The following is a 132,910-nucleotide window of genomic DNA, read 5'->3' as shown; positions in this document are numbered from 1 at the left end:
CATCCCCCTTCCCACTCAAGCTCCGCGAATACGTGGTCACGATAAGCCGAGAACTCGATTTTCCAGGAATTTTCCAAGATTCCCGGGACGGCCAATACTTTTTCTTCCCGGCGCGCCGGCAAAACTCTCATCCCCTTTGGTGGCACGCTCCGCGGCACGCCCGCCCCCCCCTCTCTCTCTCTCTCTCTGGTTTATGTGTGTATATATATGTAAGCTTCCTCCTCCGGCCCCTCGCGAGCACACGCCACGGCGCACCGCACGAGTAGAGCGCTCGTTCTCTCGCCCACCCTCCCCCTTTGGCTGCTCGCGCGCCTCGCTTACGACCCTTGACCCCCCCCCCTCCCCCTCCACACACTCATCCCCTCGCGTATTCCGCTGCCACTGCTCCGGTGTATATGTATATATATGTAATATCTATGTGTACGCTGTACAGCTCGGCGCTCTCTTTCGCGTGCACCGCGAGGCAGGTACACTCTCTCTCTCTGCTCGCCCCCCCCGCCGTGTATAATATAATCTCTCTCTATATCTGTATGTATATGTTTCTATGGCGGAACTGCTCGCGAGCCACTCGTTAACCCACAACCCCCCCCCCTCTCCCCCCGTGCCGCGCTGAACTCCCGATGGACTCGATATGGATGCGTCCGCGTGTATGCACCTGTATTGTATATACATATATGTATATACTGGGTGCTCTGTAGTCCCTTTTTCTTCGTTTATACCTGAGATAAGTCGCTGGTGATGCGGTGGATGCATGCTCCGTCCAATACTTTGCCGGGGTTCAACATTTTGGGGACTGCGGCATATTCGCACCCCCCTGTATATCTAGGATACATTTGCACGGATCAACTTTTCTCCATACGATTCGAGGGATTTTGGCCATTACTTTTTTTTTTTTTTTTTTTTTTTTTTTTTTTTTTTCAATCGAATACTGCAAAATGTCAGCATGTATAACTATGCGCGTATAGGCGTTAATAACAAGCTGCACGCGTTGGTTCTTTACTTGTGGTTGGCGGAATTTTTAATTTTCAGTTTTTCGGGAATGGTATGTTTTTTTTCTAATAGTACGTCACACCGGAGGATCCGAAAAACCATATATTCGTGCTAAACAAAAATCGCTGCTTTTTCGGCTTTGCAGTTGGATGGGCGAGTATAATGGTCTGGCTGCCCCCTACTCTTTTTAAAAAAATTTTATTTTTTATTTTTAAACAGGAATTTCTTGGTTTAACAAAATATACTTGACAAACTTTTATTAACCATTCTTATAGGTACACATTGTCTCCAATGTTAAAAATGTACTGTCAAATTACAGATATGAAGAGACTTTATTTTTAAGAAAATATATATCCACTCGATGTTACGAACCATCAACTGTATTTTATCCATTTGGATTTTTCTGTATATTTCGGAACACGTACACCTGATTGTAGTTGAAATTTTATAGCTTAATGTTAAATCCATCTCGGAGGTACAAAGAAATTCAAGACTCAAAAAGAATTTTCTTTGAGATTTAGTAACGCCCAAAAATTTTGGTTTTTTTGTTTTTGTGATGTTTCGTAGCACGTATGTAACAGACTTTAATGAGTTATTTATAAGTACACGTTTGTACTTATGTTTTGTAAAATTTTTTTATTTTGTTTGGCAAAAATTGTGAGAAATCTTCAAGCATATCTTATTTGTTAAAAAAAAAAACAAAAAAAAAAAAAACACATATTTTACACAGTCACTTGTGGATAACAATTTGTCCGAGCAATCATCGGACTGGAAAAGTTCGAAAATTAAAAATACATTGTCAAAGGGTCTCGAACGTACTGCGGCACGGGCTCGTAACTGGCGCTCCCCGGATCATGGATCCATCGCACTTTAATATTTGTGGCGCACGACTGTAGTACAGATGCGTATACTGCTGCTGCACCTAAAATTATTACCCATATATATATATATTACAGTTTTTGGTAATTTTTAACGATACGGCACGCGGGATAGAGAATTAAATACTCATTATTTATTGAAAACACTTATGAATATACAGCGAAAGTAATGGTTAATTTACACATTTTCCCGGGTCATTTTTAGCTTCAACCGCACGTTTAAGATCGTCAAATGAATAATGAGGTCATCTCTCGAAATAAAATACGTTTGATTTGACTACCCCTTACATTGCACATATTCGTGAAACGAAAAGTTAAAAATTTTATTTTAAAGAGCAAAATATCTCATATTTTTTTAAAAATGATTATTTCATAATATTAAAAATATGAGAAAATCAATATACCAATGATATCGAGCAATCGGTAAGAAGAGCCATTCCAAGCAGTTGTCATTTTCAGAAGCCTCGGACAAAAATTCTTTTTCCCTACAGATCGTGGTGGCTCATCGGCATATAGCTACGAGGTCATTTAATTGATCAAAAAAGATTTGAAAAAAAAAATAACAAAATTTTCACGTCTTACATTTTTGTCAACAACATGTTTTGGTCCATACAAGGACGAAGAACAAGATTACGAATTAAAAAAAAGTTTCAAAAAATGGACGCAAAACTCCCTTTTTTTTTGTAGCTTTGTGTGCCCTATAGAGTATTACATATTGATATACAAATAAAATGACAGTAAACCGAAAATTTATGAAATATCGTACCGAAAATTTAACACGTATGATGTAGCAACCTATTAATATTCGTTTAATTTGCATTTAACACACATAAATGGAAAAAAGTATTCACCTAATTTTCGCGACCAAAAAATCACAGCATACATATACATATATACACGCGGTGTTAATCGTGCAACGATGCGGATCTCGAACTTTGGTCACCCGGCCGTGTCCGCAATTCCTCGTCTCGCGAAAGCCCCTTAAAAAAACTCCAATTCCCCACATCGAATTACCTTAATTAAAAAAGAATGGCGGTGTATAGGGGGGGTAGGTAATCAACTCACCCACTATTTTTATTTTCTTGCAACAAAAGCAAAACACGTATACAGGGGTTTTCCGTCGAAATGGAAAAAAAAAAAAAAAGAGGCTGCGAAATCCACAGAGGGATGGAGAGCGGGGCCAGGCGGGGAGGGGGTATTCTCTCACAAAGAGAGCGAGCGAGCGCGCGCGGAAGCGCAACGTCAGTACCGCCCACGCCGCTATATTTACATATCAATATTCCAGCGTCAAGGGGGGCTCTGTGCAACGGTATATATATACGTATAAGTAGGTATAAGTATAGGTACAGGCGCCAGGGCGCGAGCGTTTCATGCCTTTTTGCTCGTGCACGTGTGCATAGCGGCCATACATATACGTTACATTATAGCACAGCACGCCCACTCTCTCCCTCTCGTCGTTATAGGTATATGTATACACGTAGACGTTGTGCACACGAGTTGGGCGAGCAAAAAGTCTGCGGGTCTGGAGTAACGAGGGCCTCTCGTTTAGCAGAGGACGCCAAGTGTGCCAAGTGGGCTGCTTCCACTGCCGGTGCGTTCACCCACCCCCCCCTATGGTGGAAATAATAATATACAGTCTGCCGACCGATTAATACCGAGCATCGGGAAAAAAACCACCCTCTACCCATTACTCTGGAATTGGATGTACCTATATTTTATAACTTGAAAGAAATTTACATTTTGTTATTAAATATATTTGTAAGTATACATCCGATGATTGTGTTTATTCCAACTGTTGAGGGATTTTCAAGGATTTTACAAACGGTACTTTTCCGGCCCAGCTGCTGATCAACGTATAGAGATGTCTTTTTTTTTTTCTTTTTCCAAAAAGTTTCAATCAGTCGAGGGAGAGCAGCGTTTGTAAACACTTAATAAACATTTTTGCGTATATTGATAATTTGGCAGGTGCCATATAAACACATATATATATATCCTCCAATGACATCCTCCTCCTTCCACTTGTATGAATATATATATACACAGACAAAAGAAAGCCCTCACACCAGGTGTATTTTTCGTAGGTGTACATCCAGCTCGCCCAAGACGAAAGTGTCTCACTCGTGAAATCCACGCACAGACGGACGCACACGCGCTGTCTCGTCTAGCCAGCAGCCATGTATATATATGTATACATTGTATATCCATCGAAATATTGCCACGCGTGTGTGCACACACATAATATATATATATATATACATGTATAGGCAAAAGGACGAATATACGTGCCGCTGAAGGAGGAGGAGGAGGAAGCCGGGTAGTGGGTGGCGTGCGGTAATCCTCGCCGGAGCGAGGGTTCCCCCAAGGGTGAGGTGGGGGGGGGTGGCGTTACGCGAGAGAAGACGCAAAGCCGCGCCAGGGGCGTTATCCCGGCACACCGCGCGCCCCCCGACTCCCCCGAGGCTGCCTCCTCCTCCTCCTCCTCCTCCTCCGAGATACATCCGCTCCGTCTTCTACTGCCTGCCTGCATCCCCCTCACCCTCTCTCTGCTCGGCTTATCCCGGCTTTTCCGAAACGCTCTCCGGCTTTACCTCCTCTCGTCTGTCTCGCGCTTTCGCTATACGATCCCTCTCCCTCTATTGTATATGTGTCTGCGTGCACACCCCCCAACTAAAGTGCGAACGTGCAATCGAAGCGTGCACATGTATATATACCTATATATATATATATATATACATAGCCGAGTCCGAGTATACACACACATACATATAGTCTGGCGGGCAAATTTGGCGTTGTATATGTATATACACACGTATACGCGTATACATTAACCAAGACGATTGGGTGGCCGCCTGGAATGATTGCTCCCTCGGATCTTTTTTTTTTTTTTTTTTGTTTCACCTAGATCACCTACACGTGGCTATACACATACGTGTGTATAAATATGTATAGTGCAACGCCGTGGCTCTGGTGCATATACATATATATTTATGCATGTATACATGTTCCAGGCCCGAGGACGAAACAATCTCCGTTACGACGGTAGAGCAGTACACGCGTGTGTATTACCTATACATGCGAGGCCTGCATTTATCACGTCCCATCCCCCCCCCCTCGTGGGAGTATACGAACGGGCCAGGGGTATACACACGCAACACCCTCCCGTGTATGCGCCACTCGTATCGGCTGGGTGCACTGGTGTACGTGCACGCGCGCGCGGTTCGCGGCGAGGCAATAATTTTACCCGCCCGGCACGCAATAATATTTGCACCCCCCCTCGGGAGCGCGCACGCGATAACGAGGAGACTGCACGCCATCAACCCCCTCCCCCTTCCCAGTCCTTTTTTTTTTTTTTTTTTTTTTTTCTTTTTTCGCGTATATAGTGTACAGGAGAGGCGGGGCGCGCTGTTATCGAAACCGAGCGCTTGGTCTATGGTTTTCCTTTGTTTTTACACTCGTACACGCGGCGCGCACTTTTTCAAAGTATAGGCACGAGCCTTTATGGGGATTTTATTTCCGGGGGGGCGCGGGGCTTGTCAGTCGCTACAACGAGCCGACGTGTTGGACGGCTGTGTATATATATCATTAGCGGATCGCTCTAGCGCTCGTTCGGGTTTGGGGACGTGGTTTTTTTTTTTTTTTCATCGGTGGACCTTACGTCACTCGAGAAACACACGATTTTCCACGACGGCTGGCACGCGGGCCTCGAAGAAAGATCAAAGCCATGGGTCTCATTGGTATTGGTGCGTGAGGGTGTACGAGAACCGACGCAAGAGATTCTTTTTTCGCTTCGTTTCCTCTCGACCCTTGAAGCCAAAACTCTCGTATTTTTGTTTTTGCTTTTGCTTTTCTCTACGCCCAAGCGCAAGTTGATGTTCTGCTTCACTCTTAAAATGCACGCAAAAGTAAGACTTTTTTGGGAATACCGTGACGTGATGTTCGGCAGGATAAAATTAAGTTTTAGCTGGCGAGACGTATCCGATGTAAAAAATCATATAATATACCCTATTGCGGTCAGCGAAAGAGGATAAAGTAGCAAATAAGCAGGAGGGATTGGGAGAATGTGTATGCATACTTATGTACACCGTGAGAATGTTGCTGTGCACAATATTAGTTTAGGTCACGAGCAAAGGAGGACATGAGTAAAATTGTGGTTTTAATCCAGTTGGTGTAACTAAAAAGGCAATTCAGGATTCATAGGTATGGGATAATATAGGTAGGTAATACTTTTAACGATTCACGTATGAATTTTCCGGAAAAAAAGTAGATCCAATTACATGTGACACACATGTACACCCGAGGTGTATAAAGGTATAGATATATTTTCAATACAATATCGAGCTCTGGATGACGATGTTATACGTGAATAATACGCGCACTGTCATGTATGTATATACAACAATGGTGCCATCCGTGTATGGCTCGAATGAAGAGAATATCCGCCCATCGAGAGAGAGAGAGAGGGAGGGAGCCGATATTGAAAAAGCCTGAGCACATCAGAGACGACGGAGCGAATATTCGGTACATGCAATATTATGTGTATGCGGTGGAGCTTTGGCGAAGGGAAAGAAAAAACGGAGCAAAAAAAAAAAACGGGGAGGTGGGTGGGTGGGGATCGCGCGCGCGTAAAAATAATAAGAGAGCGAGGACGAGGCGCGCGAGGGAGGAGGGGGAGCCTAACGAGCGAGCTTCCGTCGGCGGAAGTATCGCCGGGGCGCCCGGCAGCTCGAGGAACGAGCGAGAGGAGCGGTATCTCGGCCGGCTTCCGGGCAAAAGGAGCCAAAGAGCTGTAGGTAGCATGTTTCCCTCCTTTGCACACCCACATGTACACTGCAACCGGTGATGGCGAGCTTTCGCTAAGCTATATATATATGTGTGTGTGTGTATAATGGGGGTAGGTATAGGTATATAGATAGCAGCGCGTCAAATCCAAAGCTACTTTTGCCCCCCCGTGCTGCGGGCTTCCGTCGTTTCCTCCCGAGAGGTAAAATTCAGAGAGAAGGACCAAAAGAGAGAGCGAGAGCAGCCGTTGGGATGCATTAATCATTTCCGTGCCGCTGCCTGCACTGGCCGCTCTTTTCGTTCTCTCAACGGGTATACATATATGTGTATGTATATATATATCCACGCTATTGCTGCACACCACCGGTACCTATATAGCTGATGTACACTGTATGGGCACGGTTCTTTAACTCCCGCACCACCATAGGGACGTAGCTGGTGCGCCTGGCCTTTTTTTTTTCCTATCTTTCTCTCATTTCGCCTCGATTCTCTTTTCGAGCACTTTTTTTTTCACCTCCCCCACGCCCCCCATCCAACTCGACGCCGACCCGCCCTATATGCTCCACAACTTTATTCGCGTCGTTTTGCCCCGACTCACTCGATTTGCCTTCGATTTAGCCAAATTGCTCCAGTTTTCGTTTTTTTTTGTTTTTCTCTCTATCTCTTCCTCTTTTTTTTTTTTTTTTTTTTTTTTTTTTTCGCTCCACCAACCGCGAAACGCGGCGACGCGCAATTCTCCCTGCACTGTATATATTATACTCTCTCCGCTACAACAACGCTCTCGTACACACACGTGTACTCCCGCGCTGGTTTTATTGCCGCTATTACACGCCCTGCGCGGCCTTTTTCGCGGTTGAGCGCCGACTGCCGCTGACCCTTATACATACAAATACCCTCTGCTCGCGCATTTTTGTTTTTCCACAGAGAGAGTTCGTTTGAGAGACTTTTCCATCGGACAAAGGATATATAGGTGAACTAATTTTTTTTTTTCTTTTTTTTTTCCACGAGCGACAACTCGAGTCTCAGCCACCACGAGGACTATATAAGTCGATGGTGTGTATACATTTACTGTCTCAGGGGGGGTCGCATGGGATGGTAGATCGATTGCTCCGTGGTGTGCTCCCGGTATACGTGTCCGGATGTATATCGGTATCCCTTGGCTTAACGACGGGGGCGTAATAGACGCGCGAGCGAGAAAAAGGCAAAGAGCGAAGAGAGGGACTATTGGCTCGCGCGCGTATATATAGGAGGGAGGGATGAGTACCACCGAGCTGTCAAGGTGGAGGGACACTTTGTAATTTCTACGGAGCCGAGGCAGGGTGCAAAAAAAAAACAAAGCTCCCTTACTGACGACTCCATGTATATTTATATACTTGTGTGCATATATGCTTGTACCCGCGATTTTGGATTTGAAAGGGATAATTTTTTGAGTTGTTGGCGTATACGTGTCCAAGGCGCCTTATATGTACCCACACACTGTGTCGTTGTTCCAATCGATATCTCCTATTCGCGTTCTTTCATTATTCTTTCGCTCTCTATTTGCGCTTATATACGCGCTCCAAGCACGAACCGACCTTCGCTCCATCAAGTATACATACGGCGCGAGGCGGCGCACGCCAGATAACCTCTTACATAATTGTTATTATTATTATTATGTGCCGTGCTGCGAACTACAAATGAGATTGGCCGCGTGTACTCTGGATTCGCACGAAAAAAGAAAGAAAAAGCTATGTACATATATATATACACGCACTAATTTTACCAACAATATGTTATATACTTATGTGGGGGGGTGAGCGTGTACCCATTATCTACACCTTTTCGAACGAAATCATACAACTCGGGAGTGCTTTTGGCGCGCCATCCCTTGATTGATGAGCTCCCGTTCTCCCGGTATACACACTGTATACTCGATGATACGCTCTCCCGCGCGCGTGTCCCGCTTGTACACCCTTACTGCACGAGTCCACAACCCGATATTATATCCGAGGAGTAGAGGCAATACTCGTCCGAGTAAATATACCTGTATAAATAGGCGCGAGGTGTTCAACTGCGCACGTAATACGCGAGTGGGTCCGAGCGCCTGATGAGCCATTGTCCCGACGTATGCACGTGGGTGGTGTTATCGAGAGAACTCATCGAAAGCCGCGCCAATGGAAGTTTTGCGAGACTTACCCAACCCCCCTAAAAAAAAAAAAGCTGCAATACACGCGTGTATGATGTAGCTGCCACCCTCGACAAGCTCCGAAATCTCAGTCCCGGCTCTGTCGCGTATATGTTGTACACCCGTGTACTACAACTTACGCTCGGGAGAGCAGGAAAAGGCGCGATATTCCCGGACCCCTTAAGCTTATACGCACGTAACGGCGTGTATATACACATAGGGAGGTATATACGGCGCCAGAAGACGAAGGGTCGCGAGCAACAGTTATAGGGAGAGGCGGGTGGCCCTCGTTATCCAGCTGTGTATATATATGGATGGGGGGGTTCACGTGAACGTATACGTGACGACGCATGAATCGGCCACTCGAGAGGGACGATGAACAACTATACATATATATATATGTATATGGAGCCCGGCGTACGACGATTGATCCTCCTCGCCCCTCGAACCCATATATATATATATACACACTGCGCGTCTCACCAACTATTACTACGACGGCGCGGACAATCCAAGCCTCATTGAGTCTCGTGTACGGCTCGGTATTTACAGATGAAATTGACGGTCTTTGGCGGAGGGGCTCGCGACAGCAGCCCGTGTATACATGTAGGTATACGTGGCACCGGGTGCATTCTCTCTCTCTCTCTGCGCGTCCGTCATTCGGGATTAAAGGGGCACTACGGAGAGGTGGGGCGGGTCGGCTCTTTTTTCCCCCCCGGGGGGCCGGTGGATTCAATTTAAAGCCGAGCTGCTCGAATTTCGCGCTCGTGCACGTCGGGGAATAACGTAAACAAAGGACCCGCGCTAATTGAAAAACTGAGGGTGGAGTAAGCGGGGGGGGGGAGGGGAAAGAGCCAAATGAACCTTTTATATGAAAAAAAAAAAAAAAAAAAAAAAAAAGGGTAAAAATGCAACAAAAACCGATCGCAACACCCAAAGTTTGCAGGTACGACGTGTACGCAGCACCGGTGCTCATATATGTATATTCGCAAATTACCGATAGGCACTCGAGCGATCAATTAATCCCGCCCCGATGCTTCGGCGGTGTGTGTGGCACAGCGCGTGCAGTTACCTGATATATATACACGTTGGCGCCCACGCGCAAAAATTCCCGGGAAGCGTCATCTCGTTTCTCCCCACATGTATATGGTCCCGGTTTTGGCTCAAGCTATAACGTATAGGTATATATATTATGTACACGGGTATGCCTACATATACAGCAAAGAGAGGAGCGAGCGCGCGGCTTTAATTAACGCGCAGTTCGCTCGATCGCTCCCCCCCGGTTTAATCTCTCAATGACGTGCCGAGCTGCTGCTGTACCTATACTAGGTGTGTTTGTGTGTACACGGAACAGTCAACGGTGCGGTGGCGCGTCCGCGTTGGCGCTTGCTCGTGATGCTCGCGCGCGAGTGACGCGCTAATCGGGTAGTTTTTTTTTTTTTTTTTTTCGCACAACAGCTTTGTTGAAAATTTATTCGTTTCTCCGCATTCGGTATTACAATTGTACCCCGCTTGCAAATTCATTGTAGAACGATCGTACGAGTAAAAGTCCACTCGGTGCCAAACGTCCTTTATCCAGCTATGCTCTATGAGAAAAATCAGTTTTTCAACGGGAAACGTGAAGATTTGAGCGACGAAAAAAAAAAAAAAAAAAAAAAAAGAAGCTATAGCTTTACACGTAAATCTCAAGAAATTAGGCGATGTCGAAACGAAATGAGGGATACTTGTGTACTTTGAAAGAATCAAATGTATTAAAACCTACTGTAGACTTGGTGTAGATAGGTGCAGTGCCGATGATGAACCTGCATAAAAAATTATGCAACCCCGAAAGTATAAATTAATACAATAGGTATATTACCCACCCGTGCACCCACAATATATAATTATGGGTAGAACCAAGCGATGCGCGCGTGTATGATGGTGCAACACCTAAAAGTCCCGATCGTCCCTTCCTCCCCTTTACCCCCCATGCATAAATATACTTAACATGGAGCAAATGTTGGATGGGCGCCCCGGGCCGATTTCCCACGCTGGATATACGTACGTCATACCACACGGTCCGGCTCTCGAAAATTGAATCACTTTTTTTTTTTTTTTACGGTAAAATCGGAGGGGCTGCGGTCTTTTGAATCGTCATGCACCTCACCACGGTGCACGATTGCGAATGAACTGTACCGGTTTACAATTGATTTATCGCGTGCGTGTAATTTTTTACGCGTATCATAAATATAATACATATCCCGTTTGGGCGCTACTATATATTATTACCTCCTGCCCCACCGCGCTATCATTTACGGTCAAAGTGACGAGGTATATAGGAGGGGACCGTACTCCCCCCACCGGTGAGCTGCACGAGTGTGACGAGAGTATTTGTATATTATGTAAGTATATACCATTGTATACGTTATTCGTGGGGGCAACTCTATTATTCTCCAATACGCGAATAACAACAAAATCCGTGCGGTACCCCCCTATAGTTTGGATCAGCGCTTTTCAATACGCCGATTCTTGCCCCTTGCTCCCTTTCTCCTATATATGCCTACAACCATGCACACCTCTTACCGAACCGTCATGTATACTTACACGCAATCAGCTTACAATCATGTGCCACACAATTGTTATTATTAAACGTGCTTGCACAATTGTGTCGTGCTAGGTATTAAGTATATATATAAATAGGAGTAGGGTCCAAGGGTAAACGTCATTTCAAATATAGGTAAGCACTATTATTGGGGAGAACAGGGCAGCTATGGAGATATGCCATCCAAGCGTACGTATAAACGTATCATCACAATTGTATATGCACATTGTCCAAGCAAATCTGCTGCTCTTTACTCCTTCCCTCTCGTTATCAATTCTCGCTGTAAAGTCTCACGCAACGGACATAGTGGACATATGCAGATATGGGTCGATATTTGCTTACGCATCATTGGGCATGGTCTCGTACGGACGATTGGCACAATGATGCAGGGGCGCTTGTGCACGTACGAAGGGGAGGAGGCGAGACCGGCGTGCCAAAAAAAAAAAAGTGCTCAGAATAATCCCTATTAGCGTAGTGCTCGTCAAGTGCACACACGGTTGGAACGATTGTGGCATCGGGCTATTGCACATTGTGACCCTGTATGCTTTTGACGCCCGTTGCACGGGGGGGTAAAAATTACAGAGTCGTCTCGAAACCGCACTCTCTCACAGCTATAGGGTTGAATAAGAAACAAACAATACATAGTATGGATATATATATATGCAACGAGCGCGCGGTGGCTCAGTCGGCTAGGTCGTGGATTGGCACGCGGGAGACCGTGGTTCAATTCCCGGCCAGTGCGACTTTTACGGGCAAAGTACCTCTGTGTCTTTCACATGTGCTTTTTCACCACGCAATGCTCCTCGAGGAGGGTTTAGGCGACCTTCTCGCAGCAAATTTGCCTAATTCCCCCTACCCCCCTCCCAGTGATGGGAGGCCTCCCATCCCTCTTCCCTTCCTTCTCCCAAGTGCTAAGTGCCCATAGTAGTGCCCTTATTAAAGGAGCCGGACGTAGAGCACTATAATATAAAAAAAAAAAAAAAAAATATTTATATGCATAAAGCAAACGGAAAAACAAAACGAAATACATTAATTTTGAGCTATCGGTCGGTCAAATGAAAATCACGCCACCCAAAATTAAAAAAAAAAAAAAAAAAAAAAAAAGAGGAGGGAAGGGGTAGTATAATATATAGCTTGAAGCTCGATCGTTGAAAAGTATCGCGAAGGCGTAATGATGTAACCCAATTACTTGAGCGCCCTTCGCGATCGCGAGCCGCACGCGTGACGCTGCACCGTCCAGGTGCATAAGAATAAAAAGTACCGAGATACCAGATGATATACACATACATACATATACAATGAGCGCGTGCGGGCGAGTCTATTTGACGCGTGCGGATACGTGTATATACGTACACCTATATATGTACACATATACCCACTGCTCGCTCTCGCTTCGAGAGAAGAGTCGAGTCCCGAGGGGAGATTAGGTATCCACACATATATATATATATAGCGAGAGCTGCGCGGCTGCAGGTGCACGCCGAAGGTATATAGGCACATATATACCTACGTACCGGGGTTGGAGAGAGGGGGGGGGAGGTAGGGTGGCAGCAGAGCGGCGGTGGCGGTAACGCGATAAACGGATTAACGGCGAGCTCGGCGGCAGCGGGGGGGGGAGTGTGCGGCAACGGTAGCGCCAGCTCGACAGGGAGGTCGGAGAATGTCACGCTGCCCCCAGCACCCCCCCCCCCCGGGAGGGTGGGGGTCGGGCGCTCCGAGTTTCAGAGACGAGAGCCAGCACGGGATATACAGGTATATACGTATACATCACCTACTCGCCGCATCAAAGCCCCGCTCGAATTTTCTCTCTCCCTCTCTCAAGCTTCATCCCCTGCTGCGTTCTTTCTTCCTTCCTTCCTTCCTTCCTTCCTTCCTTCCTACCGATGGTGCACGCTCGACTATATACTTACGCTCTTTTTGGCGCTTTTTTTTTTTTTTTTTTTTTTTTAGCTATGCTCGCGTCTGCAGCAGTGGCATATACATAAGCCGCGCTTTCTCGCGTTGGGATCAAAGGGAGGGGGGCTGCTTTTTTTTTTTGCTGCACAAAACTCCGGAACACCGTCCACTGGTGAATAATACTATATACCTATGCTGGCTGTAGATGCACCACGTGAAACAAGTCACGATGATGATTGATTAAAAAAAATAAGCAGCTCGACGATTGCTCTTGTGTACCCTGTTACTTTATGAAATTACCCTGTTTTTAATGATTAACCAGAGTAGGAGAGTCGCTGCGTTAATACCCGATTTTTTTAAATATCGAATAATAAAATGAGAGGCTTGGGCTTTCCTTGGCATCGGAAACAAAAGACTCTCGAGGTAGCACCTTTGAGGTTTGGGACGCCTATTTTTTTTTTTTTTTTTTTTTTTCGTTTGTGGTGCTCATACATTTGTGTATATTTATGGTTACGTCAGTGTATTTTGTTGATTTTTCCAATCTCCAAATACTGGTGAAACTATTGCATTGGGAACATAATTCCTTTTGGCCATTACTTACTCGTTAAAAGGAGTGTTCACATTGACAATGCGTAGTACTCGCTGTGTCAGTGTTAATCACGTGATGACCATAACCACCGTCATTCAGACATACCGAATCCTGATACAATTTCAAAGACATAGTGACGATTCTGTAGTCTCCGTTGATTTCAACATGTATTAATTATTGTTTAAGTAGAAAATTAATTTCACAATGCAATGGCAAGACATCGATCTACGGAAAAACGTCATATGGTGACGTGTCATTTTGACTGTTACTTTTAACTTTGTACACTTTGGAGCAACAATTAATTTTATTTTATACTTGATAAACGTTGAGATGAGCAAGTTAAAAATATTTCTTCCAGACTTACAGCTGAACGCTCGTTATCGTTGAAAAAGAAAAATATTTATCATTACACAAGCGACTCCAAAAGTTGATGATGGCCAGAGAGACAGGTAGACCACCCCAACTATCACCTCTGATTGAAGGCCAAAGGATAAACCAGGTGCGTATTTATTTTCGCGCAAATTACTATTATCATTATTGTTGTTGTTGCTGATTGTAAATCTAACAGTAAAATTAAAAGGGTCCGTACAGCGTGAGGGTCACGACTAACATGGTGGTAACACGTGAGAGACGAAATCGCGAGATAGCCACACAATGGCAGATTAACCCGAGATTAATATCACAGTTTTCATTCGATGAGCTGGAAAGCTACGAGGATGACTTTGACGAGATCGTGCACAGGAAGTTCATCGTGAAGACTATTATACTCTTGACGTTTCAGTTGATTTTAACGTGTCTTAGCATAGTTATTTTTTGCTTTGTGTAAGACGATGTGGGATTTTTCGTGCGAAGCAAGTTATTATCGAAATACGGGAGGTATTTTAATTTTTTCCAACTACGTTTCGTAGGGGCGAAGCAAGAAACTTCATACGTACCAATGAAGTCTTGCGCATTGTATCCATGTAAGTTGCCTCGTGGTTTCATTTTTTCAACTAATCAATAAATTTTATGATTTTTTTTTTTTTTAATAATTGAAAACTTGCTCGGCTGCATAAAGCTGGATCATCTTCATCACGTTGTCATCGATATTGATTAGTAAACGCGCCCGACAAACTGCGCCACTGAATGTCATGGTTTTCTGTCTCCTGGTAAGCCAATCAACAGTTTTCGCAAAAATTATCGAAAAAACCTTTATTTGACCTTTCGATGTTGTTTAGACTGCATCATTTGCCTACGAGACGACTGCAATGACGCTTGAACTTTCAGATAATTTTATAGGCTATACGGTTTTGATGTCCGTCGTAGTCACGGCTCTGCTCACTGCACTTGTACACTGTATTGCCGCCAACGTGGAGGTTGGTATTTGTACAAACGTTTAAAAATCAACACGAAAGAAAAACAGTTAAATATGTAAGACTCTAACGACAACTGGGCATGTGATTTAATTGTAAAAAAAAAATACGCTGCCAAATCGAACAATATATCACAAAAACAACATAGTTTTCCTACAATTTGGAAGCCCTTTTCAATCACTAAAATATCAATATTATTTTTTAAATTATGTCACGTAACGCTTGGTAAACTTCGTCTTAAATTTAATTTTTGTTTAAATCGATAGTCAGACAAATGCCTGATGGTATTTTTATGACTTGTTGTGATTGCCTTGATTTTTATCACCTGTAGACATGTGCATGCATCACAATTTACCTGCACATATATTATTACCATTAAAACCATGGACTCTTCATGCAACTTCGTACTGCACAAGTAAAGAGGTCGAGTAAGAATTTTTTAATTTAAAAATCGCAATGAGTGCATAATAGTACAGTTCCGACAGTAAAGCGGTTGGATTTTATTTTACTATTTGATTGAAAAAAAATTTATTTAGAATGACTGCAACAAAGAAATATGTATATTTATTTCAGTTTGATTTGACCCAATATGACGGATTGAGATACTTCTTTAGTGTGGGGGTAATGTGTATGGCAATGGAATTTATGGCCATTAAAATTATTCCAAGGACGGCAAACACCTGGCATATATTGGGCATTGTGTGTTTGATCATTTTTTCATTTTTGGTAATGAGCAGTAAACTTATACTTTTATCCGCTTCATAGCTTACAATTTTTTTTTTTTTTTTTTTCATAACAACGAGTGCGACTACTTGATTTCAGATGATGTTCTACAATGTGCAAACGGTCACGGGAAACAGGAGCAAACACATTAAACCGGATGAGGTAATTTTCGCGGCGACTCAACTCTACTCGGATATTTTATTATTTTACACTTTTATTGTAATAACTTTTATCGCATGTGAATGAACAAGTTTTTTTTTTTTTTTTTCATTAATAAAATACATTCTGGATTTCGTCCTTGCGGTTGTGTGCACCTGTGCAGGCATGTAAGACGTGACGTTTGTATACCACGTGCAAAGCAATGATAAAATATACTCCTTAAAATTATTGTTACGACATAATTTATACATCTAATGCACGGTCTACGAAATAAATTAGCTTTCGATATTAAGTCGTACAATCAAATCAATAAAAGAAATATTTAGATTGTAAAAGTATACTTGAGTATCGAGCTTTGAAAAATATTCAACGTTTAATGTGCACTGGAATTATCAGTCACACAATTATCGAATTTATTTTTATAATTGCAATGGTTTTTTCATAAAAGATTTTTTAGGTGCGGGTAGTTGAGATATTTAGACACTTTTCATTAGTTGTTGGAAAAATGATCATCAGGGCGGATGCACTGTATGCGACGAACACACTAACGGTACATGCGACGGCGGACGAAAAAAAAAAGCATTTTAAGTAGTAAAAGGTCGAAATAGGCCAGACGCGACTGTCTAGACTTATCTCTCGATAATGTATAAAAAATACACAGTAATTTACTGGTAGCAACGCAAACTCTGAATAACAATTGTTTTCGACAATTTGTCGTTTCTACATTGAAAAAAAAAAACAAAAAAAAAAAAAACGTAACCCATCAATGCCTTTATGTAAGAACATCCAATAACGAATATTTTTGCTAGTGTGCCGTCGGCACATCTTCTGCACGTGTAAGTATCATACTTACCTCGGGCTCAATAAGCTACGCAGGTATAGTTAGCAGCCGTAAAGTCGCGTCAGCGTCACACGCAGCGCAATAAAGTAAAAAAAGAAAAAAAAAAAAAAAAGAGAGAAAAAAAGAAAAAGTATATATAGAGTCGAACGAACGCTGGCGCAACTTGACAGCATCAGAGGAGAAGAGAGAAAGAAAGAGCTTAATATACCCACGGATATAAGAGCATAGAAGTATATATGTATATACAGCCAAGAGAGGCCACGTCGTTACGAGGCGAGGCAAAAAAGGCGGACGCGCGAAACCGCGCCGACGACGGTGAGCGTAGTTATAGCATACGATAGTAGTACGGCATATATATATATACACACACAGTAGAGGTAGGCAAGGGGGGGGGGGTATAGCGACGGCCTCGCTCGTGCCCTGCATTTTATCGCGGCGGCTTCATCTTTATTTATCGGCGATACGGGGGCTATAGGGCTGCCGGTGGCTCGCTCGCCTTCGCACGTCCCGAGAGGAGCCGCTGGAGGCGCGCGAGGGGGCCGATGGTTGGGCGGGAAGCGGAGGCCTGAGAGAGGAACCTTCGGGGCTGGGTGGTAGTAGTGGTAGTCGGGCGTAAGAAAGGAGAGAGAGAGAGAAAAAAAAAAAAAGAACAGCTCGGCTACTCTCGACGAGAGGAGGGGGCCTCGTTTCTCTCGTGCGTACCATAGAGCGAAGGGGGTTGGAGGGAGGAAGGATCTCCGGCAAACATTTTTCAGCCGAAATCGCGAGCCTCTTCATCATCATCTGCATGCATGCACCACACACCACTGCTGATAGTTGTTTCTAAACATCATGTTATGTGCTACTCATTGTTATGTGTATATTGAACTTTGTTCAAACGAAATGTTACAATTTCTTACATAGGTGTATACGTATATATACGCAATGCAGAGTAATTGCCTGTCTGACCTAATCACGGGTATGTACTACTGATGGGGTAATTTGTGAAAGCATTAACTCGGAGAAAAGAGACAAAAAGAAAACGTAATTGACACCTAGTGTACGATACGCAGACTTACGTGGTGGTATATATACTGATGGGTTATGCTCACGTACCGAGAGAGAAATCAATAGGCCGATCGATCCGAGCCAAGTGCGTTTATCGATTCACGTGGCCGTACAGGGGGAGCATCGAGTGGCACGCAGGAGGATAATCAAAGTTATCCTTTCCCCCGGTCCCAATATACGTATCAGTAAAATGCACGTTATACCTGGAAGCAATTATTTAAGCAAAAGAACCGACTCGCGCGTACTTACTTGACTGGCAGTAGAGATCCGCCGGCTATCACCGCTCAATTGACGGCTAATTGTCCATATATATATATGTATATCTCGTGTGTATCTCGCGTTGTAAAAATGTCCAAAGGAGAAATAACGTTGCCAAAGTTATACAGATAGTCTGTCAGGGAGGGGGGGGGAGGGGGTGTATTAAAAAAAGAGAAAAAAAAAAATGAAAAAGCGACGAATGCAAAGGAGCCTCTCGCTCGCCCTCCATACGTATACACATACGTATGTATATGTATTATAATGTATGACAGGTTACACTGACACGCGGAGAGAGCGGCTCGCTAAAGTAAAATTTACACACGAGCACGAATTTTGCCGTCACGCGCAGAACACACACACACACACTAGTGCTTACACGTGTATGTATATAGGCATATTCGACTCGAGGACGTGCTGCCGCGCTTGAGGGGGGACGGACAGAGAGAGAGAGAGAGAGACGGGCTGAAAAAGAGAGCGAATTTTGCCGCCGCCACACTACTTCTGCCAACGTATATATAGTTGGCGCGTATCGTGGGAGCCGGTGTGTCGGCGGCAGTAGGCAGCGGCATTAATGATGCATGTCGGCTTTGGCTCTCTCTCTCTCTCTCTCTCCTGCTCATAATGAGCCGGCCACAGCCGAGCCGACTGGTTTACTCTGTCGTGGTGTGTGTGTGTGTGTGTGTGCACGAGAGCGTTCGGGCCTATTTATGTGGGTATGGCTGCAAACACGCGCGGTTTGACGTTTCTGCGCGAGCTCTCGCGCGTGTATACTTGGGTCACGCTCGTGTATACCTATATTTATATATATACCGTCTCGTTTTCTTTTTATTCTCCCGTATATACATATATACAGCTCGTGCAGACTTATTCTTCTTCTTATTTTTCGGCGGCAGGGAGGGGGCGAGTTGGAACCTTGGGGCCTTCGTCTTCTCTCGGGAGATGCTTAACGTGCCCTCCCCGTTGATGGCCGACGCTCGATGAAGAAAAGAAAAGAAAAAAAAGGTATGAAAAATAATAATTGAGAGGAGAGGCGGTGCTGGCGATGCCGAGAGCTGACGACGCGGCGTCTTCTTCTCTCGGAGCTGGATGATGGAGACACTGAATTTCAGTCGCGATTTCTCTCTCTCTCTCTCGCGTTGTTTTCATCATCGCTCCATACTTACACAGTTTCGTCGAGGACGGGAGTTTTTGTAAATTAATCACTCGCTCGTTCGGATACACGTATACGGATATTTTCAGCCCAAGGCATACACATTTTTACATATGACGACAAAAAGGCACAATATTCGATTGCGCGGTAATCTCTTGAAACGGAGAGTTGATTTGGTTCTTGTTCCGTGTGAGTATGTGTCAACTATATACATATACACATGTTAAAAAAAAAAAAAAAAAACAAGAGCAATAAACGTGGTATATACGAACGAAAAAACGAGATGGTCGCGATGATATATATAATCATACATAGAAGCTCTCGTCCGACCGTATGAGGGAATGTGTTAAAGTTTGGCGCGCAGAGAGAGAAATCACATCGCAATATTTAAATTGCCGAGCGCGACGCGAGAAACGCTCGATCGCTCGAGCTCTGGTAGAAAAAAAAAAAAAAAAAGAAAAAAAAAAGAAACACGGCAAGGCAGCAGTTGAAAAAAAAAAAAAAATATATCCTACACGAGTCGCGAGCGCGCGCGCAATCACCAAAGCGATCCGCACGAGCGCGTGTGAGCGTAATCTTCTTCGCTAAGCTCCTGTGTGTGTGTGTGTGTGTGTGTACACACACTGTGCAAATATATATACACACACACGGTCGCGCGTACAGCAGCTATACACCCAAATCGATTCATTCGGGTGTACGTTCATCTGCACGTATTGAGTCGCGTGTCATGCGTGCACGCGGGTAAACAAAAAAGTTTACGCAGTACAGGTAGGTACATATAATATGTTTACGCGAAAAAGATATATTGTAGATAGGTACATGGAAGGGCGGAGAAAACAGTGCATGGATAGTAAGTAGGTATCGGCACTACCGATCTTCTATGTACAGTTGCACGGAGGAGTAGCGATATGTATATGGTACCATAAATGTATACACGCCCGGGGCTCTCGAGCTTGTTCTATCTATCTCTCTCTAATCGTCCAGGTTGTGCTCTATATGTCTCCGGTGCGAGCGCACGCATGCACATTGTATAGACACCCATCGCCCACGCACTGCAGGCGCCAAATGATTGCCGAGCCGATGTATAGTGGTATACCCCTTCGGTGCTCTCGGCGCTCGAGGAATTGACACGGGATGTGCATATATGTATATATACTTACCCAACGTATCTGTAGCGTATACCTATACACTGCAGCACGTGAATCGAGCTGCTCATATACTCGTCGGCTCGGCATCATCATGCTATTTATACATGTAACTATATAATATGTTATACCTAGACCCCGCTGTCCCCTATACAATTTTTACACGTCAATGATGACAAAATGGCATCATATTTTCATTTCTAGAGTTTTTTATCCATTGAAACAAAAACAAACAAACAAAAAAATAAAAAATCCATCCTATAAGTACAACGTCCCCTCACTGGATGGTAGTGACAATGAAAATAAAATATGACGCGTCGCGCCGCGCTCACTTGTAACATATAAATTATAAATATATACTTACCTCTTACAAAAATCACGCCCGTGTGCGCCTAATCTTGCGATAAACGCGCACCGATTATGTATACACGTATAACCTATACACACCTATACACGTACGTGTACCCACTTACAACCAAACCAGCCACAGCCACCCACTCTCCCTCTCTCTCTCTCTCTCTGTGTCTTTCCGCCGGCATGAGAAAGAGAGATGGAGAGAGTTGGTGTTTTTGCTCGGCCGGTCTCTTGGCTTTCGGCTTCAAAGGAATTCCGACGGTCGCGTCGTGCCTCGGAGGCAAAGTCACCCGAGCCAGCAGCAGTCCCTCCAGACATATTATATACCTATATGTGTGTGTGAGAGAGAGAAAAGTGGCGGCGTTAATGAGCGGCCTCCTCCTCCCTCGTTCTCCGCTCCTCGTTTTTTCGCGCACGCACGCCGGCATCATCAGCCGACGAGTCGACCTTGCTGATGGAGCTTCCCCCCCCACGTTCCTTCCTTCCTCGCCCCATTATCTCCATCCTCTCGCTCCAGCCTTGCTCGCTCGATGTTAAGTATATATATGTATATGTACATATGCTCTCTTCGATCCTCTCGTCGAGGTATATACTACTATATACATATATCTCTCGTCGAACCAAGTGTGTGTAACTATGTACAAGTACTGTACAAAGGGTGGAAAGGGAAACAGACCGAGATATTGTTGTTGTTATATAACACGGTACCTATGACGCGCCCGTCCGAACTATACGCTCCACCCTTGTTCGCTCGCGCTTGACTTACTCTAGGGAAGTTTGTTCTTTTGCTCGCTCGTTTTTGTTGTTGTGTTGCAGGTACGGAAAACTCCGGGTGTAGACAATGAACAAAAATAAAAATAAAAAAAAACCAAACATTTTACTCTCCATGTACCACAGTTCTATGAATAGTATATACCCAGTGGTTTTAGCTTGGAAAAAGTACTCTTTGTCCACTTTTTTTTTGTATATAATTATTATGATTTCCGCATGCGTATAGGTATAGGTACATTGTATCGAAAGTTATATACGTTGACGGTGACAGTTCTACATACATATGTGTGTGTGGTAATAGTATATGTATAATCAAAAGTTAAGCAAAAGCAGCTTTTCGGCTTGATTGCCGTGTGACTTTCCAGCGACAGCTTTCACGCGTCGACCGACACCCGAGAAACCTTACAATATTGGCTCTATCGTTGATGTTTTTCCTTTTTTTTTTTTTTTTTATTCATTCATACGCGGTAAAAAATAAGTAAATCTTTTTTGACAAACACGAAAATCCAATGTTCATCGCTGCTCGAGTCATCCAACGATAAATTATTGTTCAAACGCGTCTCTTTTTGTGGTTTTATTACCAATCTACCCCGTAACTTTCAAGTGATCGAAATGATTAACCTCGATGATTCGACGCAGAGCTGAGAGCAATAAATCGTGAACTTTATTTTATGTATGTACAACGTATGGCCACTATTCCACCCCTTGAAATCAAATTGCCCACATGAGTGCAGCCAAAGGAAGCAAAAAGCTGCAGATGTGACTCGTATAGGTAGGTATCTGTATATATATCGGGCAAGTACCTCTGTGATTTTTCACATGTGCTTTTTCACCACGCAATGCTCCTCGAGGAGGGATTAGGCGACCTCCTCGCAGCATAATTGCCTAATTTCCCCCTACCCCCCTTCCTTCTCCCAAGTGCTAAGTGCCCATAGTAGTGCCCTTATTAAAGGAGCCGGACGTAGAGTACTATAATATAAAAAAAAAAAATCTGTATATAGAGATGCGTTTGGCTCTCCGAGCGGAGGAGAACAGATGAATCCGTGCATGGATGGATGCAACAACACGGTTGTTCGGGGGGGGGGGCAATTCGTGCGCGTATGTACCCTTGAAATCCGCTCGCAAACCGGACGGAGGAAACGTCTATTGGGGAAAAAAAAAAAAAAAACCCCTCGACCGTCCCGTGTCGGTAAAGCTACTCGTGTGAAAAGACGAACGAGCGCGTTTAGGAGGAGTTTCGTGGAGAAGGAGCCGCGCCAAAGTTTCCGATCGTAAATCAGAGCGGCGCGCCAACCGCGTCCATACACACATAGCTCATCCTCTCTTTGGCCCGATGATACGCCGTGGCTAATTTAGAATTTCGCGGCCCCCGGGCACAGCTACATACCCACCGCGCACTTTGCGTACCTCTTCCCCCCCCCCTACTTTCACTGTACGACGAGGCTCGTTTAGACACGCCCGTTAAAATATGTTTAGGCCTGTAGTGTCGCCGGATTCCAACGCCACTCGAAGAAGCATAGTGTAAGTTTTTCTTGCCGGCCCAATGTGTGTATTTGTATTTTAAGTGGGAACGAGGAGCGAAAAAGACGTCATAAAATGGCCCTCCCGGGCCACCCGACAATCTACATACGACACCACTCCCTCTTTCTCTCGTACACGCGCCTATACTTTTATGTGCTCGGTTTAAACATTTCGCAAATACGTACACAGCCGCAGTTGTCTCGAGTTCTTTTTTTTTCGTACACTTGTAAGATTGCCCGTGACGTCGGACTCTTCTATTTCTTTGTCCCTCTAGTCCGTTTTATCGATCTCCTCTCTAGTTTCCGTCCCATGGGCGCAAAAAAAGGGGGACGGCGCGCAATTGCTACAAGTATATACTGCATATATTTTTTTTTTTTTCTCGGCGATGCGAGAGGGTTTTCAACCACGTCTCTGATCGCTCGGGGATTCGGCCGTGAAATTGCGGCACTTATCCTTTCCCCCCCCCCTTTTTTTTTACAGCTGTGAAATTTAGAAAACGCGGACTGCGCGTGGAGAGGGTATCAGTAGAAAAGGTCGGACGCGGTAAGACGCCTCTCCCTCCTTTTTTATCTTTCACACCCGGAATCATCATCGCGCAGGGCAAATGTTTGCTCGTGCAGCGTGAACAATGCTCGTAAATAATTTCTCACGCATGGCCCGCATTTGAAACACCGGCGTTAGCTCAACAACCGCGCAACAGTGGGAGATGATAATTATACCGGAGGCGGCGTGAAAATAGAGAATCTTGGGTGAGTTGCAAAAAAAAAAAAAGAAATAAGAAAGAAAAAAAAAACCCGCAGCGGTATGGTAATAGTACAGCGCAAAAGCCGACAACATTACGAAAATACATATACCTCTGTATATAGATATATATATATAGCCGAAATGTCAAGACTCCCACGAAAAAAGCGCGACAAAACGCGAGTGTTCGCTACTACTGTACCACTGCTTGCGGTTGTTGATGGCTGATACATGTATACATATATGTAAACCGTACATACACATACACAAGTGTCATTGCAGGTATATATATATACATATATAATTATATACATGTAGGTATTATTATCATATGCGTGCCGCATATATATATATATATATATATATATATATATATATATATATATATATATATATATATATATATATATATATATATAATATATATATATATAATATATATATTTCTATACATCCATCCGCAGTGTAGCGCGTGCAGTGCTCTCTAACAACGCGGATGCATGTATTCCTTCCCGCCGCCCCCCCGCGGCTGGCTCGTTCGCCGAGACGTGCAAGCACACACCCGCACATAACAGGAATACCCACCTACCACCCACAGCGAGTTACTGCTGTGCTGCCGCTGGCAGAGAGAGAGAGAGAGAGCACTTGACGGCAAAGCGCGCGTGCCGACGAGAGAACGTGCCGTACCGCCCGCGGCTGCGCCTCTCTATACATATGTATATATACATATACGCGCGAATGTGGGTGCGCACTTTATATATATATATATATATATATATATATATATATATATACGTATACACATATAAATAGATATATACGCATGAGGGAGTACGATAATAGCGGAGCGGAGGCAGAGAGAGATGAAGCTCTCGACGCTCAAACGGCTTCGGCCTTTCGCGCCGCTGATGGGTATAGCCGGCTTGGCTCGAGTCGAGCTTCCCCCCTGTTGTCCCCGACCCCCTGCCGTGACGTTTGTACACACATACACACACATATATAAATATATACGTGTCTGATGTTGGCTCGCGCGTCGCCGCCCGCTGGCAAGGGCTCATCGCTTCCGCTCGAAGCCACCCCGATACATTATACATATGTACACGTATCACCCGCACCCTTTTCGCATCTCTACTCTCCCCTTACATCCATATCTCCATCCATCTATCTATATCTGCAGAGAGTTTCTTTCCTATACGTATGAATTTTTTGGGTGTCCGGACTTTTTTTAAATGTTTTTCCCAAGACTTTAGTTCGCGATCGACAAAGGGCTCCATCAGATGCTTGTCAGTTAAAAAGGCATCATCGTGAGCTCACCTGCTCGCGACATGGATATCATTGTTTGAAATAATGCTTCTTTGGGCGTATTCGAATAGGTACTTTTTCATTTCCATGCGAGAGTTTATTAAAACATGGATGACGTAACAAACACCAAAAACCGTGACGAGAGTCTATGTGCCTTCTTCTGAGAAGATGGCAACAATAAAGATTTATAGTACTTACCTATACTGCCCCGTATGAGCCTCGTTGTTGCACGCTTACGTGGGTTACAACAGCCTTGAGCTGATTTTTCTTTTTTTTTTTTCTCCTACAAGTAATCGGTATTGCCCTTATCGATATTGTTTCAAAGTCATTTCACGCTGTTTGGACCAAAACGCAAAAATCGGCAACTCTAAATTATTATTTTTCTTAACGCAAATCGCGCTGATCCACAATTGGAAGGTCAATATATCTCAAACGATAGACTATTGACCCCCTATGGTATTGAAAATTTTTACGGAATAAATTGGTTACGAGTGTATGTAAATCTTTGCGGAAAACCCTTAATAATTTTTGTCAAGTTTCGACGTTCGTAGTTGGTATTCGTAAAAATAAACTGCACGCAAAAAAAGGGTCTCTACTATCAAAACAGAAACAACTGTCCCCCCCAAAACTTATAACGTAGGATTCATGCATGCATACGCGTATATATCTATTATACTACCGATCTCTCGGTCCTTTTTGCGTGTGCCGGGCTACCCCGTAGTTGCACCCACTTGTACAAGCCAGATATACAGGTAAGGTGAGTAGTCCCTATCCCGACGCTATGACGACCCCCCGTGGCCCCCCCTCGTTGAATGACGCGCCTTCACCGCCGCGTGCACGCGCTCGTGTGTGTACATACCGCATATATACATCTATATACGTGCATTATACCTACTGCTCGCGAGCGCGGGCGGACGCGTGCACGGATCGTCGCCTCCTCCTCAGCCCCCCCCCCCCTATTGGGGAGTGAGAGAGAAAAGGGGGCCACGCGCTCGCTCTACTCTACTGCTGTAGGGTATATATAGGTAGATGTACGGCCGTGCCGAGACTGCCGAGTGTGTGTTGGGATAGAGAGAGAGAGAGAACTGGTAAAGCCAGCCAGCCGACCCCCCAGACTCCGCGCGCACCGCCACTGCTATATAACATATTGGTATATATATATACATATGTATAACGCCGCCAAGCCGAGCAAGCGCCGCTATCGAGGCTCGCAGTCTGTCGACGTAGCTCCGGCAGCGAGCACCCGCAGCATCTTTCGGCAACACCCCCTTGCTGTATTCCCCGTACCCAAGGATTTTTGGAGCTAAACTCCAAAGCTCGTGCTCTTTTGGCCCTTTTTCCTTGCACGTTTCAAAACAAATTTGAAATAAGTGAAGAACAAAATATTCCAAGTTTTACGTTTTTCCTGTTTTCGGCTGAGTTTCGCGGCTTGCGATTTTAGTTTAGGCGCGGCAAGCCGCACGACCGGTATACTTGTTTCGAATCGCTCGTGTGAACAAGTGACAGTGCGCGCCCGAACAAAACTAATCGAGTGCCGCTCTCGGAACAAACTTACAGGCCTATAGCGAATAAATCCGCGGAAAATTGAAAAGTGAGTGAATCGGTGATCGGCTTGTGGAAAAAAACAAACAAACAAACAAACAAACAGTGAATCACAAAGATTGTAAATAATAATAACACGCATATATAAGTACTGTTGTACAAGTTGACGCTCCGCGGCAGGCTACACAAGTAAACAGTGAAGTGTAAGCGCGCGTGTGTGTACAATAAAGGTTTGTGTTGCGCAGTGCCGTGGCGTTTGAAAAAAAAAAAAAAAGAAAAAAAATACGAAACAGTAGGTACACTTGTATGTGTATACAAACACACGCAATAAGCTCGCGAGTAAAGTAGCCGCGGGGACCGACAAGTGGTCGGCGGCGCCAGTCGGCCGGCAATCATCAGATACAGCAAAGAGAGGTGCACGTACCCTCATCTCGGTATCATTTTCTCACCTTCCTCGTAAGTACACGCACACACCCGAGAGTGCACTCGTAAGTTGTGTGTTGCACAGAGGTGCGCATTAGCGGCGTAAGGAGAGCACGTGGCAGCGTAAAAGTATACACAAAAGGAGAGACGCACCGTGTGACCTGAAAACATAAAAAAAAAAAAAAAAAAACGGAGATCGGGAGGCAAATACATCAAGGAGCCTGCCCGAGGAGAGAAAGAGGGGAATCTTCGTTATAAACGTACATTGTATCATAGTAGAAGACGCGGTACAGCCAAGGACAGTGGCGATCAAGGACGAGGTAGGCGCGATGCTGAACAATCCGTCCGGCAGGTCGTCGTCGTTGGGGTCCGCTTCCGAAGGCAGAGACACGGTTACAGGGGAGAAAAAGCTCGAGGTGGCCTTTTTGGGGGCCCGCTAAAATGACCGCACGCGTATACTCGCCCAGGCAGCAGCAGCAGGATAACAGCAACGATAACAGCAACAACAACAACAACAACAACAACAACAGCAGCGGTAGTAGTCATAGTACCGGTAACAATAGCGGCAACAGCAGCAGCGGCAGAAAGTCCACGGAAGCAGCTTCGTCGGGTGTAACGGGTGGTGCTAGTGGTCCTACTTGCACCGTAGTCGCCGCAGCGGCCGCACAGTTGATACACCAGCACCAATTGCACCAGCTACAACAGTTGTACGTCGAGGAGTCGAGCACGAGCCCGAATCCCAGTCCCTGCACGACCCCCAGCCCCAGTCCAAAGCTCGCCGAAGGCCGCAGAGTGAGTATTTATTTATTTATTTTTTTTTTTTTTTTTTTTACACCCTCACACGGCCCATTGTCCATATAGAAGCCATGCATGAATGACAAAATCGGCAAAACATCGTTATACACATATGCATGGGGTGTATACTTGCACCTGCGCTGCTACCCTAAACCCAAAACATACGTCCCCGTGGCTCGATGGGAGGAAAAAAAAAAAAAAAAAAAAAAAAAATGAATCAAGACCCCTAGCACGCAAGGGCGTGCGTCAGGAGCGTCAATCGGCAAGGCATACGCAAATCCTCGCCTAAATCTCCACTATATAATATTTAGTATGTACATCGACATGAGCAGCCTGCTCATATAACAAGCTGGCACGTAATTTCGCGTGGGATGCATATATACATATACATTGGGGGATGATAATGGGTGCAAGGGTGACGGCACGTGCAAGGCTGAATCTCCCCCCCCCCAACCTTCCCCTGTACTGCGTACAATAATATGGATTACACAATGTATAGGTGTATACGTTACATCGGTGGGCTCCGCGTTGAGGTGTATAGAACGCCGCGCGTGTAATGTATGGGAGGGGAGACGAGTCGTGCCCAGGCCACTCGAGACCCGATGCGAAGATACGTGTATATATATTATATCTGTATACTCGTTACAGAGTATAATGGTGGATGGGCACACGTGCGCCACTGGCCTAATGAGCCAGACGCCCCAGCCGTATAGGTATATATGTATATACTTATGCGATACTTGCTAGGTATCGCAAGGCCTCTCTGTATAGGTATATAGTCCCACAGGCGCAGATCCAGATGGGGTAGAGACATTTTGCGGGCAGGATATTTATAATATTTATAAATACGCGTACGACGTGATGTGTCAGTTTGCCGAGGAAGCATTTGGTACATATCGTTGTTCGGGATATCCTTATACTGTTCTCAATATTAACATCCAATCATGTCAATGTAAACGAAACTATGCGTGAACTAACAATAAATAAAAATATAAGGAAATTAATGCTCTGTATTCGTTTCATCTTAAATGTTGGTATACGCGGGTAAAAAAAAAACGTCCGAGCTTACATATAAGTACACACCAGTGTACATTATGATGATATGTCAAGAGGAAGCGGCGTGGCGCGAAACTTGCGGTGTGTTATACAGGAGCCAAAGTTTCGCGAGGGTAGGTGTATGTATGGAACGCGTGCGGTTGACCGGGATCGGAAGAGCGTGCGACTACGGCGCTACCTCCAATTTGCCGTAATTGGACTATTTACAGCGAGTTATCGCTGTATCCCCCTCGACGCGACCCGTTGCGCGTGTAAACCATTACCGGAATTAAAACTCCGGCTTGACGTGCCTTATCTCCCCCCCCCCATTTTTTTTGTTTTCTTCGGCGGACGCGACGTATATACCGCCTGCGTGCGACACTTTTTCGTCTTGCTGCGGTTTGGTTCTTTTTTCCTTCGATTTCGCGGGATCTCTGTGTATGGACGGTTTTTTAAAGACTTTTGCACGGCGCATCGATCGACGGCGCGGTAAAACCACGTGATCGCTCCATACTGTTGATTTATAATTTATCTCGAGGCTGTTTGCGCGTAAAAAAAAAAAAAAAAAAAAAAAAAACAAGGAGGAAAGTATAAGTATACAGGAATGACTTTTAGCACCAACTTTTGCACAATAAGTATATAGACTCGTGCAACTTTTGCGGATAGGAGTACGAAAGTGTGAAAAAAAAAAAAAAAAAAAAAAAAAAAAAAAAAAAAAAAAAAACAAAGAAAAGGTCCGCATTGGTCAGTGTTGCGGTGACTTGTGTGTACAGACACGGCAGAGGTTTACACAGGTATATAATATACAATAGTCCAGCGCCCCGTGGCGCCTTTATACATGGATACACGCACAATAAATAATGAACAGCGCAAGAGTGGCCGAGCAAGTGCATCGCAGCGATGCAGAGTGTGTATGTATATATATGACTGTATATTTTATCGAAAGAGCGGCGGCACACTGCATTGTATACATACGGACACAATCGCAGGGGTGAGGGATATATATATATAATGCGGGCGCCTCTCCGGTGCTCTAGTTTGCGAGTAGCGCCGGTATAATGTGCGCACCTATACGCGTAATTCGTGCCATTATCCCTCCCCCCTTCTCTTTGTTCTCTTTTCTTTTCCCGTGATTGTCTCGCTTGCCCGCCTGTGGTTTTTTATTTTGGGGTGTATTTTATGACGTTGCACGGGGATAACACCACTACGCGGTGCTCGGGACCTTTATTTTCTTTTTTTCCTCCCTTGTGGCCGCTTGAGTTTTGATTTTTTTCTTCGCGATCGAAAAATCGCACCACGTAAATCTACATGTTGACTCTGTATAGAGGGTTAAATTACCCATCGATCTACAAGTGCAAAGTTAATGGGCGCTCGTTGAGCCAAGACCCCCCCCCCCCCGATTACCCGTTCAAAGGTTATACAGGCATCAAAAAACACATACGTATAAATCGATCCGTGGGAGAGCAAAGAATATTATTGAAACAATTTCCACACCCGTGAGTGTATATAGCGATGGCCCCCTCGAGCAGCGGGTCATCTCTCGCTCGGTCATTGCTTTTTTTTTTTTCCTCGAGCCTCGGTCTCGGGCTCGGCCAGCTTAAACGCGTATACCAATACGTATGTATATATATACCTACACAAAGTGACGCCAGAGGCTGCGGCGCGCGGCACTTTGCCAAGTAAAGTGGAAAGGAAAGAGACGGCCGGCGAGAGAGAGAGAGAAGACGAGAACAAGTAGAAAGTATATGGAAGGAGGAGGAGGAGGAGGAAAACTCGGCTCTTTCAGAAGGAAGGCTGCTCCTCCTCCTCTTTCCCCATATATATATATATATGTATTCTAGTTTGAATCCCGTGACTCGCGCCGAGGCACCTCGGTTTTTTTTTTTTTGTTTTTGTTTTTTTTTTTCCTCCTTCTCGGCTTCGCGCGGCTCCTCGTCTTCTTCTTGTGTGCTCGTCTCTCTGTACGTAGAAAGGCGCGCGCGGCGGCCTCCTCCTTTTGCTTCCGCGGTTTTCATGCATCGGGCGCCGGAGCGGGCGAAAATCTGTATACATTCACTATATGCACCAACGGTGCTACGTTTGCGTATGCAGAGCAGCTGGCGCAGACGATAATTAATTTAGACCCTGAAACGAGCCGCAAGGAGCCCAAGAGGAGGAGGCATTTTTCTTATACCCACAACGGCGACGACAGCGGCGAAACATATGCCATTGTTTCAACTCGACTGTGGGCGCCCCCTTTTTTTTTTTCTTTTCTTCCTCCGTTGGGTGTAGAAAAGGCGCGCGCGAATGCATTCGTCATGCGTTGGCTTCCGTTGTTTCAAGTGGACACTAATATATATTTTTTTTTTTGGGTATATAATATATACTCTCGGGAGAGGGGGAAGCAAACCTGCAAAATGTCATAAATGTTTGTTTGTTTGTTTGGCGCAGACCAACAAGCCGGCGATGGAGAAGAGGCGCAGGCTGAGGATCAACCAGAGCCTGGCGGCGCTCAAGGCCCTGATACTGGACAGCGCCCGGCTCGAGAACACGAAGCACAGCAAACTCGAGAAGGCCGACATCCTCGAGCTGACGGTGCGCCACCTGCAGAGGCAGCGCTCCCTCGCGACCCCCGGCCTGTCGAGGTACAAGGCCGGCTACCAGGACTGCTCTCGGGAGGTGAGAGCTCTTTCTCTCTCTCTCTACTGTTTACATTTCCCCCCAACCCCGTATCCCAGTGTCCGACCGACACGGCTGTTTCTACTTGCCAATGCGGCTTACGTAAGTAGAAACAGCCGCGTTGGTCGGACACTGGGGAAAAAAAAAACACCTCGGCTCATCGGGTGAACTTTGCGTGTCGCTTCGTGTCTGTTTATCGGTTGGAGAAAAAAAAGAAAAAATGTTTAACAACAAAATCACCCGCTCGAAAGAATGCATGCGGCGCGCAGTTACGAGAGACGTGTACGCAGCACGGCAGTAATAATGATAATAATAATGATGGCCGATCGCGCCGACTGCCGCTCGATGAAACAATCGCAAAAAGAGCTCGCGAAACGAAAGAAAAAAAAAAGAAAGAAAGAAAGAAAGAGAAAAAAAACAACAATAATAACCGCAACGGCAGGCAGAGTAGGAGGTACGAGGCGCGTGAAAAAAGGCGCCGCACGCGCGCTGGGACGATGTACGAGTAAAAAAAAACAAAAAAGGAAAAAAAGAGGAACGGGTGGGAGCGGGGTAGCCGCAGAAAGCGAAAAAGAGCGCGGGAGAGATGGCAAACTCTCGTCGGCGAGGAGGAGGGAAAAAAAAAAAAAAGAAATTGGCAAACGACCGAGAGAGCGTGCTCGAAGCTCGCACGGCGTATATATATATATACACTACATGCATGCACGCGCGCTCGTTCGCCAACGAGATAAAGCCCCTGGGCTGACACACACACGCACACACACACACAGCCACCGACCACCTCGTACACACATATACACATATAATATCTCCACGATCGCTAAAACGCTGGCAGTGTATATAGCACGCATGTAGTGGCAGCGCCCGAGGGGGAGACAGACGCGCGTTCGCATTTATCGCCGCTCTTTCGCACACGTATCTATATATGCCACGAGCACCGATCCGACGATCGTATCGCGCTCCTCCTCCTCCACCTCGCCCCCACGGAGTAGCGCCGTTCCGTGACTACGACGCGTCGCTCGATTTAATGCCCGGCTCCCCCCCCCCCAACGCTCTATACGCTTACATCGATATCTGTATGTATGTACACACACACACACACACACACGCTAACTTGTTTGCCGGCTCGATCGTCTCTATATATACCTATACGTATATCTGGCGAGCGCGCGCCGTCTCCTTGTCGTCGGCGTAGCTGTACAAGCGTATCGTAGAACGTCTGGTTTTCCGTTGTCCCTCCTCCGCACCTCGTCCGACTTTGCCCGCGAGCGATGACTGATTCGAGCCGCGCACGGGAGTGTTGTTGTTGTTGTTTTTTTTTTTTTTTTTTTCGCAAGTATATTCCCCGTAGCCGTTGGCGACGAGGGAGAAGAGGAAAGAAAAGCCCGGGGCAGGGTCGCCGAGCCTCGCGCCCAGTCAATATATTTATACTGTTGCCGGTGGAGGGACCATACGCATCATGTCTTTGACCGGTGCACCATAGCTTGGTTTGTTTACCGGGTGATGGCGGGTGATTGATAAACACCAAGGGGGAGCACGGATTTATCGGACCGATGTTACATGATGTGTACCTACTTACGCGGTCTCTCGGTTATCTTATCTGGTCGGCGCGAGACGACTACTGACGTACCTACTTATAATTATTACATATACCGAGACTGCGCATCTGTTTTCTTTTTTTCTTTTTTTCTTTTTTTTTTTTTTTTTAATGTATGGTATAGCCACTTGAAACACGCGGAATTTTTTGTTTTTCTTCATCTCTTCCTTCGCGGTTCTCGCGATAGCCAGTTTCCCGCTTTGCTCCGTAGGATAACATTTATATTTTCTTTGTTTTTTTTTTTTTCGCTTATTACATAGCAGGGTTAAATGAAAAACGTGAACGAACTTCATCGAAAATAAAAGCAATCGCTTAGGTATGCCCACGTATGCGTTTGTGATCCAAGCGGCTTATCTCCCGTACGGTACTCACGTAGGTAAAACTTGGAAAAGTAAGACTAGGGAAAAGCATGCACATCCCCCGCCTCTGTAACTCGGAATATCGGTATGGACTTGAAAGAAAGCCAGAGTCTCCCCCCCCCCTCTATATCATCCGTGTGTTGGTTATATCGGTATACCGAGTGCGGGTGCCTGTACGTGTATTTTGCAAGCTCACGGGCTATAAATCGAGGAAAAAGAAAAGTCGGTAGGTAAAGAAAAAAAAAAAAAAAAAAAAAAATGAGAGCCGGACCGACTTGCCGATACACATATAGGTATATACGGCTCGATATGTCTATGTGTCTCGCATTTCTCTCTCTCTCTCTCTCTCTTTCACTTTTAGCGTCTCTCTTTCTGTATACGTTTTTTCTTTTGCTCGAAGGTCTTTTTTGTCGTGCCTCCCGGTGCCCTCGAGCTGGCCGATTGTTTGACCTCCGGTATATACATATATACAAGAGAGCGAGTTTCTGATGTATATAATATATGTATATATATGCGCCGAAACGGAGAAACGTGAAATACAAAAAGGCCTCGACGCTGAAAATGTATAATTTTTCAACAACGCGCTTGTGAATTTTATACTCCTCTGTATCTGCAAAGAAAAAGGTAAGAGAGCAAAACGCGCTCGTGAAATATTATGCAGCAACAGCGGCGAATTTCAACCCACCAGAGCTAATTGGACGAAAACTCCATTGGCGCGAAATTTAGCGGCTGTATGAAAAATCCAGGCTGCGCGGAGGGAGTGGGATAAAAGAAACACGAACCACATACATATATATATATATACACAAGCAGCTCGAAAAGCTCGGCACGGGCGCGCCGCGCGGTGAATTCGTAATTTCGCGCGCCACTGCATACGCGCGACGTGAACTTACATACGTATATATTGAAACTCGCCGAGGACGGACGCGTGCGAAAAAAAAAAGAAGGAAAAAAAGGTCGTCGGTCATTATCGCTTCGCTCGTCGCACGCACAAGTACATATACACGAACAGCCGCTTTTGCCAAGTTGGTATCGCTGCTTCTGTACATATATCCACGTAATTCAAGTACGCGTGTGCCGAACTCGTGTGGATTTTCGCGGCGCCAGCCTGGACACGCACAATTTGTATGTACAGTGCACCCATCGATGCGGACAATCCGCGACGACGATCTCCTTTCTTTCCCGACCGACCATCGATCGAGCTTCTTCTTCTCCAAGCACGGCTTTTTTTTTTTTTTTTGCTTGGTATATAACCGCGCCACGCTGTTACACCGACCATACCCTATACAACATATTATACACCACCTGCGCCTTTTTGTGGGTATGTATGTCGGTTCACGCGATTATTGCATGAATAATTGCCGCTTCGCGCGCTTTTGAGAATAATTTATCGACCTCCCCAATTTCCTTTTTTCAATTTGTTTCGTTTTTCACGACCTATATACGTATATGTATATATTGATCAATCGACTCTTATATAAGTACATGGAGCTTGAATTTCCGTAGGTTTTGCCCAACGGTTAAGCATATCTTAAGTTCGATCGTTCCGAACCGAAGATCCCTCGTGAGCTGTTGTTATCGTTATTGCGTCGAGCATCGATTTTCACCTGCTTGACGTGCAAGCGTATATTTGCCCGGCATACCTATCATAAAATTGTGCGTAGCGGCAAAACTTTCGAAACGAAAAATGTGCAATCCCGAGCGTCGGTTCAGCCTCTTATATATATCATCCCAGCCGCGCACGTGCAGCCACATCAAGCGCAGCCCGATGTATATACAGGGAGCTCGGGTGGTGGCGGGCGGCGGCGTGCTCTCATCTCTCTCTCTGTATCTATACCTATATACAGATGGGATAGCTACTCGGCGCACTTGGCTCGCTGCATGTTACGTTCGCTCGACCGACCGCGTTATACCTCACCCCCGCCCCGCTCGGCTGGCGTGCCGTCGACGAGCCTCCCGTCCGACTCGTGTGCTCGCGCCTCGCTGCCCATTATTTCCCACACCCCCCCACCCTCCTCCTCCCCCGACGAGAGAGAGAGGATATAATATATAGAAGGCACGCGGGAGGTCGGGCTCTATGTATGCACTCTACGGGTACACTGGTGTGTGTGTGTGCTAGATATATACACGGCGGCGCGCAGCACGCCCGTCGATCGAACACCACCCACCCTACCTACCTCTGGTGCCGCCACCGCGTATTTATACACACAACTACCTATATATATGTATACCGGCGCGTGTGTCCCTATACCTCGTGCCCGACTGACTAATCTGCACCCACCCACTATGTACCCCCTGTCTTTTCTTTTTTTTTTTTTTTTTTTTTCATTTTCGGGCGAGGAAAGTGACAAAAAGTGATGAGCAACGAAACGATATCTTGGCTGCTGCTTCTTTTCCTGATCGGTAACTTGATTCGTCACCGCTGGGTGACTATGGAGACGGCGACTCGGAGATTAATGTGTATATATTATACCCCTGTATATGTATATACGCGCGTCGGCGGCGTCGTTCCCCTTTATTTATTTACACTCGATCGGAGTGTGGTTATATACCGGGACCGGTATTTTTGGGCTCGAGTGATTTTAGCTCGCCGACATATTATTTCATCGCGCGGCTTCCATTTCCCGCTCCTCCGTTTGACTCTTGGTTCAAAGACACGTATATGATATGACATCGATACGAGAATTGAGTGGAAAAAAAAAAAAAAAAAAAAAAAAAAAAAAAAAAAAAAAGAGGAAAAATCTTGTGTGTGTTTCAGGTGGCGCGCTACCTCGACACCCCGGACATAGCGACGGGCACGATAACCCAGGTGGACCCGGCGATAAAGCAGCGGCTGCTGCGCCACCTCGACAGCTGCGTGGCCGAGCTTGACCTCGACCTGGGCTCTCGACCCGACTCGGGCCTCGGCTCCAGTCCAGGCAGCGTCACCGACCGGGTCCTCGGCCCGGCCAGCCCCAACCCCCTCGACCACCACCCCATCCCCGCCCTCGTCAAGCAGGAGCTCCCGGAACTCGAGGCAGCCGCACGGCCCGACAGCAGCACCGCCCTCCCCGGTGACGAGAACAACAACAACAACAACAACGGCACCACCAGTCGACCCACCTCGGCCTTTGGCCAACTCCACCCGCCCACCGCCCCAGCCCCCGGCATGCCCGACCAGCCCCCCAACGGCCAGCCCAACCCCAACATGCTGTCCGTCGTGCAGGTCAGTTCTTTATACAATTTCATATAAAATACAATACAATAGGAGACAAAGAGAAAGAATCTAATGTGAATGATGGCTCTCCCCGATAGGTGATACCCTCGCGGTTGCCCGACGGCCAAGTGGTGTTCCTGCTGCCGAGTCACTACGTCCAGTTGGCCGCGGCGGCGGCAGCCAACGGGATAAGCATCGGGCCGAACCCGCCCACGGCCATTTGGGCGGCGACCAACATGTCCCTGCTCAAAGCGACCGACAAGCTCATGAAGAGGCCGCTGTGCCCCACGGGCGAGGACCAACTGGCCCCCGACTGGCAGGACCAGGTCCAGTCCACGGGCCTCAAGCCCGGCAAGCTCTCGAGGCTCGAGTCCGAGCAGCCCCTCGACTTTACGACGAGCAGCGCCAAGAAGCTCAAGGCCGCGGCGGCGAGGTACGCGGCCCAACAGCAACAGCCCGAGTTGGCCACGGCCATGGTCAGTTACCCGGTCCCCGAGGACTCGTCCCACGGGGTCGTTGTGGCAGCGGCGAGCGAGCCCGTCAAGGAGGAGCCCAAGAAGCCCGAGTGCTCGCAGGTGCCCACGCCCACGAGGACTCCCTCGCCCGGGCTCTCGCAGCCGACCGTCAAGGACGAGGAGGGCATGTGGCGGCCCTGGTAAACCCGCCCGAGTCGACCCTCACCGCTTTTCCGATACTTGTACACATTATTTCATACACCCCCCCTACTTATATATATATATATATATAATATAGGCGTCATCTGTTATTACTTTTTTAAGTATATATATATTTATATAACTACTCCCTTTTGTTACTTTTATTTATTTTACGTATTTTTAGCATTGGATTTTTTTTTTGGTCATGTTGTACAAAGTCGATGTGGCGCAAGGACACGGAAATAAATAAATAAATAAATGTACCTTTACATCCAATAACGAGTTGGGTCGTTCATCGGTTGCGTTGAGCAAAAAACAATGCAAGAGATTTTTTTTTTTTTTTTTTTTTTTTCATCAAAATCGTGTAGCTATTGTTGAATCATACATATATATAAATATGAGTGCACATATATATAGTATAAACACACTATATACCTACACCCGCATATAATATGCGCATATAAATGTATGTGTATGTGTAGAGAGGCGCATATGAAAATACATCGAATAAGAAAAGAAGGCTGACAAATAAGTATTTCCATTGTTTCGCTACGTATACATAAATATAGATGATGTAGGAGAAATCGATATCGATTAGAGATTGATTGGTTGCAACTTAAACAGCGAAAGCGTCTTCCTTTGTTGCGCGCACCTCCGAGATGTGCCTGCTCATCCGCAATATACTTTGTTTTTTGTTGTTTTTTTTTTTTTGTTCCTACTTTCCGTATCACCTGTTATTCACTGCGCGTCAATGTTCTTATTCCCCCCCCCAAGATTTTTGGCCATGTCGCAGCAACCCGATGTTATATCCCCTGACAAAACTGTGATCGAACAAGCAAAAATTGGTGGCTATAAATATAATACATAATAATAGAAGAATGTCGAGTTGCTGCTCGTGGCATGGCACTGTGGTGTGTACGTATGTAGAAGGTCGATAGTAAAAAAAAAAAAACGACTGCACTTACGCATGTATACACTGTAAGAAAGAGCACACGCGCACATTTAGCCAAGTGTGAGTATAGAGCACGAAAGTTATGTTGTACAACTGCGAGCATCTTTTTTATTTTATTTTTTTTTTTTGTTCTTCACTTCCCACGAGTATTACAAGCGATGGATATTTTATGGATTGTTTTCACGCACCTGTACATATGATATATACCTAGTGATAGCCCGAACGAAAAAAAAATAAAACTCGCGCCATTGGAGTGTGTAATATTATAGGTATATGATGATATATACGAGTAACGTCGTGCATAGATTTATTTTAATGTTATCTAGATTTATATTCGAGAGGTGATGCGGGGACGGCGTAGAATAAATGTAATATTATATTCCAAGAGGGAAAAAAAAAAAAAAAAAAAAAAAAAAAAAGAAGTTTATCACTGCGATTGTATAGACGCGCGTGCATTGTACGGGTAAACTCTCGACACTCGAAGCGACGAGAAAGTTAAGTTACAAGAGACAGATAAAAAAGAAAAAAGAAAAGAACGCGTTGTTTTTTTGTGATGCTGTGTGTGATAACGACATGTAGGTGCGTATATATATATATATATTATGTAAATGTACTTACACTACGTATACACGATATATTATTATAAGTATATATAAGATTGTACATTATATACAATACCATATGAGGAAACGAGTAGTCATACATACATATATATATATATTATGTGGATGGTACATATAATAGGTACCTATACACGGGTGGAGTATTCGCGATGCAATTAATCCACCGGTTGTAACTGTGTCTGTAATTGCTAAACATGTTGCGATCGGATAGTGTAATATTGAATGTACTTAGTGACTCAGTCAATACACGGAAATATTAAAACCACGCAACTCTATTGGTCTGATGTGGACTGTGCTTATTATTCCTGAACCTATCCCATGAGTTTACATTGAACCCCCATTCTTTTTTTTTTTTTTTTTTTTTTTTTCAATCTATACGTATCCACGACTCGTAAAGAAAAATACTGCGACAAACAAGGCACGATAACGGAGCAACACCACGAGGATTTCTTTCAGCCACCTGTACGGTGCTCAAGGTGGGAGAAAAAAAGAAATCTCGGCTCTGCAAGATAAAAAAAAAAAAAAAAATGAAAAAAGAAACAAGGGAGCGCCGCCCCCTCGTTACACAAAAGGGTAGGTATGCGCTATTGGCGAAGCAAAAAAATTATAGAGCGGCAAAGGTCGATGGGCAAACGGTCCTACCGGGCGTGGCGCAGACACATAGCTACACACCTACGTAGCACATACATCATAATTACGCATCCTCATTTTCTCGGATTCAATAATATACGCAGGTAAAGGTATAGGTATATGTATATATATATATACGTTGTATTCGCACTCTTCTTACTTAATGTACACGTAATAAGTGTAATATGCTCACGGCGCGCACCTCGTTTCATCGATTACAGGGCTGCGCTCGGAGGGTTGGGACCACAAGGGGGGGGGGCTGGTATACATGCAGAGAGGCGTATTACGTGCAGCTCGGCGTTAGTGTATATGTACGTGTATATATATGTGTATGCTCACGTGCGTGGTCAGGGATAATTACGGTACACTGCAGCTATCGAGCTCCGGGCCCGCGCACCTGCGCCAATAAAACTCCCTCTGCCACCTACCGTCCGCCTAATTGACAAAGAAAAAAAACCATAGTGTGGGTAATGATCGCGCGCGCGGTTCCTGTCGTGTTACACGCGCCCGTGAGCGTGTGCGGATGATTTTGCGGCTTGGATATTTTTTTGGTTCTCGTATCAAGCGAGCTCGAGACGGGTTTTTTTTTTTTTTTTCTGGAGGGAGCGATTAACAGCATCGATTCCACGGAGGGATGAGGTGATTATAAATGAAACTAAGCGAGGGTATGAAGGGCAATGAAAATCCAAGTGGCGAGATTGAGGTCGCGTCGAGGTGTCCGTGTGAAAACCAGCTCAAGATAACAAGTTAATACCTAACAATAAGAAGGAGGGGATGGATTCGTGTGTCGTTTCGAGGCGCGCCATTGCCGTAAGGGGCCATTAAATTGAATTCCGCGCACTCGGCGCGAGAGAGGGAAGGAACGAAAAAAAGAAAGAGAGAAAAAGGGCGGGGTGCGGCTCGCGGGAACGGCAGACAGGCAGGTACTTAAAGTAGGAACATCCTCCTCGTCAAATTTGCGAACCCGCCAGTTAGCCGCGCCTCGTAATCACCCCTTCCCCCCACCTCCGTCTTTCCTCTACTTATACCACACGTATATATACCTATACACGAACTTTTATACCTGCACAGTGTGTTGCTCCCCCCCCCCATCGACCAAGTTTTTTACGACCACGCGAGCTACCGATGGGACCCGCTATTGCTTCTCGTTTCGTCTTCATCGGCACTGCTCCGATATCCACACCGATCGAACATACATCTGCATGCGCCTAATATGCGCGGAAAAATATATACACGCCGGCTTGTTAAAAATATTTTACGCCCGTGTACTTAAGATTTTCGAAGGGGATAAATTTTGCGGGTACATAAGTTTATTTCAAAGTGCTTCGCTTTGACACCACCGCTCTGCTGGGGAACTTTATTGTAGACATGGGCCTTTTTTTTCCAAAGGGGAACGAGCCCATATATATTATATGCAGTGAAAGGTATTAAATATAAACATCGAATATGCCAATTAGCTCGGCCGGGGATAAACATGTCAATGCCGTCGAATCGAGCGAAGCCATCGAAACCTTGACTTTGATATTTCTTTATATGACTTGAAATATCATAGTGATGAGGTACAACTTGATTGATACAAACAAGAAATGGGGTGGTGCCGAAAACATGTATGATTTCAGGTGCACTTGTTGCGTTCAAATGATAATTTAAGAGGAGCCTCCGTCTCGTTACCTGCATTTGTATACCAAGCATGCACGTGACAAAATAAAAAAAGTTCAAAACCTTCGAGATAAAACAAAATAAACATTTCCCTAAGTAACGCGACCGAGTACTCGTATACCAAAAGCGATTTTTCACTCGTACATACATTGCCTACACATAGAAAGATTAATAGGTTCGGCATCAGTTATGAGTACGCACACACCTATCTATATATGTATACGCGTCAAGCATATTATGTCGCTGGATGTATAGTTAAGTGGCCGGCAATTTATCTCGCCTCCCTCCAATACGTACATCTACTTACCATACTCGCTCGTGCGTGAGTATGTAGCGCTGCGGTGTACTCCGTCGGGGATGCACCTATATATATATACGCTCTCGGCCTAACGAGAATCTCCTTAGGACCAGGGGCGTGCGCAAACGAAAAAGAAGAGAAAAATGAGCAACCGAAAGGGGGAGGCCCCCGGAGTCCAAAATGATATCCTTAAAAAGCGTGTCCGTTGGCGTGTAAGTAGTCAGGGGGAGGGGGGGGGATAATTGTCGCGCGACGCTACCTGATTAGCGCTAAAGATCACAGGGCGCTCGGGGATAACTGGGATCGTAAAGCGAACAACCCGAGGAGGCACGATCGAGGCCTCTACCCGCCGATCATTATCATCATTGCACGAGCGTCGGCCGAGCTTTTGCCTGCATTTTGAGGGCCCTCATTACGCCACCCCACGTTTCTTGACCGCCTCGAGCGACACGTGTGCATATGTGTATATATAGAGGAAAGTGTGCCTCGTTCTGCAGTATCATTTCTACTCTTCGCTCCTTTCTAATCGTATTTTTTTTTTTTTTTTTTTTTTTTCCTTTTTTTAATCTAGTCCCTTTAAGTTTTTGGTTTTTGAAATACATATAGGGTCACGGTTGACCACCCTCAAACTGCACGTATATACAAAAAGTCCGAGGTTTTTTTTTTTTTTTCTCCAACTTAACTATGACCTCGCGATCGAAGGCTATACGCCGGGAGCCCCTTGCACGTTTGCTTGCGCAGTCGAACGAGCGGGGGCAAATATTGGCCGTGCGAATTTGCCGGAAGGGAGCGATCCAGGGGAGGGATCGGGAATAAAATAACCAACGGCCAACTGGAAGTAATCGAGTCTCGGCGGAAAGGGAGGCTCTGCTACTTACTACGACTTCATAGATCTTGTACGGCTCTGTACCTGCAATAATACGATCTATCGACCACGTATGCGCGCTTGCACAAGTTTTTTTTTTTTTCTCCTCGAACGATAATTCCTCTGTTCTCGGTTAACCAATGCATGGATCGGGGGAGAAGAGTGTGCCGATTATCTTGCTCGCAGTCTCTCCCCCAACCCCGCCTCGTCCTCGATGTCGCGTGCGTCGTCACTTCTATTCGGTCCATGTATATATAGCATTTCAAGTTTGCGTAGCCTAAACTTGCGTGTGTCGACGACGTCTCGAGGCCCCGGGGTGTATATGCGAGAGCTGAAAGCATATATATTATGTACCAAAAGTCAATGGCTGAGCTACTATTTGGGTATACGTCTATCCCTGTCCTTTAAAGAGGATGTGGTGTCGACGCAGGGCTGAAATAAAAAAATTGAAAATATCTCACATCCAATAAGTACACTTATCCGATTTGATATTCTTTCGAAGGAATTTTCTCCCCATCAACAATTATGAGGTGCACCATTTTGTTACATATAAGCTCTTGTGTCGTACGTCTCGAGAGAGTCACGAAATCGAGCGTCGCTGTCTTCTAGCATCACAGAATTCACGAGAAACGGGCATACATGCATTCACGCGTGTAATGAAAACGTACTTGTAACGAGCTCGAAAATCAAGAGGTGCAGGTGCACGCTCTGATGCGACCACCCCCCCCCCTCTTCACCAGACCCCTTGAAGCGGCATCTCAAAAGAACCAATGATGGAGCTCTACGCTTATTTTGCCTCCTCCTGCCGTGCACCGAAGTTGTCCTTTTAGCCGGGCTTCGGACGGATTTGCATTCGGTGCACGCGACGCGCCGAAAGGGTCGCTCCGGGGGGGACTACCTCTCTAATGAAGAGATGCCCGCTCGCGCGACGATGGATGACATTACGCGCGTCTCGCACTCAAGCGATCACATTATCCCCCCCTTTCCCCACCTTTTTTTTCCGTGTAGCGTATACGCTTATTAACTAATGACGCGTACGCGTCGTTTACCTCGGATGGCCCGTAAGTTGCGTGGTAAGTATATCTCTTTTGGTTTTTGTTTTTTCTTTCGCGTAAATTAACATCGGTGGAGTAAACGCGTGCGATAAATTCAGCCACATATAAAAATAAAAGAGAAAGGACAGCCCTCTGTTTCTCAGAAGGGGGAGAAATATTTTGATGCGCGTACGTACGCATTTCTTGAATCTTAATTGCCGTGCATGTACGTACGATATATACATATAGGCACAACACGTCATTGTAGGAGAAAGGGCATCCTATAGGCATGGACGTGGGTCGCATAGCATCAAAGATCGTGACGACGCGTAATTCGGCCTATATCGGAGCTCATAAATCTTCCATTAAATGTAAATTGGCCGTATAAGCGCTGGGGCTTCTTCCACCGGCGCTGTAATCGAGCTGTGGTCACGCTACTCGGCCACCCCGCGTTATATATACCATTCATTTTTCCAGTTCCTTTTTCCTCGTTTTCCATGACCGGGGCGTTGATCGTGGACAACGCATATAATCAACGGCGACCCCCAAAAATCTGCCTTGACTCGCGGGGTGACGTGTATACAAGCGCAGCTGCAGCGAGCGGCCCCCGATAGCTCGTGCCGGAGGGTACGATAGTAGGGAGTGGGGCTCAGCCCCTCCGGCACGCGCGCGCTCGTCCTTTCAAGTTTCGAGCCACCACGCGAGCTTCGGGTCTCTCCACAGAGCAGTTAAAACCACCTGTTACACGCGCGGCGCACTCGTTCACGAGGGGTGCAGCCAACCCCCTCTCGCTGCCGCGCTCACCCTTTGCTTTTTTTCGCTCTTCCTCTGCTCCGCGCTTTGCCGAAGAAAAAAAATGGAAGGGGGAGGGGCTCGTTCGCTTTATCTCCCGGCCGCAAAACGATTCTCGTCGCTGCTCCTCTAATTATCCCTTTCCCTTTCTTTTTTATTTGGAACGAGTTTCGCGTGAAACTTTGCGTATTTTTCGTGACTCGTTGATTTTGTTGTACCTACGTTTGAAAAAGCGTCAAATGGCGTGTTCCGTAATTGTTATGAAGGAAGAAATTCGCATCATTTAATCATCTCCATAGCTCAAGAGAGCGTATAATGATATAGCTTCTGAAAATAAACAAGTACCGGCTACTTGAAATTTTTTTCAGTCGTGCACCAAAGTGCCTAATAAAAAGCATTTTCATGAATATTGGCGGCTAAAGGGATCAAAACTGAACAAATTAGCCAAGTTCGCGTGATGCTCTTGCGCCAAACTCCCAAATTACCTGAAATTTTCAGCTTATTACGTGAAAAATTAGCCCCAAGTATTACCAGGTACGGAAAAGGAGAAACTAACCTCTGATCATCGGTCACTCTCTTACTTTCCATGAATAAAGGCCCTGCTGCTCTCCTCCTCTAGCTCATCAGGCTACTCTGCAACCCTTCAATCTCGGCCCATACGTCACTTGTAATAATTGATCTATCTCCATTATTTACGGAGATACGGGAATTTGAAGTTTTAGACTTTATTTTCTTTTAATATTTCGTCTTTCTGATAATGCTGTGTCTTTCTAGGGCTTCCTAATAATACAAGAGACTATTCTAGAGGCTAATTACGTGGCAGAAATATTTATTGACCGAAGGCAAAGACCTACAATACGAAAATTAAAAAAAAAATTTTATATATTATAATGATCTTAAAATAAGGCTCTTTTCGCCCTATCTCCATTATTTACGGAGATACTGGCGTTTAAAGTTTTGGACTTTATTTTCTTTTAATATTTCGTCTTTTTGATAATGCTGTGTCTTTCTAGGGCTTCCTAATAATACAAGGGACTATCCTAGAGGCTGATCACGTGGTAAAAATATTTCTTGACCGAAGGAAAAGGCCTACAATACGAAAATTAAAAAAAAAATTTTTATATAATATAATGATCCCAAATCAAGGCTCTTTTCGCCCTATCTCAATTATTTACGGAGATACGAGCATTTGAAGTTTTGGACTTTATTTTTTTTTAATATTTCGTCTTTTTGATAATGCTGTGTCTTTCTAAGGCTTCCTAATAATACAAGAGACTATTCTAGAGGCTAATTACGTGGCAGAAATATTTATTGACCGAAGGCAAAGACCTACAATACGAAAATTAAAAAAAAAATTTTATATATTATAATGATCTTAAAATAAGGCTCTTTTCGCCCTATCTCCATTATTTACGGAGATACGGGCATTTGAAGTTTTGGACTTTATTTTCTTTCAATATTTCGTCTTTTTGATAATGCTGTATCTTTCTAGGGCTTCCTAATAATACAAGGGACTATCCTAGAGGCTGATTACGTGGTAGAAATATTTATTGACCGAAGGCAAAGACCTACAATACGAAAATTAAAAAAAAAAATTTTATTTCTTTCAATGATATCAAAATAAGGCTCTTTTCGCCTTATCTCCATTATTTACGAAGATATGGGCGTTTAAAGTTTTGGACTTTATTTTCTTTTAATATTTCGTCTTTTTGATAATGCTGTGTCTTTCTAAGGCTTCCTAATAATACAAGGGATTATTCTAGAGACCGATTACGTGGTGAAAATATGTCTTGACCGAAGGCAAAGTCCTACAATACGAAAATTAAAAAAAAAATTTTTTATATAATATAATGATCCCAAAATAAGGCTCTTTTCGCCCTATCTCCATTATTTACGGAGATACGGGCATTTGAAGTTTTGGACTTTATTTTTTTTCAATATTTCGTCTTTTTGATAATGCTGTGTCTTTCTAGGGCTTACTAATAATACAAGAGACTATCCTAGAAGCTGATTACGTGGTAAAAATATTTCTTGAACGAAGGCAAAGGCCTACAATACGAAAATTAAAAAAAAAAATTTTATATAATATAATGATCCCAAAACAAGGCACTTTTCGCCCTATCTCCATTATTTACGGAGATACGGGCATTTGAAGTTTTAGACTTTATTTTCTTTTAATATTTCGTCTTTCTGATAATGCTGTGTCTTTCTAGGGCTTCCTAATAATACAAGAGACTATCCTAGAGGCTGATTACGTGGTAAAAATATTTCTTGACCGAAGGAAAAGGCCTACAATACGAAAATTAAAAAAAAAATTTTTATATAATATAATGATCCCAAATCAAGGCTCTTTTCGCCCTATCTCAATTATTTACGGAGATACGAGCATTTGAAGTTTTGGACTTTATTTTTTTTTAATATTTCGTCTTTTTGATAATGCTGTGTCTTTCTAAGGCTTCCTAATAATACAAGAGACTATTCTAGAGGCTAATTACGTGGCAGAAATATTTATTGACCGAAGGCAAAGACCTACAATACGAAAATTAAAAAAAAAATTTTATATATTATAATGATCTTAAAATAAGGCTCTTTTCGCCCTATCTCCATTATTTACGGAGATACGGGCATTTGAAGTTTTGGACTTTATTTTCTTTCAATATTTCGTCTTTTTGATAATGCTGTATCTTTCTAGGGCTTCCTAATAATACAAGGGACTATCCTAGAGGCTGATTACGTGGTAGAAATATTTATTGACCGAAGGCAAAGACCTACAATACGAAAATTAAAAAAAAAAATTTTATTTCTTTCAATGATATCAAAATAAGGCTCTTTTCGCCTTATCTCCATTATTTACGAAGATATGGGCGTTTAAAGTTTTGGACTTTATTTTCTTTTAATATTTCGTCTTTTTGATAATGCTGTGTCTTTCTAAGGCTTCCTAATAATACAAGGGATTATTCTAGAGACCGATTACGTGGTGAAAATATGTCTTGACCGAAGGCAAAGTCCTACAATACGAAAATTAAAAAAAAAATTTTTTATATAATATAATGATCCCAAAATAAGGCTCTTTTCGCCCTATCTCCATTATTTACGGAGATACGGGCATTTGAAGTTTTGGACTTTATTTTTTTTCAATATTTCGTCTTTTTGATAATGCTGTGTCTTTCTAGGGCTTACTAATAATACAAGAGACTATCCTAGAAGCTGATTACGTGGTAAAAATATTTCTTGAACGAAGGCAAAGGCCTACAATACGAAAATTAAAAAAAAAAATTTTATATAATATAATGATCCCAAAACAAGGCACTTTTCGCCCTATCTCCATTATTTACGGAGATACGGGCATTTGAAGTTTTAGACTTTATTTTCTTTTAATATTTCGTCTTTCTGATAATGCTGTGTCTTTCTAGGGCTTCCTAATAATACAAGGGACTATCCTAGAGGCCGATTACGTAGTAAAAATATTTTTTGACCGAAGGCAAAGGCCTACAATACGAAAATTAAATAAAAACTTTATATATTCAAATGATCTCAAAATAAGGCTCTTTTCGCCCTATCTCCATTATTTACGGAGATATGGGCGTTTAAAGTTTTAGACTTCATTTTCTTTTAATATTTCGTCTTTTTGATAATGCTGTGTCTTTCTAGGTCTTCCTAATAATACAAGGGACTATCCTAGAGGCTGATTACGTGGTAAAAATATTTCTTGACCGAAGGAAGAGGCCTACAATACGATAATTGAAAAAAAAATTTTTATATAATAAAATGATCCCAAATCAAGGCTCTTTTCGCCCTATCTCCATTATTTACGGAGATACGGGCATTTGAAGTTTTAGACTTTATTTTTTTTCAATATTTCGTCTTTTTGATAATGCTGTGTCTTTCTAGGGCTTCCTAATAATACAAGGGATTATCCTAGAAGCTGATTACGTGGTAAAAATATTTATTGACCGAAGGAAAAGGCCTACAATACAAAAATTAAAAAAAAAAATTTGATATAATATAATGATCTCAAAATAAGGCTCTTTTCGCCTTATCTCCATTATTTACGGAGATACTGGCGTTTAAAGTTTTGGACTTTATTTTCTTTTAATATTTCGTCTTTTTGATAATGCTGTGTCTTTCTAGGGCTTCCTAATAATACAAGGGACTATCCTAGAGGCTGATCACGTGGTAAAAATATTTCTTGACCGAAGGCAAAGGCCTACAATACGAAAATTAAAAAAAAAATTTTATATATTTTAATGATCTCAAAATAAGGCTCTTTTCGCCTTATCTCCATTATTTACGGAGATATGGTCGTTTAAAGTTTTGGACTTTATTTTCTTTTAATATTTCGTCTTTTTGATAATGCTGTGTCTTTCTAAGGCTTCCTAATAATACAAGAGACTATTCTAGAGGCTAATTACGTGGCAGAAATATTTATTGACCGAAGGCAAAGACCTACAATACGAAAATTAAAAAAAAAATTTTATATATTATAATGATCTTAAAATAAGGCTCTTTTCGCCCTATCTCCATTATTTACGGAGATACGGGCATTTGAAGTTTTGGACTTTATTTTCTTTCAATATTTCGTCTTTTTGATAATGCTGTATCTTTCTAGGGCTTCCTAATAATACAAGGGACTATCCTAGAGGCTGATTACGTGGTAGAAATATTTATTGACCGAAGGCAAAGACCTACAATACGAAAATTAAAAAAAAAAATTTTATTTCTTTCAATGATATCAAAATAAGGCTCTTTTCGCCTTATCTCCATTATTTACGAAGATATGGGCGTTTAAAGTTTTGGACTTTATTTTCTTTTAATATTTCGTCTTTTTGATAATGCTGTGTCTTTCTAAGGCTTCCTAATAATACAAGGGATTATTCTAGAGACCGATTACGTGGTGAAAATATGTCTTGACCGAAGGCAAAGTCCTACAATACGAAAATTAAAAATAGTATATTACGCCACTAGGGCGGAAAGTGCTTCTTCCCGCCCGCGGGCGCACTTTCCGCCCGCCGAGTACTTTCGGCCCAAGGGCGGAAAGATGATTCCCGCCCGCAGGGCGGGAATATTCTTTCCGCCCGAGGGCCGAAAGTACTCGAAGGGCGGAAAGTGCGCTCAAGGGCGGGAAGGCCTCCGCCCGAGTCGCGTATCCTATTTTTCTCCTTAAGGGCGCAAAGTGAGAACGTATTTTGTCTGGTTAATGATCACTTCAATAGAAATTTAACTACAGGATTAAAAATGAAAAATATTTATTCAATGTCTATCTAATGTACACAAAGCTTATTTTTCTAGATAAATGATGAGAATTTTTACAATTTTATGCATTTATAAATTATTTTGAACATATATAAAATTAATAATCTGTAATGAACAATTTATTATATTAGTGAACTTCCCTATTTATAAATTGTGTTGTATATATAAAACTATGTTTATTGATTGAGATGTCATGAAGAAGAACGGTAACTCGTATTTTGCATCAATTATTTAAAATTGAGTATGATTTTATTTTTATAAAATAATAAGTCTAAAAAAGTAGTCGGTAAGGTAGGGAATTTTTTAAAATAAGTAAGAGTTAATTGTCAATAAACGAAAGTTCGCATCAAAGGTTGTGCGGGGTCCAGGGGCGGCAGCCCCTGGTGGGGGACCAGGGGGCAAAGCCCCCGGCGGGGGTCCAGGGGGCGGAGCCCCCGGTGGGGGGTAGGGGGGGCAAAGCCCCCCCCCCTCGTCCAAAAAATCAATTGATCGTTCGATTAAAAAAAATTTACAACCATTTCCCGAAAAAAAAAAAAAATAAATTAAATTAATCTAATCTCCCGAAAAAAAAAAACTTGGTGGAATGAGAGTATGAGTATCAAAAAATGGCAATCAGAGATATAATACTCCCTTTAGTGTAATATTATATTTTTTCTTAAGAAATTATACACAAAATATACTTATAATAGAATTTCATCAAATAATCAAGTCTTGTTTTGAAGATGTATAAAGAAAGATATTTGATAGATGTCGCATATAACATATTGATAATGTACAGCACCAACTACAAAATTTACTAATTTTTCTTATTTGCGGGCGGGAATGTACTTTCCGCCCTAGGGCAGGAATGTACTTTCCGCCCTAGGGCGGGAGGTTCCACTTTCCGCCCGTGAAATAGGCACTGAAAGTACTTTCGGCCCTCACTTTCCGCCCGAAAGGAGGAAAAAAAATTTTTTATATAATATAATGATCCCAAAATAAGGCTCTTTTCGCCCTATCTCCATTATTTACGGAGATACGGGCATTTGAAGTTTTAGACTTTATTTTTTTTCAATATTTCGTCTTTTTGATAATGCTGTGTCTTTCTAGGGCTTACTAATAATACAAGAGACTATCCTAGAAGCTGATTACGTGGTAAAAATATTTCTTGAACGAAGGCAAAGGCCTACAATACGAAAATTAAAAAAAAAAATTTTATATAATATAATGATCCCAAAACAAGGCACTTTTCGCCCTATCTCCATTATTTACGGAGATACGGGCATTTGAAGTTTTAGACTTTATTTTCTTTTAATATTTCGTCTTTCTGATAATGCTGTGTCTTTCTAGGGCTTCCTAATAATACAAGGGACTATCCTAGAGGCCGATTACGTAGTAAAAATATTTTTTGACCGAAGGCAAAGGCCTACAATACGAAAATTAAATAAAAACTTTATATATTCAAATGATCTCAAAATAAGGCTCTTTTCGCCCTATCTCCATTATTTACGGAGATATGGGCGTTTAAAGTTTTAGACTTTATTTTCTTTTAATATTTCGTCTTTTTGATAATGCTGTGTCTTTCTAGGTCTTCCTAATAATACAAGGGATTATCCTAGAAGCTGATTACGTGGTAAAAATATTTATTGACCGAAGGAAAAGGCCTACAATACAAAAATTAAAAAAAAAAATTTTATATAATATAATGATCCCAAAACAAGGCACTTTTCGCCCTATCTCCATTATTTACGGAGATACGGGCATTTGAAGTTTTAGACTTTATTTTCTTTCAATATTTCGTCTTTCTGATAATGCTGTGTCTTTCTAGGGCTTCCTAATAATACAAGGGACTATCCTAGAGGCCGATTACGTAGTAAAAATATTTCTTGACCGAAGGAAGAGGCCTACAATACGAAAATTGAAAAAAAAATTTTTATATAATAAAATGATCCCAAATCAAGGCTCTTTTCGCCCTATCTCCATTATTTACGGAGATACGGGCATTTGAAGTTTTAGACTTTATTTTTTTTCAATATTTCGTCTTTTTGATAATGCTGTGTCTTTCTAGGGCTTCCTAATAATACAAGGGATTATCCTAGAAGCTGATTACGTGGTAAAAATATTTATTGACCGAAGGAAAAGGCCTACAATACAAAAATTAAAAAAAAAAATTTGATATAATATAATGATCTCAAAATAAGGCTCTTTTCGCCTTATCTCCATTATTTACGGAGATACTGGCGTTTAAAGTTTTGGACTTTATTTTCTTTTAATATTTCGTCTTTTTGATAATGCTGTGTCTTTCTAGGGCTTCCTAATAATACAAGGGACTATCCTAGAGGCTGATCACGTGGTAAAAATATTTCTTGACCGAAGGCAAAGGCCTACAATACGAAAATTAAAAAAAAAATTTTATATATTTTAATGATCTCAAAATAAGGCTCTTTTCGCCTTATCTCCATTATTTACGGAGATATGGTCGTTTAAAGTTTTGGACTTTATTTTCTTTTAATATTTCGTCTTTTTGATAATGCTGTGTTTTTCTAGGGCTTTCTAATAATACAAGGGACTATCCTAGAGGCTGATTACGTGGTAAAAATATTTTTTGACCGAAGGAAAAGGCCTACAATACAAAAATTAAAAAAAAAAATTTTATATATTTCAATGATCTCAAAATAAGGCTCTTTTCGCCCTATCTCCATTATTTACGGAGATACGGGCATTTAAAGTTTTGGACTTTATTTTCTTCCAATATTTCGTCTTTTTGATAATGCTGTGTCTTTCTAGGGCTTCCCAATAATACAAGAGACTATCCTAGAAGCTGATTACGTGGTAAAAATATTTATTGACCGAAGGCAAAGGCATACAATACAAAAATTAGAAAAAAAAAATTTTATGTATTTCAATGATCTCAAAATAAGGCTCTTTTAGCCCTATCTCTATTATTTACGGAGATACGGGCATTTGAAGTTTTAGACTTTATTTTTGTTTAATATTTCGTCTTTTTGATAATGCTGTGTCTTTCTAGGGCTTCCTAATAATACAAGGGACTATCCTAAAAGCTGATTACGTGGTAAAAATATTTATTAACCGGAGGAAAAGGCCTACAATACAAGAATTAAAAAAAAAATTTTATATATTTTAATGATCTCAAAATAAGGCTTTTTTCGCCTTATCTCCATTATTTACGGAGATATAGGCGTTTAAAGTTTTAGACTTTATTTTCTCTTAATATTTCGTCTTTTTGATAATGCTGTGTCTTTCTAGGGCTTCCTAATAATACAAGGGACTATCCTAGAGGCTGATTACGTGGTAAAAATATGTCTTGACCGAAGGCAAAGGCCTACAATACGAAAATAAAAAAAAAAATTTTATTTATTTCGATGATCTCAAAATAAGGCTCTTTTCGGTTTATCTTCGTTATTTACGGAGATATGGGCGTTTAAGGTTTTAGACTTTATTTTTTTTTAATATTTCGTCTTTTTGATAATGCTGTGTCTTTCTAGGGCTTCCCAATAATACAAGGGACTATCCTAAAAGCTGATTACGTGGTAAAAATATTTTTTGACCGAAGGCAAAGGCCTACAATACAAAAATTAGAAAAAAAAAATTTTATATATTTTAATGATCTCAAAATAAGGCTCTTTTCGCCTTATCTTCATTATTTACGGAGATATGGGCGTTCAAAGTTTTAGACTTTATTTTCTCTTAATATTTCGTCTTTTTGATAATGCTGTGTCTTTCTAGGGCTTCCCAATAATACAAGGGACTATCCTAAAAGCTGATTACGTGGTAAAAATATTTATTAACCGAAGGAAAAGGCCTACAATACGAAAATAAAAAAAAAAATTTTATTTATTTCAATGATCTCAAAATAAGGCTCTTTTCGCCCTATCTCCATTATTTACGGAGATACGGGTATTTGAAGTTTTGGACTTTATTTTCTTTCAATATTTCGTCTTTTTGATAATGCTGTGTCTTCCTAGGGCTTCCTGATAATACAAGGGACTATCCTAAAGGCTGATTACGTGGTAAAAATATGTCTTGACCGAAGGCAAAGGCCTACAATACGAAAATAAAAAAAAAAATTTTATTTATTTCAATGATCTCAAAATAAGGCTCTTTTCGCCCTATCTCCATTATTTACGGAGATACGGGCATTTAAAGTTTTGGACTTTATTTTCTTTCAATATTTCGTCTTTTTGATAATGCTGTGTCTTTCTAGGGCTTCCTAATAATACAAAGGACTATCCTAGAGGCTAATTACGTGGTAAAAATATGTCTTGACCGAAGGCAAAGGCCTACAATACAAAAATTAGAGAAAAAAAATTTTATGTATTTCAATGATCTCAAAATAAGGCTCTTTTCGCCCTATTTCCATTATTTACGGAGATACGGGCATTTGAAGTTTTGGACTTTATTTTCTTTCAATATTTCGTCTTTTTGATAATGCTGTGTCTTTCTAGGGCTTCCTGATAATACAAGGGACTATCCTAGAGGCTAATTACGTGGTAAAAATATGTCTTGACCGAAGGCAAAGGCCTATAATACAAGAATTAAAAAAAAAATTTTATATATTTTAATGATCTCAAAATAAGGCTCTTTTCGCCTTATCTTCATTATTTACGGAGATATGGGCGTTCAAAGTTTTAGACTTTATTTTCTCTTAATATTTCGTCTTTTTGATAATGCTGTGTCTTTCTAGGGCTTCCTAATAATACAAGGGACTATCCTAGAGGCTGATTACGTGGTAAAAATATGTCTTGACCGAAGGCAAAGGCCTACAATACGAAAATAAAAAAAAAAATTTTATTTATTTCAATGATCTCAAAATAAGGCTCTTTTCGCTTTATCTTCGTTATTTACGGAGATATGGGCGTTTAAGGTTTTAGACTTTTTTTTTTTTTAATATTTCGTCTTTTTGATAATGCTGTGTCTTTCTAGGGCTTCCTAATAATACAAGGGACTATCCTAGAGTCTGATTACGTGGTAAAAATATGTCTTGACCGAAGGCAAAGGCCTACAATACGAAAATAAAAAAAAAAATTTTATTTATTTCAATGATCTCAAAATAAGGCTCTTTTCGCCCTATCTCCATTATTTACGGAGATACGGGCATTTAAAGTTTAGGACTTTATTTTCTTTCAATATTTCGTCTTTTTAATAATGCTGTGTCTTTCTAGGGCTTCCTAATAATACAAGGGACTATCCTAGAGGCTGATTACGTGGTAAAAATATTTTTTGACCGAAGGCAAAGGCCTACAATACAAAAATTAGATTAAAAAAAATTTTATGTATTTCAATGATCTCAAAATAAAGCTCTTTTCGCCCTATCTCCATTATTTACGGAGATACGGGCATTTGAAGTTTTGGACTTTATTTTCTTTTAATATTTCGTCTTTTTGATAATGCTGTGTCTTTCTAGGGCTTCCTGATAATACAAGAGACTATCCTAGAGGCTGATTACGTGGTAAAAATATGTCTTGACCAAAGGCAAAGGCCTATAATACAAAAATTAAAAAAAAAATTTTTATATATTTCAATGATCTCAAAATAAGGCTCTTTTCGCCTTATCTTTATTATTTACGGAGATATGGGCGTTCAAAGTTTTAGACTTTATTTTCTCTTAATATTTCGTCTTTTTGATAATGCTGTGTCTTTCTAGGGCTTCCTAATAATACAAGGGACTATCCTAGGCTGATTACGTGGTAAAAATATGTCTTGACCGAAGGCAAAGGCCTACAATACAAAAATTAAAAAAAAAAATTTTATATATTCAAATGATCTTAAAATAAGGCTCTTTTCGCCCTATCTCCATTATTTACGGAGATACGGGCATTTGAAGTTTTGGACTTTATTTTCTTTCAATATTTCGTCTTTTTGATAATGCTGTGTCTTTCTGGGGCTTCCTGATAATACAAGGGACTATCCTAGAGGCTAATTACGTGGTAAAAATATGTCTTGACCGAAGGCAAAGGCCTATAATACAAGAATTAAAAAAAAAATTTTATATATTTTAATGATCTCAAAATAAGGCTCTTTTTGCCTTATCTTCATTATTTACGGAGATATGGGCGTTCAAAGTTTTAGACTTTATTTTCTCTTAATATTTCGTCTTTTTGATAATGCTGTGTCTTTCTAGGGCTTCCTAATAATACAAGGGACTATCCTAGAGGCTGATTACGTGGTAAAAATATTTTTTGACCGAAGGCAAAGGCCTACAATACAAAAATTAGATTAAAAAAAATTTTATGTATTTCAATGATCTCAAAATAAGGCTCTTTTCGCCCTATCTCCATTATTTACGGAGATACGGGCATTTGAAGTTTTGGACTTTATTTTCTCTTAATATTTCGTCTTTTTGATAATGCTGTGTCTTTCTAGGGCTTCCTAATAATACAAGGGACTATCCTAGGCTGATTACGTGGTAAAAATATGTCTTGACCGAAGGCAAAGGCCTACAATACAAAAATTAAAAAAAAAAATTTTATATATTCAAATGATCTTAAAATAAGGCTCTTTTCGCCCTATCTCCATTATTTACGGAGATACGGGCATTTGAAGTTTTGGACTTTATTTTCTTTCAATATTTCGTCTTTTTGATAATGCTGTGTCTTTCTGGGGCTTCCTGATAATACAAGGGACTATCCTAGAGGCTAATTACGTGGTAAAAATATGTCTTGACCGAAGGCAAAGGCCTATAATACAAGAATTAAAAAAAAAATTTTATATATTTTAATGATCTCAAAATAAGGCTCTTTTCGCCTTATCTTCATTATTTACGGAGATATGGGCGTTCAAAGTTTTAGACTTTATTTTCTCTTAATATTTCGTCTTTTTGATAATGCTGTGTCTTTCTAGGGCTTCCTAATAATACAAGGGACTATCCTAGAAGCTGATGTCGTGGTGAGAATATTTATCAACCGAAGGAAAAGGCCTACAATACGAAAATTAAAAAAAAAAAATTTTATGTATTTCAATGATCTCAAAATAAGGCTCTTTTCGCCCTATCTCCATTATTTACAGAGATACGGGCATTTGAAGTTTTGGACTTTATTTTCTTTTAATATTTCGTCTTTTTGATAATGCTGTGTCTTTCTAGGGCTTCCTAATAATACAAGGGACTATCCTAGAGGCTGATTACGTGGTAAAAATATTTTTTGACTAAAGGCAAAGGCCTACAATAAGAAAATTAAGAAAAAAATTTTATATATTATAATGATCTCAAAATAAGGCTCTTTTTGCCCTATCTCCATTATTTACGGAGATACGGGCGTTCAAAGTTTTAGACTTTTTCTTTATCTGATATTTCGACTTTTTAATAATGCTGTGTCTTTCTAGGAATCCCTAGCATTACAAGCGACTATCCTAGATGCTGATCGGATAGTAAAAATAGTTTATCACTGATGGCAAAGGCCTAAGTACAACACAAAAAGTATTAAAATAAAATTTTGATTTATTTTAATGATTTCAAAGTAGGGCTCACTTGGTCCTATATTTATTATTCACGGAGATACGGACGTTTAAAGTTTTAGCCAACTTTTTATTTCAACAATTTTATTCTTAACATGATGTATCGTTTTCGGGGTTGTTGCAATACAAGGGACTATGCTTGAGGTTGATTACATTGGAAAAATGATTTCCAACTGATGGCAAAGGCCCACATCACGATAATTAAAAAAATTTTTTTTTATAAATTTTAATGATTTTAAAATCGGGCTCATGTTGCCTTACCCCTATTATTTTTGGGTCAAGCAATATTTCAATTTTAATAATCATTTTTGTCATAGATGATCTTTATATAACCGTTTATCGGCATGGTTTCGTGGTTACCGCTTGTGATAATGTAGCAGAAGAGTACTTTTATCATGTATTGATTAGCTGCAAAGCCTGGCGGTACTGCAATAGGTTCACCGAATGTGCACAAAGTTATCTCTCGAGGATTTGAATTCAGGACTAATGTACATATAACATGTAATTCTCCAAAGTTTTTTTTCTTTTACGTCGGAATAATTTACTCATTAGTGACAATAAAAATCATTGGCTTGTTGTTTATACTTAGTTTTTGAAATGTCATAAAACTGAAACAAAAGTATTTTTTCTGGCATAGTAGATGGTAGGAAATTTGGCTTCGTTTTTTGGCAAAATTAAAGCGCAAGTATATGTTAAAAAAAAAAAAAAAAACGATAATCAAGGTATCATAAATAAGGTGAAGCAAAATATGCATATGAAACTGTAATATGTACAGTGGCTCATATCGCATTTATTAAATCATCACTAATATATATGTATATATTATAACATACGTTGTATCATCATACATAAATACAATATAGTGTTGTGCATTGCAGTTTTATAAAAAATTTTATGCTCCGTATTAGCTAAATTACTTTTTAACTATGTATCATTATTATTATTGTTATTATTATTATTATTTATATACGATTAGAATTTGATATCTTCAAACTCGCCGTACCTACAAATGGCAATCGTCGCATTATTGTATTCAATATAATATTTTGTTTTTCCTCACTAAATCATAAATTCTTACTCATTGATATTCGTTACATAATATAGACTTGCAGTCTCTAAATCACGATCGGTACAATAATATATAATATTTATATGTATTCATAATTGTATATGTATGTTTTTTATTGTGTACTATATCATCGTTGCACAGCCACACGTACCACCAATCGCAGAGTCACGCAAACACACACACACTCTTCATTTATCTCTCTTTTTCTCTAAATACTTTGGTTTATCAGATAAAATTTCTTGAATCATCGTCGCTGCCTTTCACTCGAACGCACTTTCTCCATCGAACCCCTTAGAGCTTTTTGTACCAGAAAAGATAGTGCTCGCCATTGCTGATATGCAAATCGTCCACTCCTGAAAAAAGAAAAACAAAAAAGGGTAAAAAAATGACATTGTAGGAAAGATGAAGGACAACCGAAAATGCCGGACCTCCAGGAGCGACGAGGGTGTTGCCGGGCGGCGAGGCTGCCTCGGGCGGCGTGGGCAGCCTGTAAAGGAGCCAGTAGTGATAAGACATGGGCTCCTCCTTATAGCCGGCCAGCGTGTGAACGTAGTGGCCGTTCGGCCACTCGTAAGCCGAAAATTGAAAGTTGGGGGAGCGCTGGGCCGCCAGTACCATCACCTCGTAAAACGTCTCGTTCTTCGGGGCGCTGATGCTCAAGTTGTACATCTCCTTGACGTCGCTGCCCACCCACAGGGTATACGTCACGTTGACCAACGGAGCCTGACCGTGCTGCTGGCCAATTATGTAGGCGCTCGGCAGGGTCGACTCCTCGAACTTGGCCAACGTCGTAGCTACGCTGCCGCTAAACCTCACGGGGACCCTACTACTGCTACTACTGGTAGTGGTCGTGGTAATGGTGGTGGTGGTGGTGGTGATAGAACTAGCGCTGCCAGGGCTGGTGGATCTAGGACTGCCAGCAGTGGTTGGGAGCACCGGCGACGTCGACAAGCCCTCTCCCGCTTGAGGTACAACACACGAGAGTAGGTGTATATATTTATATATATCTAGGTACACTTGACCATCGTTAAGTCCTCGAAAAAAATCTTACCGGTGTGGTTGCCGGGAGCGGCGACGACCCTCGGCTGTTGGGGGGGTCCGTCCGTCGCGGGCTGGCCGCAGTCGAGGGTCCTGATGCTCGCGATTTTCCGGGGCGCGAGACCGAGGACGACCTCGGCGGTGGTCCTGACGTCGGCGTCGAAGGAGCCGTCCCGGCGCTGCCGGCCGGCCAGCCAGAGCAGGGCCGCGGATCTGTTCCAGTTGGCTATCGGCTCGTTCTCGGACTCCTCGAGGGCTTGCATCGCCTCGGCGGTGGCGCGCAGCTCCCCGAAGCCCCCGTCCCGGCGCTGACGCTGGGCCAGGTTGGTCGAGGGCTTGCGCACAAAGTGCTGGAGGTTTCGGTGCCTGTGGTCCTGGACTATGCACCGCAGCGTCGTTATGCCCATCGCCACGGTTTCTGTCGACAAGCGGGTTGTTGTTTGTCACTACACGTACCAAGCTAATCGAATTTTCAGTATTGGCGTTATTGGACCGCCGCCAGAGAAGCGCGAGACATTGTATTCATAAGTGCCCGCATCCTTCGAAGAGGATGTCGAACCTTGACTTTGTTTTCCAGTCTGCGTGTTGCGTAAACGTTCGCTCCCCCCCCCCTTTCCAAAAGTAAATTACACCGCTCCGGGGAAAATTGGTACCCTGGCGCGTTGGCCGATTGGATTTGCCCGTTACCAAAGTTTCATCGACTTTTTTTTTTCGCGTTTAGTTGGCTTCCAATCAATGGCCACGTAACCGGATATCGGAAAATTTTTTGTTACTCTCGGCGCGCGGTAAACTTTGTAAAAGTAGGTGATGCTATGGACGTATCGCAAAGCCACGTATATATATACGCAGAAGAAAAATTAATCCAGTTGAAAATGAAATGTTAATAAATGGCCCTACCGATGTTGTGGTGCTGGGCCGTGTGGGTGATGTCGAGCAACCGGCGCATGTGCCGCTTCCTCATGTGGGCCTGTGCGCTGCAGGCCGCGAGCGCGGTGAGAGCAAACTCGTAGTCGATCGGCAGCTCGTGGTGCTGTATCGTACCTATGAGATCGTGGCCGTGGAACTGCCTCGGGTCCACGCACATGGCGTTCAACGTGAGCGCGTAACGCGCCAACCGCGTCGGCGAGCTACCCATCTCTCGGTGTCTGTACGTGAGCGTAGATGAAAAAAAAAAAAAACAATTTTTTTTTCTTTCCTCTTTCTCTTTATTGTACCCCATTAGGTGAGTATTTTTTTTTCTTCTTCCCTCTCCACCTCCTCTCTCTACTTGGCTCGCAAAAGTCAACATAAATTGGCTTGGCAGGAGAGGGACGAGCAAAAAGAGGAAGAAAGTGGGTGTGCAGAGAGTATAAGTGCATCATACATATATATACGTGTGTGGCCGGGTTGTACGGGCACTCGAGAGGGCCGCGTGTGATCAATATTGTTCTCCCGAGCTCTCTACTGCTCCCGGATGGCTCTCGTTTTTTTTTTTTGTTTTTTCCTCTCTTCTTCTTTTAATCTTCCCTTTGAAACGCCAATTGGGAGAAGAGCTCCTCTTTCTTTATTTTTTCAAGAGATTTTTGAGGCGATACATATATTTCCAGGAGAGGGAGAGGATTCAAAGTGCGTTTTGGTACTTTAGATGGGAAACCCGGAGAGTAATTATTCAAAGTTGAAAATCAACGCTGTCATTAAAAAAAAAATTAAATTAAAGCGCTGCGGGGCATCGGCGCGCGTTGCGCTGTCGCAGTAGAACAATCCGCGTTTGGTCAGACATCGCATCACAGAGGAGTTCATCATTCGTATGGGCACCGGGACCCCTTCTCGTGGTTTTAAAATTGAACAAAACGACAGCGCCTTTGCACGGGGATGCAATTTTTTTGCAGTAAAAAAGATGGAACTCTTTTTTTTTTTTTTTTTTTTTTTTGCTTCGGAACAATGCACAATCCCGAAGGGATGAAAAAAAAAAGAAAAAAAAAGAGGAGAGCGAGGAGCGCACAATGTAGAAAATTAGGCCGCGAGCGCTACACCGGTGATGATGCCTCGCATTGTACACGTATACGTGTAATCAGACCTCACGGGGCAATAATGTGTCGTATATTTTCTGGGGTATGAAGAGCAGCGCGATTGGGTGGTAGGTCGAAAATCTCACCTCAAGAGCATCGTGACGATCTCGAGTTCCATCTGCTTGGCGCTGAGCCGCATGTCCAGACCCGGCGCCTGGGGCGTGTTGTCGTCCCGCGACAGGTTGGCCATCCTCAGGGCCAATAGCACCCGGTGCGTGTCGTTGCCCCAGCCGGCGTCCCTGTCCCGTTTACTCCACAGCCAATCGATCGCCCTGTCCAGCATCGCGTGGGCATCGCTCGCCTGCGGCTTCGCCGGACCACCAGAGCCTCGGGCACCTGTCGCACGGCCACGATTATACAGAGCCTTTTTTTCAAAAGGGGGAGATGCTCGACAAGATTAGCTGCTCTTTTAACTTTGGTCTATTCTTCTTTCGTTTCAAGTTTCGTCTCGGCCAAAAGATTGTTCAGTGCCATTACGGTCAAGAGGCCCGAAGGGGGGGTCGATCAGATAGCACATATTCAGCCGAACAATGCCTCGTCCTTATCACCCCTACATACCCCTTGTTATTTTCCTCATAATCTCCCTCGCCCGACCAAAGGCCCCAACAGCGCGTCCCCGTTTTCTCGGAGCTCCCCCCGGCATGGTTTTGCTTTTTTTTTTTTTTTGCCCCGCTTCTGTATATTACTCGTCACTTTCATCCGGACGCGTACCCCCCCACTGGGTGTAATTAATCCCGCGCCTACGCAGCACTTGCCACAACATTTGTGCATAGGTATTGTATACATATACACCAGCACGGCCGCGCTTGAATGACGCTCGCTCGGCACCTCGCTTAACGGCACACGACCTCTTTTTCTTTTTTTTTTTTCGTACAATATACACTCCCTCTCGCAACCGGTAGCCGAGCACCAAAGAGAGAGAGAGAGAGGGGGTATTTTCGTTTCGTAAATTTAATTTCATCGCCCGTGCATGTGCCTTGTGTATATAGTTCGAGGGAAACGAGCGTCGGGGCTAACGACCATTTCGTCGCGGTTTTTTTGCGGTACACGTGCAGGAATATTCCATGGGCGCATGTATATATTTTGGTACGACTCGTCACGGATCGTTTAACCGGAGTCATCTCGGCACCTGTCAACCCGCGTGTATACGAATGAAGCAGGGGACGGAGCAACCACGGCAGAGCAGCGGTGGTAAAAAAAAAAAGAGGGGGGAGGGCGAGGGGTAAAGAAATCAAGAGCGCTCATACCGTCGGCTCGAGCGAAGATGCAGATCCAGCCGAGCTGAAGGAGCAGGGTCACAGCCGCCATGTTTGCTCTGCCCCACATTTTTCCGCTCCTCCTCCTCCTGGTGTGTCCGTGGCCCGTTTGGTTGTCATTGTTGGGCAAATATATGGAACAGAGCGAAAGTAAATATATACCTACGTACACTCGCGCGTATGAATATTTTATGCATATAGGCATGGCTCGCGATTCCATAAACACACACACTTTTGGTCTCACGCCTCTCCGGGCAACAACTCAGCCCCCGCTGTTGTGCTGTTTCGATTGCACAGGTGGGACATGGATAAACTTTCTATTTGCTCGGCGGGCTGTCTAGTGTTTTCGCTCGATTGATTCAGGGCTCATGTGTGCGGGTATTTTTACTCAGCGCACATTGTGTAGTTATAGGGATATACGTACATGGATGAAATTTCAAGACTCTCTCGCTCAAATTAATAACACACCAACGATCAGAGTTATACAGCCCAGTTTTTTTTTTTTTTTTTTTTTTTTTTTTTTTTTTTTTTTTTTTTTTTGCGAGTGTTTCGTTGGTGTTTACATTAGTAACAATGTATAGCTTCGTTAAGGTTTCACGTTGCAACGGGGTAAATTACTCGTGGCTCGAGGTAAAAGACATTACCGGTGCCATGAGGGTATATATATACCTGGCAAAAAAAAAAAAAAAAAGTATAGGAAAAAAAAAAAAGAAGCGCTTCCCTCCCCCTCTTCCAAGCAACTAGGCAGAAGTAATTTGCACGGAATACCTGCGGCGAGAGCGGAAGAGAAAGATACGACGGTGGTGTGTTTTGCCCGTCTTGTTTCCTGGGCAACCGATGCACATGTATATATATACCTAACTAATACACACTCCCCCCCGCGCGAGCTTTGTACTTTGCGCAAAATGTTTGCCCTTCTCTGTTAAAAGTACAAGCATACATATATACATAGGCACCCAACGGTGGCGTACCCACCAAAGTTAGATCACAAGACATATACATATACACAGAGGCGAGAGTAGATTGCCGCCTTCCTTCCGCTCGGCATCAATCACCGCTGCGTGCGGCGCTTCTCTTGTTTCCCCCCAATTTCTCTCTCTCTCTCTCTCCTCTTCGTCGTGTGGCTTATACAAATAACCCTTGCTGTATCGGTAAACATATACACGGTGCATTAAAGGCCAATCGACGTCAACGAACGATAGAGTCAATAGAGAACGAGCAGCGATGCGCTCTTGTTCGGGTGTTCGATTTTTCGATCAAATTTCGGCGGCGCGTGTGGCACTCTAGAACCCCGGGGGGTTGAAAATTACACCGCCCCTCTCGCTTCACGTCAAACGATAGACTTTTTTTTTCCCCCCCGATTCCCTTTGTTTTCCAGCTGGGTGTACGTATATAGGAAAGGAAGAAATCACGCACGCGGCTCCTTTCGACCAGTGTGGGGGGTGGGTGATTTCAATTTCAAACGAAAACCCCGCGGCAGAGGGGAAAGGAATTCGAGATCAGAGCGCGACACTTGTATATATTGCTTACAGGTATATACACGGATGAGCGACGAGTGAGAGAAAAAAAAGGGGGGTGCTCATAACGCGATATAACCCCCCCCCCCACTTCCTACCTCAATCCGCAAGTGTTTTATACATCCAGCAGCATATGTGTGTGTGTGTGTGTGTGTGCATTTGCTCGAATTGAATACCACCGGCCGGCTTACACGGGGATTTTACCAAACCGCGTATGCAGAGAGTGTGTGTACACGGGTGTCGGTGCTCCCGGCTCGGAGGCAATCTGTCTCGGGGCTTTGTATACATATACATGTCGCGTGTGCATCGAGGTGTACCTTTAGACCGGGAAAGCTACGGGAAAGCTGGTTTTCACGCGGCGCAATTGCGATATCGCCCGCGTGAAGCGGGGAGTGATTGATACACCCGTATCAAACAATATGTACATGTACAATATACGTATAGGTGTATTTGTACGTTATTACGATAAGAGTGAGCCGATAACTACACCAATTGATGCGTTGGTTACAGCTCATCGCCTTTCTCTGCACTTTTTTTTCCTTCTTGCCCCCCCCCCTCCCTTCCCCCCTATAGTCTCTCTCTATATATAGCCACGTTTCGCCGAACGAACAATCGATGCCGGCGCTATGCTTCCTCTTCCTTCCCTGGCGGAGGGCGCGCGTATACATATATATATGTACATGTATATCCTCCGGAGCCTCTATATCCACTCGTCGCCACAGCTGTGGAGAAGCGATCGCCTGTATATACTCCAATCTCCGTGTTATTTGATCTCCTCTTTTGTTTGTACGACTCCCCTCTTTCTTTGTCTTTGCGGGCTTTTATCGCTCTCCTATGACGATGATTGCATTTGTGTCCAACGGGGCACTTTCCGCTTCTTACAGCTGACACTCGTCTCCCACGACGCGAGTGTGTATATAATATATGGGCGTATCGAACGACAGGTTGCTTTTGCCTCTCGACCTGCACGCGCGACTGTATATGCACTACAGATATATACATGTATATATTTCAAAGAGATCCTCTTCCTTCGAGCCCACATATTATACCTATATTTTTATACGTGTACCCGAGTTTACAAATAGTGTTTCCAACCCCCCTTCGAGTACAAGAGTTGGTGACTGTTGTGGCTGATTGTTGGGTTGGTTCGAAGATACATAGCAAAGTTTTCATTGCTTCTTCTTTTTTTTTTTTTTTTTTTTTTTTTTTTTTTCATCCCTTCCCACTGTAATGTATTCTTACGTAAGTTGAGAGTTTATTATACCTATGTGCAGCCTATTGCCAGCAATCGCGTTTATCGCGCCTCCTTACGCCGAGAGAATCGATCGCTGGGAAATTAAATAACAATAGAAAAAAAAAAAAAAAAAAAAGGTTTGAAACTCCTCAAGCAACGAGTGCCTACGTAATCAATCACAATCCCCCCCCCCCTTTTGAGCTTAAATCTCCTTAGGAGAGATAAAACAGATCAATGTCAGGGCGCATAAATCTCCAACCCCCCCTGTCGCCCACACACGTGTGATAAATTTCCTTTCCCAGCGACACCTAAGGACGCCGATTTCGTTTGTCACGTGACTCGACGAATATATCGCTTATGCATCGCAAACTTGAATTATACATTTATATTACCCTGTCCCTGCATGATGGGTTGCGTTTACGTGTCCAAGAAATCCATTTCGTCTTCGAGAATCGCGAATACAAATCAAGTGGATTAAAATTTCAAATTTCCTATATTCGGTTAATAGTTCCTGGCGCTATGGGTGGGTGATCCGTTGGAAAAAAAAAAAACTGATATTGACTATTCATGAAATGTTTAAATTCCCATTTGGATCGCTCTTCTTTCAGTCCACGAGTGGAAAAAAAAAAAAAAGGAAAAAATATTCCCGAAGGATTACCTAATATATTTTAGGTCCGCTCGTACGCGATGGAAGATAACGGGGTATACGTAATTACGGGCTGCGTGTACATAATGGGTATATATAATGTGCAGGTCGATTCGATTATTTCCCGGGGTGGGCCACAATTACACACACCATTAATCAACCATCGGCGTGCGGTGATTGTCGAAACGAGCAATCAACGAAATCGAATGTCTAAAACTACGATGCGGTGTGTGTGTGGACCCATTAACACGCGCTCTCGTTAAATATTGACCGACTCTTCATGGAGATAATACGTCCCATTCGATACAACGTTATACACATTCGTATACATATTATACCCATGGTATGTACTGCATACAAGTTATACATTGCGAGGTGTACTTTGAGAATCAATCACCCGAGGAGAAGGGACCGACACGGTGCGCGAAAAGTCGGCCGAGCTCCGGGACAATTGTCGTTCCCCGTGGAGCACCTTAGCGCCCCCAAACAGCTGTATACAGCCGCCGAGCAATTAGAGTTCCCTCCAAACAACGGAGCAGTAGCAAAAAAAAAAAAAAAAATAAATAAAATAAAATAAATGTAAAAGAGCAACAAACAAAAAATAGTCTCTGCCTGTTATACTCACGCGTACGAAGGTACAAGGTGCAGGCCAGCCGGTTATGTAGAAAGCCCTTCCTGCCGAGTGTGCGGGTTTGTCAACGCGTGCTGCTGTCTCCGATGTAATGTAACGTACAGCGAGAACAGGGAACTCGGGTCCTGGTGTGATACCCCTGTGGACTGCGCAATGCAGACTGCAACCCGGAGTGTCGCGAGCGCGGCCCCCGAAGGGGTTCGAAGACCGCCACCTCTTGCCGCTGGTGCCTGATGCCCTCCCTCCTCCCTCGACCGCCTAGTGTATACACACGAGCACGCCAGTCGACACTCCACCACCGTCGTGTCGTCCACAATGCGCGCGCGCGCGCGCCACCAACTTTTAGGTGACGGTAACGGTATAATACATATGTACACACGTGTGGGTGTGTGTCATTTGGTATCTCACATACCCCTTCGTCCAGTGTGTCTATATATACTTTTCCGCTTCTTTACTTTACATTACGAAATTCCCCCCAACTCCTACTTAGTGGCCTGACTCCTTTTCGGCTCTCTCTCTCTCTCTCTCTGAGAGCGACAACGGAGTCTCCCTTGGCGACGAAGAAAATAAAAGAGGATTTAACGACCATTCGAATTCCCTCTACGGTTGCTTTTCATCTCTCCCCCCCCCCTTCACTTTTAAAAACTTTTGTCAAACGAGCAGAGAGAAAAAAATGATAATTCATATCCAAACTCGAGCTTCGAGAGTGTTTATAATCGAACCCCTCGTGTTTATAACAATTAATGTTGAATCGAACGATATTGGGAAGGAAAGCACATTAAATACCACTAGGTGCATCATGAAATTAAGTACATGTCACGCGTGTATGCGAAAAATTTTTGTTCCTCCGGTGTCGAAAGAAAACATGTCACTTGGTAACCCGCTTTTGCGCGCTTTGTTTTATATTTTCGAACACAACTGTTGCAAAGAAATTTTTTTTTTTTTTATTGAAGATAAAATCGATTCCACCAAAGAGAAAAAAAAAGGGGGAGGGGATTGCAAAAGATTCAATCGTTGGAAAATGAATTTTTTTTTTCCATCGTCAATAGAACACGCGTGTAACTTTGCGTGTTTCACATCTCTTGTTTTAGGAAAAAAAAAAAAAAAAAACAGTAAAACGCAAAGTTCACAAAAACACGAATTTACGGTGCTGTGTTGACTTGTTGTGCGAGCTTAATTCAATTGAAACTACAATCAAAGCAACTGCAGAGGGAGGGAGGGAGAAGAGGAAACTCGAAATAATTGCGTGTCTCCCTTTGAAGCGCCGAGCTTTTGTGCTCAAACACTCGAGTGAATTGCTCCTCCTCCTCCTTCTCCTTCGCTATTTTTTTTCTTTTCTGCGGTATATAAAAGTCCAGCCCTTCGCCGTAACTCCCCGAAACAGGGGACTCGCGATTGAGTCATACCCAGTATATGCACAAATACGTACTTGTATTACGGTGAATCACGCGATTTTGTTACCCGCAGGTTTATCGCTTTCGCGCGATCGGCCTTGGATTTTATCCTTTCTTTTTTTTTTTTTTTTTTTGCTGCCTTTTGAATTTTGTTTCACTCTTACGTTTATCAATTATTTTTTTTTTTTTGTTTTTTTTTGTTTCCAGTTTATCCTTTTGACGTTTGCATCGCTGATAACCAAAAAACCACACAAGCAAAGGATAGTTTAGCACTGTTACATAATACACATTATATAATGGTATAAAAGTTTGTCAAAAGGATTAATCAGACCTTGGATGAAATAATGGCGTAATCGATGCTTTCTCAGTACTTCGCGATACTCCGAAAATACATTTGTTGCATACACGTAATAGGATATATTTTTGTTATTTTGGCACCTATACACAGGCTCGACGAAACATCTGTGTTGCGGAAGGCGGGCTTCTGCTGTAAAGTTTACTGGAAAATTATATTCGCCCTCGTTTGGCCCTTGATACTCTTACCGTTCATCATTGTGGACAATTTTTCAAAGGTAAAACGCAACCCTGTACCTTTTGCTTGTTAACTTTTTTTAAATTTCTCTTAAATGGAATTACAATAATGCCCGAGTGCAATTAGGAATCGAAATGCGGCTACGTGGTGTTGATAATGGCCGGTTACTGGGTGACGGAGTGCCTACCGCTGGGCGTGACGGCCCTCCTGCCTCTGGTGCTGTTCCCGTGCCTGGGCGTCCTCAGCAGCGACGACACCTGCGTGTGTTACGCCAACGACGTGATCATGGTGTTCCTGGGCGGTCTGATCCTCGCCATCGCCATCGAGCACAGCAACCTCCACATGCGCATTGCCCTCAAGGTCATAAGGATCGTCGGGTGCAGCCACAAACGCCTGCTCGGGGGCCTACTCGTGGTCACCACTTTCCTGTCCATGTGGATCACCAACACCGCCGCCACTGCCATGATGGTGCCCATCATATTTGCCGTCCTGGGTGAACTCGAGAGGGTACACACACATCCACTGTTTTCACATATCATTTTGGTTGATTTGCCTCATTCCCACACTTTTATCCCCCTCTTTTCGCGCTGCACAGGAAGGACTTGGAAAGGTGTTTGTCGACACCCAGAACCCCGAGAGCGGAAGCAGGTATATATACTTATCAACACATAATTGCACCGTGGTCTATCAACTGTATGATGGTATGTATGCGCCTTTAGTGAGGTGCGTCCAACAAAGGTGACGACGGCTTACCTCATGGGAGCGGCATACGCGGCCAGTTTCGGGGGCACGGCCACGCTCGTCGGTACGGGCACGAACCTCGTCTTCAAGGGCGTGTTCGAGAAAACGTTCGCGTGCGGTCCGAAAATCGGCTTCGGCCAGTGGATGCTGTACGGGGTGCCCCTGGCTTACACGAACGCCCTCATGACTTGGGTGTACGTGCTCGTGTTGTACTTTGGCATGTTTCGGCCCAACAGCCAGGACGCCCAGGACGCGGCGATCGGCACCGAAGGCGAGATCGTCGCCAACAGGGTTGTGTCGTCCAATCGTTTGTTGCCACTTGCACGGACCGTGTTTCTGGTTTTTTTAGTTTTTTTTTTTGTTTATTCAAACGTAACGTCAATTTCATCGTCCGCAGATAATAAAGGAGAGGTACGACAATCTCGGGAAAATGACGAGTCACGAGCTGGGCGTGGCGACTATGTTTGTGTCCGCGGTGTTTTTGTGGCTCACGCGCGACCCTGGGTTCATGCCGGGCTGGGCCGAACTCGTATCTAAAGTGTGAGTCGATCAAAATATACACATGTAACTTCAACCGTTGCCGATCAATACTTATCTTTCATTTCGTGCAAACTGCTAGCGAGATCCTGGACTCGGCGCCCATCATATTCGTGGCCCTCCTCATGTTTTTCATACCCAAGGATCTCGCTTTCCTCAACATGTGGAGTAACGATGGTTGGTTCAAGTTCAAGCCAACTTTTTTGTCCGATACTTAAGAAATGTTTTTTACTTTTTCCTCCATTACTTTAGAGAGCAAGAGGCCTAAATCCTCTTCTGAGGGTCTGATCACTTGGAAAGTCATTCAGGCTAAAATGCCGTGGAGTTTGATGTTTCTGTTGGGAGGTGGTTTTGCCATGTCAAAGGCCATCACCAAATCCGGGTTGGCGCTCAAAGTTGGCAACGCCATGGCTCCGTTGGAGAACCTGCCCACTTGGCTCATTCTGGTTTTCGTTAATGTCATTGTCGGCACAATCACGGAAATCATGTCCAACGTTGGAATGGCCAATATTATGCTGCCTATTTTAGCTTCAATGGTACCTATAAACGTTGCTTTTTTGACACTTTTATCATTTGACGGTAATACATGAATGTTCTTCATTGACTGACATTTATACGGTACCGTCGTTACATGATTTAAAAAAATTTTAATTCATGCGTGACAATTCATTCCGAACAGAGCGTTTCTGTAAAAATAAACCCGTTGTTTATTATGGTTCCGGCGACGATGATGTGCTCGCATACGTTTCGGTTTCCTGCGGGAACGCCACCAAATGCCATTATCACGGTGACTGGTCACGTGCCGGTGAAAAGACTCATTCTCGGTGGCTGTGGTCCTTCGATTTACAGTCTCCTGCTCGTGAGCCTTTCTTTTCCCTTTTTAGGTGCCTATGTCTTTGAAATAAATGAATTTCCAAGTTGGGCCGTCATTTCTGACAATGGAACAACACTTGACTGTAATAATCTGTGACAACTTTTGTGGTACCATTAATGTTATTTATCTTTAGTTTATATTTCAATAAAACATATCATTCGTTATACATAGATAATTTATTATTCATTGATGTAAAGTGTTTGGGTATACTTTTTTTTTCATCCAATTCAAAATAATAGATTCAAATTGATTATTTGCATCATTGCATAAGGCGGAAATTATACTTTCCGTTTTATATTACTTAATTTAAAATAAAATATAAAATATAACATAGAAAATCTTTCATCTATAAATGTATTTTACTCTGAGTCCTCACAGAGGATAATTATCCAATATCCTTGACGGATAATCATAGTCTTTTTTTTCTATCAATAGATGGTAGAAAAAAAAACCGATAAAGTTTCATAAAAAGAAACGGCTGACGAATCAGCTCAGTTTTTACATCACTCAATTCGATGGCTTTGCCATGCCTCTTTACAGTACTTTAAAACGCTGATAGTCCTAAGATTTCTTCCCTGGCGAATTTGGCTCAGGCTTTTTGGGACTTAAACTTTCTTGCTGTTCGAGTCTGCGCTGGCGCAGCATTGTGTTTAAAACTTTGTTAAAACTGGCAGTTTTTTTCTTTGCACTGCCCTTTGGTGTAGCTTCACCAGCTCTCCTGACTGGTAATCTTGGAGAAGACATCTCATCCATGAATTCGAAATCTGAATTATTTTCTGTGGGTCTGAAATAAGCGTAATTTACATTTGAATTAATTTTCGAGCGAAACAATATTCCAAATGTTATATTTTAAAAGTTTTCACATTGTGATATACTTACTTGTAATCATTTAAAAGATCTTGCTGGTGATTGTTTACAGTAACAGGAGACGGTTCACGCCTTCCTGGACATCTCCACTCAAGCTCCAAAACTCTGTTATTTCTTTCTAAACTTTCTATGAGGGACACTATGTCTTCAGGCTTTGGCATCCAGCCGTTCTACAAATAAATTTGATAAAAAATCCAATAATAGCAACTTATGAACAAGGATTGTCACTGGCACGCTTTCATCAACAGAAAACTGAGATCTTTGATGATAAAACGAAAGCTTAGTGTTGATTAAATATTTATTACAATAAATTCAAGTTCTTCGTTAAGCTCAGCAATAGTTTTTTTAAAACCTTCAAGTTAATAACAATAACGCAACTCAAACAACTTTACCTTGGGATCGACCTCGTACTTTTCATCGTCGGAACACTCAACTACCCAGTCTTCGTCGTTTCTTTCCATTTTAAAATAATTAAACAACTAAAGTATTTTACTTGATGAAACTTCGATTAAATCTAATAGTTTGAATAAAAAGTTTGTAAAAACACCAAAACAAAACATATTTAAAGGTTATGTTTTTTTTTAGTGCAGCAGCGTATATACCTATATACATCACATTATAGCGCGGGGTTTTTAAACATGAAAACTTGAACCACACGGCACACACGGATTATCGGGGGCACATGATATATGTCTTCACATCTCTGCACATTATCGTGCGATGTTAATTAAACAATTACCGAATGTTGACAAAGGAGATTTCAATTCACCTCAAATGTTGTTATATAATTTTTTTTGTGCGTCGTATGTATATGTACTTAAAACGTAATTTTATTACAAACCGAGTGAGATTTGAAAAAATTGTTATTCCCACGTGCATTGAACCTGTGATGCGATTTGTACGGCGCGAGAGAAAGAAAATTGCTCAATGAGTACTATGTCTCGGACGCAATCGAGCAATCATATCCTTCAATTGGAATGAAAAAATTCGATTACTCCACAAGCGCGCGTGATCCGACACTCTGCTTGCCTTCGCGAAATTCGAATCGGCAATCGAGCTTGCACGCGCCCTGTCAACGAAAAACGACCGAAGGAGAGACATACCTATCACACGGCCCTCGGAGAGGACGGTTACGCACATATCTCACTCGATGAAAAGCGGAGGCTACCCCGGCAAGGTAAGGATATATGGTTGCACGCCACGACAATAACCCACCCACCCAACCGAGGCTCTTTTTCTTTTATTCTTATCGGCTTCTGGCTCTCTATGCAGGCCCCAAGCTTATTTTTAGATCGGCGTTGCATAGGTATACCGAGTGCATAGGTGTTGTTGCGCACACGCGCCGATGCCGGGGACCAGGAGAGGATGAGTAGCAGCTATTAGCTCCGATGCGCTGCTCTGCCAGCAAGAGGAAGAGCTAGTGTGCCGTGTCGTTGATCCAAATGTGCGTCGAAGCATCGGCGGTGGCCCGTCATCCTCGAAAATGAACAAAGGCTGTTGGAAACTCGACCAGGACGACAATGGTACGTATGTGAAAGATTTGCTCCGTGTGTGCTTATTTTCATTTTTTTCTTTGTCCCTACCCCGACTAAAGCAGAGCTTCACCGGTCGTAATCGAGCTTTTACGTCACGCGCCGAAATTTCGAGCTTTTTCCCCTCTCCATGTTCGTCTAAAATTACCTACTTTTTGCGCATCTTTGCGTCTTACTTCTCTCGGTTTACCATTTGCCAATGAGAATTTTTTTTTGTTTTGTCGCAAGCATTCGTTTTACTTGCAATCACAATAAGTTTTCACGAAAAATGGAAAATAGTTACCGTCCGTGGCCACAAGTTTTTTTTTTTTTTTTTTTTTTAATACGTCAATAGTTTGGAGCCAAAACATATTTATAGACACAAACAGAAGCACTCCCTCGCGAGTTTTTTTAATGAGCTTTTTGGAACTAATAGAACTTCGAATTTAAACTTGTTATTTATATATTCGGCGTTTTAGTGCTTGTGACAATTAGCAAGTTTTTTTTGGATCAGCTTAACGATTTTTGTTTTTCCAGCTCTGTACATCGATCTGGAGGAAGACGACGAGGACGACAAGGTAGGAAAGTCATACAGTGATTGGGATCAATTGCCCGACATACTCCTCGAGGAGATATTTTCCTACCTGACAATCAGAGAACGGTACTATGCCTCGCTGGTGTGTCGCAACTGGTACCGAGCTTTCAAGCTCCCGTACGTTTGGTCGACATTCGTCTTGGAGGACACGACCCTCACGAGAGGAAAGTTCAATTACTACAGCGGCTGGCAGTACGTTTTGGATCACATGAGGACGTCCGCGTGTCTCAACAAAATTGGGAAGAACATCAAGTGCCTCGTCTTCGAGCCGATGATGAACTTTTACAACCTGTACGAGTTCATGAACATGATTTCTTGGTACGTCGAGAAGCAGGGCTCCGACAACACAACGGTCGCTGGTGTCGGGACGAACATACGCAGGCTGAAGTTTACGTTTCCCTGCAACATGGCCAACAGAAACAATCCCGAGGCCGTGAGGCTCTTTGGAACTGGGGGCAAGTTGCTCGAGGCCCTCAAGAGACTCATGAGGAATCTCGAGAATTTGAAGTGCTTGGAGCTGATAGACTTGCTGCTCGACAGCACCGAGGCATCGCATTTAATGGACGACATTTGCTCCAACTGCACGCAAACTCTGTCGAAATTGGTCTTAATTAATGCAACAAAGACGCACTGTCCCATCTTACACGTGGGGGTCTTTTTGAATTTAAAAGTAAGCCCACGTTTTTTCAATCCTCTCGAATCGCTATATACTTACTGGTATTTGTTGTAAAACATGATGTGACCACTGTCTTACAGACTCTTGTGATAAGTCCTCACAATCTTCACGAGGACGTGATAGAACTTTTGGGTTACACGAAGCTGGAACACCTTCACGTTTTTCAAAATCGTTACAGTCCCAAAGATGCCACTCATTTGGTAAAAAAAAAAAAAAAAAAAAAAAAAAAAAAAAAAAAAAACTTAAATCATCTGAGCTATGTGATTTGAAAACAAAAGACCGAATTTACTTTTTGTTTAATTTTACAGTTGAAAAACGCCACATGGAAAAAAATGAGGATAAACAATCCAAATTTAAAGGTACACTTTGAAATTGAGAGTAACAAATCGTCTGACATTGTGCTACCATTTATTGTGAGCGAATACAATGAAATTCCTTGTCACAGTATAGTAATAGACAACCCAAGTACCAAGGTATTAATATTAAACGAAGGCCTCACGTTTTTTTATACTTATTTAAACAGTAATTTTTTATTGAAACCGACTTTTTGCAGATACCTGCGTCAATTATTTTAAGTCATGCAGTGCATTTTGGTAAATGGCTGAAAGTTTATGCCTTGAAAGGATTAACCAGATATTACCAAGATAAAATTTTTTCCAAACGAATAGATGAAACGATTGTTAAGCTCTGCAAATTATGCCCGAATCTTCATACATTGGTAGAACTTTCAATATTCAAGTTTTCAGTTGTACCCATATTAACGTAATCTACCCTTTTCGTTGACAGTTAAGCTTTATTATAATCGTCTGCAAATGTAAATGTGTGCTCACAACACAAGTACAGATGTACTCGTGTACTTAATTTTTTTTTGCTTCAACTATAACGAACGCTACTCTGTGATCCTGGCTGGCTGTGATCTTGATCTCTGTACTACATTAACATTCATTATCCATCATAATTGTATTTTATCGAACCTTACCTACTAACTGTTGTATAAATATGTGTCAATTACAATGCACAACGCAAATTTACGTAGTAAGCATACTTATAATTTTTTACACAGATGATTCGCGACAAAATTTCGACAGCTACGCTGTTAGAAATAGTATCGACCGCAAAATCGTTGCGATGTTTATACGTACGACGAAACGTTGTTTTGAAAAAATGCGACGCCGATTGGCTGAACATCAGCGACTGGTCCGCCAGTCACTGCAAATGGATTAAAGATACCAGTAATGACTACGCCAAAACTGAAGAAGAAGTTTCAAGAGTATTGGGATATCGATGGCACATGTTGTCAGAAAAAGAGTTTGACAAACAAACGATCACTTTACATTTAGACGAATAATTTTAGAGTAGAACGTTATCAAGTTTTTATGTTTTGCAGCTGTCTACTCAGTTAACTTTCAGTACTGGGCATCATTACTTCAGCTTCATTTTTGCAGTATTGTTTGTAAATCTAAAAATATTTATACTCGAGCAGTATTTCTGAATACTCACATCGATTTTTTTTGTATGTATGTAAAAATTCGTTATTTGCGTGTTTTCTTTTGTAAATATACATATCATAAGAATAATTGTTAGATAAATGACATATATTTGCATTATTAATAAATATAACTTTGTTATCTCAAAAGATGTTCATTTATTTTTTTATTTTAAATAATAAAAATTGGTCAAAAGAACTTAACATTTACTCGTGGTGTACCAAGTTTATTATACAAGTATATTTTTCATTTTATAAACTATACTTGACGTGTAAATGCCGGATGTGTTTTTAAAATAAATACAAGACAATGCAATAATCAATGTCAATTTTTCTAGTATATATAAGAAAACAAATTTGCTTCTTTGCAAGCAAATTAACTATAATATCGCCAATGTGCGGTTAAACAAATCTATCTAGGTTTTAAAAATTGCAACTCATTATATGTATATATATACAACAAATTATATACACAAATACGTGTATGTCAAGTTTACAAAAGTAGTAAATATCATCATTTATTATGCTAGACTTGAAAAGAAAACGACAACTTCGGCAGTTACGAGGTTCGATCAAGTATTTCTTTTAAATCAATTTTCTATTCACTTCAATTCGTAAAAATTATAAAATGGTCACTACAATGGCACTAAACATTCTAAATGATTTTTAAATACCAAGAGACAGACAAAAACCAATAAAACAAAATATTATTCCTTGCTCGAAAAATGAAATAAATTATATATTACACGGCTGGTTTGAAACACCTTAAATGAAAATAAAATAACACGGAAATTATTACCGGATAATTCATATAGCGAAGGCAGCTGAGCGCTTGTCCCGAGCTTTACTCCTCTGAACTGTACGGGCTTTGAATGCTGCTGCGTTCATTGTCTGAAAATACATAAATAATTTCAACACTTGGATACAAATATCTCATCGGGTATATAAGTATCAACAATGCTTACTCTCTTCAATTTGCTAGTTTTTCGTGACGCTGCGACCGGTTCAATGACTTTGTCACCGAGATGGAAAATTTTACGCAATAAAAAGTTGTCGGCGAGATGTACGTTTATGCCCGGGCCGAGCAATCGACAACACGCGTTGTACTGCGTTCGTGCGCACCAGCCCTCGAGATAAAGCGTCTCAGATCCAAATCTAATGTGTGTTTCTGGAATGTCGCCCTCCTGAAAACAATCCAACATTGTCAAGAGCATGAGAAATGATACGATGAGGGATGGAAGAAAAAAAAAACAAAAACACTCGCATACTTCAATGTAGTGTAGAATATCTCTGAAATTGGCGCGCTGCTGCTTGCGATCTTTCTTGGCTCGGAATTTGTTGGAGTCCGTGGCCAAGTCCTTGAGAATATCAATCAAGTCTAGCGTCCACTCCTGCTCAAAGTCCTCATCGTATTCGCGCCCGAGCTCGAAAATCACAGCCAAAGCTTCGCCGGCGGATAGACGAACGTCCAAATGAGGCGACTGTAGCAGTTCGGCCAGCCGAGTGAGGGGACTAAAACGACAAACCGCTCGAGGTGTAATAATACAACGCTTAAGGAACGAATATAAGGGAATTTATACTGATGGGGTAAATGCTCACGGCATAAAGTTGTTTGTACGCTCGGTACCCAGCAGAGCGTAGACGTCCGATGGTGCCATGATGGTCAGAAGGAGGGTCCAGGATGAAATGGCCGCGGCGTGGAGGGCAGCCATTTCGACAGAGACCGTAGGTAGAGCACCGTTGCCCTTCAGGTAAGAGCCAGCAAAGATGTTGGACAGGAGCTGGGCGATCTCGATGGTGTCGGTCGGGTCGTCTCCGACCAGGAAGCAATTCATACCCAAGGCCCAGCAGCACTGAAACAATGACGGCGACAATGAGAACGGGTGACGAGGGAGAAACAACAACAACAAAAACAAAACCAAGTCCAACCTCGGATCTACCGGTGGCAGAGGCAGCGTTGTCGTTGGCAATAAGTACGAGGGTGGACTTGACCTCCCGGCAGACGGTCTCGGCGCTCTCAAAGACACCCAGTTGGACGCAGAGCAAGGTACTCAGTCTCGCGGCGGAGGATTGTTCGTCGCCACGGCCCTTGCGCAGGCTCTTCTCAATCGAGTCGGTGATGGTCATCTTGCGGTCCTCGACAAACTCGGGCGCGTACTTGATCGCAAAGGTCTTCTCGAGGCCGTGGAAGCAGCCCAGCCGGCCCTTGGCGCTCTTCTGGCCGAGGCCATCTATCGCCTCCTTGAGCGCCTCCTCGAAGCTCTCCTGTTGGCTTATCTCGTCGACTTCGTTGTTGTCGTTCGCCACGTCCTCCTGGAGGCTACGGTTGTCCGACTGGCCGCTCGTCACGCTACACGCGTCGCCCTGCGAGTCATCGTCCGAGGCGTACGCGTCGGCCCGCTTGCCCCCTCCCTGCTGGTGGCCTGCAACCATCATCATCATCATCATCATCATTACCCTATAGATTTTATGTATACAGGTAAACTGCAACTATGTATCATATTATATTCAAGCAAAAGGAATCATGAACATCCATCCTTTGGAGGCATTGGAACACGATGTGCGCCATATGTTTTGGCTGTGCCTCTCAACAACAACAAATTGTTGCGCCAACCCGAAGAATAAGTATTTCGCGCCGATCGACCAAGCTCTCTCGGCACAACTTTGTTGGAATTCCGATCTCGAATACGAATATAGAACGCTCTAGTCGCCGACTCTTTTCTCCTCGGCAATATACATATGTATAGACACAGGCACTGGTGGAGAGTTTGTAATCCAAGACAACGTTCGCGGATTGCGCAACGCGACCTTTCAAAGTCGACAGACTTTCCCCTTTCACGGGGATCCTGTGGACGCTGTGTTTGCTCGCAATTACGCAGTCGCGGCTGTTGTTCGTGATTATCTTGGGCTTACAATGATAAATAATAATAAAAGAAAATGCAGTGTGTTTGTAAAGGTCGGGTCGCACGCGGCTCCCCCCCCCCCCGTACGCAAATACTTAATTGTGATAATATTCTTATAAGCACACGAGGTCGTGCAAATAACTTTTGTCGGGCTTATCCCGGATGAAACCCCTCGGTGTTGCGTAGAAACCGAAAGCTTCAGTTTCCTCGTGTTGGAAAGTATTTGAGAGACTCGAATTCGCTAGGCGAAGGTAAGAAACGTGACTTTTCAACCAGCGGGTACGAGAGCGCGCGCGTGCAACCGCGAACGAGCCAAGGTCGTTCGGTCCAGATTCAGATATACGTATAGGTACACGGGTAGTCTAGTAATGGGTCCGGCTGCAGTAGTATGTGTGTGAGTACATGTATATGTATGCATTGCAGGTATGAGAGCAGAATTGATCAGCTGATGGCTGAAGTTGCGAGAGATATGCAGGGCAAAGGAAGAAGGCAGACGGTGTGTGTCTGATGCAGCGGTGCATGTATTATAGGCGAAGAAAACGAAAATCGAGGCTTCGGGGTCACTCGAGGAGAGAGAGAGAGAGAGAGAGATTGTTATTTTCTATTCGCGAAACAGCGGCTCGTGTAAGTATACACAACACATACATAGCAGGATCAGAGAGCGCTAATTTGCTTACGGCTTATCTTTTTTTTTTTTGTTTTTCACTCTCCACGTGCAGTAGGTACAGAGCAGCCTTCGCAGTTGTGCGGGTGACACGTGCGTTTGATTTAATAACAAGCTCCAGCCCCTGATAAATTATTACTCAGTGCGGGTGAAAAGGGAAGGAGAGAGCTCTTGGGTGCACACACAGTCAACTATATGTATATACGAGAGAAGGAAAGACGAATGGGCTAAATAAGGTTTCGATCCCGTGAAGCCGTTGCGCAAGTTTGGATAGTGAAATACTTGCTTACACGCCCCTCTCTCCGTTTATTCTGTAACTATATATATACTTGTAAATCCATCGTATCTATAGCTATTTTGGTTTTTTGGCGAGTGTTTCAAGACTTTTTCTCTCTTTTGTACCGGACTCTCTTTGCTCTGCATTTATCGATCGCTACAAATACATTGAATCGAGGTTCAAGTTTGAATGAAATATGTATAATTACACATATTAAAACAGGTAGTCAACAGCTGCGGCCGAAACTATAGTAGGTATATACCTACTCGTTCAGGTTTTGACAGCCAACAGCTGTTTGCTCTAAAATCCGAGCATTGTATTATTATGTACTATACCTATACGTAGTAAAAGAACGCAAGAAACAGGGCCCCGAATGTCTCTGTTAAGATTTCGCTCAGGCGTTTATTTACAGCTCTTGTACCGCTGGACGATTATTCACGCTAACGAGTTTATCGAAACTCGTGCGTCACTTGAAGCCGATATAATTAGTTTTATTGTTTTTCGTAGAAATCCAGCACAGTTATGCTTTTTTTTTTTTTTTTTTTTTCAACGTACATCAACTTTCTAATCTAATTAGTACTGTTGGAATTTTTGTTGTACAAGTTTGGTATGACAAATCTGATTGCACTGTAACGCGGTTAGTTTGCTCCAAAATGGTGCAACATCATGACATCCGTGCTGCGAACGACAGCGCTGAAAAAGTGTTCAACAACGCTCTCTTACTTCTCTTAAGCCTTTCATGACTCACGGGATTGTTGGTGCGCACAACGGACAATCTTGTAAAACAGTATCTACATCGGAGCTCCAACCCGTTATACAATGCGGAACTTTGCTCGTGGAAAAAAAAAAAAAGAATGTTCGCCCCAAAGCGAGAGGGGAAGGAGAGGTGCGAAAATGTAACTATGTGTCAAGCACACGAAAGCTCTATCTCTTTAATACTTTGAAAGCGTGACGTATGGCATTAGCTGCTGCTGGCAGCTGTGGACAACAGCCCAACAGCAAAAACGGTGTCGAGGCTACGTGAGCGCTTGAACAACCACTTTTTTCGTACGTCCAAAAAATGGAATTATTGGGAGAGAATTTTACGTACGAAGCAATGAGAAAATTACAATTACATGGGAGGCACAAACTCATGTGCCATAGAGTCGAAGAGGGAGCATGCAGATAACACGCATCGACTCCGATTTCTGCGCATTCTTGCCGTCATTCCGTCATCGCCCACGCGCATCCTCGGGGCATCGGTCTTTTTCTCGCATGTGGATATTTGGCTAGGTGACGTAAAGAAAGTTGAGCAATGTGCGTGCGCGCGCGCATTGCTGAATTCGCAAAGGCATGTGTAAGAAATATAAGTATGCCCGACATGGGACCCATGCGTGGTAGAGAAAAACCCAAAACTTTAATTTTTCTCATTCTTCTCTTGGTGCACCTGATGTATCGAGGCAATTCACGTGCACAGCCACATTACAGACAGAAGCAGATCAACAGGAAAAGGTCGAAATATAAAAGTACGACAAAAGGATTTATAATGATATTTTCTGCTTACTATAAAAGGACCAATTGGGGGTAAACAGAAAGCCATGTTCTTGTTTTGACTTATGTTCTGCTCTGTTTATCTATCTTTTTTAAGCTATAATTATGGACTAGTCAACGAGTAATGTCACGTCCATACGAAGCACGAAGCGACAGCCGCGTGTGTGCAGCGTTAGTAGACGTATATATATATATAGATATGTGGTATTGCCTACAAACTGAGCGTCGAGTCGAGGAAAGAATTGGTGTGGCAACGGCGTGTAAGTCACATGCTGCAGAAGAATCTGCCTTTTTCACTGCGGCGAGTATACCTAAATGCATGGCCACCTCATTTTTCTCTTCGTATAGGTTACTACAGGGGCTCAAAAATAGCCAGTGACGTAAGTACGTGCAATATTATACGTGAGCAATACTTTGACAAATAAAAGAAGTAGATCAATATGCGTGCAGGTAAGAGATACATGTACGAAGGTAACTTGGTACTCACCGTATTTTCCTCGTCTATAGCCCTTGCCTGGCATCTTGGCGCCACTCTTTGGCCTCGTGCTGTTGACGAAGACGATTCTATACGTAGGTAACACCCGAATACTATCGATATTCTTGTGTATTATCTGCTCTGCAGCTGCTTCACTCTTGACTATTAATAATAAATATTATTGCACAATGGGTAGCTTGACAGGAGGTTGAACGAACAAATTAACGAAGAAACAAACAAAAATACGTATAACAACCAAAGAGGCGGGCTTGGGAGCTCCCGCTTACGATCAAGAGGGTAACAAATGTCTAGCACTATTAATTTTCTTTCGTATACTGAACACACTGAATATATTGGTCGATTTGTTGACGCGAGTAAAACTTATTAACATGTTGTAAACGCGACGGAGTCGGGGATTTGGCGTGTAATAACTACCCTTTCTCGTGCACACCGCAGAGACACCCAGCGATGGGCTTTCTCGAAGTGTACTGAGCAAGAGGGCAATCTTTCTCGTTAGCAAGGAGTATAAGTACTGTGGTGCAGTAGCGCCGCCGCGCCAGAGCTCTTCTCTTTCTCTCTCTCTCTTCTCGCGCGCGCACGCCGCCATCTTTTGCAATCAACGAGCCCGATTGGTTGTCCGAATCTGACGTTTACAATCGCGGGAAAGAACGACAGTGGAATTCAAAATTCCAGACTACGGACTTACAAACGCTTGTGTCATTTTGTGAAATTTCACCTCGTGGGTGTTTTTTGTGTTGCACTTGGTCGTGTAATGGATTTAAATCTCGACAACTGTACAAAAGCGTGCCGTGGGAAAATGAAAAAAAATTTTTTTTAAAGAAAAAAAATCAACGGGTTCGTACAATGAGCAGTTTTCAGTAAAAATAGTATGTTTGGTAATATTACTCAATGTTTTATTGTTCTTTTGTTACACTTAATATCGTCATGATGGGCATTGCACAGTTTCAAGTTGTTGCACAATACATGTATTCTTGGACCGAAAAGAGTCATTTGTTTGAAAAACAATCGAGTGTCATACATTATTTTTCGGATATTACAAAATATTTCACTTACAAAAGTTGAAATTACAAAAATTTTAAGAATGATTTTTCAATTTACGTATAATAATTAATGATATAAAAATTCAAATGTACGATAATCTTTTGCTTTTGCTTCAAAATAACAAAATCATGGTAGTCGTGAAACTATATAAGCCATGACGGATTATTTTATTTTCCTAGTTGACTTCTGTCCAGAAGAAAATGGCAACGTTAATAAAAATATTTCTACTGCCTCATCTAGGTTCATGAACTAAGAAACTTATCACAGGGAGTGACCTTTTTGATGTAGTTGAAAATGGAGTCTAAAAGATTGGCTGGTGTTGGATCTTCACACCCCTCCAAAGCGTTCACTACACATACTTGGAATGAATTCATGTTTCTGAAATACAAAAAATGTATATCATTTAGTGTTATTCTTAATTAATAAGATTAATTTTTTTTTTGTTCTACAATAACTGTATGTAACTGTGAAAAAATTAAAATCCAGAAATTAACAAAATATACACGTTGTTTGTAAATGTCAAAGAATAATGCAACACACATTTGACTTAGTTTAAGTAACGATCCACGGATCGATAATAATAATAATATTTTATCTCATTGGCTGGTTGTGTAATCGAATCTCTTTTATTGGTAGATTTAATATCGATAACTTTAAATTGTTCATTCTCATTAATTCTCATAAGTACCAGTTCATTCAAGTCGATTGAACATCAAAAAATAAAATTTGTGGGGTAAGCGATCGGTGTATCAGTTACTTCCAATGAAACTGTCACATAATTAATTAAAATAAAGTATCCACAAAGTTATTCTTGGTTCTCCAGTTCGCTAAGGTATTGCAGTATGGACAGCAATATATTAAGCGGGTACTCATGCAGGTAACTTTACATCCCGATTGTTGTGTTTTTTCGGGCACAAACAATTTGTTCTTTATTACCTTACAGTGTTTTTATTCACACATTTTGTTTAGAGGATCATTGTATCGGGTAGAAAATAACCGAGATGGTGACGGACCACATGATCTACAGGGACCCCGACAATTTTTTGAGAACCAAAAATCGACCGCAAGTTAAACGGATCCTCTCCTTTTTTTCATAATTTAAGGATCATGATTTAATGTCCGTCGAACGGTGATACACTATGTTACGCACCGGCAAGTCTTCTCGTCAAAGCTGAGCGAAGGGATTTCCTTGATTTCGGGGATACCAGTGAATCCAGCTGCCGGATTGAACGGCAAAGCGCTACCACCGCTGAAGCTTCCGTAGGTCGAGTTGGCGCAGTTTGCAATGGCCTGAGCCTTGTTTTGGAAGCACTCGGGTCCTTTGGCCGCAACGAACACTAAATGAAGAATTGAAAAAAAAAAAAAAAAAAAAAAAAGTTGTAAGCAAAATATCGGCCAATGGGACGGAAAGGAATTAAAGTGGTACCCACGCGCAATACGGTTGCCCTCCTTGAAGCAAACAAAGTTGAGGATCTTCTCGGTGATGTTGTGGACAATCTGTTTCTTCTCGCGCTCGTCCATGTCAAGGCAGGGCTCGACGGCAGCGGTGAAGTCGAGCAAGCACTTTTTGAACACGGGCTTCTTCTCGCAGTACTTCTTGAACACCTCGTCGAGGTCACCCGTGGGCCTGGCCTTGTCCATTTCATCCTTGAGTTGGGTGACGTTGACGAGGCCCTTCATGCAATCGAACACTTGGGCGCCGGCTTGCTTGGCCGTGTCGTACGCCTGGGCGTTGGCGTTCTTCTCGCACTTTTTGCGCAGCGCGTTCTCCGCCTCGCCGATCGGCAGTTGCGTGATGTTCAGGTCTTTCAGCTGGATCGTGTTTATGACCTCGTTCACCTTCGACAGGGGGTCGCTCTCGGTGGGCGCGTTCTGGGCACTGCCGTGGCAGAACACCCCAAAGACTGCAAAATATTTTCAAACTGTTTTTTAAAAACCAGTGCTTACAACAACACTTTTGCAACTCAATACTAGGGAGTACCTTCTCAACGTGTGGGTGTAGTATATTATTTAGTACTAAATTTATTAACAAAAATTGCGAAAAATGTATGTTGATATGGTTGAAAAAAAAAAAAAAAAAAAATGTCACTAACCAGAAATATATGGGTTGATCAATGTTTTCTTGGTAATACAAACGCAGATAACGATATCTATACCGATAACAAGAAGTTACGACGAAAAACCGCTTTTTGAGTAACATGTAGACCCGTTACTGAGGATTAGTAAGTTTCTAAGTAATTTTGACTTTCAACAATTATTTTAATGCATTAAATCAATGTTTATCGTAAAAAAACTTTATCAATTTTCACTTTGAACTGTTTAACGAATCTCCGAAATAATTTCTGTCCGTCGACCATATCTCATGAACCTCTTGTGAAATCACCATATGATACTCGAGTGATTTTATCTCCTAGATACGACTATCTCGGTCGAACTAGATATAGCATTTTAAGTGGGAGAGAGGTAATTTTGTATTGGTCAGTTTTTGTAGTACTGCATTTCGAGTTTTATTATTAGAATCAGAGAAATCCTTTTTTTTTTTACGAAACAAAATCTCAACTTGCCTTTTTTCAAATACATAATTTTTGCAACCTAATTTTTGTCCAAGATGAAATTAACTGATAAAAAATCGACTTTCTACAACTTATTTCGATTGAAAGAAATATTTTTAATCAATTACAAAGTAAACAGTTTTAGTCGTTACATTAAAATAGCCGTATAAATAACGCAAGTAGCAATTTTCATCATTTCATAAAATTCTTAATTCTTCCATGAATGACCCATTGAAACCGCACTCGTTGCAAATGCATACTGTCATTCTTCAAACATAGACTCGTTAATGTCCTCTCGACGGCACAATAAAGGTAAAGGCTTCATATCATGTGTCCTACTCTCGAACTTGTACATAAACGGTATTGAATGAGCGGAACCTGCGTATCGTTTTTCCGGTTGTTGTAACATCGTTGGTATTTTAACACGATCATTTATGTGTGTAATACTCGTGGCGTGGAAGAAGACCAAACACGCCATTAAAAGAAAACGAGAGAAAATGTCACGGTGTCCCGCGTGAACTTTGATCTGGGATAGACTTTGAGATTATTCACGTCCCCCGCTGATAAAAGTGTACGCGTATGTACGGCTTTTGAAACAGAAGTTTGATAAACGCAAGTTCGTTCTTTCTAACGGGCACCAACGGACGCTTGACGTGGTCAAATGGGAGGACGGACGAAAACTACTGGTCAATCTGTTAATCAATCTTGTTGTCTCAACGAGCGAGTCAATTGATTCATAGATTGACCGGTACGTTTTGTACGTTGTTCCTTCAAACTTTTTCTATGTTGTCATTTAAATCCATTAACCGAATTAGTGAACTGGTGCTATCTTATTCGAGAAGAAAAACAAAAGTATAGAGAACAACAAGTTAACGAGTGAAAAAATAATATGTTCACCACGAATCTCAGTATTTCGCGTGGGAAAAAAAAAAGAAATGAAACGTCTTTCGACTGCGTATCGAAGAAAAGAAAATTAACAGCATCTTGGGTGAACTTTGATCTTAGATGAAGAAAGCTCGTGGAAGATTAATCACGTGTCATTGATAAAAGTTTTGTGTAGCAAGTATCGCACGTCTACCACAAAAAAAAATGTCTGTTGATAAAATGTTCTGCTCTATCCGTATTAAGAGTTATCCGGACTCGTAAAAACATGCTTACCCTTACATAAAACAATTTTATTACCACTGCGATTATTACATAAAAAAGAAGCAGATAAAAAATTATATCAACTGTTTTGCATGTTGATATTAAAATGTATCCATAGGACATAATATAGGTCATCAATGGCTGACACATGTGGACTTTGTAAAAGTATTAGAGTTTACTGTATTCGTGAAAATAATGACGAGGCTTTACATTGCTTGCTCTATTTACGTGGGGGATTGTTCGAAAATTTCCATTCTGTTGTCGAAGGAGATGTGCGATCACGTAGAAAATACTAAATGCAACAATTTCAAGCGAGTCGAAGAGAATAAAAAGAAATTAAACTTAGTAACCGGTCAAAGCCGGGCTGACTGCCGTGGCATTAACTTGTGAATATTCAAAGGTAAATCGCATCGTTATTACGTTCACCGCACATATGAGAAAATGATAGGAAAGAAGACAATTGTTTAAAATCGCACTTGATGAGTCATGCGTATAATGTGTATCCATTGAAAAATTTTATGGTAATGAAAACCCCAAAAATTTTTTTCATCATGCGACAATGGACGGTAGTACTTTTCAAAACTTTCAAAATTCACATTGGCTAAACAAGTTTTTTTTTTTCAATCTACTTATCTTCTTTTTAGAAATCAAAGATGAATTTATATTTTGGTTTCATGCTTTTTACAGGCGTAAGTTAAAAAAAAAAAATATAACTATGACATCTGTGGAGCTTGTGAAACATGAAGGAAACCAAACTTGTCCCATACATATGTTTCTTATACAAATAATTTGATTTGAAATTAACAGCAGGCTAATCACTTACCTGCTACAATAACGAAGAACGACTTCATGATCACTTTGTTATACGTTGAAAGAAATATACCCTTAAAATAACTTGCATAAATTTGTCCTTTTACTGTTAAAAAAAATTCTTTTGATCACTTTGAATCACTGGATCCCCTAAGCAGTACTTATCCCTACGGCTCTGATGATCGATTGCCGCTACTAAAAGGCATAACGAGCTTTTATATAATCTTGTCACTGCATGCTTACTTCGCTTCCCCTCTATTCTCGTAGATATTCTGTTGGATTCAAATGCGCGCGCACTTGATAATTCTCTTATTGTTCTACCCATAATGATTTGATCATTTTATTTTTTAGAAAAATAGATTAATAGTATCAAAATCGATGTAAAATATATTAGTAACAAACTACTTTACTTACACTTAATATACTTTTGCATAATTTCTTCTATTTGTTATTATTAGTATGGTGTAGGTCAATTATTTACAAAAATCAAATATAATGCTAGTTTGTCAGTAGTATGTAAAGTCATGTGATGAAAATTCAAATACAAGAATGTTGGCAACAGTCTGTTGTACTAATTTTTGCAAAAAAAAAAAAAAAAAATCTCCGCGGCGGGGAATCGAACCCCGGTCTCCCGCGTGACAGGCGGGGATACTGACCACTATACTACCGCGGATTTGTTTCACAACTGCTTTCATGCCTTACACAAAATTTTCATCACATTCCTAACAGTAATTGGAATTTATTGTTGGATAGGTAGGGATCAGCACTTTGTACCCAGACAAAAAGTTGCAGTATTATCGACAGTCAGTAAGACAGAAGCAGCAAATGACCGTGCTCCATTGATAACAAAGATTACAATGTTGCTGGTAATGAAGGCTATGTCATTATCGACAACCAGTAAATAACGGTTGATAAGGTAATTAACCCTTATACCTTTTGTTGATAACAAAGATTCTGATAGTGCCACTTTTCAATTTGATGAAATACCAACAGATGGTGAGGTAGTACTAGTGTCGAAAACAAAATTTGCGCACAATTGCGAAACGTCGGTTGCGCGAACTAGACCACTAAAATATTGGATTTCAAGCATCGGTGGTTCAGTGGTAGAATGCTCGCCTGCCACGCGGGCGGCCCGGGTTCGATTCCCGGCCGATGCATTTTTTGAATTTTTGGCCAAATTTTTGTACTTTTTGGTAAATAATAAACACTACATCTTCTTAACTATCTCTTCAGTTTACTTATTAAATGTGCCCTGCTGCTTATGGCTAGGCGAGCAGGGCAAAGAACATTACAGATTAAATTTATTTTGTACTACAATCTACGATCATATGATAAATTATCGAATCCCCTCTTGTAAATATGTGACCCCCCTCCTGCGTAGTCTTAAGTTTCTCTCACATACCGATCTGGAGTTTTTTGCTTACTTTTGGCTTTGTTTCTACATAATTATTTTATAGTTTCTTTTTAGTATTTTTAGTTGCGCTACCTGTGTTTTCAAAATATGTACTTTTATCGGTAAATAAAATTATAATTAAAATAAAAGGTTTGAATTTCATTATCCTTGTTCCCCCCCAATACAGAATGGCAAGAGCCGAGAAAGTTCACTCGCTCTCCCCCAAAAAATAACACACAACAATCGTTAAACATTCAAACATCCAACCGTTTTTTGGATTTGCTAGACAAAAGATTCGTTCACCTTACAATCCAGGGACGGTCAGGGACAGTGTGGGCGAGTCGGAGACGAAAGTGAACAAGTGCTCTTCTCCGATCGTCCGCAATCGTCCCTGACCGTACGCGATGCGCAGTTGTACACGTTAGGTTAGGTTAATGCAAAAAGTAAACAAACTTGTTTGTATTTGCACTTCTTTATTTACAAACTATTGTTTACATACAGCATTAACCTAACCTAACGTGTACAACTGCGCATCGCGTACGGTCAGGGACGATCGCGGACGATTGGAGAAGAGCACTTGTTCACTTTCGTCTCCGACTCGCCCACACTGTCCCCGACCGTCCCTGGATTGTAAGGTGAACGAATTTAAAGATACGGACGATGAAGATTACGAACAGCCCCCGTCGCTCAAACAGTTGCATAAATCTTTGCCTGCACAAGGGCAACGCTACTCAACTCATACAGCTACGGCAGCCATTACGCAGCGTACAAAGGTAAACAAACAGCTCCCTCCCCGCAGCCAACAGCAGCGTCGCTCTACATCTCAGCTTCATAACACTGAATTCCAAGAAAGCACAGTGACATCAGCCACCTCGTCATTCAACGTTCAAGATGCACAGCTCAACACAGAAACAACAAATGCTAATCACATAAAAGGTCGCCCCTCGCCGATTGTTGTAAGTAATTATAAAATTGAAAATCTTGTAAGTCTGCTGAAACAGGCAAATTTTGATAAAAATTCATTCCCGCTTAAGCAAACCGAGCAAAAGGATTGCACAATATTTACTACAAAAATCGATATTTTCAAAAAAACCGTCAATATTCTAAAAGAAAATAAAATAGAATTTTTTACTTTTACTCCGAAGAATGAAAAACCCAAGAATCTTGTTCTTTAAGGTATCGTGGGAGAATTCACTACCACTGGTATCGAAAACGAAATACGTGATTTAAATATTTCGCAAATAAAAATTCTAAAAGTGTCAAAAATCGCTTTTAACAAAAACACAAATACAAAGGAATTTTTTCTAATCCAGTTGTCCAATGACAGTCTCCCGCAATACCTTACTAAAATAAAAACTCTAGCTTATCAGAGAGTTCGTTGGGAGCCTCTCAAAAAGAAGGTGCTTTTCCAATGCACTAATTGTCAGCGCATAGGACACTCTAGTGCTAATTGCGAACTCGGGTTTAGGTGTGTCAAGTGTGGAAAAAATCATGAGCCTGGCAATTGCCTAGTCCCAAAAGATGCTGCCGATAAAAACTTACTTTATTGCGTTAATTATAAAAACACCGGACCTCATACAGAGGTTGCCCATTTTTTAAATTTGTAAAAAATATAAAGACAAACCAACACACTGCGAACCGAGATGCACAATCTGCGCGATTAAATGAAATTGAACCTTTTCTTCATCGAGTGACTAAAAAATATGGCAGCAACGAAGCTCCACGTTATTTACATAACCCTAATAATTTTCCTGAATTAAACATTACAAAAAATGCATGGAACAATGCTGGAAATCCAGTCAACTCTTTTTCATTTAATCCTCAGAACCCAAGTGATCCTATGCGCTCTAGTCAGAATGTAAATAGTTTTAATATGGTATTTCTTGTATCTCGCGTTGAACAACAAATTGACAAGTCAATAAATAACAAGCTAAGCCAAATTCAATTATCCATAGACCAGAATTCTCAGCGAATCGAATACCTATATAATAAGCTACAGCTAACCTACAGTTACAAAAATGGCGTCTAATAATTTCACAAATCAAGCCACAGATATTTCTAACGCAACAAATGATATTACTTCGTTAAAAATTTTCGCAATCAATGTAAACTCAATCGTTTCGAACAGTAAAAGATTCGTTCTTTTCAACTGTATTAATAATAATAATGATGATGTAGTGCTTGTCAGTGAAACTAAATTGAATAAAAAACACAAAATCCAGTACGAAAATTACAATATAATAAGAACCGACAGACCGAACAGCATCAAAGGTGGCGGTACCGCTATTATTATTAAAAATACCATACCGTTCGAAACGATCACATACCCGTATTCGTCAAATAACTTGATCCTCGAGTATACCATCCTGAAAATTCCGTTTGGTAATAACTTTAATTTATTCATTATAGCACTTTATGCTAATAACAAACACAAGAAAATATTCACGAAAGAATTTACAGAGATTTTTAACTCTCTCAAACTGCATCGTAATAATAACTGTTATATTATGGCAGGAGATTTAAATGCCCGTAATTCCTACTGGGGTGATCACTCCACCAATCTAAAAGGCTCTCTCCTTAGAAAGTGGGAGACCTCAGAGGGATTGCGTTTCAGAGCAAAAATTTTTCCACCATCTAATCCCACTTTTCCCAGTTCCGGTTCATACCTTGACTACTTCAGTATTGATAGTAGACTCAATATATCAACCTACTAGCAAACAAAATTGTTACCGTAGACTATAATAATAACCACAGAGGGATCTACATTAACTTAGACTTAGTTCACAAAATTGAATTACAAGATCCGGTTAAAAATTTTCACTATATGTTTAAAAAAACCAAATGGTCTATGTTTCTGAAAAGATTAGAAAAAAATTACAATCTTAATATTCCCCATGATGTTAACCTAACGAATAGTGTAATTGATTCCCACATTACAAATCTAAACACATTGTTCACTAATACTATTGAATCAACCGTTCCTAAATATAAACCAACTGACAATATTCTAAATTACGTTACAGCTAAGATTAAGAAGCTACATAAATTGAAATCATATCTCATGACCACTTTAAACAAGGAATACAAATCGTTCTCTTCGCAAAGAACCACTACCATCAAAAATCTTAAATTCCTTATTTACAAAATCAACGCTGCATTAAAAAGCGAATATCAGACTAGTTATAATAAATATTGGGATTCACTCATAAAAAACATCGATCACACTAAATCTCATTTCTTCTTCCCTAAAATTAATCGTTACTTTCGACCCAAAGGACCTCCTCAGGTTGATAATATTTTACTAGAATCTGAAAGGGCCAATCTTCTAGAGCGTTGCAATCTGAGCGCTGATGAAATCCCAAAAATTGATGGAAAATACTTTATCCACTCTCCTCAGGACACCTTAAGTGTTATTGGAGCATACTTTGAGACAATAAATATGCCACGGCAACTTAATATAAATACTCCTCTCTATTCCATCATCAAAAATAAAGTTAACCACATGATTGCTGAGTTCCAACAATGCGAGGCTGACTCCTCCTCCATTACCATTTTTAATGACTCAAACCCAGCTTAAAATCCTGGAATTATAAACAACTCGTTGTTCTTTTATAATACAGCCGAAATAGCTGCCATCCTTCACACCCTGCCAAATAAAACGTCATCAGGGTTAGATAACATTCCGCCAATCGTACTTAAGCACCTACCACTTAACGTCATTAAGGCATTAACTATTCTATTTTACAATAGCCTTAACAACAGATACCATCCTGATTACTGGAAAAAGGCCAAAGTTCTACCTCTCCTTAAAAAAGGTAAACCGCCAGAAAATATTTCGAGCCGACGACCAATCAGTCTAACCTCAGCTATTAGCAAGGTGTTCGAAATAGTTATCAACTTCTCTCTCAAACATTACTTCAATACCTTCAATGTCATACACGATAATCAATTTGGCTTCCGCCACAGCCTTTCTACCACTCATGCAATCCACAAGGTGACCAGTAAAATAAACAAACATCTCCTAGCCGGTGAAACGGTAGGCGCCTGTCTGATTGATCTGGAAAAAGCATTTGACACTGTCTGGATGACCGGCTTGCTCTACATACTACAAAAGCTCAAATTCCCATCTGACTTCATCCATTTGATATGGAACATGACACAAAATAGACAGTTCGTCACATGGAATGGCTCTATATCTTCGCAATTATCTTTCTCTATTGAAGAAGGGCTAATGTAAGGTATGGTAAATTCACCTGAATTGTTCAACATCTTCACACACTCTTTTTTTATTAATGCTTTTGGGTTTTGCTCAATTTTTCCCACAAATGAAATCTGTTAATGCTGACACTCGACGGATTTGTCTACGTCTACACCTTTTGTAACTGCTTATAACCTAAACATGTAAAACTACTGTTTTGATGCTAGATCACCTGTACACAGGTCATGTATCCAACCGAATTTGTAACGCATAACGACTGGCTTTTATTTTGTATTTTTCTTTGCGCCATACTTGTATCAACAATATGTACTTTCAATAGCAAATAAAAAATTTTCTAAAAAAAAAAAAAGGTTCGATTCCCGGCCGATGCATCTTTTGAATTTTTGGCCAAATTTTCGTACTTTTTGGTAAATAATAAACACTACATCTTTTTAACTATCTCTTCAGTTTACTTATCAAATGTGCCCTGCTGCTTATGGCTAGGCGAGCAGGGCAAAGAACATTACAGATTAAATTTATTTTGTACTACAATCATATGATAAATTATCAAACCCCCTCTTGTAAATATGTGACCCCCCTCCTGCGTAGTCTTAAGTTTCTCTCACATACCGATCTGAAGTTTTTTGCTTACTTTTGGCTTTATTTCTACATAATTATTTTATAGTTTCTTTTTAGTATTTTTAGTTGCGCTACCTGTGTTTTCAAAATATGTACTTTTATCGGTAAATAAAATTATAATTAAAATAAAAGGTTTGAATTTTATTATCCTTGTTCAAATAGTCACAGAGTACACATGTGTCTGTGTGCGCTATGACTCAAAGTCGGATACTTCGTACAAAGTGAAGTGAAAAATGATCAATTATATGACCGATGGTTATTTTTGTCTTAATTATCTTATAAAATAAATGAAAAATAAAGACTTTGAAAATAACTATTGCGAACAATAATGCACCTCACGCACAAGTTGGTCAATTAAGTAACAATAATATAATGTTCTTAACATCACAGCAATAGTTGTTGTTACCCTTATTTCTTTAAATAAAAGATAGAATTCTTACAATATTACTACTAACGATAATTAAGATGCAGTGAAATTACATTTTAAGATAAACATAAAAATATATCAATTGGCAGACCATTAATAAATCAGAATAGACAGGCTAATGAGCGAGATGGGCGGTGGTACGGCATTAGCAAATTAATAAAAAAACTATTAAGTTTCGGAACGTTAGTATATATTTATAATTTAAATTCTCTTAAAAACAAAACTTATAGAAAAATAAAGCTTTTTTACAAAAAAACCATGTATTTTAGATCTTTATCCAATAACCTAAACAATGAAAGAAAAAAAATCAATAACTTTGATAAAAATTTCTATGCGTTAAAATAAATGTACCCTAATGAATGCACTACCTACGCTAGTCATCATAGAGACATTGTTGATACTTCAAAAAATAAAAAATAAAATAATTTGTTTTCCATACAATGAAGAAAGACAAAAAACTTTTTATAATGAAACGATACGATTTATACGATGAAGCATTTCTAGTTTTTACGAAAAATAAAAATTGTCAAAAATTAAACATAACAAAAAAGTCGAAATTTTTTTTTTTAATTATCAAATTAAATAAACAGTTTCAATAATAGTGAGAAAGTTTACAGAGTGTTTAACAAATTTTTTTATAATTCATTCGGTCTCGAAAAGTAATTTTCAATCGTCTTTATAACTTATATGCATTTCGAATCATTAGGTCAAAATAGGCATCGTTATCTATACTGGCACTGATTGCACTGTAATAGTTTAAGAACTCATCGCGCGTTACCTGAAAACACAAAATCATTCGTTAAATTAATCGTAAATATGTGTGTACACGTTTAACATTATTGTATTAATTAAAAGTTACATGTCCGTCCTTGGTTGCATCTTGTTCAAAATTCGCAAGAAATTTATTCATGATAGACTCTTCGGATTCTTCACCGCTAATGTACCGAGGGTGATATTTAACGTTGTATACGCCTTTAAGATCTTCGATACTGATTTCACCGTCGCCAGACTTGTCCATTTTTTGAAAAGCCATTTCGACCAGTTTTTTTCTACTATCATTCATCGGAGGCTTCAATATAAATCATTATCATCAGTCAAATTTGCCGGTACTTACGAATAAAAATATAAATTTAAAAAATGTATAAAAATAACTGTGATCACATACTCTAACGGCGACAATGAACTCCTCAACGTTGACACCACCGCTACTATCGGCATCTAATTTTTCAAACATCGCATCCACCTCATCGTCTGACAGTTCCAATCCACACTCTTCAAGTCCACGTTTTAACTCATCCTTACTTAATTGCTTATTTCCATCTTCGTCCATGCGTCGAAATACTCTGCAATGAAAAAATAAAAAATTCAAAATTTTTCTTAAAAAATAAAATAAAATAACAGAATACAAGCTATTGACCTGAGCCGCACCGAACTCGATTTATTTCAGCTTTTATGGGTGTGTCACGACGGAGTGAACTATATTTACGTACCTGTGTCTGTATACATCTAAATTACTCACCGCTCAAGGTGGTAAATAATACATTGATTCGTACGAATCACGAAAACGTAGCACAAGGACAGGTACAAGTACGCGGTTAAACATAGTAACAAAGGCTGTTACAATTAAGTATAGTTGAATGGTGAACTTGGTATTGCTATAACACCGGTGTATATGTACCATGTATATAATGATGTCGCGTTAATGACGGAAAACCGCGTCATAGATACACTTATATCTAGAGAAACTTGACACAGACTTTCTTTATCAAGGATTTCAATGAAAAATTCATCATTGCTATATATACGCAAATTACAGAACGACACGAGTAGACTATCTGTTGAATATAATAACTGTCGAGATTTGATAATCGCTTGTAAAAAAGCGAAACTACCATTACTTTACAATTAAAAATTCATTACATTTTAGCAGTTTTAAAAGAAAAGTAGACTATTTTTGTTTATGCTCCGGCCTTCGTTCACAAAAATGGTTCATACTAATAAAAAAAAAAAGTTAACGAGTGTATTATGAGTATGGACCGCAATTCATTGTGATCGTGACTTGGATCGATATAAATATAATAATTAAACGAACTCGAAACAAATGTCCGAAAAAATGTAAATTCCAGTATAAGCTTATAGAGGTGTATATGAGAGAAAACGTGTGACTCACCTGCCGAGGCCGACGATGCCTTGGGCACCGCGCGCCAGGCAGAGCAAACGGAGCTTCTCTATAACGTCCGTTGTGTTGATCACGGCTCGCTGAGCCTTATTGATCATCTCAATCTCCTGCCTGGTGGTAGCACTTTGCGGCCTGTTGTTGAACATTGCTGAAACATTTACGCCGTCCGTCTTTCGTATACCACGTGACGGAAGAGACAAGGAGGAGGTGGACAAGAGACTTTTACGTCACGTCTATAAGCTCTACCAGTGCGTTGTATATAATACGTGTGTTAATGTGCATTAGGTGGGTCAAGTTCAAATTCGTCATTTTCGACATTACTGGATGCACCGATGGGGGAGTATGTAAAAATAGTCGATGAGCACTTTAAATTTTTTCTAATAAAATATAGATTTAGCTCATACTCGAGACTAGATCTTATGCATTTCGTTTCGGATATTATCCATCGCTAAAAATATTTTTAGGTTCTTCGCTACTGATTTCGATATCATAAACACGAAATTTATGTTCGATATGTGCGAGCATGTGAAAAGTTTTTTTTACGTGACACACGAAAGAGATGGTAACGAAACTGTTGCTGATGAAAGCACCTCACTGTCACGTTTTAATTGATTTAAAGGCATAATTATTGTGTTGTTAATCTCAGAGCTAATTGTTCCATATTTGTTTGATACAAATTGTATTAAACGCAGAAAATTTTCGCGTGAAATTGTAGAATACAACTCATATGCGAGACCATGAAAGTTAATTACTGCATGTACGAATGATTTTGATCAGTATCTAATACATCCATATGCTGGAAATTCTAGTGTGCTGAAGAACACGTCCAAAGCGTGTAGCTGAAATTTTTAAAAACCGAAAAATGAACGTTTTGTTCGATTTTTTATTTCACTAGTTCTACTGAACTAAATAATTTTTCTCCAAAACCAATGGCGCAAATAGCTGTAATGTTCTCCTAAAAATTTGTTACGTGTTGAAATAACACGCGTGAAAATGTGTTGAATATAATATGCATGCGTGTTATGATCGATTTGTTGGTTTACAGAATACTTGCTAACATTATTGTGGCACATTTTTTTAAACGAGCAAAAATATGAATATCGTACTTCGACTTACAGTATACATAAAACACACATGTATTATAAGTGTGTCAGGTCAACTTTTTGTCATATTTTATGATCTCATATGAATCATTAAATTATATCAGTTACAAAAAGTTGTGATTTTGCCTTTGCTCTTCTTTTTAAGTGACAATTATTCATTAACGAATACTTACTATTAGTGATTTAAAAAAAAAAACTATCTAAAATGGCTAAAAAACGTGCATCTTTTATTTTTTGTTCAAAATGAATGGTTCGATTTTTCAAACCGAACCCACCTTCCATTTTTGATCTCGTGTTGTGCGACAGAGTGCGTGTAATTATTCTAATTGATAGGATGAGTTGGCTCGTATGAAAAGGAAAATGAAATCATGTAACGTTTATTACAACTAATTGATTCGTAACATAAGTCGCTTAGATATGAGTAAATGGCATTATTTTCTTGTCATAAGTTTTACAGTTTTTTTTTTTTTTTAATGCCCTAAAATACTCAAAATTTCAACTAAACTAAAAAATATTATGAAAAAATTTTTTTGAGTGCTCCGAGTTCCAAAATAAAAAAAAATAATACCATACATACTTTTCCGAATACATGTGGAAAAAAATGAATAACTTTGTGCGAAACAAGTAAAGCACTATGGGATATACTTGAAACTACAATTCTACGGCGTGAAGACTATACTGTTTGGGCACGTGCTAAAAAAATTAACAAAATACAAACCTCAATTTTTCGGTCGATCGAATGGTTATCAAACCATACACACATAAAACAGAAAAATACAGTGGTGAGTTCACGAATATCGTGGTAAATAAAGTATACATTTTTTTTATTTTATATACAGATAAATAATTATCAAACCACTTTATTTACCGATTTTTTTTTTTTTTTTTTTTTTTTATTATAAATATGATCTGTATGCAGGTAGGTAGACAGAAAAATGTATATACATTGGTTGAAAACCCAAAAATATCAGTTCTACATTACCTCTATTATTAAAAGATCGGCTTTATTCTTCTCTATATTATAAGCTCTACTTATAATAGCTTACGTACGGTTGGCTAAATCATCAATAAAAGTATAATTGATTTAATTTATTGTACACATAATTAGGAGTATTATCATATTTGCTCACTTGTACGAAATATAACGATTGCGAAATACTCGATCAAGTTTGTACAATTTTTTCAAATTAAATTATAGGTTTTTGTTGCAAAAACGATATTAATACGGGTAAGTTTTAAATTTTTCCCCGATGCTCGCCACTTTTTGCAACAGAAAGAAAAATCGATTGCTTATAAAAAATGTAAAGAGCTTTTTCGATGGAATGGAAAAAAAAATAAAAGCCGAAGCACCCAAAACTTACCGGAATTTCCGTCGGAAGTAAATATTGCCCGTACGTGACCAACAGTTGTTCGAAGCGAGAGTAAAATTCGACCCGACGAAAAAGGAGGCAAAAACTTCGTGAAATCGCAAAAAATCTCGCAACAAAGTGCACGGAGTTAATGTTGCTTGCCAGGGCAGCACCGCCGCGACTGAAAAACACACGGATTTGCGTGTGCATGAAAAAAACCATACCCATATTGAGAGCTGGAAGAGCCCGTTCATTTCCATAACAACCGACATGTCACAACAGTTTAGCGCGCCGATCAGCGCTATCAGTACTGATTGACGACACGACACTAGAACCCTTTTCTGGGCTTTTTTTTTCTGGTCATCGCGTTTTCTTCAAAAATTGTCAACTCTTTCGTTTTTTCATCAATTTTTGCACTTTGTACAAGAAAAATAAATTTTAATTGCACAATGCAACAAGTAAAGTATACCCGCACAACAATACAATACGCATGTAAATAAGGGGTAGCATTTTTTCGTGTATAATTAATTACATTTTACATGAAACGCACTTGTATTTTTTAAAGTATTTTTTCAATAAAAAGAGTGGGTTGTTATGTTTATACTCGTGCACCCACACAGACTGACTTAATTGGTCATCGTAGACTGTACTTTTAAAACTTAGATGATCACATGAAAACGGAATAACTATTTCACTTTAGTGGGTTGTGGTTCATAATTATACAAAAATCGTCAAATATTTTGAAAAGAACTTATTTTATTTATTTTTTTGTAAAAAAAAAAATCTGAATTTTTGGAATAAAAAATACGATAGCGAAACGAGCGTATACTATTTTAAATGTTGAACAAACATATGTGTAGCCTAACGGCAAAATAAAATATGTAGACCGCACCACATACACGCATTGATTAAAAACAGCTTAATCGATTGACGGCCTATTTAGTTCTTGCTGCTGAATAACTAATATTACACTTTTTCACTTCGGTGCAAGTTAATATATGTATTATACAAAAACTTGAATATGGGGCGAGTAGAGCTGTGGCTTTTTTAATAATGGAATTTTAGTGTATAAACCAATACCAATCGATAAAGACACTATTTGAATAATAATTTTACGTTACTTAAACGATAAATTAACTTTCTTAATGATAACTAACTTTTTCAAGGCATTTTTATATCTCTCTAAAAAATATATAATATATACTTGAGCACTGAATTCTTCTGATCAATAGCACTTTGTATGTATATTCGATATATTATCAACTGAATAGAAAAACAAATTTTTTATTTTCCATCTCTTAGAAACAATATGGTAAGATTAAACTACGAGTCTCTATTTGTTGGATGTACTTTTGTTAAGATCGAAATAATACTTAAATCGCTTACTACTTGTAGAAAAATCACCAAATTCTTTCATCATAGCTAAATAAAGTAGTAAGTATCACCCATTTTAATATCTTATTTTTTATAGCTATCTTCTAAGTTAGATATTACTGATCCAAAAATATTCGAAAACTTAAAATCGCTCTATCTCCATAAATAACGCAGATATCGCGAAAAGAACGACATTCCGTGATCATGAAAATAGAAAACAAAATTATTAACTAATCATTCCTAAATCTCCAATGTCCTACAGATAAGCTTATTATACCACACAAAGCCCGAAAAAAGTAGTAGCTACATGCTCAAAATTACATACGCTTCCTTTCGACTACTTCTTTCAAATTTCATATGTGCGCGCGCTACTTACCTGCAGCTACATATATATATATATATATATATATATATATATATATATATATAGTCATAACTATATTTACCGCTTACCTAGCATAACATTACAACAACAACAACAATCAGCTGGAAAATGTGCGGTGATCGATTAAAAAAATAATTTTTTCCATTTAATGCAAAGAATATTATTTGTAGGCAATGAATAGTGTCATGAATAAATTATTACGGAGTGCAGTTCGTTGCTCGAGATTAAATTGTCAGAAAAAAAAATTTCTGTTTACATCTTCGTTAGATAGATCGGAACAGCATGCATCAGCTCAATTTGATCCGAGTAAAATTAAATCGCATTTGTGCAACGACTTGCGGTTAAAAATTAAAATGTCCGGCCCAATTAGCGTCGCCGAGTACATGAAGCAGGTCCTCACGCATCCTACAAAAGGTTATTACATAAGTAAGGATGTTTTTGGCTCTGACGGCGACTTCACAACTTCGCCCGAAATAAGTCAATTATTTGGAGAAATGATCGGAGTTTGGATTATTTATGAGTGCCACAAATTCCACAGAGAACCATTTCAAATTGTGGAGTTGGGGCCTGGACGTGGCACCTTGTCAAGAGACATCCTCAGAGTAGTCAAGCAACTCAAGAAAAGTCATCTAGTATCTCTGCATTTGGTGGAAGTCAGTCCAGTATTAGCAGAAATTCAACGAAAAACTCTCTGCCCATCGGAAAGTACAGATGATGTCAATGATTCTGGAAAGTATTACAAAAGAGGAAAAACACCGGATAATGTGGAAGTATTTTGGTATAAATCAATTCTTGACATCCCAGAAGGTTTTAGTGTTTTTGTTGCTCAAGAATTTTTCGATGCATTACCGATTCATAAATTTCAAAAAACTAAAGATGGATGGTTTGAACTTTTAGTAGATATAGATCCAGCAAGGGCATCCGAAGAAAAATTCAGATTTGTATTGTCTAAGACAAGTGCCTGCGATGCACTAATAGACAAAAAGGAAAAGAGAGAACATGTTGAGATTAGCTTAGAAGCAATGAATGTCATAAGATACATTTCAACAGCTATAACTCAGAATGGAGGATTTTCATTAATTATTGATTATGGTCATAGTGGTGATAGAACAGACACATTCAGAGCTTTCCGACAACATCAACAGTGTGACCCCTTGTCAGAACCAGGCACAGCAGATTTGACAGCTGATGTAGATTTTTCCTTGCTTCAAAAAGTAGCACAGCAATCACATGATTTATTGTGCTTTGGCCCAGTAACTCAAAGAGATTTTTTAATAGAGCTAGGTATAAATATGCGTTTGGCAAAACTCTGTCAAACTGCCTCCAAGAAAGAAATGAAACAGTTGGAGCTAGGATACAAAAAAATTATTGGAGAGGATGAAATGGGCAACTGTTTCAAAGTTGTTTCCATGTTTCCTCGTGTGTTAGAGGAGTTCTTGCAAAAATCGCCGGTTTCTGGTTTTAAGACTCATGGGTTGGAAGAGTCAAAAAAATGATTTATCAAAGTGACATGTGCGATATTTTTCCGATGTTATGTGTAAAATATGTAAATAGACAATAAAAATTTTGTTTGAATGATTGTCCTGAGTATTCAAAATTTCCGCGTTTTGCGATTTTTTATCGTTAGAATACTATGCTTGTATTTGGACCAAAAAAAAGCTATAAAAATATGCTTTTGCTCATTTTTTAAGTACTTAAGGTGCGTACGTACATACATACAAATAACTACTAAGTTAGTTTATTAGGGTATTCGTTTAGATGATGATTCTATCTAAACGCACCTTGAGTAGTCAGAGCGGTCCAAACCAAACTAAAAAATTTACATAAATATACAATTTTTTTATAAGCGTACTAGGTGGGCAATATAAAATTAGAAAAAAAAAAAAAAAATATATTTAATTTCTCAAAAAAATGAAATAGAAGAATCAGATGGATAGTCACTAATTGGTGTTTTGTTCTGGTTCGTTATGATAAAATGGCCCATAAAATCAAGTACCCCGCTATAAAAATTTTTTGGAGCTTACAATTTTCGTAGGTAGGTATACCTACTTTCATAGGTAAATTATGGGAATACCGGCTGACGCATTCGTAATGTTGAATTTGTTCCACAAGAGGTTAAAAAACCCTCATCCAAGCAACTCTGCTTTTGACCGATTTTGACGCCGCAGACACGAGCGCGGAGAGCGCAAATTTGTGCGCCGCAAAACAAAAAGAAATATATGTGCACTCTGATGCTGATCTCTCTATAGATATACATTGTATAATACATGAGTATACACCTTTGTAAACACGCGGAACCTCAGTCGTCTGTTGACGGGAATCAATTATTTTCGCTCACAGATACGAAGAGCAATTGTTGAAAAATGCTAGGAATCATAGTCTCGGGACGCCAGGTAAGTCAACTGTTTATTTTTATTTGAGGTAACGCGTGAGACTCGTTTGTTCATTCAAAGTTTTGACAAAAACGTTGCGTTCCCGGCTCGACGGGTTTCGTAAAATCTAGAATATTCCGGTCGTAAGTACCTACTTGTTCTAAATGATGCGACAGGGTAACGCGGTTCCGCTAAATAACCAATGGCAATGTGTCGCGGGGCATTATCGTGTATCACATGTCATGTGGAATAAGTACACCATCCAACAAACTGTCATCAATTGATATTTAACTAAAATATAACAACGTAATTGCTCTTTTTGGTTGTTGTCAACGTTAGTAAATTGGTTTTATTGTTTTTTTATGCTAAAAAAAAAAAGAAGAAATTAAGTATTTGTTTGAAGAAAATTCAAATATTTCGCAAATATTTTCGTTTGACTCATATCTTTGGTAAATACTTCATTTATTTCGTGATTTACAGGTGGAAACAAATTTCTTACCAATTGCAGAAAATAAATTTGTTGTCACGATTCCTGATGCTGACAATATTAACCATATTGTCATTTTCATCACTGAAGTAACATCATTTCCAGAAGGATTAGGTGGTGCTGGTAAGTTTGTTGTAATATTTTAAAAGTTTATTTTGAATTTTTTCTGCAAAGTATTTTTAATCAAACTGTATTCAAACTTTGTAGTTTACTTTAGTTGGCCAGATCCGATTGCACCACCAAACTGGCAATTCTTGGGGCACATTTCAAAAACAAAGCCATCAGCTATATTTAAAATTTCAAATTTAAAGAAGAACCATGAGTTTGTGAACAATGATGTAGGAGGTTTTGGCATTGGAAATATTTCACATAATGCCCAAATAGGCATCTCAATAGAACCTCTTACTGTTATATTAGAGCAAGAACAAATACTTATGAGCGAACCGAAAATGGCCCTTGTGGATGAACCAAACGTGAATGTGTTTATGGAATTTGCTCAAAAAACGATAGTCAATTTTCTAAATTATATATCAAGTTTCTCTGTGACACAGGCACAAATGACTCCAAATCCCACAGAAAACTTTGTTCCTTTGTCTAGTATACAAAGCTGGTATGAGACTTTTCAGAGAAGACTGCAACAAAATCCAAATTTTTGGAAAGCATGATCAAAATGTGAGAATCTCTGGAATCTTGTACATTTATGCTCTTTACTTTGTTTGAACTTGACTTTATGTTAAAGTCAGATAAAGTGTAATATTGAATTCTTTGTTTAGTTAGCTAATTAAATTTAAGTGTATTCAAAACTTTTTGTATGCTCAAAATATTGTATGACATAAAAAAAGTCTCAAGTCGACAGGTATGTTTAGAAAGACAAAGTTATGTATCGGTAATTTAAGTCATGGCCCATTAACTAAGCTGATAATTACCATATATATAAAAATTTTACACTTTTGTACTGAAAATATAATTTGCGTTAGTAATACTAAACTACATCGCCATTAAAAAATGGTTGTTCACTTCTTATAAATGTTTGTGGTCAAGTTATTAATAAAAACAATTTTTAACTTAACATATTGTTATAACTTTGACCATTCCAAATAATTTTACTGTTAAAGTACTGTAGTCTAAATTAGAAAAAACTTAATAATTATTTTAACAATTGTACCGCACTAATACGAAAGATCGAGTTTCAAGGGTCAAATATTCAACAATTAGTAAGAATATTTTTTTTTATTATATATTTAGTCAAATTTTTTTTTTTTTTTATATACAATCACATTTGATTAATCTAATAAGAATATTATATACAATTATTTGTTAACTTTTTACGATTACAAATTTTTCAAGTTAATTTGTCAAAAATTAAACTTTATGACACTTACCGAAGAAATGGGAGAGTTTTCATTAGTAAAATTATAAAAACCATAACTTTTACAGAATGAATGTTGTAGCAAATTAAGCAGTTCAAAATGGGATAAGAATTTATTGAGTCTAATAACGTTAATTAATATGGCACACCAAAAAACCATAACCAACTCAAATAATTTTATCTCTTTTTTTTTGTACAGTAGATTAACAACATATGTACACTTTGATCTACAATTTCATTCACATCGTAGAACATTCTCAATCAACAAATTATTTAACTTAAGTTCAAAGCTCCCTCACCATAAACTAAGAATATCAATATCACATAGCATTTACTTATATTTCAATTAATTTGGATGAAATGAATGACAGTAAATTTACATAGTATTCAGATCGAATTAAGTGATATAACTTTTTGCGGTTCATTCATTCTTCGTATTTTTTGGTTTGTAACCGCATTTCACGAATTTCGTTTTTTTAGCACTTTTGTTTTTTGTAACTTCTAATAATACTGAGTTTTAACAAAAATTTTTTAATTTATAAGAATAATAACACTTGTGCTTTGCGCAAAAACTTACCAAGTTTTTCCCGCAAAATTAAGATAGTCAAGTGTCAAAAAAAAAAATAATAATATGATAACATTTGAATTAAATCTAAAATGATGATCTATGCATGATACAAAGATTTTAAAATTTGCAAAAAAATAACGAGTCATAAAGATATTAGATAGTACTCAGCACTCTCTAAAATTTCATCTTTATCTTTCCTTTCATATATAAATTATCTCCGATGCAGAGAAATTATTCACAGCTGACAGCGGCAGCGAAATTTGAGCATAAAGTCTCTTAGAAACTAACAGTATGATAAATAATCACGATGGCCTGCAGGACGAAAATTTTCTCACGCTCATGCAAGATATTTGCTTGCGCCACCTCGATTTGCTACTGCCACTTTGTCGACCGTTTGGTTTGTTCTGTTGATGACTAGGCTCAATTATATTTGTCTCCTCGTTTTGTGCCTCTACCATTTCACGCAGCTTTCGTTCTTCTAGAAAACAATTTTTCATTTGTTTGAAACTTGTAAAAACTATCAAAAATTAAATACAACTAACATATTCATCAAAAGATTTATAAAAATTGTTAATTATAAAGAGCACGGAGCTAGTGATGATTTGCAAATCAAGGTACATAACGAGGATAAAAAAAAAGTAACAGCCACACACCATGAGGCATATTGTTTGGTAAAAGTTGTTTGGCCAAATGTGCAAGATGTTTAACAGTTCATTTCCATGGCAAAGCACCTTGTAATCCGGAAAGAAAAAGGTGATAGCTTAGTCAATGCTAGAGATGTTATGTCAACTAAGCGGGAAAAATTTACCATCTCAACTTAGCAGTGCAAAAGGTAATGAACAATGCAAAAAGTGTTTTTCAAATATAAACTGTTAGTTCACACATAATTATGACTCGATTTTATGTTGCACTTATCTATAGAAAAAATTTGCGAAAATCATTAGCAGTCTCGATTAGTAATTATTAAATTTTTAAAACCATCTGTATGAATATGAAATAATTGAACATGAAATATTTAATATTGAAAAAATAAATTTTAAAGTTCCAGTCTTGCAAGATTCAATTTTTTGAAATTCTAAATTCTCTTATTACGCATTTAAAACCATTTCAATCAATCGGTCAATGGAATGAATCAGTTTTACTATTTTTTCTTTTTTATACATCAGGTACCCACACATAATACGAAGTGAGTTACTCCATAATCCAAAATTGAGGTGAGCACATAGATATAACAAAATGAAGCATGTTTTTGACAAGAATGCCATCAGACTCTTAGACCAAACGCTTTTCGATTTTGGTTCAAAATCTGCAATGCAAAATATAAAAAGTTCTATTTTTTTTTTCTTTTACCGAGATAAAACTTTAAGCAAACAACTGATTCCCAAAAATCTCAGAAATAGGGCAAATTATGTAGTTAATGTTATTTGCGAAAGTTCACACTCTAATCTTTTAATACTGTTTAAAACTTACCAATAAAATAAAATGACTTCTTGAGACGATTTCACAAAAATACGGAAAAGGTGAAATTGCAATGAGTATGAGAACGCGACCTAACACTTACAGAGGTACAGAGCTAAATAAAGAAGCAAAATCACAGAAAAAAATGTAAAATGATAAAATAAAAGAAAATGTATGGATTGCAAAATTTCTAAATATAGGTGATAAAAAACATGGAAAAGATTAAACAAAGAGACCATTACCATTGAGTTCTCGTTCTGTATAATACGTCGGATTATTTTCTGCTCCATAATGATGTTCCATAAGGTACGGTAGGACTGTCATAGTGTGCAACTCATCACCTCTTAGAGGTGGAATTGGTACTGATTCAAGGGTCTTTGAAGGTACGCACAATGTCCAAGGATGATGCCTAATCTGTTGCAGTGTAAACCTTGCAGATATATCCTTCTGTAGCATACCTTCCAAAAGTGATTTTAATACATCATCTACTTCAGATGGAATAGTATATTCACCACTGCCAATATTTTCGTACAATTTATATATATTATCACCTTCGAATGGATAAGCCCCAGTAGTTATATTGTATCTAAAAATTATATTAACATTAAACTTTTTGAGTAAGAAAAAAAAAATTTCATCTGAAAGTAATACTAACAATGTAACACCACTACTCCATATATCTACTTTAAAGCCAGAAAAAGATTCACAGCCGTTAGCTATTTCAGGAGGTTGAAAAGCAGGTGAGCCTTGACCTGTTGTGCATGTATCATCTTCAGCAAACAAGTCTAATGCCTAAAATTTATTATTTAATCACATACATTTATTGCTAGATCGTTTTAATAACGTCAATTGTTGTTTTGCATGTATGTATGTTTACCTCTGCAACACCAAAGTCACTAATTTTTAAGGTACCATCCAATGTCAACAGTAAATTTCCAGGCTTAATATCTTTATGAACAATACTTTTTCCATGAAGATATTCTAGACCATCTAATAGTTGACAGAAGTAGTTATGCGCTTGCCAAATAGGAAACTTTTTATGTGGAGTACTTTCTAACATGTCCTGAAGAATGGTAATTGATATTTACAGATTCACACTGACCAAACTTTTAAAGTAAGTTTAAATAAATTTACCTGAAGGCCACCAACACAAAACTCCATAATTATGTACATTTTCTCTTTTTCATCATTGTAAAGCACATCCACGAGTCCAATAACATTTTTATGCTTCAACATTTTTAAAAGCTGAATTTCTCTGAAACGAAGATAAAAACGTAAAAATTTCTTGTCAATAGCTAACGTGTACCTACTTACGCGTGATAGAAATTCACCTTTGTACATTAATTTCGCCATTAGGTATCCTCCTGAGTTTTCTTTTCTTCAAAATTTTGACAGCCCTACGACAGAGCGTTTCCGAATCCAACATCTCCTTGACCTTGCCGTAACTGCCTTCCCCCAGCAGATCTCCCATGACGTACTTGCCAATGTACTTGCACTTTTTCTTCTCTTCGTAGATGATCTGGTCCGAATCGACTCGGTGGAAGAAGGTATTGATGTCGAAGTCGTAGACGTCGGAATTCTGACCCCACGTGATCGGGTTGAGGTCGTGGAGTATCTCCTCGTTGATCACGTCCTCGTCCTCCGGCTCGTAAATGTCCATATTCCGCGTGAAGCCCGAAGCTTTCTTACAGGCCACTCGACCGCGATCTTCGGTGGTGCACTACGTTGTAGGTATATACCCTCGCGCACGCAAGACGACGACGACGACGACGACAACGCGACGCGGGGGACACAATATAAACTCCCCTAGTATAACTTACTGCTTATATTATTATAACCTAAGTCGCCGGCTCAGCCATTCTCGCGGATCCCGCAATCACGGACGCGAATTCCCAGCTGAGCAGCAGCTCATGATTGCGCGTGTGGTGTATGACTAACGCGCGACGCGGACGAGCTTTCAACTTCGCTTGCTCAAAAATAGTATTGTTGTTGTTGTTGTTAAACTTTTAGCGCCGAGCTCCATGGGCCGACTGGACTTTGTTCGCGAAAATTTCGATCGCTCACGAAAAATTTATCAACAAACAACAGCCCCTGCATCTGTTTATTGATTGCTTACAATGTTGTATTGTAAAACTTTTCGAAAAGCAGTTGGAATTTTATAAATAGGAGAATCGATTCTCGACTCTCCGCTTTTTCGAGTAAGAGGGTAAAGGCTTATATTGTTATTATATCGCGCTGCTAATAATAATAATACTACATACCTACAATATACTCGCGCGGACATGCACGAATGAAAAGAAATGTAGGGATTTTTGCGCAAAATCGCAACTTCCAACTTGCATTCGCTGTGTGCCGTGTAGGTGTACTCTCTCTATTCCACCGCCCTTCAGTCCTTGTTGTATACTTGTAGGTACTACACACCGTGTGTCCGAAGAAGTTTTGCATTCCTGTGTGAAAATATCTTCTTAGTTGTTCAGATGATACATAAATTCTCTCTTATTTTCTGCAATCACGGAAACGAAAAAGCCAACAAGGGTATATAAACACACGGAAGTTGACAGTTAATAAGCTACCTCCAAAAATGGGAAGAAACAGGGAGATGCTGTCGCCAGTTTTATTGTTGTTTATGTTGTCTGGTTTTGTCATCAACTTGTGTAACGCCGAAGTTTTGCAACCGCCGCATATTTTCATGGGCAAACAAATGGATCTGTGCGCGAGCAAGTGCAAGGAAGCGTCCCTGCCCTTGATAAACGTACGAGTTATTTCCCTTGACTTTACTCGCAACAATATCGGTTCTTCGCTCGATTGTATAATGTATTTACGTATGTCATGAGGATTTTTTTGCCAACAGAAAGACGCTGATCCCGAGCTGAAGTATATGAGGGCTTGTTGCGAAAGGGGATGCCGATTTTACAACTTGATTAATTTGAGTCAAGAACTCGAGACACCCGGTTCGAACAATAGTCTGTCTCAATGTGATTCGTGTAAGTATATCGTTCTATAAAACAGCTCTACACTATTTTTCTACTTTTACATAATAAAGTAGATAACTTTTTTTGAATGAAAAAAAAAAAAAATCTTACACAGCATACTATTTCTTTCTGAAGTTATTGATTCTATGAATTTTAAAAGCAATTGATTGAACTTGATGAATAATTCACTCATTTTATTGATTGTGTTTTGAAAAATGTAGCCTGCACTATGGCATACCAAGATTTACAGGAATTAGTAGCATGTAGGACTGGCTGTGCTCTCATGACAGACCAGCGCTTGGACAGTTTCACACCTTTATTTTCTATTGCAATTCAATTTGGAGATGTTCAACCAAATATTTTGTTCCCACAAGACACTCCAGATAATAATATCTTTACTGATTTTGGATTGAGTAAGGAATTGTTGCCAGTCTGGTGGAATGAAAATGGCATGAAATTACCGGAAACATACTTGAAAACAATACCGATCGATACTGGGGTATAAAATAATGTTTATTTTAAACATTTTTTTTTATACATCCATGGGAAAGCTTCGAAAGCTTATAGTTAAACAATTTTGCAGTCAATGGACTACACCGCTCCATCCGAGTACTTGGAAGAAAATGAGAAATCAACATCTTTGCCAGGATCAGATTGGCTACAGTGTGCTTCACGACATACAGGGATACCACGTTGGCTTTTGGCACTGGCAATCGCTACAGCCGCACTGTCAGCTTTGTGGCTTTGTCTGTCTCCAGAAAAACCAACCGACATTGAAAAAGTAACTCTACCCGATCCTAGTCCTACAAGCAAAATTACGGTATATTTGCCTGATGAGGCACCTTTGCATAAAAAACCACCTCCCAAGTATGATGAAGTGGTGAATTTAACTGATTCCAGCTTAAAAGTTTAAATCCGATACGTTTGCCGAAAACGGGTTTGCATTTTAATATTAACTGATTTGTACAATTTTTGATTAATATCAGTAACTATCGCTAAATCAAAACTTTGTTTGAAATCGACCTTAATATATTTTTGATTGATTGAAAAAATAAAAGTACTTAACATTAAATTACGTGTCGATCAATCAAAACTAATAAAATTGTTTTAAATTACAATGCATTGGCGATTGGAGGCACTGAATGTACGGTTTGGTGGTGTAGCTATATTTGACTCCGACAAAAGATATAAATGTAGGCATACAATAATGATAATTAGTATGTTGTCGGTGCCATTTTCCTGTGTGAAAACCGTGCCCCTCTAATTGCAGACCCCAATACACCTTTACATAAAGACTTGAACCATTATTATGATAAAAATTAGAGAGTAGCTATATCCTCGTAAAATATAAATGTAATTAAATCTATGATAATCATAAAGATGCAAAAAAAAGTACAGATATTGTAACGACTATAATGTTGCGGCATTGCATACCCCTTTTGCTGCGGCGTCTTCGTGGACGCGAGAAACGGCAGTCGCTCCTTTTTGGATCATTGTTTTGATTATTCTCGGCCACGTCAGACTTGGCTGTGAAACTTAATAATACTACGTATATTAAATAAATTTTACTTGGGAAAAACCAAACGCCATAGCAGCAGTAATGCATACATATGTATCATAATTTTTCCATGACTATGAATTTCTGTTTTTTTTTAAGTAGGTACTCATTTTTCTTCTTTGCAAAAGGATATCGAGAAATTTTGTCATCCATTACTTGATTGTTGTGTCAAGTGTGATGCCTGCGATTTACGAACATGACCTTGACGTATTTACAGCGGAAATGTCGAGAAAAATTTCATATAAAATTTTGTTGGTCCCCACTGAATTAAATATGTTTCTCGGTTATTGGTCTGTCTTTCTTGGCCACGTTCATATCGCATTTAACAGAAAATATGCCCCCTATGCGTGTGATATTTCCTCGACAATTGTTCAATAAAAACTTTGATTTTAGATGATTTTTTGGCATCGTCATTTTTGTTACATCTACATTTACTATATATTTGTATGATTGATGATATGGATTTTTTATTAGATGAATACGTAACTATGTCCGGTTATTGTTTTTACAGCTGCAATGTTCAATTTAATTAGAACGTCCAGTTAAGTTATAAGCAGTATCTTTAATGACTCCGAGTTATTAATTTGATAAAAACTTTTCCTCACCACAAAATTTTTTGATCTCAGCAAGGTACCTGTAGGTATATATATGTACTTTTTGGTATCTGCGGACTGCGAGTACGGGAGTACCACAGAAATATTCCTAATATGTATATGTATAATGTCTCATTATATCAGGATAATTAAGCCGATTTAATGATATTGATGTGTGTACTATTATTTACGCTAAGGGTATTTGTCTTAATTATAATCCAAGGAATATTCTAAATTTCCTGGGTGCATTGTAAGCGTCTATCACAGGCTGATTATATCTTAGTGGCATGAAATTTTTCGTACGCAATAAGTTGATACAACGAAAAATATCAATTGTTGAAAAGTTTTAATTGTTGGAAAATTTAAATTATTTACGTTGATTTTTTTCCTTGTAACCACATCTTCTTAAAAAATCTACAACTTCAAAATAAAGTGTATTCTGTAATTACATTTTTATTTTTTTTTTTCACTTATGCTGTACTTCTGTTTAGAAAACTGGTTCAAATTGTGAACTGGAATGGATAATTTTATAATAAGTTGTTGCGCTATAATTTGTTGTAATTAGAAATAAAAATTCAAAAAATTCTGTTGAAAAATGTTTATTTCACAAACTTATCCTTACTCTATAATGACTACTTATTTCTTACACACTATTATGTAATGATGTAAAATTGTAGAACAGTAAATGTATTAAACGAAATGAAATGTTAAAATAATTTTAAATAACTTGATTTTCATAAAACTAAGTTTTTCCTTAATGCTATATATACAAGTATAGTACACAGTCGTTTCAAGAGTGTTTATAACAATAAAAGAAATTTGCTCATGGAATATAATTATTCATAAAATTTCAATAGATGAAGTTAACATGATGGAATTCTTAGTAGGTACATAAAAATAAATCTCTTCTACATCCAAATATCTCCTGTCCACATTCTTCGCTTTTGCAAGTATACAATTTGCATCCAAATTTTAACCCTCGTGCCAAAAACTATTGACGTGAAACGGTTGTATATTTCATTTTTTGTTAAAAGCTTGAGAGCGATGCCATCGATTTGCTAAAAACAAAAATATCAGATTAATTTACTATTCACAATCCACTTCAGTTATGCAGTGACATTAGAAAATATACCTGTGATCTAAAAACTTCGGCATCCTTGGGAAAAAGTCTTACAAAATAGCGATACACTTGATCTTCATCCCAATCCGTGACATCGGGTATAGTTAGATCTACTGGAGGGCCATGGTCATTAATCGAAACATTTTGCACATCATCATCTACAATTTCTGGTACACTTTTTACGGGCGATTCTCGTGTTTTTACAATTACTGGAACACTATTACTATTTTTATTCAATTGCTGCTCTATTTTATTTTTGATCAAGTTTGAGTTCGAACTTTTTAATGGCTTCTCCCGTTTTGGATTGCAATTGCAACAAAACCATTTATTTTTTGATGAAGTTACTCTTGGTGTATGACAACCATAATGATATGAGTCGTTACAGTTGTAACAAGTTACCATTGGACCCTATAATAATAATAATAAAATGCATTAAGCTCAAATTTAATCACCCTTAAGATATCTTTTTAATAAAATTTTATTTTAACACCAGTATACCTACATTGAATTTAGTTTCGTAACAAGTTGCACAGCTTTTGCAATTATCACATTGCCAGCTCGTGCGAGCTTTGAGAGCTTTTTCCTCTGGAGTGTAAACACATGAAGGATGGACTATAAAAAAAAAGAGCAAAGTGAGAAAAATAAAGTTTTTTGTGTAAAAATTTCATTTTAATTTCCATTTTTTTACCTCGTACTGTACAGTCACGACAAGCCATCAGAGCTTCGTCTGTTTCTTTTGAACACTCATTGCACTGTCTGTGAGAGCCCTTGGTATTTTCTTTCACAATTGTTACTTTGGCAGCTTCTTGTAATTCTTGTTGTTGAGCGCTGGCCATTGCGGCTCTAACAGCATTTGAATACCTTCCTCTTTTTTTCTTTACAATTAAATTGTCTGACGGATCAAACACTTTTCTCGCTCTCTGTATGTAAAAATAGACAAATATGTATCAAAGTTTTTACACTTAGAAAACAAAGCCTTTAGGGTTAATAATTTACCTTTCTTCTAGCACTACGAAAACTTCCAGCATTAGTTTGAGAAGGTGTGGGAGATACATTAGCTGAACTTCTGCCAGCATCTTGATCGCACTCCCCATCATCACTCATTCTGTCGTTCTCATCGTTTTCATCTTTATAATTCATTTCTTTATCATTAAACATTAAATCCATGGAGTCATCACTCCTCACACACAGCCTTTGTTTTCTCTCAGCTTTGGACTTTTTGTGGTAAGATTGATGCACAGCCACATTTTTAGCTTCTTCCTTTTCTTTATTAGACATTCTTCCGTTTTGCCTAGCAGTATCTTCCTTACGATATCCATCACCTATGAAATCGAAAATACAATTGTAAAAAACAACTTAGAAAGAATTTTTATTAAAAATATGAATGAAATCACTCACCATTAGACTGTTTATATCTGTCATTTTCCGTCATCAAATCCTTTCCAACAATGCTGTCAAGATAGTTTCCGTTTTTAATTTTATCCATTTCAGTCTTGGGGCTAGCGTGTCTGGATGACTTTAATGAATTAGATCTAGAATCTTGATCCATGGTGTTATCATCCAAGTCATACATTTTGACAGGTGAGCCGTTTGTACTGCTATCACTGGACGAATGCTTGCTCTTGGAATCAGTTTCACCACCCTCTTTCGATGAATCAGAAAGAGAATAATTTCCGCTAGAAAGTTTTACCAAATTGCCACTCAAGACCTCCTGATCCAAGTGTTTTTCAACCAGACCTCTGGTTGTTGGATTTGAAATGTTTCCCTCCAACAACTGTTCGATTAACCTTTGGAGGAAGCAAAATTTTTCAACACATTAACATTTGTGACGTAAATTTCGAATTGTTACTATTATTGTAAAATTAGTTACATTGTTGACATGGCAAATAAAAAAAACCATATGGTCACTGGCAGTAATCAATGATGACACATATTATTATCGTTTGTATTATCTTTATGTAATTAGCCTCTATGATTGATAAATGGACGAACATAACCTACAACGATTGATTAGATCCTAATACTTTCACTATTAAAAAAAAAAACACATGCACTACTATACTTGTTACACGTTGCTTTGTATCGAAACAACAAAATAAAGTAAGACAGGTTTTTCTCTCCAACCTTTCGTCGATGTTTTAAAAGTCAAAATCAGAAATACATATCCGTTCTCAAATAAGCCCCAAGAATGTCGTCCAAGACGTATCAACATATGTATAAGTATACTTATATATTAGAGCAACTAATAAAGCAAGGACAAGAAAGTATATGAAATTTATAACGTCAAATAATAAAAAAAACGGGAGAGTAAAAACGCAAACTCATATAGTTCGCGCGTCGGTGTCTTGACCCTCATACCCTAAAGTATATTTTATATTTACGTAACACACCGTAGGTGTTCCCGTTGACAGTGTACAAATGTGATAAAATAAAAGTATCCGTAAATCGTGAAATTTTAAAAAGTTAAAATATATCTACCATACGCCGTACTCACTCCACTTAAATACAGTACTTACATTTTTTTCAAATAGTACGTAATAAATACGTCAATGTGTCGTCGACGTATAACGTATATAACCAAAACGATATATCTTTGGTGCTATACTTTCGCTACTAACCAACAGAGGGGACTTGTTGATAAAGTGAGCATTTTTTATGTTGGTAACGATATAGAGAAAAATTGAATATGGAAATATATTTATTTTTAAAAAGTTAAGTTTGAGAATTGATTTCACGATGTCGAAGAAAAAACAAGTCTACAGTTCACCATTGCGTCTAAAATTTTTGGAAAAAAAAAAAAAAAAAAATTTGAGAAAAGTAGTACATGTATATAGTTTCAAGCAACACAACGCAAATGACCATCAACCCGAAAAATAACAAAATACCTAAAAATTATAACCAAGTCAGAGCGAAATGCGTGAGTTTTTGTTGTATAAAAATCTTTATCCACGTAGATTTGTTGTATTTATATAAATTGTAATAATTGCTCACTTGCTGATTATAGGAGAACTGGAGAAATAATAAGTACCACACAACACGATATTTTGCTTATAGAGCTCCTGTATAACAGTTGAAAATAATGTTATCGAGGCTTTTGTTTTTCCACCCCTATATTTAACTGCATTTCATTTCGTTGTGAATTTTAGATCGATCCTTTAAATAATAATCGTGCCTGTACCGTTTCACATGTATCAACGATATTAATGATAATGGAGTTTAAATTACTCGGTCGATTGCATCAACTTGAAAAAATTCAAACTATTGGAGATAGTACTTGTATAAATTTTCAAGCGACCAAAAAAAATGTTGCAACATTGAATGGAAAAAAAAAAAAAAAAAAAAAAAAAAAAAAAAAAAAAACACTCACCTGTGGGGCGGTACACCTTGGTCGATGTAGTCGGGCTCGGTGAGGACGAGGGCGCCAAAGGCATCGTTGAGGGTGGCCTGGCTGAACTTGAGCTTCGTAAAGCCCTCGGGCCGGTTCTTGTAGCTCTTGATCTTGGCCCAATTGAAGGCGTTGCGGTAGCTCGAGCCACCCTTGTAATCGACCTCGATGACCGCCTCGCACTCGAGCAACTTGTGCAGGGAGGCTATGGTGTCGGCCACGTCGACCGCAAACTTCCTCAGCATGAAGTTGCAGATCCGGTCCGTGCTCGGCCGAGCCTTGCGCCGGCGCAGCTGATCTATCGACTCGAGGATCTTGCTGCCGTGCTGGACCTTGGCGACCGCGTTGCCCAGCGAGGCACCCTGCTGTTGGCCCACCGCGGCCGCCTCCTGCTGCTGGGCCTGTCGGGCGCGTTGCCTCTGCAACTTCGCCTCGGCCCTACCCCGACCCGGCCCCGCCTTTTCCGGGCTGCTGCTGCTACTCCCGCTTGCCATCGCTCTTCGATTGCCTTCCTTTGTTTCTCCCCCTTTCTCGAGGCGCGTCGCTGTAGGCTATACTTGTTTGCCCAATTGCTTCCGTGTCCGAGGAGTTTATCTTACCACTGAAACAGAAAACGAAGGGCGATTCTCAATTTCACTTTTAAGAAGATCGATTTGTCGTCATCTCGCACAGTTTATCCATCGCGTCGTTTGATCGATTTTTGTTTATTATATTTTTTTTTTTTTTTCCTCTACCGCGTATCGGTTGAATTCTTGTTTGTCAAGTTGCAATGTAGTTGCCCACATCTTATACACGCAAAAAGCATCGGAGGAGCTTTTAAATATATGATAGAACCGATGTTTGTCAGTGTCGCGGGGAGCTATTGGGTGCAGTATACACTGGTAATTCTCATCGATTGAGCGAAACTTGGCGCATATAAAAGGAAGAAGAAAAAAAATCAATTTTAGTACATCGCGCGCTTTAGTAAACGCGATACCGGAACTCGAGTCAACTCTAAATGTATACACTCCACGTCAATATGCCACCAGTCAAACGCGTCGTGCATGTAAAAATGCCCACAGCGTTCACACCAATTAATTGGCCCGATGCTATACATTCATCTGCAATGGAAAAACTACAAAACAAAGAATTCAACAAGCGTCTCCGCCTAAATACATCATTGGGGTTGTCCACGTAGCCGTGTCGCGTGCGAGAGAGAGATACCTACGTGTGTGTTTATCTGTAGTTTGCGCGCGCGCCGAGCCTTTTTTTCCCCGAAGGCCGTGGATCGCGTCCCCGACGGATCGATGCTGGAGACGTGCCTCCATTTTCGGATCCTGTACATATACCAACTGCTCAGACTCTCGTCGTGCTTTGTCGCACTGTACGGTTGAGCGGTCGTTTTATACAATTGTCATACCAGCGCTGTTTAGGCGAGTATGCATTGAATCTTTATTCAGTTCATGGTATTGTTTCCGTTGGAGGTACTTAATTAATTTTTGCTAATTAGGTACATATTATATTGATCGGAAATACTGATAATTGGAATTAAAACTTGATTACTTATCAATTTGCATGTTTTTGTAACTAATCGATAACTACTTATATATACAAAAATGTATCACTATCTGTTAGTTTCGCGGAAAACAAGAGAAATTCAAATGCGTGTAATTTAATTATCATTACGACATTCCGAAAATCCTCTGTCAAGATTTAACTAAATGACGGTCATTATGATTCACAAGTGTAACAACGGGTATGTACGTACTATGAAATCAATTAACACCTATGTGAGCCAATGCACAATGGTAAAAGTGTTTACTCAATGGAATATTTTCTCCAATCTTGTTTCATGATAACAACAAAATAATAACGTCACTTTGCCGAGTTCGAAATAAAGAGGAAAAAAAAAAAAAAAACATGCTCAATGCTTTTTTTCAACTCCAGGGGCAATTGATAATTATTACAATTGATGGATCGGACGAGCATTGCTTGTAGAAAAATGCGGGGGAAATAAGAAGTAAGCAAATTTCAACAATAACAAAAAATACAATGGAATATAATATTACGTATATGGGCATTTAACGATAAATGCTGTAAATGGCTACTGAAACTGACGAAGTCATGTATATAGAAAACTTGGCCGATAAAGTAGTTCTGCCGCACTTGACGCGATCATCTCAGTCACCGGACTTTTCTCTCTTTATCTCACTTTGTATACTTATTTCTCGTTACAAGCATACGCGCAAGAGAGGAAGTGCAGTATCGGTTTACGTATTAAGTTAGTATAATACACACATGAGTATAGGTATAATGATATTTGAATGTAACAAAAGCGGCCGGCAGCGCGCGCATGCCGCATCACATGTGGATGGCGCGTGTGTCTTTCCGCTGCGGCAATGCCGATGTATGTATATGTATACATTTTGCCATATATCAAGCGAATCGGGATGCGATCGAGACCCGTGGTAAGTATATATAGTATCGACGAACCGGAGGACCGCTCCTTGAACCATTTTATTGCTCGATCTCCTAATCGTCCTTACCGTGTACCTATGCTGGAAAATCTGGGCTTTTTTCTTCTGTCATACATCTCTGGCAACTTACAAGGAAAATAAACGACTACTTAACGATGATTTTGTTTCCTTTGTTGATATATCGTAAGTACCGGCAATTGTAGTAAGAAAATGACACTTTCAAGACTGCAGAGAGCGCCTTTTTTGGCGTTTTCAAAAATAAAAAAAAAAAAAGCATTGCCTAGTATAAAAAATGGTCAAACGAACAAATAAACAAGTAAGGAGCAAATGTTTGTTTTTTCTTCTCCATCCATTAACATTGAGGAGAATGTCTGACAACTAACGTCAAAATATAATACCCGATGGACAAGTGCAGCAGCGCGCGCTCTTCCCAGGGAGAGACGCCATTTTCGCTTCGTATATTGTGACATGTGTATACAGTGTATTACATGCCCAACCAAGCGCTTTTGGGAAACGATAATTGTTACGCCACTGGTTGACGGACACAACCTGATGATGTACCTGTTGTTGGATCGACAAAAAAATAATATGGTTCACCAGCCGTTTGAATCGTGTCTCTTTTTTGTTACTCGCGTTCAAAAATACTTAAAGTGCAAACAACATTCGAACATCAGTTGTAAAATACAAGTCAACCGATTGCGCGCACATTGTGTGTTTACTGGCGCTCATGCAACGATCCAAGTTTCCGTGATCGCATCATATATATATATATACAAGTGATGGTTATCAGAGACGCGAGTATAAAGAGCGAAAGACGGCGAAGCGAGCAAGCGGCAACTACACTATATGTTTGTAATCACATCACCCGCGCACGCTATGAAAGTATATATGAACAATAAAATTAATATAATAATAATAATAATAATAATAATAATAATAATAATACCTACATTGTAATTTGTGTGTGTGTGTGCGCGCGCAAAAAACTTGACGTAAGTATCCTAGCGCGCTTCGCTCTGATGTGCGTGTGGAACTTGGCAGAGTGGAAAAGAGATGAGAGGAGGAACAACGAGGGAGAGCGGCGGCGTCACCCGCAGGAGAGAGAACAGATAACGCAATCTGCGCCTCCACTCTCTTTTCCTAACCAAATACACCGTGCACACCGTGCAATGTAATTCACTGTGTCACCTATACGCAAAAGGAGCCGTACACTTGTAACTCGCAATCACAATTACAATAAGTACCTCTTATACATGTTACGCACTTCACGGTCAACACCAAACTGCCAGAAACTGCACCACGGCGCAAACTATAATGCGTTATTCATGCGTGTGCGCGCTCCAACTTCGAAAGGCTGATGCAGCAACGTTGGATGTACTATAAAAGTATAGCCGGGTCCGTTGGTGATGATACGGTATGCGTCAGCCGAGAGTCGAATGGACGGACGGGGATGACGAGCCGAGAGTTAATTTAGGTGCGATAATTTCCCTCGAACGTATTTATTATATATATATATATATATTTTTTTTTTTTTTGGAGTTTGAGAAATTAAACTTTGCGCGCGTGCAACTGTCCAACGGCACTTGCTCTTCGAAAGTATTCTAAAGTCAAACGAAACGTTGATGTTGTTATCTATACTACACAATGAATATACCTTATTCTTTATTGACAGAAAAAAAAGGATCTTTTTTGTTTTCGCTAAGCTTAAAAACGCTTTGAGCGCGGGGAAAACGTTTTTTGCTCGTCGTCCAAGAGAAGCGTCGCGCCACTCGTAAGTACATACTGTACAATAATCGTGTCTTATACAGTTGGATCGTCGATTTTCGCGTCGCGTGTGAAAGTTACAAGTGTATACGCTTGCAGTGTTGCACGGCCTGCCGTCGTATATGTATACAATGTATCGCAAGATACCATGATAAAAACGAGAAACGACGCCGGTGACGAGAGGCAACGAAACCGGCTCTCCGATCCTGTAACATATATATATACATATAATATGTAGCCGCACGGCTGCAGCAACGCGAGAGCATGCGGTCTTTTTCGCGCTTACGTGGCCGGCTCCTCTCTATACAGCGTTGGTCGTTCGATCAGTCATTCTCGTTTTCTCGGGACAAATATTTTTTTTTTGTTTTTATCATCATGAGTTAATGTTTGAAGGTCCGACTCTCGTGTATCGGTTAGCACGCGATCGAGGCTTTCTTTTGGCGTCATCGTGCCGTGCTATACATTAGGACGTTTAAACGCGCGCCGCCGCGTGTCCGCGCACACTCTACAATGCCTCTGCGTTCGACACACGCTGTCTTCTTCGCTATACTATGAAAATCATTTGAGCGAGAGGGAACAAAAAAAAAAATGTCTCTCTCTTTAGCACTCGCGCGTTATTTTACGGGCGTATATAATTATAACTAAATGTATAAATGACGGCGTTTGCCGAACGCAGCTAATGACTGTCTGCTGTAGTCACACATACCTACGGAGTAACGTACATCTATATGGGCGGCCCCGCGTCAACGACTCCGAAATTTCAAGCGGCCTTAATTGATTATTGTTTGACGTTGGTAGATTGAGCCGATTTTTTTTTATTACGTCGCGTCTCAAGAATTGCTGACTGAAACAACAAGTCTCGACTGGACTCCAATTACATTTGGGTGTTTGGTGTGTGCGCTGTATGTGACCGAAAGATAACGCGCTGACGTTTTCCACATAACGAGCGAGTACTTCCATGGAATAAAAAAAAAAAAAAAAAAACAATCCATCGATCGAATAAGCATCTCGTTGTGTATACACGTGCTCTAAAAATAAATAAAACAAAACCGCAACTCGAGCGCTCCCGACTGAACGGCTCCGATTGCCATTGTACAGCGCAAAGTGAGAATTGAAGCTAACGGGGTTAATCTCTGCCGGAAAGACGCGTCGGGGGAAAAGTACTACCTACCATCCAAACAGGAAGCAATAAATAAAAAAAATAAAAAAAGAGTCGCTTATTCTACACACGAGTATAGATGCTTGAATCGTGATCAATCAGCCAACAGGTATACATTATTAAAACGCGCACGAATCAGCTGCTGCATGCAGTGGCTCGGCAGTATATTCCCTGCTGGTGTGTATAAGGTATACCTGATGCTAACGCTGTATATACACGGGCCCTCTCTGTCGCCGCGTCACGCGGCGCTCCGAAATCGTATACAAGCGGTATATTATACGACTATACAGGCACATAATATATATATATGCAAGAGCAACTCACCTTTGCCGTCCTCGGGCTGGCTGAAACTCTCGGCACCGCCACAAGGATATACTCGATTGCCGCCCTGTTAACAAGTGTGCTTTTTGTCTTGCCCTATCAATTTGTTTCTCCGTGCACATGCACGCTCTCGCGGGGCCAAATTCGATCGCATCACCGCGGAGGGTAATAAGAACGAAACAAAACAGACGCCTGTTGTGCTCCTTTCCTCCCCCCCCCTCCCCTCTGTCTCGCACGTCTTCTTTTTTTTTCCCCGGAGCCGGAGAGCTCGCAGCCTCACACCCACGTACTACATGAACGCCCCTCGGGTACTATATATTTATTTATTGCCCGGCCGCGCCGTTCCTTCGCAGGGCTAACTCGCTCGCGACCTCGTTTCCCTCCTCTCTTCTCGCCCTTTACCTCCTCGTCAAACGAGCTGCAACAACAACCATGTACACCTGACGAAACTCTGTTGTGTTTACATCGTGGCCGAGTCCAGCGGCAGCTATACCCCTAGATAGGTGTGTACACCTATATACTCTTCTCCACGCGGACGGGCTAAAAGAGAGAGAAAACGGCGAAGAGGCGACATTAGCCGGAAGGCTAAATTCCATCTACCAACCTATACCTACCTACCAACAAGTGAAAAGAATAGGTGGAAAAGTCGCGCACAACTAGCGAAACGAAAGCTCGGCTCTTTATAACGCTCCCCGGTGGCAGCTGAGCGTGCAGCATGCACACACACGCGTACATGATATATACCTTACAGTACATAATATAGCCTGTGCGGCTGTAACATATAGGCAGGTTGTGTAGGTATACGCACGTGTATATATGTATGAGAAGCGCGTCGCGGTGGCTACGATCCATCACCAGATCCAATCCACCGTGTATATATATATAGGTACACCGACACGCGACACTACAATGTTACGGGTATATCACTGGAGGAAGCGCGCTTCTGCACTCGTATGTGCACGATATGAGTATGTTTATATAATATAAAAACGCCGAATTAATAATATCCACTCTGTATTAATGAGCAGCGGTGTAATGTTACGGATGAGGGTATACATAAATAAAGTACTTACATGAGCGATAGGCGGGCACGGCGCGGCGACAGCGATATTGTAAGTACACTTGTGAGCAAGAAAGTCCGCGTGCGAAAAAGAAGCGAGAGTATATTACCCTATCTCGACAAAGGCAGAAAAACTGACTGACGGATACGTGGTTGGGAACAGCTCGGCCGTCGCCGTCCGACTGCCAGGGTATATACTGCGGCTCCGCGCGCCGCATCACGCATCTCTCGTTCGGAGTCTCGGAGCCGCCGAGCCACGCCGCAACATATTTTTCTCACTTGCGCGCATTCGAGAAATATATACGTATTGTGTATACCTATATAGATGTATCATGGCATGCATGTGTACAAAATGTATGTCCGAGCATCAGTTTGCTCTGATGATGCATGCAACAGGGGGAGGGAAAAAAAAAAAAAAAAAAAACAAGATAAGCAGTTAGGTATGCACGAAACCAGCCAAGGAATCAAGTTATTCTTATTTTACGTTTAACCAATAACATAAGTCGCAGTTATCGACACCAATAGGCATCCTGCGCACGTTAATTAATTTTTATACTTGCAGGTTGCGCGACTCCCATCAAGTGCGTCGCGTATATGTACTTGAGAGAGCGCGCGTTCTCAAGAGAAAGAGAGAAAGAGAGCCTTTCTCATCATGTGGTTCTTCAGCTTCTGCGCGCTTTCTCTTGGTCTTGTTTCGCAAGCGAGTTCGCGTTTTTTTTTTTTTTCTTATTCTATTCTTTCCTCGATCCCCGTGTACGCGAGCGCGTTCCCTTCCCTCTGAGGCCGGCCCCGACGACTCCGAAACTTCCAAGGCGCGCGGTGTCGCGGCTACGACACGTACATATAAGCTGCTCTCTACTGGAAGGTTCGCACATCCACTTTACATCATACATGTACACGCGAAGTGGAGGATACGCGTGTAATGTATATAATACACCTATACCGGCGGCGGGCGCGGCTTTTTTGACGCGCTCCCTCGCGAAGTTGCAATGTAGGTGTACACACCTACACTGCCCAACTTCATCTACTGGGGCCTATAATACTATACTTGCTTCTTCAAGATGATAACGGTTTTTAGGGTCGAAAGCTACATCGAGCTTTCAGGATTATTGCGGTAAGTGTGCCTATACAACCAGGGTCCTCGGCTCGTTTATACGCGAAAGCTCTCTCGCCTCGGGCGCTTACGTTATACAGTTACCTACACCATATCAGCAAACGTGTATCACTACTGCACGCGCATGAACGTGTAGGTGTATACATAGGCATGTGAATTCATACAATGCACACATCTATTGTATGTGGGTACGTAACCGCGATAAAGCACCCACGAGACGACGAGTCCTCCGGCGCGCTTTTGCCGCCTGGGGTCCTCGGCTCTTTGGTCGTCGCCAGGCGCGCGTTCTCGCGGAGAAACCCTACATAATATAACTATATGTTATATATTACATTGTGATGCGCGTGCACACACACCGCGGCTACAGACGGACGGACGGACGGAGAGCGCGTCCTCGAGCTGGCTCCGCTCCGCCGTTTTTTCGGGCTTCGTTTTACCGAGGGCAGGTGCGGGCACGCACGAGCAACGGAAAAAGAACACACTTACCCTTTGGCGTGGGGTTGACGATACCGCAGTGGACCCTTCCCTTGGTGAAGCGACGAGCTCTGCGGCAAGTATATCAAAAGAGCCGTGACACGAGAACACGTACGGCAATCGTTGAAGACACGACCGGCTTAAACGACAACGTCTTAACTCCGCGGCGCCCGGCGCGATACTGAAAATAAGTTGGTGTATACGCGACTACGCGTTTTTCCTACGTATATATACGTATATATTATGCAGCAAGAGAGTCGAGCGGCGAGCGCCCTGGCGAAGGTGAAATCCCGCCGCACACGCGCGCTCGTGCTCTCAACACAAAATAATAATTGTGCTTTGTGTGCTACTTACTTAACAACTTACACTTCTTTTGTTATTACTATTTTTTTTTATGTTTACAGGTATCGGGGTGTACTTAAGTATACAAGGTACTGTATGTTCTCGAGTAAAGTAATTAGGTACACCTATGTGTATAGGTACCAATGTTTTTATATAAGTCGGAGTGATGATGCCGGGGAACGAACCACGCGGGCGTACAACTAACTCTAAACGCTTTGCTCCGAAGCTGCGGCGGGTGAGGTAAGTTATATAGGCATGTACTTTCTGCAGTGTGAGCTGTACTATGCTTGCTATACCTGCAGGATCGGCGACGAGGCCGATGGGTTATAAAATACTCAAGTGTGAAATGCTTCTCGGCAAGCATGCGCATCGGCGGACCTGATTGGCTGGGCTCCAGTTTCTTCTTGACTGTTTAAAAAAAAGAGCGCGCGCTTCGAGGGAGTAACCCACCGATGGGGGACACCCTTCTTGTGAGAGCAAGGACCCCCTGGGTGCGGTTACGTCTATATATTTTTGACCCTGCAGATTGTGGCTCGGTTTTTTTTTTTTTTTTTTTTTTTTTCTTCGCATGATGTGGTACCGCGGCTCGTACATTTTTTCGTTTCTCCCGATGACCAAGGAAATAAGTTCATCACATTGCTAATTTTTTGGTCTTTTTTTTTATTCGGACCAATGTTGAGCTCCTTGACAAGCTTATAAATTTGGTCAACGGAGAACAAATTTTAAACTTATCAAATACATCCACGTAAGTACTACACAGTTAACTAACAAAGTTTTATCACACCATTATGCGTATACAAGCAGGAGCGCGTATTTAATATATGGTGCATGGTGGTCAGAGAAACAGCGGTGAATGTAGCCAATGGAAAAGATTGCGAAGACGAAAAGTCGGTACTTATTATACGACTTATTCAACGATGGCGAAGGAAGTGAATCTTTTCCAACGCGTTTGCGTCATTGCGTCTTACGACTTGCCACGCTACAAATACTATAGTACAGTGACTATGAAGATTGAACTTCAAGCCGTTGTTTTTAAGAAACTTTGTCCTTCCTGATTTATTTTCATAGTCGGAAACCTTTTTTTTTCAATATCGTAGGAAATATAGTTTTGTTACCTAAATATCTATACAATCATTGAACAATTCGCTCAATTACCCTGTTTTTTTTTTAGTGTGCTCTGCGTGTACATGTGGCGTGTCAGTAGGTCCGTACAACAGCTACACACATAGGCTGAACTAAATCGGTAATTCGATTGGTCGATCCTCACGATCGAGTGATGAGATACGCGAACGCATCATTAGTCCGTACAGGAACTTATTATAAAATACGAGTACCCATAATATGCGGCGTTGTCCGGCAAAGGACATTATTATGTACGACAACATTGTTCGTAAAACGGATCTTGGTAAAATTGTAGGTAGATTTTACTAGAAAATCATTACGTTAAACGTAGCGATTTCCAAAATACGCGGCAAGTAGTGATGGATCGAATTACACTAATATACGTATGAAAATTAGTTTAATTAAAAATAATTTAAGTATATGGAAACAGTGCGTGTAAGCAATATAAAATTGTAAAAAAATACTTTCATCTTATAAAATATAAACTCATCTTTTTACAACATACAGCAAGATCTGCACATAATTGATTGTATAAGTAGTTAACCAACACTCCATTGCAGTTTCATTACACGTAGTTTTCCTTTTCTGGACCCAATTGATAGGATCTTCCAAGCCTTGAAGCCTGTAATCATCGTAAATTATATAAAACTAGTTGAATATATCATTGACGGCTAATACTTATAAATATAATTACCAAATTTGTTGGTTTATGTTCAAGCTTGTTCAAATTTTTTAAAGGACTAAGGACAGAATGTCTGTGGAACTTTTTATCCAAATTTTTCGATGCAAATTTTGATGGTGACTTTACAGCAGTTTTTGAATCGCTGAAAGAATAATTTCTCACCCGTACAGGACGCGGGGATAATCGTGGTAGCCGAGAATCCGAACTGATTGAGCTATTTTGTTTCACTGCTTGCGATTGACTTGGCGGTGGCGATGAAATTCGGTCTCGCCTTAGGCATACAAAATGATTATATACAAATTTCAGAGAAAATATTTAAAAAAAAATCATCTTCAAGTTGAATTACCTTTGATTAGTTTTCAACGAAAAACTACGCCTTAAACCAGGGTTAAGCGAGGGCAAACTATCAGCCGATTTACATTTAAAACTGTTGCGCATCGGAATAGAGAGTCGGGTCGCGATTTCTTCTCGTTTCTTTGGTGCATCAGTATTTGGTGTTGACGAGGCTTTAGGATTAGATTTCGAAAACTTGTAGGCTCTGCCAGAGTTCGGGGTACTACTTGAAACGTTTAAAATAGCGATTTGTGTTTTTGAAGGAGTGAGAGAAGCAGATTGTGAAGACATTCTTGGGTTTGTAAATACTGAAAAAATTTTTTTTTTAATTATTAGATAATGTTAATAGAATGGAAGTTTTGTTATTTACCTTGTTTTTGCATTTTACCCAAAGGAATCATAGCTTTTAGTGGTCCTTTTTTGGTAACAACTTCGGAACTTATCTTCTTTTTGAACTTAGCTGTGATCGACTCACTACCTATATTAGTTTTACAAAAAATACCATGAAAATCATGTGAAAAAATAAAGTTGACTGATATAAATTATAAATGTATCCGTACTTGTTGATGAATGTGGTTTTTTGCTTTCTTGATTAATGCTATCGACTTTTTTCTTTCCTAATGCACTTGCGTTGTTTTGAAAAAGTCGAATGTTCAACAAACCTGATTTTCTTTTATCTTTGATATTTGGAACATTAGAACTATTCATATTGAAAGATTTTGACAGTAAATCATCTTTTCGCTGAGAGAGTCCTTCAAATGATTTACTCTACAGAAAAAAAAAGTTTTTTTTTCCACCAAATGCAAACGAGTAACAAGATTCAAGAATAGTAAGAAATTTACCTGTGATTTTTTGGTACTTTTTGGAGTGTTCCATGGTATTAAAGAATTAGTTGCCATTTTTGTTTCAGTTTTTGATTTAAGGGCTACATTTTTTTTTTCTTGTAGCTCTTTAGCCATAGTTAACATAGAACCAATACTTGTTAAAAAATCTACAACATCAGCCTCATCCTTTTTATTAATTATTTTATCAAGAATACTTTGAAGATTTTTTTTTGATTTCTCATCTTCAAAAGGCATGCAATTTGTACTATCAATGTTTGATTCAGTGGTATTATCTACATCACTTTCAATAGACATCACACCTAAATCTTCAATAGTTTGAACACTGTTTATTTCACTACTGTCATCACTTTTTTGTACAGGTAAGTCACTTTTACTGTTTTCTTTAAATTGAGTAAAATTGGTGCTTTGTAAACAATTTTTCAAAAGTTCTGTATTGTCATCACATTTGACTCCTAGTATGTTTTGTAAATCATCCAAGACTTTACATGCACGTGGATTATTTTCTTTGTTGATTAATTTTTGCAAGTCCAGTAATAGTGACGTAGCTGCAGCTTTTTTTTCAGAATCATTTTGCTCAATAAATTCACTTTCCAAGGACTTTGCATCGTTATTTGTAAAAACTCGTTCTTCTTCTTCTGTAACTGATTTTGGAATTACTTTTTTTGGCGGCGACGTAGGCAAATCTATTAAATCATTGACAGCTTCATCATCGGATGGAGGTAAACAATCAAAATCGAATTCAGTCTGTTCAAGCGGCAAATTATTATCTGTTGAAGCTGTGAAACATTATAATATGAGGATATTGATTTAATCTTGTTGCAAATACTTGTATTATTTCTTACGGGCATGCTGAAGGCTTGAAGCAAGCTTCTCAAATGTTTCTGCAATACTTTGAGCTTCATTTACTATGATATCGTCGACACCTGATGGATCCTGAAAACAATAATACAAATTGCAGTTTTTTATATTAAAAAAAATTGTTACAACAAAAAAATGAAGATTGCAGGTATGACTTACGCTGAAAACAGAGTTGGAACTAACATCCAGATCAACAAGTTTATTTACCGAACTTTTTGCACATTCCTCATCCACTGAGGACTTTCTTTTTTCGCTCGATGACTCTTTACTAGATTCATCATTGGTAAAGTCAATTTGAGTTGATATTCTTCTTTTAATTTCATAAAATTTTTTAATCAAGTCTGACTTGTCACTTGACTTTCCAGAGGTATTCTCTGTCGTATTAATAAAAGCTCTGTTCACAGTGTTATTAGAAAACATAAATGAATTGAAAGATGATGTAGCGTTTGACGGTATGGTTGATAAATCAGAAATCTCGCTAAAAGAATTTTTGATGTCAAGGTGTATCTTGTTGGAAGAACCATTAGGGATAGCAGAAATATTAGATAGTCCAGAATAGGTTGAGCTGTCACTGTTCAACCTCTCAAACGTGTCTCTGTTTGCAGATAGATACAATTGTTTACTCAAATTACTGGAATCACTAATGCTTGATTGATTTTTTCTAAATGCGTTGTTAAAAGGATCCTCAAATGAGCCAGACTGATGTATGCTGAATAAATCGTTTGCTCCGCATCCATTATTTTTCAAAGCATCAGGTACAGAGCAAGATCTTCTACCTTTTATGCACGGCGACTTGTCTACTGACCCAAAATCGTTCTGCAACGCGGAACTACAACGCACCAGAGTACCTGCGGTAGCACTCTTGCCTGTCGTGGCAAATTCGGAGCCCAACAACGAGTCGTCATTCATGGCCGAATTATTCAAAATAGACAAGTTGTTATCACAGGCAGCTGAACAGATGACGATTTCGGGCATCTTAGAGACGTCGCCGCTCTGCAGGGCTTTTGTCGACTCCAGCTTGGGCATGAAGCACTTTGCCTGATCAGCGGTGACTGCTTCCACGACCCTCTCAAAGGGATCCTCCTTGTTTCTCTCGTAGTCCGTCACCTTCTTCATGATCAGGTCGAAGGGATTACTCTCGTAACTGCGACGGCCTTGTGCCAAAGCTGGACCGACCTTGCTTGGGTCACGTTCGTCGTCTCTTCCTGGAGACTCGGGAGCCGGGATCAACGGGGACGCAAGTTCCAGGCTCACGGTTTTCACGTCCGCGCTCTCAAAATCAATCAGATCCATTTTGGGTGCTGGCTCTCTCACCTGTAAGTACGACACAATCCTCCTTTTTTCGACTTTGCTCCGGTTTTTACTCCTTGAACCTTATTGCCACCATCAATCGTGCCTTACATTGCGTTTGTTTGTTTGACTATACAACTATCATTGAGGCGATTATTATTTTAACGGAATAATTGACTAAAACATTTGTATACCTATTGGTTACTTTGTACACTAAGCACTACTTCATCGTTATCTAATTATACATTGCCGTTGAATTAAAAGGCAAGTTTGGTACGACAGGTGCGGAAATATATCTTATCGAGTCGACTTGTCGGTTAGACTATTTTGAATTGTATTTAGGGTGCTCCTTAAAGTGTCTCTCTCTCCCTCGTGTGCGGTTAAAAACTCCCGTTTTCCGCGCGCAGTTTCGTACGTCGCTGTCGTCGCTGAAGCGCTCAAGTGGAAAAAAAAAATTTAGACATTTGAAGTTGACGCGCGCCGTTATATAAAATTTCAATTGATTATGAATTGTTTATCCAGTTTCTGTAATAATTTATTATTAACCATTAAAACTAAAATGAAAGAAAAACCACGTCAATCAGAATTTCCTTTTACCAAAAATTTTACTATTTCTAATCAATTTTATAAATTTTTGCATTTTTTGATATTTAGGGTGTAAGGATAATTAAATTTAAAAAAAAAGAAGCTCAAGTACGAAAAAATTGTGATAAAAAATTTCACTGTTTCGACTGTTGTCGATACTGGAATAAATCAATATACTTTTTCAATGTTTTTCAAGTATTTATAAAAAAACAATCACTTACACACGCGACGCGCTCTTCTCTCGTTTTGGATAAATAAAGAAATTGATATATTAGTTCCTCGGCTATTTACTTCGTGAGCACCCCAAGGCCACAGAATCCCACGAAACACTAATAAATATCATTGCCAATCTAGTCATTATTCTTGGGGGTCTCTACAATATGTTTCTAGTAAAATATTGCATTCACGGATTTAAAAATGAATGTCCACGTGGTTACATTTATTTTTCTTTACAGCCCCTAGCGAAAAAAAAAATTAAGCAATCACAGTGACTAAAAATAAAACCGCGTTACGGAAACTTTTCACGTCTCCGATGCAACATATCAATAGTGAGAAAAAAAAAAAAAAAAAAAAATCACTGTTTTCCTCGTGTCAAAGTCATTATTACCTACCGCCAGGAGAGGCTTGCCGTTTAAAAATTCATTCGACACGTAATAATACACCAAGCTGGCGTGCATACACACACCCACACACGTGCAAAATGCAATGACGCTCGATTCGAGCAAATAGCTAGCCCAGCCGGCCATCATAATCGCTGTGGACTCGGAAATAATTCATACATTTAATTCCTACCGAATTCGTTAAACTGAGTTCAATACGAATTCCAAATGTATTCATAACATTCTAATAGTATTCTTGTGGAATTCCGTAAGATTATCAAAACAAACCGATAATAGTTCTTACAGTATTCGCCAGTTGTTTAAACTATGTCCCGTAATATGAATTCTGTCAAAGTTCAGAACGAATATGTTTTTTGTACATCTTTTAAAACATATGTTAAATATTATAAAAACGTAATTAAAATGTCTAATTATTGTCTACTCAATGTATCATAAATTTTTAAGTTTTTTATCGACATTCTACGCATGAGTGCATATATGTTGAACGAAATGTTAAAGTTATCGTTACGTGTGTACTGTGTGCTCGTACACACGCAAACATGTGTGAGTGTATTTATGCTCTATTATACTCATAGAGATATATACTACATATATATTATATACTTACGTGGCGTTTCCCAATACGTGTATATATAGTATACGAGCATTACGGGCTGCTCAAGTGACAAGTCAAATAAGTTGATTTTGCAATGCACAACATAGAAAATATGGGCACAGCTGTTTTCTTACAAAACGACATTCAATGTAAGAAACTGACCCAGGTAATTTACAGATATCTTACATGGAAGAAACTAATTAAGTTACCTAAGGTAACTTACCTACCCACCACTGATCGTAACTCGTCTTGGGATTGGCAGGGGTTCTGACCTTACCTCCCGCACGTAAAGTAACAGTCAAAGCTCGAACTCGATCGCGATATCGAAGTGATCGATCGAACCCCCTGCATAGCTGCGTAGCACCTCTATGTAAATTTCCGTACAGTGACAAAGTTTGAAAGCAGTGAGAGAAGGTTTATGATTGACAGCGCCACCAGCTTTCCTATCCTTATACATAGTGGTACTTAAATCTTCGAAGCCCCGAGAGGAGGCTCTATGCTGCCAATCCCAATAGGTCCTCGTATATGTAACTCGTAACTCGCATAAGGTAGTATACGTGTGCGCGTGCTCAGCTGTTATTCAAGCGAGAGGACTGAGAGGGAGAGCTAAAAGCTGTAGAATTGCAAATCGTAGGCGAGCTTGGTACATTATTAGTAAATATTAATTTCTGATCAATAATTCTTACTTTGCATGAATTGTAATATATATTTTTACGCAGTGTCTATTCGCAATTATACTTTTTTGAAGGTGTAACGCACACACGTGGTCGTATTGTCGATAAGCCGGTGCTATATGAGTTGGGTACTTATAACGCAGTTGGACAAAACCGTTTTCTCTCGATTTGCTCAGATTCATAGCTAGTTTCATGATAGGTAAGCGTTTGTTTCGCATGTTTGTCTACGTAATACGCACAATTAAAAACTTCAAAGGTGCACTCTAATTCAAAAACCTTTGTTTACATATGTGATTTTCATATATCGGTTTTTTCTTTACCTAAAGGTACACTGATCGAATTGTGCTTGTGTGATTCGGTGTGTCAAGATCGAGGTGACTCTTTTACGGTATTCCAAGGTATACTAGCAACGTACAAGTTATTGTCGAACAAGTTGTGTTTTATTTGAAAGGTAAAGATCTTTACACATTTTTATTGATATTTTTATTCACTTGAAACGAGTCACCATGCATTATAAGCAGAACATATTGTTTTTTTTTTTCAGATAACTCTTTGT

At 40.5% G+C, this 132,910-nt stretch overlaps 14 protein-coding genes and 2 non-coding genes across 21 annotated transcripts; 7 read left to right on the top strand and 9 right to left on the bottom strand.

Moving 5' to 3' along the window:
* The first annotated feature begins 27,240 nt into the window (after positions 1–27,240).
* Sidpn (bHLH protein similar to Deadpan) lies at positions 27,241–37,563 on the top strand. Its single transcript, XM_089598853.1, has 4 exons — positions 27,241–27,998; positions 31,467–31,694; positions 36,409–36,855; positions 36,945–37,563. Exons 1-4 carry the CDS (start codon positions 27,648–27,650, stop codon positions 37,503–37,505), a joined length of 1,587 nt encoding a protein of 528 aa, XP_089454979.1. The 5' UTR covers positions 27,241–27,647; the 3' UTR covers positions 37,506–37,563.
* A 20,281-nt stretch (positions 37,564–57,844) lies between these two features.
* On the bottom strand, positions 57,845–66,703 carry LOC106641681 (uncharacterized protein CG3556). Its single transcript, XM_089598452.1, has 8 exons — positions 66,494–66,703; positions 62,463–62,560; positions 61,302–61,551; positions 60,060–60,312; positions 59,624–59,627; positions 59,152–59,585; positions 58,558–59,083; positions 57,845–58,482 (listed from the first exon to the last, which is right to left on the bottom strand). Exons 2-8 carry the CDS (start codon positions 62,539–62,541, stop codon positions 58,421–58,423), a joined length of 1,608 nt encoding a protein of 535 aa, XP_089454578.1. The 5' UTR covers positions 62,542–62,560; positions 66,494–66,703; the 3' UTR covers positions 57,845–58,420.
* Positions 66,704–68,237: 1,534 nt separating this feature from the next.
* On the top strand, positions 68,238–70,673 carry LOC106641656 (protein I'm not dead yet). Its single transcript, XM_089598852.1, has 9 exons — positions 68,238–68,242; positions 68,342–68,447; positions 68,552–68,932; positions 69,021–69,073; positions 69,145–69,460; positions 69,564–69,706; positions 69,786–69,880; positions 69,956–70,239; positions 70,383–70,673. Exons 1-9 carry the CDS (start codon positions 68,238–68,240, stop codon positions 70,671–70,673), a joined length of 1,674 nt encoding a protein of 557 aa, XP_089454978.1.
* A 337-nt stretch (positions 70,674–71,010) lies between these two features.
* Positions 71,011–71,990, bottom strand: Pa1 (PTIP binding protein Pa1). The gene is made up of 3 exons (XM_014356213.2): positions 71,837–71,990; positions 71,457–71,614; positions 71,011–71,361 (listed from the first exon to the last, which is right to left on the bottom strand). The coding sequence occupies exons 1-3, from the start codon at positions 71,903–71,905 to the stop codon at positions 71,139–71,141; spliced, it is 450 nt and encodes a 149-aa protein (XP_014211699.2). The 5' UTR covers positions 71,906–71,990; the 3' UTR covers positions 71,011–71,138.
* A 483-nt stretch (positions 71,991–72,473) lies between these two features.
* Positions 72,474–75,856, top strand: LOC106641702 (uncharacterized). Its single transcript, XM_014356211.2, has 7 exons — positions 72,474–72,621; positions 72,717–72,967; positions 73,493–74,220; positions 74,307–74,426; positions 74,535–74,699; positions 74,780–74,944; positions 75,290–75,856. The coding sequence occupies exons 2-7, from the start codon at positions 72,928–72,930 to the stop codon at positions 75,572–75,574; spliced, it is 1,503 nt and encodes a 500-aa protein (XP_014211697.2). The 5' UTR covers positions 72,474–72,621; positions 72,717–72,927; the 3' UTR covers positions 75,575–75,856.
* A 62-nt stretch (positions 75,857–75,918) lies between these two features.
* LOC106641704 (Interferon-related developmental regulator 1) lies at positions 75,919–82,080 on the bottom strand. 3 transcript variants are annotated; one of them, XM_089598211.1, is made up of 6 exons: positions 81,563–82,080; positions 77,642–78,124; positions 77,312–77,565; positions 76,981–77,224; positions 76,678–76,896; positions 75,919–76,603 (listed from the first exon to the last, which is right to left on the bottom strand). In XM_089598211.1, the coding sequence occupies exons 1-6, from the start codon at positions 81,605–81,607 to the stop codon at positions 76,520–76,522; spliced, it is 1,329 nt and encodes a 442-aa protein (XP_089454337.1). In that variant the 5' UTR covers positions 81,608–82,080; the 3' UTR covers positions 75,919–76,519. The 3 variants fall into 3 exon arrangements, with proteins under 3 accessions (XP_089454337.1, XP_014211698.2, XP_089454338.1); XM_014356212.2 differs by having other exon boundaries at positions 77,642–78,135; positions 81,574–82,080; XM_089598212.1 differs by having other exon boundaries at positions 76,678–76,893; positions 77,642–78,135; positions 81,574–82,080.
* Positions 82,081–82,714: 634 nt separating this feature from the next.
* LOC106641674 (27 kDa hemolymph protein) lies at positions 82,715–87,333 on the bottom strand. The gene is made up of 4 exons (XM_014356169.2): positions 87,145–87,333; positions 84,054–84,527; positions 83,774–83,960; positions 82,715–83,001 (listed from the first exon to the last, which is right to left on the bottom strand). The coding sequence occupies exons 1-4, from the start codon at positions 87,170–87,172 to the stop codon at positions 82,866–82,868; spliced, it is 825 nt and encodes a 274-aa protein (XP_014211655.2). The 5' UTR covers positions 87,173–87,333; the 3' UTR covers positions 82,715–82,865.
* Positions 87,334–87,732: 399 nt separating this feature from the next.
* TRNAD-GUC (transfer RNA aspartic acid (anticodon GUC)) lies at positions 87,733–87,804 on the bottom strand. Its single transcript has one exon. It is a non-coding gene; the product is annotated as a tRNA-Asp (tRNA).
* Positions 87,805–88,217: 413 nt separating this feature from the next.
* TRNAG-GCC (transfer RNA glycine (anticodon GCC)) lies at positions 88,218–88,288 on the top strand. The gene has a single exon. It is a non-coding gene; the product is annotated as a tRNA-Gly (tRNA).
* Positions 88,289–94,349: 6,061 nt separating this feature from the next.
* LOC106641682 (calcyphosin-like protein) lies at positions 94,350–98,517 on the bottom strand. Its single transcript, XM_089598512.1, has 5 exons — positions 98,432–98,517; positions 95,959–96,099; positions 94,954–95,131; positions 94,648–94,857; positions 94,350–94,566 (listed from the first exon to the last, which is right to left on the bottom strand). Exons 2-5 carry the CDS (start codon positions 96,063–96,065, stop codon positions 94,465–94,467), a joined length of 597 nt encoding a protein of 198 aa, XP_089454638.1. The 5' UTR covers positions 96,066–96,099; positions 98,432–98,517; the 3' UTR covers positions 94,350–94,464.
* A 1,801-nt stretch (positions 98,518–100,318) lies between these two features.
* On the top strand, positions 100,319–101,748 carry LOC106641655 (protein arginine methyltransferase NDUFAF7, mitochondrial). Its single transcript, XM_014356148.2, has one exon. It carries the CDS (start codon positions 100,352–100,354, stop codon positions 101,672–101,674), a length of 1,323 nt encoding a protein of 440 aa, XP_014211634.2. The 5' UTR covers positions 100,319–100,351; the 3' UTR covers positions 101,675–101,748.
* Positions 101,749–102,419: 671 nt separating this feature from the next.
* On the top strand, positions 102,420–104,028 carry LOC106641688 (protein OPI10 homolog). Its single transcript, XM_014356194.2, has 3 exons — positions 102,420–102,571; positions 103,031–103,160; positions 103,245–104,028. The coding sequence occupies exons 1-3, from the start codon at positions 102,542–102,544 to the stop codon at positions 103,700–103,702; spliced, it is 618 nt and encodes a 205-aa protein (XP_014211680.2). The 5' UTR covers positions 102,420–102,541; the 3' UTR covers positions 103,703–104,028.
* A 1,090-nt stretch (positions 104,029–105,118) lies between these two features.
* On the bottom strand, positions 105,119–108,675 carry Lkb1 (Lkb1/serine/threonine kinase 11). The gene is made up of 6 exons (XM_014356166.2): positions 107,764–108,675; positions 107,567–107,687; positions 107,310–107,495; positions 107,088–107,224; positions 106,675–107,018; positions 105,119–105,452 (listed from the first exon to the last, which is right to left on the bottom strand). Exons 1-6 carry the CDS (start codon positions 108,090–108,092, stop codon positions 105,277–105,279), a joined length of 1,293 nt encoding a protein of 430 aa, XP_014211652.2. The 5' UTR covers positions 108,093–108,675; the 3' UTR covers positions 105,119–105,276.
* On the top strand, positions 108,584–111,337 carry LOC106641672 (transmembrane protein 59-like). The gene is made up of 5 exons (XM_014356167.3): positions 108,584–108,638; positions 108,843–109,184; positions 109,284–109,416; positions 109,626–109,903; positions 109,988–111,337. The coding sequence occupies exons 2-5, from the start codon at positions 109,014–109,016 to the stop codon at positions 110,315–110,317; spliced, it is 912 nt and encodes a 303-aa protein (XP_014211653.2). The 5' UTR covers positions 108,584–108,638; positions 108,843–109,013; the 3' UTR covers positions 110,318–111,337.
* Positions 111,338–112,146: 809 nt separating this feature from the next.
* Lint-O (L(3)mbt interactor in ovarian somatic cells) lies at positions 112,147–124,629 on the bottom strand. 4 transcript variants are annotated; one of them, XM_089598682.1, is made up of 8 exons: positions 124,421–124,629; positions 116,043–116,661; positions 114,074–114,462; positions 113,672–113,997; positions 113,364–113,595; positions 113,178–113,287; positions 112,688–113,083; positions 112,147–112,613 (listed from the first exon to the last, which is right to left on the bottom strand). In XM_089598682.1, the coding sequence occupies exons 2-8, from the start codon at positions 116,552–116,554 to the stop codon at positions 112,464–112,466; spliced, it is 2,115 nt and encodes a 704-aa protein (XP_089454808.1). In that variant the 5' UTR covers positions 116,555–116,661; positions 124,421–124,629; the 3' UTR covers positions 112,147–112,463. The 4 variants fall into 4 exon arrangements, with proteins under 4 accessions (XP_089454808.1, XP_089454807.1, XP_089454809.1 ...); XM_089598681.1 differs by lacking the exon at positions 124,421–124,629 and adding an exon at positions 122,834–122,995; XM_089598683.1 differs by lacking the exon at positions 124,421–124,629 and adding an exon at positions 121,764–121,843.
* Positions 124,630–126,252: 1,623 nt separating this feature from the next.
* Positions 126,253–130,236, bottom strand: LOC106647151 (uncharacterized). The gene is made up of 8 exons (XM_089598672.1): positions 128,750–130,236; positions 128,575–128,665; positions 127,730–128,508; positions 127,448–127,655; positions 127,258–127,365; positions 126,901–127,195; positions 126,567–126,825; positions 126,253–126,494 (listed from the first exon to the last, which is right to left on the bottom strand). Exons 1-8 carry the CDS (start codon positions 129,881–129,883, stop codon positions 126,438–126,440), a joined length of 2,931 nt encoding a protein of 976 aa, XP_089454798.1. The 5' UTR covers positions 129,884–130,236; the 3' UTR covers positions 126,253–126,437.
* Between the last annotated feature and the right edge of the window lie 2,674 nt (positions 130,237–132,910).

The sequence above is a fragment of the Copidosoma floridanum genome, unplaced genomic scaffold (genome assembly GCF_036245765.1).
Source record: "Copidosoma floridanum isolate Cflo_tuat_1 unplaced genomic scaffold, Cflo_Japanese_pri ptg000006l, whole genome shotgun sequence".
NCBI lineage: Eukaryota > Metazoa > Arthropoda > Insecta > Hymenoptera > Encyrtidae > Copidosoma > Copidosoma floridanum.
Note: the sequence above shows the minus strand (reverse complement) of the source record. Positions and strands in the feature narration are given on the sequence as shown.

What these genes read in the sequence shown, in the direction of transcription:
- LOC106641704 (XM_089598211.1), bottom strand. Translation starts at nt 81,607, where the DNA reads ATGCCAGGCAAGGGCTATAGACGAGGAAAATACGGTGAGTACCAA. An exon ending in ATATTCTACACTACATTGAA is followed by an intron (nt 76,897 to 76,980) that starts GTATGCGAGTGT and finishes GATTGTTTTCAG; the next exon opens with GAGGGCGACATTCCAGAAAC. An exon ending in AAACTAGCAAATTGAAGAGA is followed by an intron (nt 76,604 to 76,677) that starts GTAAGCATTGTT and finishes ATGTATTTTCAG; the next exon opens with ACAATGAACGCAGCAGCATT.
- LOC106641672 (XM_014356167.3), top strand. Translation starts at nt 109,014, where the DNA reads ATGGGAAGAAACAGGGAGATGCTGTCGCCAGTTTTATTGTTGTTTATG. An exon ending in TCTGTCTCAATGTGATTCGT is followed by an intron (nt 109,417 to 109,625) that starts GTAAGTATATCG and finishes TGAAAAATGTAG; the next exon opens with CCTGCACTATGGCATACCAA. An exon ending in CAATACCGATCGATACTGGG is followed by an intron (nt 109,904 to 109,987) that starts GTATAAAATAAT and finishes ACAATTTTGCAG; the next exon opens with TCAATGGACTACACCGCTCC.
- LOC106641674 (XM_014356169.2), bottom strand. Translation starts at nt 87,172, where the DNA reads ATGAAGTCGTTCTTCGTTATTGTAGCAG. An exon ending in GGAGGGCAACCGTATTGCGC is followed by an intron (nt 83,961 to 84,053) that starts GTGGGTACCACT and finishes TTCTTCATTTAG; the next exon opens with TGTTCGTTGCGGCCAAAGGA. An exon ending in TTTGACGAGAAGACTTGCCG is followed by an intron (nt 83,002 to 83,773) that starts GTGCGTAACATA and finishes TTTGTATTTCAG; the next exon opens with AAACATGAATTCATTCCAAG.
- LOC106641655 (XM_014356148.2), top strand. Translation starts at nt 100,352, where the DNA reads ATGAATAGTGTCATGAATAAATTATTACGGAGTGCAGTTCGTTGCTCG.
- Sidpn (XM_089598853.1), top strand. Translation starts at nt 27,648, where the DNA reads ATGACCGCACGCGTATACTCGCCCAGGCAGCAGCAGCAGGATAACAGC. An exon ending in ACCAGGACTGCTCTCGGGAG is followed by an intron (nt 31,695 to 36,408) that starts GTGAGAGCTCTT and finishes TGTGTGTTTCAG; the next exon opens with GTGGCGCGCTACCTCGACAC. An exon ending in ACATGCTGTCCGTCGTGCAG is followed by an intron (nt 36,856 to 36,944) that starts GTCAGTTCTTTA and finishes TCTCCCCGATAG; the next exon opens with GTGATACCCTCGCGGTTGCC.
- Lint-O (XM_089598682.1), bottom strand. Translation starts at nt 116,554, where the DNA reads ATGGCAAGCGGGAGTAGCAGCAGCAGCCCGGAAAAGGCGGGGCCGGGT. An exon ending in CAAGGTGTACCGCCCCACAG is followed by an intron (nt 114,463 to 116,042) that starts GTGAGTGTTTTT and finishes CTTCCTCCAAAG; the next exon opens with GTTAATCGAACAGTTGTTGG. An exon ending in CAGATATAAACAGTCTAATG is followed by an intron (nt 113,998 to 114,073) that starts GTGAGTGATTTC and finishes TCGATTTCATAG; the next exon opens with GTGATGGATATCGTAAGGAA.
- Pa1 (XM_014356213.2), bottom strand. Translation starts at nt 71,905, where the DNA reads ATGGAAAGAAACGACGAAGACTGGGTAGTTGAGTGTTCCGACGATGAA. An exon ending in AGTACGAGGTCGATCCCAAG is followed by an intron (nt 71,615 to 71,836) that starts GTAAAGTTGTTT and finishes ATTTATTTGTAG; the next exon opens with AACGGCTGGATGCCAAAGCC. An exon ending in GATCTTTTAAATGATTACAA is followed by an intron (nt 71,362 to 71,456) that starts GTAAGTATATCA and finishes CGCTTATTTCAG; the next exon opens with ACCCACAGAAAATAATTCAG.
- LOC106647151 (XM_089598672.1), bottom strand. Translation starts at nt 129,883, where the DNA reads ATGGATCTGATTGATTTTGAGAGCGCGGACGTGAAAACCGTGAGCCTG. An exon ending in AAAGTACCAAAAAATCACAG is followed by an intron (nt 127,656 to 127,729) that starts GTAAATTTCTTA and finishes TTTTTTCTGTAG; the next exon opens with AGTAAATCATTTGAAGGACT. An exon ending in GGGTAAAATGCAAAAACAAG is followed by an intron (nt 127,196 to 127,257) that starts GTAAATAACAAA and finishes AAATTTTTTCAG; the next exon opens with TATTTACAAACCCAAGAATG.
- LOC106641702 (XM_014356211.2), top strand. Translation starts at nt 72,928, where the DNA reads ATGAACAAAGGCTGTTGGAAACTCGACCAGGACGACAATG. An exon ending in GGGTCTTTTTGAATTTAAAA is followed by an intron (nt 74,221 to 74,306) that starts GTAAGCCCACGT and finishes ACTGTCTTACAG; the next exon opens with ACTCTTGTGATAAGTCCTCA. An exon ending in TAGACAACCCAAGTACCAAG is followed by an intron (nt 74,700 to 74,779) that starts GTATTAATATTA and finishes GACTTTTTGCAG; the next exon opens with ATACCTGCGTCAATTATTTT.
- LOC106641682 (XM_089598512.1), bottom strand. Translation starts at nt 96,065, where the DNA reads ATGATCAATAAGGCTCAGCGAGCCGTGATCAACACAACGGACGTTATA. An exon ending in GGCATCGTCGGCCTCGGCAG is followed by an intron (nt 95,132 to 95,958) that starts GTGAGTCACACG and finishes TTTTCATTGCAG; the next exon opens with AGTATTTCGACGCATGGACG. An exon ending in AGTTCATTGTCGCCGTTAGA is followed by an intron (nt 94,858 to 94,953) that starts GTATGTGATCAC and finishes TTTATATTGAAG; the next exon opens with CCTCCGATGAATGATAGTAG.
- LOC106641681 (XM_089598452.1), bottom strand. Translation starts at nt 62,541, where the DNA reads ATGTGGGGCAGAGCAAACATGGCGGCTGTGACCCTGCTCCTTCAGCTC. An exon ending in CATCTTCGCTCGAGCCGACG is followed by an intron (nt 61,552 to 62,462) that starts GTATGAGCGCTC and finishes GCCGTGCGACAG; the next exon opens with GTGCCCGAGGCTCTGGTGGT. An exon ending in TTTTCGAGGACTTAACGATG is followed by an intron (nt 59,084 to 59,151) that starts GTCAAGTGTACC and finishes CAAGCGGGAGAG; the next exon opens with GGCTTGTCGACGTCGCCGGT.
- LOC106641688 (XM_014356194.2), top strand. Translation starts at nt 102,542, where the DNA reads ATGCTAGGAATCATAGTCTCGGGACGCCAG. An exon ending in TCATAGTCTCGGGACGCCAG is followed by an intron (nt 102,572 to 103,030) that starts GTAAGTCAACTG and finishes CGTGATTTACAG; the next exon opens with GTGGAAACAAATTTCTTACC. An exon ending in AGAAGGATTAGGTGGTGCTG is followed by an intron (nt 103,161 to 103,244) that starts GTAAGTTTGTTG and finishes CAAACTTTGTAG; the next exon opens with TTTACTTTAGTTGGCCAGAT.
- Lkb1 (XM_014356166.2), bottom strand. Translation starts at nt 108,092, where the DNA reads ATGGACATTTACGAGCCGGAGGACGAGGACGTGATCAACGAGGAGATA. An exon ending in TTTGTGTTGGTGGCCTTCAG is followed by an intron (nt 107,496 to 107,566) that starts GTAAATTTATTT and finishes ACCATTCTTCAG; the next exon opens with GACATGTTAGAAAGTACTCC. An exon ending in GTGACTTTGGTGTTGCAGAG is followed by an intron (nt 107,225 to 107,309) that starts GTAAACATACAT and finishes AATAAATTTTAG; the next exon opens with GCATTAGACTTGTTTGCTGA.
- LOC106641656 (XM_089598852.1), top strand. An exon ending in AACCCCGAGAGCGGAAGCAG is followed by an intron (nt 69,074 to 69,144) that starts GTATATATACTT and finishes ATGCGCCTTTAG; the next exon opens with TGAGGTGCGTCCAACAAAGG. An exon ending in AGATCGTCGCCAACAGGGTT is followed by an intron (nt 69,461 to 69,563) that starts GTGTCGTCCAAT and finishes CATCGTCCGCAG; the next exon opens with ATAATAAAGGAGAGGTACGA.